At 58.3% G+C, this 139,924-nt stretch overlaps 1 protein-coding gene and 1 long non-coding RNA gene across 12 annotated transcripts; both read right to left on the bottom strand.

Moving 5' to 3' along the window:
- Positions 1–17,851: 17,851 nt before the first annotated feature.
- On the bottom strand, positions 17,852–33,989 carry LOC142048327 (uncharacterized). Its single transcript, XR_012657448.1, has 3 exons — positions 33,819–33,989; positions 18,746–18,844; positions 17,852–18,307 (listed from the first exon to the last, which is right to left on the bottom strand). It is a non-coding gene; the product is annotated as an uncharacterized LOC142048327 (long non-coding RNA).
- A 25,291-nt stretch (positions 33,990–59,280) lies between these two features.
- On the bottom strand, positions 59,281–137,938 carry MEF2D (myocyte enhancer factor 2D). 11 transcript variants are annotated; one of them, XM_075075362.1, is made up of 12 exons: positions 137,778–137,938; positions 111,929–111,998; positions 94,530–94,851; positions 88,751–88,954; positions 80,216–80,350; positions 76,502–76,712; positions 73,706–73,762; positions 69,874–70,064; positions 69,463–69,483; positions 65,980–66,106; positions 61,162–61,420; positions 59,281–59,677 (listed from the first exon to the last, which is right to left on the bottom strand). In XM_075075362.1, the coding sequence occupies exons 3-12, from the start codon at positions 94,581–94,583 to the stop codon at positions 59,347–59,349; spliced, it is 1,590 nt and encodes a 529-aa protein (XP_074931463.1). In that variant the 5' UTR covers positions 94,584–94,851; positions 111,929–111,998; positions 137,778–137,938; the 3' UTR covers positions 59,281–59,346. The 11 variants fall into 11 exon arrangements, with proteins under 11 accessions (XP_074931463.1, XP_074931455.1, XP_074931454.1 ...); XM_075075354.1 differs by lacking the exon at positions 80,216–80,350 and adding an exon at positions 80,509–80,646 and having other exon boundaries at positions 137,737–137,936; XM_075075353.1 differs by lacking the exon at positions 80,216–80,350 and adding an exon at positions 80,509–80,646 and having other exon boundaries at positions 137,778–137,936.
- Between the last annotated feature and the right edge of the window lie 1,986 nt (positions 137,939–139,924).

Here is a 139,924-nt window from a genome sequence, read left to right as displayed (position 1 = left end):
ATAAATTTAAAAAAACAAACAAACAAAACCCAACAACAAATAGATATGAAAAAATCTGGAGGGGTAAATCCCTCCCTGCTCCCCCATCCTGCCCCTTTCCACCCATCCCTCCCCAGCGCTATGGGCTAAACCCAGACTTGCAGCCGACGGGTCCCAACAGGGGTTTTTGGGAGGGCAGAGGCACTCCTGGTCACACGCATCCCTTTCCTTACAGAACCAGCTTGAATAGCAAGTTTCCAGCTTGAACAGCGGCACGAACGCTATGGAACGCATCTCAAGTACAGATAAAATGATATGTAAGGCGTGATTCGAAGAGGTATAAGCCCACTTTTATTCCCCCAACTGCTGAGCAAGCTCATCCCCTCTACACAAGCGAGGACCTGGCCCTGACACCTTCCCCGTGCGGAGCGGAGCAGCTTCGCCCGCCCTCGCCGGCCCAGGAGGGACCTCGGGGGCAGCAAAGAGGTAATTTAGTCATTTCAGGCGCATCGGACTGCGCGAGCTGGGAGTCACCTATTCAAGCAGATTTCATGCCCTGCCACTGGACGTATCTCTCTATCAGGGCAGCCGGCGGAGGTCTCGCAGCGGCTCCCGCGACCCACCTCCAGCCCACTCTGCACCGCCTTGTCGCCCCACAGCAGAGACCCAAGCAGCCCCAGGACACTCCAGATTTACACCGAGTTAAAAGTCCAACCGTGTTACTCAAAAAAACCCCAGCACTTCGGGGTTATAAACTGCGTTTTCACTTCCAGAAAGGGGAAACCTCCCTGTTTTTTGCAGAATTTCTTCATTGTGGTTTGTGACAAATTCTCCCGCAGTTTTTTTCCCCCCTCGGAGATTTAATTTTGCAGGGCACTTCCTCCCAAAGCTTCGATTTCAGTGAAAACGAAGCCTTTTTGCCCAAATTTATTGACCATTATTTTTAGCCAGTTCCCTCTGCAGAACAGCCCTCGAATCTGAACTGAACTTACTCTCATTGCTCCTATCGGCGCCCGCGGAGGTGCCTGAACACAGCCGCTATCTCAAACCTGCCGTGAAAGTATTCCTTAAATTTTCAAAACCCTCTTACCAATTTAATTTTTAAACCGTTTATTTTACCTCCGCTCACAATAAAAGCAGAAAGGATCAAAGCCGAGCCCTTTTGTGGCTCAGGGTGCCCCTGCCATCAGCGTGCTTTGTTCGAAACCCCCTCAAAGAAACTCTCATTTCGGTCAAGAGCCAATTATAAAAATTGGGTTGGGGGTTTGCTAAGCTTTAGAGGTGTAAAATTGTCATCACGTCGGTGAAGCTACCAAACGGCCACGCACAGGCGGTGCGTTAGGCTGGGTCTAACTTTGCCTGAGCAGAGGGAGCACCGACGGAGGGGACGTAACGGTGTTTAAAGGCCAGTTCCCCAGCTCAGGGAATGAGCCCTTCGTCCCTTATCCCTCCTGCACGTGCAGCAGGCCCTGCGTTGGGTCCTCAGGAGCACTCCGTGGGGTTTACTTGCACCCAGCAGCTCAGTTCATCCCCACAGACACCCTGGGGGTTTCGGAAGGGTCCCCCTGGCCCCACACAGCCCCCCCCCCACCCAGGATCCCAGCAGCAGGGCCAGGACTGTAGGCATAGCCCGCACCAGGCTGACGTGGGTGCAGCAGTGCTGGGAAGAGTGACCCAAAAGCCACCCCCTTCCCAGCCCCGCGGGCGGGCGGGGGGGAGCTGGGTGTCCGCTCCGAGGCGGCCCCGCGCCAGGACCCGCAGCACCATACGGGGTGCACGCACCCCAAACGGTTTGCTGACCCCCTGCTTGGGCTACGGGATCACCCACACCCGGAGCCTCCAAACCCATCCCACGAACCGGGCAGCCACCAGCGTCCCCCACCGTGCTCCGGGGAGCGGAGGAGCCCCCCGCTCAAGCCCATGCCGGCACATCGGTCCCACTCCACGTCACAGCGGTGGGGGGACCCTGCCACGCTCTCGTCTGGCCGCTCTCTGCCGATCTGCATCACAAAAGCCCCATTCTTGCGAACTTGGGCGACCTCCCGACCTCGCCAGCTCGGGGAGTGAATGGCTTTAGTCTGCCACGACCATCATGTCACTTTGATTAGTGCGTGAATAAACTCTCAATCCCAGGCTGGGGGAGGCAGGGCCGGCGGGAGCCGCGCTGGTTCGCAGCCCCGGCTGCGGGGGCAGCACCCTCAGCCCCGCACCCAGGGGCGGCCACAGGGATCCCACCACCCAGAGCACCCTCGCCCCTCTGCCAGCCAAAGCGGACCGTGTAACCCCCCGCCCTGCCCTGCGTGCAAGGCGCTGGTGGCACCGCGTCCCACCTCGGGGCTTGGGGGTGACCCCAACCCCTTCCCACCACTGCCACCTCCCCACAGGACCTTGATGGTGAGCAGAGCAGCCGAAGTGAAAAGTTTAAGGACCCCCAGGGAAATAATTCCTGTCTCCCTCATTCCTTCAGCGCCCCAAACCCAGGCAGCAGCACCACAAGCATCAACGGGGAAGCTTCCCGTGCCAAACCCCGCTGTAAGCACCGGTTGAGCAGGCTGGGCTCAGCTGGATCCAGCCCAGGTTCCTTCAGCCCCCGAAGGGGTTCGCAAAGGGCTGCAGGAGCCTCCAAAACACTTGACTTTTCCCAAATTGAACAGGGAAAGAGCAGCGAGGGCAGCCACCTCTCCCCAGCCCCGGGCAGGGCTTTCTGAGCACGCGGATGCCTCTGGATCCAGGCGAAGCTCAGCCACGCGCTTCTGTGACAATAGGCAGCCGGTGCCGCTCACCCAAAGGAGGGATGGGTGCCGGGGGGACCACAGGGGTGCCCCTTGCCCCAGGGGGGCTCCTGGCTCGCTCGGGTCCAGCAGCCGCACCCAGCTCAGCGGGGACAGCCACGCGATCCACCCCCGCTCCCAGCCTCACCTAAGGAATCAAGCATCGTCTGGGGGATCAAAAAAAGAACAAGCTTACAAGAGCTGACAGCAAGCTTTCGGCCCCGCAGAAACGCACGTTTTGGGGGGAAAGCCTGGGGGATCTTGTATTTCGGGAGGCCCTGGGGTACGCTTCGGTTTGCAAGCCAACCTGGAGTACGGAATGAATGTCAAACACCTGCTTTTGAGGAGATGCCAAACTCTTGCACATCCTTCCCGCTCGCTGCGCGTCCCACAATATCTAATAAACCCCGAGTTGTTCAACCTACCTAAACTGCCAAAATATCGCCATTTTAAGTCTAAAAATGCAAGATCTGTAGAAAAGGGTTCGGAAGACAGTAAATTAGGCCCTGCACGAAGGGCTCTACATGGGAAGCTAATGACCTTTTGTCTCTCCTGTCTACAGACGGGCCTCATTTGCATGTATGCAGTTGGAATAATCTCGCCCATATTTCAAGCGTGTGGCTGCATCCCTGCGTCCTCCTCCGGAGAGGGTCCCTCCTGCTGTGCATGCCATTATAATAGTGCAGCCACTTCAGACTGCCTTTAAAGCCACCTAGACACCAGCCAGGCTTCTCCACCCCAACGGGAGGCTCTCCCCATGGAAGAGAAAGAGAGGTTTGAGGCCCCATATGTGACAAAAATGAGAAGTCCCAATGTGGCACGGCTGGGGGACACCCTGAGCTGCGAGACCCCCGACAGCAGCGCCCATACCTCAGCTACGAGGAGCATCCCTGGGCTTTGGGGGAGCTGCTCCGGTAACAGCCCCCATCCTCTTCTGAGGACCAAGATTTTAGGTTGATCTCAGATTTACGGAGCCCAGGTGTTTTACCAGAGCCCTGTGCTGCAGGCTGAAGCCCTGGGATGCCCTATCTTAGGTGCTTTGAGGATACTTTCAAAGCGATTCCCAAAGGGCAGGTTGAAAAAGTTGGAAGTGGAAAATCGGGGTGCCACTCGAGGTCTCCCCCCGCCTATCCCTGCTCATGTTGCTTCTCCTCAAAGCCCGGGGTATGTCAGGAGGTTTAACAGCCCAAGGAGGAGCTCTGAGCCTGACCGGGGGAGGCTGCTCTTACTGGGGCCAGAGCAGCTCTTTGCAACATCCACGAACCCGACTCCCGCGCCAGGTGTGGCGGGGCAAGGTGGCTGCGCTGGCAGGGGACGCCTCGCCCAGCAGAGCCCTCTGGTAGCACTTCGCTTCACACCGCCCAGCCTCACCCATCTGCCCCACAGAGATCCCAAGAACAGGATTAGCCCCGGCTCGGGGCCATCGGGATTGCACGAGCCAGAGCAATGCGACTCAAGCAGCTCACGCCAGGACTCCGAAACACCGAACACCAGCCCCTCTTCCTCCCCAGCCCTTTCCAAGGCTTCCAGTATTTTAAAAAAAATAATAAAATCTCTAATTTATGCCATGGTGCCCCTTCACTGAGCCCCAGGAGCTGGTCTCAGCCCCTCTCCCTGCGCCAGGATCGGGCCCGTCCGGGAGCGGAGCGGCTCCGCTAACAATAACGCCTCCCGCTCGGGCGCTGGGAAGGCAGCGCCGTGGCAAACACAAGACCTCAGACAGGCAGAGCTGTCAATCCGGCCCCGATCTTTCAAAAGATTGATTAAGGACAAAAAAAAAACAAACAAAAGAGAAAAGGGAACTTATGGACATGAGCTGAGAGGCGGGGAAAGAGGGGAGGGGAAACGAGCCCGGCCAAGTTAAAATTCCGACGGAGAAGTTGCAGCTGAACTATAGAGTCTAGACAACCATTCACAGCCCCGGCCCCAATTGTTATATAGCCTCTATTGTCTTAATTAACCATTTTAGCTGAAATGGAAGCAGACAAATCTTTTCTTCTCCGTTCCACCCCTCCTCTGCTGCACACTCGTGCAGACAAACACACAACCGAGTCAAGTGCTTTGATTTAAAAAAAAAAAACCAACAACCCCTCGGCATATACACACACACACCTTCTTTTGGGGGGAGATCTTTGCAAGGTTCCTTGAGAAAATCACTCGCCAAACAAGCGGGGGGGAGAGGGGCTAGTTGGAAGGGGGGGGGGGGGGAAAGGAATGCAAATCCTGACGCAACATGAATGGGAACAAATGGGTTGATTCTTTTAATCTCCTAATGTGCTTAATAAAGCATTATTGCAATGCAAATTTTATTTTAATGCTGTACATATTTTATTTGACATGCCGGTAATTTTAGTTGGCTGAACAATCCGCCGCTTTGTTTTACCGAGTTATTTCTGTTTGGGGGGATATTTTTGAGGGTATCATGGGACTTCTGCCAACCGATACCCCCTGGGAATCGCTGCAGCACACTCTTCAGAGGCTTTAAGCTAAAAATAAAATAAAAAAAAATAAGAGGGCCAAATTCTCCTCTCCTGACCCCCGTGGAAATGCAGAAGGAATTCAGCAGCACCTCTCACCCCACTCTCTGAACCCTCACAAGCCCCGCAACCTCTTTTCACCCCTCCCACCCGTTGCATCCCATTTTTACACTGATTTAACAGGGTTTTAGTGGAAAAAGCCCAAGCAGCAAAGCAGGCGATCGCCCTCACCGAGGACCCCAGCGCGAAGCTCTGCCCCGGGCACACGGGGAAGGTGCGTCGGTGCAAGAGGACCTCGGTGCCGAGTCCTGCCCGGTCCTGGGACTCTCCAGCCCAAGGCAGGCAGAGCCTTTCACCCCCACATCCAGCCTTCTCTAGGGTGGGTTTGGGATTTGCCTGCTCCGAAAGGCGCCTGCCCCTTCACAAGGGCTTTGCACGAGACATTCCCGGTCCCCGGCTCATGGTCTGCGTGGTGCCAACGTTGCCCTTTCCTCCCCAAAAGCCCAACCGGGGCATCTCCTCCGAGGCACCGTAGAGCAGCAGCAGCTTCCCCGAAAGAAACCAGGGTTTTACAAACATTTGGAGAGCCAGCCTTGCCCTGAAGGGGGGGAATCTGCCTCGTTTTATGGCGGTGTGTCAAGGTACAAACCTGATTGCGAAAGAAAGAAATTAGTGACAATTATAATCACCGTGCCGGGCTGCAGCTCTCTAATAGAAAACTGTCATTTTGGCAGGATAAATGCAGCTCAGAGAGCTCTGTAAAACAAACACGGATGTGTGCAAATGTGCAAGTTTGTGAGCGCTCCCGAGTCCACTCGGAACGGGGTTTTTTTTCTCAGCACAGAGCTGAGCATCAAACCGCTCCCCGCGGGTAGCGAACCGAGGGACTGCTCTGCTCCCCCCGTGGAAACCCCGAGGGATGAGCTGAAGGGCAGGGAACGACCCCATGGAGCACTTCAGGAGACAAGAGGCACAGGTGGAGGACAGAAGAGGCATGCAAAAGCCTTTATTAAATGCACTTGTGGGGTTCTGGAGCTGGACACCCCCACAACAGAGCGGGCAACCCCTTCCCATTTCACTGAGCTCCTCCTGCCCCAGCATTTCACCAGGGCAGGGGGCAGAAGCCCCGCTCTGATGATGAGGATGGGCTCCTCTGGCAGGATGGAGAAAAGGGAGATGGATCTTTTGCAAAGACCTTGAGTGCAGAGGGAACGTGCCTCGCTGCGAGCCTGGAAATCCCGACCCTGAATCTGTGCGGCGACAGATTTAGGAGCTCTGCCCATCCTCTGCTGCAGGAGGTGTGGAAACCAGAGGCACGAAGGGGGTCAGCGGTCTTCCCTTCACCTCCGGGGACGATTGATCCCTCCACAGTTAAACGCTGCAGTTCAGAGACGGTGTCAGGAAGCCTTTCAGCTGCTGATCACCCCCAGGGAAGGGCTGCAGGAAGGATTAAGGGGATTAATATGGTCCAGGAGCTGCTTCTCAGAGGCTTGCCACAGCCAAGAAAGCCGGTCTGCGGGGCAAGGAGGGCCAAGCAGGGACCTTCGCCTTCACCGAGGGAGCAGGGAGTCTGCAAGTCAAGAGAAGTCCAAAATGCATCCTGGCCTTTACTGGTCCTCCCTCAGGACCTGCCACAGCTGTGCAAACCCACCGAGCTGTCACCGGTGCCCTCCCAGGATGCAAAGAGCAGCGTTTTTGGGGGAGAAAAAGCCAGTTCTGCCTACCTGCGTTCGGAGCCAGGTCCGCCAATTCCCAAATTCCCACCTCACTTCCTTCCTACAAGGTACACAGGGCACACGGGAACAAGAACCACAGAGAATTCATGCCTGGAGCCCTGCTGGGGATACCTGAGGGGTATGAGACCCACCGAGCTGGCTCGACCTCCAGTCGCCCCCCATGGGAGGGTGGGGGTCCCATTCTCCAGCCACCTGCAGCCAGCAAGCCCAGCTGTGCACCCCCTCCCACCTACACCACCTTCACTGGGGCACTCCAACCACTGCAAAAGCAACTTCACAAAGGTCTTGCCAAAGAGCAGACGCCGCAAAGATGACCAGGGTCACCAACACCCTCAGTAAAACCTTTGGCAGCATCCTCAACAAGAAAACAGGCAGACCCTTGACCACACACAAGTAAGAGAGGCCAGCCTGAGAGCTGAGGTGCAGGAGGACCAGTGCAGGCAGGGACTCACACCACAGCCTGCAGCAAGGTCAGAAGCTGAGATGAACACAGGAGGAGACAAGAGCCCCTCCACGCCCCACTTTAAATTGCTCATGGGCCAAAGGGGTCACCTCCCCCCACCCATGGGTGGGACCACAGCTTGTTTCCACTACCCAGCTGCTAGCGCTCTGCTTGACGCCGCCCCAGCTGGGGTGTAGGTGGAGCTGGGGTGATGGGAGCTCGGTGCATGATCGCGCCATCACATGCATAACCTGATTATCCCATGCAAGCTCCATCCACCACATGCGTGCTCCAACCATCCCGTGCAAGCTCCAACTATCATCACCTGCATGCTCCATCCATCCCATGCAAGCTCCATCCATCCCATGCATGCTCCAACCATCCCGTGCACGCTCCAACCATCCCATGCAAGCTCCAATTCATGCATGCTCCATCCATCCCATGCAAGCTCCATCCATCCCATGCAAGCTCCATCCATCCCATGCATGCTCCAACCATCCCGTGCACGCTCCATCCATCCCATGCAAGCTCCATCCATCCCATGCAAGCTCCATCCATCCCATGCATGCTCCAACCATCCCGTGCACGCTCCAACCATCCCATGCAAGCTCCAATTCATGCGTGCTCCATCCATCCCATGCAAGCTCCAATTATCACATGCATGCTCCATCCATCCCATGCATGCTCCATCCATCCCATGCAAGCTCCAACCATCCCGTGCACGCTCCATCCATCCCATGCAAGCTCCAATTCATGCGTGCTCCATCCATCCCATGCAAGCTCCAATTATCACATGCAAGCTCCATCCATCCCATGCAAGCTCCAATTCTTGCATGCTCCATCCATCCCATGCAAGCTCCAATTCATGCATGCTCCATCCATCCCATGCAAGCTCCAATTATCACATGCAAGCTCCATCCATCCCGTGCACGCTCCAACCATCCCATGCAAGCTCCATCCATCCCATGCAAGCTCCAATTCTTGCATGTTCCATCCATCCCATGCAAGCTCCAAATATCACATGCATGCTCCATCCATCCCATGCATGCTCCATCCATCCCATGCAAGCTCCAATTATCACATGCATGCTCCATCCATCCCATGCAAGCTCCATCCATCCCATGCAAGCTCCAACCATCCCGTGCACGCTCCATCCATCCCATGCAAGCTCCAATTCATGCGTGCTCCATCCATCCCATGCAAGCTCCAATTATCACATGCAAGCTCCATCCATCCCATGCAAGCTCCAATTCTTGCATGCTCCATCCATCCCATGCAAGCTCCAATTCATGCATGCTCCATCCATCCCATGCAAGCTCCAATTATCACATGCAAGCTCCATCCATCCCGTGCACGCTCCAACCATCCCATGCAAGCTCCATCCATCCCATGCAAGCTCCAATTCTTGCATGTTCCATCCATCCCATGCAAGCTCCAATTCATGCATGCTCCATCCATCCCATGCAAGCTCCATCCATCCCATGCAAGCTCCATCCATCCCATGCAAGCTCCAACCATCCCGTGCATGCTCCATCCATCCCATGCAAGCTCCAACCATCCCATGCAAGCTCCAACCATCCCGTCCATGCTCCATCCATCCCATGCAAGCTCCATCCATCCCATGCAAGCTCCAACCATCCCGTGCATGCTCCATCCATCCCATGCAAGCTCCAACCATCCCATGCAAGCTCCATCCATCCCATGCAAGCTCCAACCATCCCGTCCATGCTCCAACCATCCCATGCAAGCTCCAACCATCCCGTGCAAGCTCCATCCATCCCATGCAAGCTCCAACCATCCCGTCCATGCTCCAACCATCCCATGCAAGCTCCATCCATCCCGTGCATGCTCCAACCATCCCATGCAAGCTCCAACCATCCCGTCCATGCTCCAACCATCCCGTGCAAGCTCCATCCATCCCATCCATGCTCCATCCATCCCATCGATCCTCCAACCATCCCGTGCATGCTCCATCCATCCCATCCATGCTCCATCCATCCCGTGCATGCTCCATCCATCCCATCCATGCTCCAACCATCCCGTGCATGCTCCATCCATCCCATCCATGCTCCATCCATCCCATCCATCCTCCAACCATCCCGTGCATGCTCCAACCATCCCATCCATGCTCCATCCATCCCGTGCAAGCTCCATCCCTCCCGTGCAAGCTCCATCCAGCCAGGCCTGGCCTAGGCAGGGCACAGGCAGGTCCTATGCCCTGGGAAGAGGGGCTGGAGCGGTCCGGGGGCTGGCAGGGGTGCTGGGGGCTCTGCACACACACCTCAAACAGCCGCACTAAGGGTCTTCGTTAAAGCCTCCAGGCACGTGCTTAATGTTACCTCTCTAATAATAATATTTCATCTGCCTTATCTGATTAGGTTAGGCTCATTTGAGTTTTGCAAAACACCTTTAATCACCTTGCAAATTCCCCATCATTATAAACAGAGCCACCACAAACATTTTCAGCAATCCAAGTTTTATTTTCAGCAATCCTTTTTATTTTTTTATATATATATGCAAGAAAGGCAGTTGTAAAAAAAAATAATTTAAAAAATATGAACAAGACAGAGGCTGAGAAAACATTAACAAGGCCCTGTGCTTTCTGCTAAAGTGCCTTCATTTCATTATCATTAAATTTGCCTAGTAATTAGATTTCGGTGCATGAATATTTTAAAAAAAAATGTAACAGACAGGCTGTCAAAAAAAAGCACGACAACATCAATTTGATAATTTTTTAGACAGAGACATTCATAAGCAATTAACACAGATTTCCTGGGTTTGGAGACTTTCTTTCTCTCTTTTCCTCTTTTTTTTTTTTCTTTTTTTCCTTCCAGCCTCGTGTTCTTCACCTGAAATCAAAAGAAAATCACCGTAAACATCAGCACTTGCACTGCTGCTCTTTTTTCCCCCCCGTTTGCCAACGCGACCCCCATGCCATTCTCCCCTGGCGCCGGCCCTGGCTTCGCATGCTCCAGCGCTCCTCTCCCCCACCTCCCACCCCAGCCTTGCCAAACACCGGCAGGCGCGAGGTCGGGTCATCCATCAGACCTCCCCACTCCTGCAGGACCAGATTAAATTAAGGTTGCATGAAGCTTCTGTCTTGATCTTCAGGCATTTCTGCTGAAAACAGTGATTTCGATCACTATTTGCATAATTGTACAGTTACGTATTCGCTGGGTCCCTAATTATATGATCTGTGTTTGACACCGCTCCAGACGAGGGGAGGCTTGCGAGGGGCATACTAAACCGCCGGCTCTGCCGTTATCCCCCGCGCCCCCGGGCCCGATCCTGGCTCCAGGTGAGCTCGAAGCACGCCCTCCTTCCCCACAGCTCCTCCCCGCAGCCTTACGGCCACCGAAACCGCAGCGGGGACCAGCCCCCGGTGCTCCCCCTCCCCACCCTATTCGTGTGGGGGACACACACCGAGAGCGACGCCGGCCCCCCCCCACCAAAAAAAAGAGGGGTTGTGCTTGGGAGGCCGGTCCCTGCTCTACAGCTACCAGAACGACCCCCTGCAGAGCCATCATCATCCTCCGGTGTTGACCCCAAGGGATGCAGCACCACGAGCCTCCGCCTTGCCCATGCTGCACGTTTCCAACAGGACCAAAAGGTGGATGGAAAACAACGTCATCCCAAATTCCCCTCTTTTTTTTCCCCCTCCTTAATGGTCCCAGAAGAACCTCGCGAGCCAGGAAGAAACCCAGCCTGGGGGCTGTTTGCTGGGATGGCTGAAGGTCGGAGCCATCTGGGAGGTGGGGGCAGCCCGGGGTAGGCTCGCTCCTCGCCTGGACCCAGCAGAGCCCCCCGTAACGCTGACTCGGTGCCACCGAGCCCGTGGAGGCGCCCGCGAAGGAGCCGGTTGCTCGCCATCGGCTTCTTGCACTTGCACGGGGGCAAGTCCCTGCTCCCTCCTGAGCCCTTCGGCTGGGAAGAAGCAACGTTCGGGAGGATTTTATTTCAGGCAGAGCTCCCAAAGTTCCTGGGTTTAGTCTTAAATCAGGACCAAACCCCTGCAATACCCCAGAAAGACCTCTTTCCTCTGCACATCCCAAGGCCTTAAGAAATCACGTCCTTATTTTAACGGAGCCCTCTACATGCCGAAAGCCCGGCCAGGCACCAGCGTTAGGTCTGTGCTCTCTTACAAGAGCGACCCTTTGCAGTAAGCCCGGCTCGGGACAGCTCAGGGCTACTGCCAAAATGATCTGTGCAGGCCTTACAGAGCATGCACCGGAGCTAACGCTCACGCTGGGCAGAGAAAACAATAACAAAATAACCCCTAAACCCCAATTATTTGACCTAAACGTATATGGATGATAAAAACCTGTGTCTATGTTATTTTTTTTATTATCGTTACTATCGCGATCATCATCTCTGGCACATCAAGAATCCACAAACCAACCACACACAAAGAAAATCCTAGACCTCAGCTCAGGTCATGCCTTGCTAAAATCTCCTTTGCAAGGTTTTATCGGCAAGAGCAGGGAGTGGAAGCAGTTGGTACAAGCAGCTGAAAGACCAAATCAAAAGCATGTGAGCAGATTAAAGAATCAATCTCTCCGTTTGATGCAGAGGAAATCCCACTAATTATAAAGAAGGGGCTTATTTCCTGGAGTCGCTCTGTTTGAAGTCATCAAAACTAGTAATACTTAATTACTCCACTTTATGGAATATGTAACATGGAGCCCCTTCTCCCACTCGCCCGTCCTCCGATGCCATCGCGGGCGCTGGGGTTTCCAGGGGTTATGGTGATGTTCCTCCCGTACCCTTGCACTTATTTATTCAAATGAAGCTCTTAACAGCCCTCGCGTGAGCCGGCGGGGAAGCATTTAACCGTGCTTTAAAAGGAGGTTGTCATGAAAAAAACTAAAGCAACCCCTAAATCCGGAGCGACGCAGCCGTGCAAGCTACCTGGCTACTATTGCAAAGGCGTGCGCGGCGTGTGCCCGCCGTGCCAGCAAACACCTTCAGAATCAGGTATTTCGAAGGAAATCAAGGTGAGGGTATTTGCCTCGCCCTAATCCTTAGAAAAGGAAGGGGACTGGCAGTGGGGTTGATGAAACGTGGCCTCCACAAGCCCTTAAGCGGCCCTTTGCGCCTTCCTGAGCAACCTTTGGTCGCCCAAGTGAGAGAAGAGCGAGCTGCCAGCCTTCGGTTTATGGAGACGCCTAGATGACATCCATAGATAGAAAAAAAAAAAATACATTCAGGTATTTTGAGGACAAGAAAGAGACAGGTAGGCATGGGATCTTCTCAGAACTGCTATAAAGATATTTAATATCGAGGACTGTCTGATTTTCCTCATCTCTAGGTGGCTGTAGGGCAAACCTGGTCAGGAGGTGCTTCGCCAGCAACTGCCGGTCTCATAAAACATCGTGTTAAATCTCCAGTTTCTGGAGCCAGGTGGTAAATGTGGAAGGGAATCAGAGCTTTCATTAAAAAAAAAAAATAAAATAGCAATAATCAGATTTTTACAGGTTGAGAGAAACCTCGAAAAATGTGACCCAAGAGATTCAGGCAGGAAAAGGCAAGTAAGTTCATTTTTATTGAGTCCTGCCATTCTCGGTGCAATCTCCAGGGGAGCCGGTGGCATCCCTGGCACCGGGGCTGCTCTCGGGACCCGAGTCCTCAGGCAAAGCCAGCCCCGCCAAGCGAGCGAAGCCCACGGGAGCAAAACCAGCGCCTGAGGTTAGGATCTCGAAGCCCATCTCTCTTCCAAAGGCAACCCCCAGGGAGCAGGTCATGAAGAGATGCCCATTTCCATGCCTGGGGAGCACCAGGGCAAGCCAGGTTTGGGCTTGACTTGCTCAACCCTGGCTGGTTAGGGGGCGGGTTTTTTTTCCAAATTTCTCTTTTTTTCCAACTAAGCTGGGAAACTTTGGAGGGGAGAGACAGGAGGACGCCTTTTCCTTCACCACCACCTGCACACACGACACTATTTCCAGTAGCAATAATAAATCTCGCTGCTCCGTCCTGGCGTTTCCCCCCAGATATCTGCGCCTGGCTGGGGGGAGCGCACGGGCCATGGGGAGCTACGTGCCGCCGATTGAAATCCTGCACATACCACCCCGCGTCAGGAATGCTGCTGTGGAGTCATGAGGCTTCGCAGCCAGGAATTGGGGGTGAAAAGGGGGTGGTTTTTTTTACCTTTCCTAAGATGGAAAGGGAAGAAATCCGCTAAGCCCAGGTTTGACCTCACTGGGAAATGCAACCGGGCTCCACACGAGTTCAGCTGGCCTGAAAAATCCCTTCTAAGATGCCTGAGCTTCGTGCAAACACCACGCTGGAGCATTTCCCCAAAAGCCCCTCTACCTGCAAAGGGCCCCGGCGATTTTGCCGTCGGCGGGGGAAGAGGCGAGGGCCGCGCTCAGCGCCCGCGCCGCAGGGGTCGGCACCTCGCCGCTCCCCGAGCTCTCGGCTCGTGCCCTTCCTCGGTGCTCTTTGCAGGTCCCGGAGCCGCCCCAGCGCCGCTGGGCTGTGCGGGAGGATGGACGCGTTGTGTGGCATCCGCACGGGCCTGGGGGGCGAGAGCTCAGCTTCCAGCCTAATATTGTGAAATTTCCCCAATACCGCGTGGCCTCACCGAGGCTTTCTCTGCTTGGGGGTCTCCTTTGGAGAGCCAGCCTCCGCCCGGAGAGGCACAGCTCGGAGCGCTCTTCGCTCCACCTTTTACACGCTTGCATAACATGAATCAAAATAATACTTCCCTGACCAACGCAGGGAGCATTCCGGCATTTAGCCCCTTGCAGGTGATGGGAATAGTTTAAGCTGGACCTGAAATAAAGCTCTCGCATCTCAGTCCCTCTGGCACTGAGGAAAAAAAAAACCCAAGACAAGCCTATCGCTGCTAATTTTTTACGTTGCCTCTTCAGCAAAGGAGAAAAAAGAAGGACCTGCTGCGAGGTGAACATCCCCGTCTTCGCTGGCTGGTAAGAAAGGTGGCAAGAAAGGAACTGGATTTTATCCAAAGAGGCTTTTCTAGAGCTGGAGACTTTCTTCCCTGCACTCTATGACGGCCTGGGACAGCAGCGAGGGGCAGAGCCGGGTCTGGGCTCCGCGTCCCAGCCCCGAGAGCGATGACCTGCTGTGGTTAAGAAGCACCCCGGGGCTGCGTCCCCGCTGCCTGGGGGACGGGCTCTGGGCGGGCAGACAGACTTAAACCCCTCCCTGGTTCTAACCCTGTCCTAAGAGCGGAGCACAAACTGAAGCCTGGGGTGCTGCTGCTTTGCCCGCTGCCCTGAGGCCACAGGCGACGGGCTCCTCTCGTGTCACCTCAAAAAGGGACGCGGGCTCAGGCAGAGGCGATGGCTGTGCCTGAAAAATAAACACATCCGCAAGACCTAAACCCTTCTGTACGTTAAGGGCTTAAAAGCTCTGCTCGGAGGGGTGCGGGAAGGGGGTCCTGCTCGCTGTCGGCTCTCCCCGGAGGAAGGGGCGAGCGGGTCCCCGCCGCCGTCGAGCGAGGACCTCGCTGCAGCCCGGCCGAGGTCTGTTTGTCACTTTTCCTTCATTATTTGCAGTTTGTACACAGGCGTCATTAGGGATTCATTCGGTTTCCCTAGCAGCAGGCATTAGTCTGGCTTCCCTTTCCCCCTTCTCTCGCCAGCGCCCTTTATTTTTAGTGTCTTATTTACAGTTTGACAGAGTAACTGTAACCCTTGCAAGCTACTCCAGCGGCTTTAATCGGGGGAATAATGGGTCCTGTCTGGCGATGAATAGAATTTAGGGGACAGATTGTTCCACACTCGCCCGGTGGGGTAATTTATTTATGTGCGCACTTGTCAGGAGGAGAAAGGGACGGGGGATCTGTATGCGCCGAGGACACTGCCGGCACTGAAAGGGAAGGGAGAATGGAGCCAAACGCCCCAGATCCCGCTGCCCCCCCCCTCCGGCAGCTGAATGCCTCCGGTGGCCGTGAACTTGGAGGGGCCGAAAGCCCCATTCCCAGGCCCTCGGCACGTCAGTGGGGCCGCCGAGCGGCTGGGCTGCCGGCAGCGGGGCTTGGAGCTCCAGATGGGTCCAGCCGCGGCGGGCAGCCCTCCCCGGCACTGCCCCGCATAGCCGCGGCGCGGGGAGCACGTCCCATAGCAACGGTACAGTAGCAGGAGCACAGCGGGGGTCTGGGAAGAGAGGCAAAGCCCTCGGAAAAATACAGGATGGGTCCAGACAATGGCCCTCTCTCATATCATAAATTACACGGCAGCAACAAAAGGGGACAGATCCTGCCCTCTTCCCCGCTCCCACAGCCTGCCTGGCTTGCCGGGTGCCGGTGGGCATCCCTGGGCACGGGGACGGTGGCAGCACGAGGGCGAAGTGGTGGCATCGCACCTCCCAGCTCATGACATCCCCTTCACCCTTTCCCTGTCCCCTAAAGCTCCGCAGCATCCCTGCTTTCTGCCCCAAAATGATGCCTGAGCATCCGCCTCCCGGGCACCGGCGTCATCCGTCGCACCGCGACTGTGGTCCCTCAGCCGACGCCAACCATGCCCGGGATCGGGGAGAAACGGCTCCTCGTCCGGAGGCGGGATGCTTTCTCCTTCTTCTGCTCCTCAGAGAAAAAGGCCCTCTTGCTCCTTTTTTCCTCCCTGTGGCTCCAGGCTGGGGGCGTTTTGCATCTGGGACCGATGGCAGCAACGTCTCGGCTCAGCTTCTCCCAGGCGCTGGCTGGGGCCGGACCAGGCTCCGTCGCAGCCGTCCCTGGGCTCCCACGCGAAGCAGGACAGCGGGATGCGCCGAGCGCCAGGGCCACCTCAGCCAGGCGATGGTTCCCCTCAGCAGGGAGGATTCACCCCGCAGAGACCCCAAGAAGAGGCAGGGCAGACGGGCAGGGGTTCCCTCTGCACCCACATCTGCCGGGCAGCATCAGGCCAAACGAGAAGCGGGGCTCAGGCCGAACCCAGCTGCACCCCGACACGGAGGTGCCGAAGCTCCACCAGAATTTGTTGCCGATGTCCTTTAAGCGTCTCCCCGCTTGGCCTGGCTCCCACCTACGCTTGGCACCTTTCCTTTCCAAAAAAAAGCCTTAAAGTTAGCATATAATTACACTTTCTACCTAATTCAAGGCCTTTTTTAAGTTGCCACTGTGGTATAAAGACACCCCTGGTCTGGCCACGCACCTTTTACACCCGCGTAGCCATTTCGGCTCCGGGGGGATTCGCCTTCACCGCTCTGTTGGTACGGTCAGGAATGAAACGGCCACGGCCGCAAACTCCGGTCCCCGCTAACGGCAGCCGCGGCGGGACAGAGCATCTTCCCGTTCCTGTGTTTTTCCCAGTTTACCAGTGTACTGGGAGAGGTGCTTAGAGCTGGGTGAGCCACGGGAGTCTGAGCGTGGGCAGATGTCCAAGGAAGCGCCCAGACCCACCTCACCCATCCCAGGTTCCTCTCCCGCAGGTGGAGATGCTACAGAGACCGCGGTTTCTGGCTACATTAGACCTCAAACCATACAAGCAGCGAGCTAGTGGGTGGCACAGGAGGTCGGAATCGGACCGAAAGCACCAAGATGTCATCTCCAGGCCACGGAACAGAGAAGTACAAAGTCTCCTCCGATCGCCGCTGGCAGGAGGACACCCCATGCGATGCTCCTGGCATTGCTCCGCTGCTGCCCCGGGACCGAAGGCGATGCGCTGGCTTGCTTCGGGAGGAGAGGTCGGGCCGATGGCCCCCACGCCTGGTCCCGTGGCCGGTGAGAACCCTCGGCCTGGAGCAGGAGGTCTAGCGAGGTGGGGACACGGGCAGGACGTCACCCACAGCTCAGACCAAGAGCCTGTTTCATGGAAGACCTTCCCCTTGGCAGAGAGAGCAAGACCTCACCTTGCTCGGCTGAACTCAAGGCAAGAGTCCTTGCATACGCTTAAAAAAATGCAAGGAAAAGGTCTTTGCACTGGAAACCCGTGCCACAGGCGAGGGCTGGGGCGGGTGCGGGCAGCCCGGCTCCCGGGGGTCAAGGGCAGCCCCTGCACCGCCCCGGCCCGCCGTGAGAGGAGAGCGGTGACGATGGGCAGCGAGACCTGCGGCACGATCGCGTCGGGCCTGGTGGGGGGACCCCCTCGTCCGGGTACAATGACTGTCTTTTCTGCTGATCACAAGCCTAATCCTCTTTGGTTTTTAATTGGCATTTGGGCTAAGCTGATTTAAACCTCTTCACCTTGTTGGGTTCCCCCCCTCCCCACTTCTTTCTTTTCTTGGGGGTTTTTTGGGGGTTTTTGGTTTTTTTTTTGGACCAAATAACAACGCTGCCATCACCAAGTCCCCGACACAATGACATCTTTGTGCGAGGGTGAGAGGAGAGGAAAGGGGAAGGGAGGGGGGAGAAGGGAAATGTGCTGAACCCACTCGGAAACAATGCGGAGTTTGTGATTCAGACTTGACCACTGGCAAAGGACCCGCTTCAGCTGCGCCTTGTTAATAAACGCACTGCCCCTTCCCAGCCCCTCGCCCCCTGCCCATCACCCCCGCCTCAGGCCGCCGCCGTGGGCTCTACCTGCGGTCCCCACCTCCCGGCGGATGCAGCGCCCCGATGCGACCCGCCGGAGCGGTACCCGCCTCCCGCCCCAGTCTCACCGGCGAGGCTCCGGTGTGCTGCCCACATGCGGGACGGGGACGTCCCGCCGTCCTCTTCGCCCCATCCGGGCCCAAACTGGTGCTGGTGTCCCCGCGCCGGAGCCCCGTGCTGGGGCAAATCGCCGTCTACGTCGTGCTTCAGGCCAGGGCCTGCTGGCAGGAGGAGGAGGAAGAGGAGGAGGAGGGTGCACGTGGGAGCAGCCGCGGTGAGGGGCTTCTGCTGAGGGTCCTGCAGGACGGGTCCTGCTGGCAGCTCCCACACGGCCAGGGTCTCATGGCTTTTGAGGTGGGGGCGGGTTCCATATAGCCCCCACTCCCGGGTTGGTGTTATAGCGAGCAGATCTGGGTTAAAAAGAAAAGCAGCAGAAACACCTTTATTACCCTCTTTCCATCTAAACGACAACAAAATTCCAACCCCAAAGAACCCCAAAGGAGCCCTTTGTTCCTGCGGGTGGGAAAGACGCCTCTCACGGGGTTTGAGGATTACGAGTTAACAAACCAGCGATAACAGAACTGAAATACAGAACAAAATCCACGGTTGTGCAAGGCTTTGGGCCGAGTGGACGGCGAGGGAGGTGCTGGCGGCCGCGGAGCTTTCGGCCCCTCTTTTTTCCCCCCTGTAATGTGGGTCACCGTGGTCTCGCAGCAGTGGCTGAGCTCTTGCTCGAGGGACGCTCAGCCCGTCCCGTCGGCGAGCCGGCGCTAGAGACCGGCCAGTGTAAGAGCTTAAGGGAAGCCTTTAAAAAAAACAAAACAAAACAAACCAACAAATCCACTTACCAGGAAATTCCTCTGCGAACTTTCGCTGGGGCCAGAGACCCCCGATTCGCCAGCCAGAAAATGGGCAGAGCGTCGCACGGGGCGAACCCACGCTCCTCCCTAGCAGGGAGAGAAAGAAAAGAGGATGGGAAGACGTTAAGTGTCGGTCCCGTCCTCCCCTGGCTGGATTACACCAGGACGGGGAGATTACAGTCGTGTTTCTGGCAGAAAAGGGGAAGGAGGAAACTCTCAGCGCCCTCGCAACTGCGCCGGTTTCCGAAGCGGAGCCCCGCGGAGACGCCCCGGCAGATCTTCAGCCCTGTGAAGGAGCGAGAGGAGCCAGAATCTGCTCCGGGAGGATTAAAAATAAGGGAAAGCTCTCATTGCACCGTGGCCGTTCCTTGTCCCCGCCAAGCACGGTGCCAGCTTGCGTCCTGCTGTGGTCACGGTGGCAATCCTGCCAACCCCAAGTACCCAAGAATTACAAGGCAGGACCAAAAACTATAAATCTAAGTCAGAAAAAACCCACTTTTTTTGTTGTTTTATTATTTTTTTCCCATTGGCCTTCTGGGGAGCTGTGCTCTCCAGGCTTCCCTCCCTGCCCAGGGCAGCGCCTGCTCCGCCAAGGCACTTGAAAACCAAAACCAAACCCAGCAGCGCCCTGCGACTGCGGGAAGGGGGGTTTATCCAGGCGCCGGGAAAGCCGGGCGGCTCCGAGCGCTTTGCGGCGGCTGGGCCGGGGGCAACCCATCGCCGGCGGGAGCCGCGTCGCGGGGAGGCGCTTGGATGGGACGGAGGGTGAGGAGCCCGACGCGATGCGTCCCTGCGACCTTCACCCCGGCGCCCCGCGGGGTTTCCCCCCTTGCTGATGCAGCGGGAAGCAAGCGGGAGAGCTCCAGCCCCGGCAGCATCCCTGCCTAAAAATAACGGAACGGAGCAGGCGTGACCCTCGCGCCGCCAGCCGCCGCCCCGCACTGCTTTGGAGCATCCTTACAGAATTATTTTTTATTTTAATATTATATTAATGTTCCCTTTACGTATTTTTTTTCATCTGTAGAAACTCTGCTTTCATCCACGGCTATTCACAGGCTTCACCTTCTGCCCAGCGAAGAATTTACTTGGCTTGTTTAATAGAAGAAGGCGCTCGGGCCAGAGAAAGAGCCTTTTCTCCTGCCCATTAGTCCCATAAATCATTGATAACGCTACAGAAATCAGAGAGACAATCTGATCTGGTGGAAATTAAGGGACGGAGAGCGAGCGAGTGGCACCGGTGGGAGCAGAGCGGGGATGCCCAGACCCATCCTCTCCTTCCAGCCCCGCTTCCAACCCATTAACGTGCCCCGTCCCAGGGTAAGAACGAGGGAAAAATGAAGGAAAAATAAAAAATCCCCCAGCGCTGACCAAAGGTTATAAATAAAAGCAGTGAGAAATCAACTAAGTAGAGGCAGCTTAGCCAAATAGCTAAGAGTCTTAGCGCATTTTTGCGAGCTTTAGGAAAGTATTTCCCATTCCTGAATCAGCAAGTCGGGCGGGCGGAGGGGAGCTCGCAGGGACCCCGCGCTGCCTTGGGTCCGAAGCGTCACCGTCCCCGGAGCGGCAGCGGCCGAGGCCACCAAAAAGGGATACGGCGGTGACCGCCAGCACCTCCCACCCTACAGACCCCTCCGGGGAGCGGGACGGAGCCGCGCCGAGCGCTGCGTCCCCGTGGGGACGCCGACAGCCGGGCACGTTTGGGGCTCACTGGGAAAAAAAATGTGATTTATTTTTTCGTCTAAGGATAAGTTTCTGGTTATTTTTTTAATCTGCTTTCAAAATTCCTGTCGCACCAGGGTTAAACTCACTCGGCATATTTAGGCTTTTAAGTTTTTAGGTCTCGTGGCAACAGAGGGATGGGGAGAAATTAAAAAGAACAACAAACCCGGCCTCGTGTGACACCAAGGTTTTCGCCCAAACCACAAGCCTCGTGCAACGGGATCTGCAGATAAAAACACCCCGAAATAGTCCAAGTGCTGTAGTAAAATTAATCAGTTCACACCACACCAGGCTCTATGTCGTATAAAGTGATTTTTTTCTCTCCCCCCCCCCCGCAAGTATTAACCTCAGTGCAATAACTTCGTACCCATAAATCACCTGGACCAGGTGAAACCTCTCACGCCTTTGCCCATCACGCACATGGAGGGGATGAACCCGCTCGCGTTCGACATTGGGTTTTTCTTCCCTCCCTTCCTAAACAGCCACAAAATGCTCTCAGCAACAGAAAAAATGAGTCCGTTGAATTTTTCTAGTCCAAAAAAAAAAAGAAAGGGGGGCGGGGGGGGGGGGGGAATTAAACAGCTGTTTCCCCCATGCTGTCGCAATACACAAAGAATTAAATATCATCTAGCACGACTAGGAAAAATTCCGCAGCCGAGCTTCAAACCCCACAATATCCCCATGTGGTGTGGAGGTCGTTTGAAACGATAAAAAAAAAACCCAACAAAATAATCGGGTAAAAAAAAAAACCACCGTGCGCTCGCCTTCGGTGCCATCCCGGCTGCAAAAACTGAAGCCGAAACCAGAAGAGGTTGATTTTGGGGTGTGGGTCGGGGCTGTGGGGGCGGGGGTGGGTGGGGGGGGTTGTTTCGTGGCCACGACGCCCCGCGCCAAGACCGTCGCCGGCGGGAAAAGGAAAAATCCCTCAACGGCCGAGGCCGGGCCGAGCGCCCCGCGGCGAGGCCGCGCTGCCCCGGGGCGCTGCCGGCAGGATCCGTCCCCGTCCCCGGGATGCTGCGGGGATGCCGGCGGCCGCGTGGCGAGGGACCAAGGGGGGGAAAGACAATCGGCCATTTTACACGTCGGCTGCCTAAAATGGTGGCTCCCACCTTTTTTTTTTTTTCTTTTTTTTCTTTTTTTTTTTTTTTCTTTCCCCTTTCTGCTACCGTTTCAGCACGCATGCACCCGCGGGGAGGGGCGGGAGAGGGGCTGCGGCCCCCCGCGCGCGAGGGCGCCGGGAACAGGAGCCAAGATGGAATTAGAGGGAGAAATTAAAGGAGGGGAAGGGGGGGAGAGGGAAAGGATGCGCTTTGCCTCGACACGGCCTATCCGCCGTTGGCTTTTGTGCGCCTTGTGGAAGGGAGAGGCAGGAAGGCATCGAGGGGGGGGAAAAAATGGGGGGAAAGAGGGGGAAAAAAAAAAAAAAAAAAGAGCATTTGGGCGAGGATGGCGAGGGGCAGGGATGCACATGGGATGCGGGGGAAAAAAATCTTCCCTTCTTTCTTTGCCGACCCCCCTTCGCCCTCCCCGCAATCCCGCTTTGACTTTTCCCACAGAAGTAGCCAACCTCCAAGAATGCAAATGACATTCATTATGTAAATGCATGCAAATCAGGTTTAACTATCGGAAGAAGGGCTCGGAATTTCTAATGGGTTAACTCTTTCGCGCACAACCAGGATAACAAGAGCCCCGTGTCTTCCTCGGGGCTTTGTGTTTCCCCGTCCATCCCCGGGCACCCCGACCCGCACCCCTCGGCGGGCGCCCTGCGGTCCCCGGGGAGGGCGTCAGGGGGAACAAAGCACCAGGGGGGAAAAACACCCAACAACGACAACAAAAAACCCCCCCATTGGCGTGGGAGCGGCTGCCCCTTCGTTAAACGCGCTGGCAGGAGACGAGACAAAGCAGGTTTAAATGCAGAATTGGGAAAAAGAAAGAAGAAAAATAGAAAGGAAAACAACAACAAAAAAAAAAAAGGGGAAAAGGAAAAGGAAATAAGGGAAAGCAAAAAAGGAAAAAAAGGAAAAAGATAAAGGAAAAGAAAAAAGGAAAAAAGGAAAACAAAAAAAGGAAAAGGAAAACAGAAAAAAGGAAAGGGAAAGAGAAGAAAAATATTAATTAAAAAAAAAGAGAAAAAATAAAGAAGAGGAAGGGAAAAGCAGGCCGCTCTCGGCAGAAGGTGAAGCCCTGCCCGCGACGCATCGGCAGAGGGTTATGGCAGCCATAAGGGTGCGGCTGCTTCCAGCCGAGGCGCTCGCCGGGACGGGCACAGAGCCGCTGTCCCTTCATCCGCGGGGGAAAAAATGTCACGAGACGAACCGAAACGCCGCGTTTCGGGGGTGGTTTTTTTTTTTTTGGCTTTTGCACCGTGGGAAAAAAATAAAGAACAAATCAAACCGCCGCCGTTTCGCCCCGTGCCGGATGAGCCCGTTGTCCTCCGGGGAGGGGGGGAGGAGCGGAGGGTGGCAGCGGTGGCACCGTGACCCGCCCCGGGGCACCTCGGAAGAGCGCGGCCCGAGGCCCCGCCGCCCCGCTCCTCCGAAAGCTCCGGAGAAATCCCGGTTCCCCACCCCGGCCCCGAAAACGCTCCGGGCTCCGACCCGGAGGCGTCCCAGGTGCGTAACCTCGCGCTCACCGAACGCGCAGCTGGGGAGTTGTGATGGTTCCAGTGAGCCGTAAAGCGGGGGAATGGAGGCATTGCATAATTCTAAATATTTTATAGCCATGCTGTTATTGATTAGCAATAATAATGCATTTTAATATTATTCCAGTGGTTTGCCTAAAAATTATGCCTCATCTGCACTAAAACCGCCTGATTTTTCCGTTATTTTCTATAGCTCCTTCCAATACCCACGTTTGATTATTTTTTTTTTTTCCCCATCTGCTCAAAAACTGTGATTATTTAAGACGGAAGCTGTCGGGGGCAGGAGCAATAATCGATGCCAGGGCAAGAATTTCCCAAATTTTAAGGGTTTGGTTAAAGACATGGTAAAAATGATTGTTTCACAGCCTGGCGCGCTCTGACATGCATGAGCCCAGAACTACTGGCCAGCTATAAAAAACCCAAACAAACCCCTTTTATTTCATGAATCTGATCTCAGCAGGTCCCAGCCTGGCAAGGCCTCTGCAGAGCATAAAATATTCAGCACTTTGGCAAACCTCGAGTGTCGAAAATATTTTAAAAAAAATATGAGTCAGCCCCTTCCCTACTGAAAAAAAAAAAAAAAAGATGAGGGAGGGGGAAAAAATTAAAATAGTAATTTTAAATTTTCCCCAAACCCCGGTAATTTGGGTTTTTCTTTGTCTTCCGGCCTCCAGCTTGCAGGCGGGTTGACATCCGCGCACCTTGCTCGGCTCCCTTCGTCTGCTTTGGACTCCAAACCCCAGTTTCCATGTTGACGCGTCATTCCGCAACTGGAATTCTTGGGGAATAATGATTGGAAATTCTATTTTAAAAGAAATAATAAGAAACGGAGGCAGAGAAAAACCAAGGCCTGCGCGGGGGAATAAGGGCCGGAGGTGGGTGCGCACCCGCCCGCGGCTCTCGCGCCGACGGCGCCTTATTGCGAGTGGCGAATATCCAACACCGTTATCGCAGCGCGGTGCCGAGAGCGCAAACTTCTCCAGCGCTTGCTTACCAGCGCACGAATAGCATCTAAATCATCATTTACCCCGACGGGAACTAGTTAGGATTCGCTTTGCAAACGCCTGGTGCCAAAGGTATCCCCGGAGCTGCGGCAGGACGGGCTTCGGGCTGCTGGAAAGAAAATCGAATTAGCGGTTTTAGCGCGGCGCCGGCAGGGAGAAGGGCGGAAATTGCTTCATTTCTTACAACCTCCCTCGCGGAGTCACGTGAAAAGGGGTCAGGCACCATTTTCAAAAGTGATTTTTAAATTTTTAAGTCGTCTTTATTTTTCTAAGGGCTCCTGTTTATTTACCTCTCTTCTCCTTCCCCTCCCCTCTCTATCAAATGTCACTATTCACATCTCTTTCCAACCTATTTGCTCTGTTTTCACCCCCCTCCCCAATCCTCGATGCAACTCCAACCCTGGAAAGCTCCGGCGTTTTTGCAGCCCGAAGGCACCCGGCTGCGCCCTCTGGGCACGGCGAAGGGAAAGAAGTGCCGTGGGCATTTGCACCCCATCAAAAAAATTCAACTTTCAAAATGTTTTAATCACTTTGCATTAGAAACCGACTGCCAACTAACACACGCTGGGAGTGTTTATCCACACAGTGGGTGGAATGGAGCCCGGCAGCTTTGACAGCGATGCCTTGTGCAGGGGGCTCTGCAAGATCGCTGGAAAGAAGGAAAAATAAAAGGAAAAGGGAAAAAAATAAGATAAAACGACAAAGGAAACACATATTTCTTGGCAATAATTTCAAGCGCCTTCTCGACGAGGCCCAGAGGCCGCGTGTCCCAAGGGGAGCAACCCCCACGCAGCCACTTTCTCCCCCATTTCTACCATTTAAAAAGCCGCGAGCGACTCTGCCCAGCCTTCGCCGCACGTTTTTCGGACAAAAAGCCTCATTTTTTTTTCCCCCCAAAAGCCCCATTTTCCCTCCTTGCAAGGTTTCCAGGCAGGGTGCTCAGCACTGGACTCGGCCCAGGGCTTTTCCTAAGCCCTGCCGTGGGGAATACGCGGGCTGGGGGAAGGCGCTGCTGATCTTTGAAGGAATCCAGCATCAGATCATGAAAAAATTAGCAAGGGCAGGAGGAAAATATCCGGGACAGAGACACGTTGGGACACTGAGTCCTCAGGACGGGGCACGGGGCAGCAGGAGCCACCGCCGGGGGATTAAATCCCTAAAGGCTCCAGCCAGGTGCCCCAAAACAACCTTCCCAGCGGAGAAGAGCCTTTAAAGTCCCAAACTGCTGCATCAAACCTCTTGGGTTTCCTACCAAGCAGGACCTTTGTGGGTTTTTTTTTTTTAAAGAAAGATCTGAGGTCTGGGGCTATTATAGGTAGCAGAAGGCTTCCCTCCTACACGCTCACCGGTGCCAGGAGTCACCCAGGGACGACCCCGCACCAAGCGCTAATTAAAGCGCTTTCAGGGAGAATCCTGACTTTTTACCGCTCCTTACAAGGGCGAGAGGAAAAGAGGAGTTTTGCGGCTCAAACTGCCTTGTGACAGTCGATGCTCGTCACCTCTCGGGATGCGGCGGGGTGTGGAAGCGCCCGTAGACCGCAAAACAATTTCCCCTGGGATCACAGAGGGGGTTTGGGCTTTGATGATCAGGCCTTAAAAAAGCAGGAGGCAAAAGCTCTCAATAGGGTTATTTTCGGAGGCAGAGTCTCCTGATACTGTGATTTTTAACCGGTTTTAACTCATCTCACCGTGGCCTTTTTTAAAGCCACCTCACCAACTCTTCCAGGGCCAGATTTTCCTTTGCCAGGCTCAATTTTCCAGGGGCTGCCGATAGCCCTCCAAAAACCCCCCAAGAAAAAAACCCCAAGCCCACCACCCTTTTTTCCCTCCCCCCCCCACTCATTTTCCCAAAGAACCGGGAGGCGTGAGCACTCAAGAGTCAAATTTGCCCAGGACCCGCGTCCCCTAAGAAAGCAGGGCTCATTCGCCTTCCACAAACTCCGCAGCGGCAACAAAAGTCCCTTTCAAGCCCTTCCAGACGCAAGTCCTTCAGCTCAATTAGTCAGGCACACAGAGACACAAAAAAGCCTCCCATTCAGGCTAGTGGCTGGCTGTGGAGGACAAGGGCGAAGAAAGGATCTTTCTCCCACGCTTTCACTGGGTGTCATAACAAGCAGAAAGCCCTCTTACGGGGGGATTATTGGAGATAAGAGCCCGATGGAGGAGCTGGTGCAGAAGCCGGGGCTGCAGAAGTAGGGGAGGAGGGGATGGGGTTTGGAGGTTGCGGCTCCCAAGGTCGGGTGAGCACGGCCGCCGACGGCATCGCGCTCCATCGCAAATGTTTCGAATAATAAAAAAAAAAAAGAAAAGAAGAAGAAGAAAAAAAAAAGATGATATTCTCTCCCCCCCCACCCCGGCACACACACGCGCAGAATAATCCCGGTTCTCCATGGCAACCTGCTCCATGGCCATCCCTCGCACTGGAGGAGGGAGGCAGCCTGCCTTCGGCCTCGCTGCCAGCTTGCCCTGGTGCCGGCGAAAGCCCTGGCCGAGGCGGGCAGCGGGGCCGGAGGCCTCCTCTCGCTCCCTTCTTCTCTGAAGATAAGTGGTTAATCTTGAGCAAAAAGCAGCAAGAAGGTGCCTGGTCCTGCGGCAAAGCTCTCCTTGCAGAAACCCACCCAGCCCTGCTGGTGCTCCTAGAGATGGGTGGGTTTAAGGTTAAAAAGAACTTTCATTAAAATAAATTAAAATAAACAAAAGGGAAATAACAAACAAACAAAAAAGGATGGGTTTTGTTGTTCAAAGCCAAAACAAAGGGGAAGAAGGGAGGAAATTCTCCAAAAAAACGGGGTTTGTCTGCAAAATCCCGAGGCCGGTCGGTGGCCCGGGGCCGCCCGTCCTCTGTGGTACCTGTCCAGCCCCGCAAAGCATCCCGAGCCCTCCAACCTCCCCGCAGCCGGAGGGGTCGAACCCTGCACCTCCCGGCCAGGCCCGAGCAGGTAGAAAAAAAAATCCTCTGGATACCAACAGGATTGGTTGGTGTTGATTTCAGGATCAATCGACGTTCCTGAGTGAATTACGTGCCTAACTCCCTTGAACAACCACCCAAAGTTGTACCCCTGAGTCCCCACGGCTTCGCGATTGACTCCATACGCGGCCGCGGGGGCCAGCGCACATCCAGCTCGTTCCAAAGACACTATTCCTCTCCCAAAACAGGGGCCACAGGGGCAAATTCAAAGCAAATGTTAGAAAATCTAGGTGGTTTTCCCCGCCCCGCCTCCCGCTCAGCCCCTGCACGTCGCCGCTGCGGGATGCCCGCGCTCCCGGCACCACCGAGGATGACAAGAACATCCAAGTTTAGCGACGTTTTACAAGGATCAGGGCGGGGATATAAACTCTCCAGCTCGGGGACGGAAAGCCGAGCAACTCTCTCGGAATACATTATCCCATAATTGTAGGGTTTCAAGCACTTTCCTCCCAAGCAGCTGGTGCCAGAGAAAGGTTATGTGGCCCAGACGCGATCCTGCCCGGTCCAGCCCGGGAATCCTTAAAACAATCTGCTCCTATGAAATACCATAAAAGCTGAATATTTCACTCTTAACTAAAATAGTAAGTATGTACTAAAAGCCAGAGGGGGAAGAATGGATGAAACAAAGCGGGGGAGAGCTCTTCCTCCTTTCCAAAGAGCACCCAGTGCCTCTGAGAGAGTGACGCGGATCTGGGGGACCCCCTTTCCCCTCCCCATAGCTCACACACTGATCCGAGAGGCTTCACACACACGCACACCCCCAACAGGGATGAGTTTTGAGCTTCCAGCAGGCAGGAACCTGCTGAAGGTCAGATTAGACCTGGTTTACCTGCATTGACCCAGGCGATGCAAAGCCACGGGCTGAGCCAACAGCCCCCAGGAGCCACACGCGGGGTTCGGGGCCAAGCCATCCCACCACACCAACAAACCCTCAGTCTTTTTCATTCCCAACACTTATTAATCAGCTCTTTTTTTTTTTTTTTTTCCTCCTCTGAGACCCCGCATTTTCTCCCTGTCCCAGAGCAAGCTCCACCTGCCTGCAAAAAATTCCTCGCACGAGACCAAGCAGATGCGCTCAATGCACGTGCTCCCTCCTCCTGCACCAGCACCCTGGCACTACCCCCTTTGTCCCTGGCTCTGGCAACACTAAAAGCCCTAAAAGTGGAATTAAAATGATTTTTTTACACCTAGCTCGGGCTGCCAAAGCTGAGGGTCAGGCCAGAGCCGTCATCTCCGGGTGAGGATTACACAGCTTAACTTTCCAGTTACAGATGCTAGGTCCAAGTCTGGTCTTAGCCGTAGCAGGATAAATCCTGGAGTTATATGCCAGCACAAGACCGTGATCCGCTGATAACGAGAGGTGGATTCAGCCAGGAGCACTGATCCAAGGCCTCACTGTTAGCCTTGCAGGCTTCACTACCCAAGGACACCCCCCCCAGCCCCAGGATTCAGGGGGTCCCTCGCCACGGCTGGCCCAGGGCTCCTGAACCAAGACTTCCCAGCTCTTTTGCTGCCAAACTAACCGCAGCCATCCCAGCTTTGCAGGCGGTCAGATCCTGCCTGCTCCAAAGCCCTTCGCCCTTTCCCCCTGCATCTTGCAGCGGCGGGAGAACGGCAGCGAGCGGGGAGGTGTCGGGACTCACACGCTCACGTCCTTTCCTATCTCTGTCCCTGAAAATCCCGCAGGACAAGCCAGAATTCAGCCTCAGGACTATTTTTAGGCCCCCCCACCCCGCCGCCACGCTGGCAGTGCTGTCACACGAGCGCCGGGCCAGCAAAACCTCCCGCGGCGGCGGCGGCGGGTGACAGGGAGAGGCGAAGCTGCCAGCGCGGGCGGCGGGCGCCGCGGCTCCGCTTTCACATCCAATCACCCTGGCTTGCATCTGAGCGACCTGCTGGCGGGCCATCTCCTGCGAGCGGCCTAAAGACCACAGAGCTCATCATTTTCCTCCCAGCTGTCCCCCCCCCCAACCCCTCCGGGGCACTGCCACCCACTTTCCCCCGGGGCAGGGTGCAGGAGAAGCCGTCCGGTCCCATTTGCTGGATGCCCAGCACCGCGTTTGCACCCTGGGATGCAACGGGGGCGGGCGGGGGGGGGGGCACGGGATTTAAGAAATCCCCTCTCCCGTTTGCTCCTGCCATACAGAGACGGGCGCCCCAAAGCCATTGCAGGGCATTGCAAACCACTTTGCAAAGCGCCGCGCGTCAGTGGCCAGACCCACATCTGCAAAGCCACGGCGGGGACGGGGACCAGGGTCAGCACGAAGAGGCAGCTGCCTGCACCCCTCCTCCAGTCCGAGCACTGAAACGGGGGGCCCAGGGCTCAGGCGGTTAATTCAGAGCATCGCCCCGGCCTCCGTTCCCACACACCCGCCACTTGCTGAAATTAAAGCGGGGCCTGATCTGATTCCTATGGCAGCTTAGTGCGCCCACTCAGCCGGTTTATCATAATCCCGACATAAAAATCGTTCCCTTGAAAACGCTCAGGGGTTTTGAAGCCCTGATTGTTTGAAGAGGAAAGACTCTGTTCTCGGCACAAAGACGAGCTCCCCTCTTAGCCCCGGTCCAGCGGCTGGAGGCTTCAATAAGCATTTTTGACCCCGTCGGTACCGATGGCAGGAAGCCTTACGCTTTCTCTCGGCGCAGCGATCCCCCCCAAACCCAGCCCGACGAGGGGTCCTGGATCACGCAGCGCACGGACGCGACGCCCCAAAAGCAGCAGAGCTTCCAGGGCCGATGCTGGGAGCGAGCTGCCAGCCCTGCCCCTAGAAACCGTCCCGTCTCCCACGCAAATCTGGCCGTGGTGGCTCGGAGGGAGGAAATATACCTGTATTTCTCACAAATCTATAGCTATGCACACCCATATATATGTTATATCACAGCTATAGGGCTGCTCTGCAGCGGCCCATCCCGCGGCGCGCGGGAGCGTGCGGGGCCCACGGAGCCGCGGCGGGAAGGGGAGGCTGCGGAGGAGAAGGGGCAATTTGTGCCCTGTGGAGACCTTAAAGGGCTTAAACCATCAGGGCCTCCTTTTGTTTTCAGTTTAAAGTTGTTAAAAAACGGCCAGCAGAAAATTCCTTCAGTCAGGAAACGTCTGCTTTCCTCAAACACAAAAAAATCCTGATGAATTTTTTTTAAATTTTCTAAACTATTTTTCACAGTTCGGGGCCGAGAATTTGCGATCCTTGTTTATAAAAAGCATAAACATTTTATCCTTTGCAAAGAAAAAGTTAATATCCACTGGCAGCACTGACCGGCAGGAATCTCTCTGTGTGTCTGCCAGTCCCCGGGCCCGCTGCGCCGGCCGCTGCGCATCGTCCAGACGACGAGAGTGGTGCGAAGGGGCTTTGGCCTCAACAACAAACCGATCCGCTGCATTTCTGCATCCCTGGCATAAGCATTAAAGACAGGAGCTAAAGGCGACTCAGGCGCAAGCTTTTTCCTAGAGGAAAGTGATATATTGAATGAAATTATTAATTTTCAATAATTATAGTTGTATAGGCTACTTCTTCTCAATGACTCACCGAACCATAGGAAAATTAGAATTGCATTTGCTCCCCTTTTTTTTCCCTTTGCTCCAAACACGCTGCTTCTAAGCATGGAAAAGAATGTGGAGAGCTAATCTCTCAATACAGAACATGCAAGCATATCTGCTATTAACGTCTCCAGCAGTTATGTAGCCATAAGGCAGAACAGAGTAGACAGTGCTGAGTGTTAAGCAGTCAAATCATAGTGTCCAAGCAAGCTTAAACGGCCACATGTAAGCTGCAATTTGGATCAACGTCATGCCAACACACTCGGCTTTCTTATTGCCGGTCTACTCCAGTAGCAAATCGGGGAGAAATGGGGGGAAAAAAAAGAAAAATCAGCTGTTTGCAAGACTGTTCCAGTTCATGTTCCCAAAGGCCTTGGAGAGAGCCGAGCTCTCAGCCACGCTGCCCGTCCCACTGCTGGGAACGGTCACCCACCGCAACAAAAATCCGAATTTAAAAGAAATCTCCACCCGTACGGAGAGCGACCCGGTCTGGCAGCACCCCCGGGGAGCTGCGGCAAAGCCGGCGGCGCCGAGAGCCCCGCGGGACCCCCCACCCGATGGTCCGGCCCCTCCGAAAGAGCGGCGACTGGGGTGAAATGGGTTCCCGTTCGCCCTGTCCAGGCTGGGAGCACAAAGGGACGGGCGAAGACCTGGAGATGCTTTAGCCCCGCGGTGCCACCGCGTCCCTGAGCAGAAGTGGGGGGTTCACAACCATTATTTTTTTTGCAGCAGCAGCAGGGAACGGGGTTCTCAAGCTCCAGAGAGCCAGATCAGGCACAATGGGCTTGAAAACCATCCCTTCCATCACCGACCAGCACGGGCACCTCCTGCCCCTGGACGCGGCCCAACACGCACGGGCTCCCTACGCCCCGGGTTGCCGAATTCCCGGCCGAGTTTCGCCCTCGTCCCAGTTCGCATCCCCCCATTCCTGCTCGTGCCTTTGTTATACCCAAGCAAGTGACACCATCAAACATCAGCCTATGGCGGTGCCGCCTTGGCCCCGCACAGACCATGATTGGTCACCTAGGAACACCAAAAGATGATCACATAGCATCGCTTCCAGCCCCTGATTGGACAAAAGGTGGTTTTTCCTCCCCCCCCGCCTTGAACGAAGACACCGGCCAATGGTGGATGGCACATGGCAGCTCACCAGTGCTCACCCAGCAATAAAAGTCCCTCGTCCCCCACGCTCTCGTCCCTGGGCGAGCCACCGCACCCCTTCGCACGAGGACTTTCGGGCCACCGCTCAACGCCGGCGTCCGCCCACGGACGCATCCTAGTCGTCGAGCCTGGCGAGTGCCGGCTCAACCGGCAACCGTCCTGCTCCCGGCTCGGTCTGCCTCGGAGGGGCGAGGGAGGAGAGCTCGGTGCGGTGACATCCTGCTGTCACCAAAGCCAAGGGCGTCCAACTTCATCCTCTAAGATGCTTGGGGTGCGAGCATCCGTGGAGGATGCTCTTCTCGCCCCTTCCGTGGAGGATGCTCTCTCCCCTTCCATTGACCAAGGCTCAGGCGCTTTCTGGAGCTGGTTCTTTGTTGCCCTCTCCTCCGCAACGTCCCCCCAGGGACGAGCCACCAGGCCGGGAGAGCGGCGCTTTGCGCCCTCCCAAGGGCAGAGCAGCCGCAAGGCAACAGAGAACGGGGAATAAAATAAAAAGCTTGTTAAAAACTTCCCTACGCCCCTGCCACCGGCGGCGTGGGCTGCGGGAGCAGCGCCAGGAACAATAGCAGCACCCAGATGAACCTCGAAGGGAAGACAGAAGGGAGGTTTGCCTTCAGCTTTCCCCAAGCTGATCGTTCCGGGGAGCTTTAGGCGCGCACGGAATTATCCCGTGTTACAGGGCCATGGGGGAGGGCGGGGGGGGGAAATATCTTCTTTATTAATTTAAAGTAATCATAGGAGCAGGATAAATCACGTTACACCCAGAACTACCGCCTTTCCCTGGACAAGGAACCAGGGGTATATTCTTCTGCCTTTTTCTTTTTTTTTTTTTTTTTTCATTTTTTTAAAGGTCCCAAAGAGCACACGAGCGAAACGAGCGGGTCCAGCACAGGCCAAAAGCCAGCTCTTTTTCTACGTCTCTCACAAGAGGGTTTTCATAAAGTTGCAATGCTCTCATTGCTCCTTTCCAAAATCAGTTCGGGTGCTGTCACCCGCATTTGTTCTTTATTATTCTGAATTTCCCACCCCCGCCCCCCCCACCTTGGAATCACCATTCTGAGATTAACGTATAAACTTAGTCCACCACAAGATCTTTGTGTTCTTCTACGCAACACCAAGACGCCTTTCCAAATAGGTCGCTGTATTTTGCGGGTGGCGTCTAAGGCTGACCATTAAAAGCGAGCGGGAAGCGCCCAGTTTGCCTCTTCGACCCCAAATTCCCTTCTACGGTAGAGTAGGTAAAAAACCAAAATCTCTCAGTTTCCGTAAGGAAGAGGTTGACATAATCCAGTGAGGGGGGTAAGGACCAGCATGAATTTGCAGAGAGGATAAATCAGACAAAAATCAAGTTCACCAATTAGTCTCACGCGGTTTCATACACAAGTTAAATATATATTTTTTTTTTTTTTGGTAAATCCCCAATCTTGGAATCTTGAGTCCATTCAAGGAAAGGTTCATAGACAAAGGGTTAAAAGAAGAAAGAAAGCGTTTGGATAGAGGTGCTGGGGAAGAAAAAACAAAGAAAACTGCAAGAAACCATTTTCCAAAGCACCAGATCCTTCTTTCTAATCCCAATATCAAGTTATATCTGTCAGGGAAGAAAATTAAACATATAACGGAGGGAAGGGGGGGGTGGGGGAGTTAAAAAAAATAAAGAGAAAAAGAATCCAGCGCTCGTATTTGCAAAACGACCATTAATAAACATCGCTCTGTTGCTGCTTTATTAAACAGATAATCCAGCACAGTAATCTGTATCGATTTATGGATTCTCTGATGCTATACGACTAGTTACGCAATGGAAGTTCATCCTTGATCTGTAGTCTGCGTCCTGGGCTTAACTAATTCATAATCTGATTGGAAGTTTTACTTTGTTAATTCAATTACAGTTAACAGCCGAGGAGAGAGCGGCCACATCCTCGTCTTTCTCAAGACAGACGTTTTCTTCACATGCACAGAATTAGAAAACTCTTTCTTAAAATCACAGGAGGCAAATAGGTTCTTTTTTTAAAAAAAAAAAAAAAAAAAAATCCTACCTCAGGTTTTAATTCCAGTCTCAAAAAGTTGTCTTTTTTTCCCCCAGTTTTTTTTTCCGCCTCTCATTTCCTTTCTCTTCCTTTTTTTTTTTTTTCCTCTCCATTTCATTTTTGCTTTTCCTCCTCTTCCTTTTGATGAATTTCCTTTCTTCTCCACATCCTCCTCAGGCGTGTAATGGGGTTATTTTTACTTTCGGTTATCTAGCTTTATGAAGAATTGACACCACTCATACAGCTAGATAACCAAAGATAACAACCAACCCCTGAAGTCTACAGCATTAGCAGGAATAAGCCAAGCTCTTCTTCTCCAGGGGGTTCGGGGGCACAGGGCTTTTGGGGAAGGAACGAGGGAGGAAAACGAATAAAAAAAGAGATGCAAATATTAGCAGCGAGATCCATAAAATCAGCACACAGCTACATCAGCGGCCCTGTTCCTGCAACCCAGCGAGCCCAGGGCAAAGCTCTCCTGAGCATCGATGGGACAAGCAGGATCAGGCCCCTCGAAAATACAAAATTTTGAGCAGAATTACGGGAGGAACCGATTTTCTGGCGACTTTAAAATTTGTTGCCTTTGCAAACCAAATGATATTCTGCAGGTGCTGAGAATTAAGCCCGCATTATTTTTAATAACTATCAAATCAATGCATTCAAACCGGTAATAATCAGAGCAAATATAATTTGCGCCCGCAACTTAAAATATGCGTAAAAGACCAAAAGGACCTTTCCCCACCCATAAATGCATTTAACGCTCTCTAAACAAAATGACTGCGAAAAAAAAAAAAAAAAAAAAAGAAACAAAAACCCAAAACCAACCCCGCCGGTTAAAATAAATAATAACTTGTGATGCTTTGGGTTCAGCCAAGATCTGGGGGAACAGAAGCGATGAATAAACACAGAAAACGCGGAAGAAACGATGAAAGGGAGGGAAGGGAAGGACGAAGGCAGGGAGCGACTCCTGCTCGCGGCTCAGGACCCCGGCCCTGCGCGCAGGGACCGCGCACCTTGCGCGGGGCCCCGCGCCCCTCCTTTGCTTCGGGGGGGACCCGCAGCCCTCGCCTGCCTCTCCCCGCACCCCTCCGTCCTTTCTTCTTTCGCGGGGAACCCGCATCCCTCCCTCCTTCCTTCGCGGGCTCTGCATCCCTCCAGCCTTCCTCCCTCCGGCGCGGGGGGGGGACATACCTGCATCCCTCTCCTTCCTCGGGGTGACCTGCGCCCCTCCACCCTTCCTTCCTCCGGGGAGGAACCTGCATCCCCCCACCCTTCCTCCCCTTCAGGGGAACCCGCATCCCTCCATTCTTCAGGGGAGGAATCCGCATCCCTCTCCTCCCTCCGGGAGCCCCGCATCCCTCCCTCCACCTGCATCCCCCCCGCCCCGCCTCGCCGAGGGACCCGCACCGCTCCATCCCCTCCTTCACCCGCATCCCTCCTTCCTCCGGGCCGGCACGTCCACGCTGCGGGGAGCCTCGGAGCCCCGCACCGCCGAACCGCCTCGGCTCCGCCGCACCAACCCCCCCCATCGCTCCTCCCGCCGCGCCTCTCCCGCGGAGCGGAGCGCCGCGCAGGCAGCGCGGGGCCGGCTCGGCTTTGCTCGGCTCGGCTTTGCTCGGCTCGGCTTAGCTCCTACCTGCTGCCCGCCGCTGCCCGCAGCCGCTGCCCGCAGCCTCTGCGCCGGGGGGAGCGGCGCGCGGCACTTTTCATTCATGCTTTCACACTCCCGGCCCTCGCCGCCGCCCCTCATTGGCTCAGCCCCGCCTGACGTCACCTGCCCTGACTCCCACCCCTCTGCAGCGCCTATCAGTTCATCAATGGGCGGGGGAGGGGCCGGCAGCGGCGCGCACACGCGCATCGCCGCCACCCGTCACCCCCATCCCTGTCACCCCCGTCACCCTCCCCACCATCACCCCCATCCGCACCATCACCACCACCACCGCCGTCATTACGACCACCACCGCCACCCTCGTCGCCTCCGCCACCATCACCACCAACACCCTCATCATCACCATCGCCATCACCCTCATCACCACCACCACCCGCAACACCACCACCCTCACCACCATCACCCTCAAGACCACCCCCATCACCCCCCTCATCACCATCACCCTCAAGACCACCACCAGCATCGTCATTACAACCACCACCCTCATCACCCTTAGCATCACCCTCATCGCCACTGCCACCCTCGTCACCTCAACCACCACCCTCATCACCCTCACCACCGCCACCCTCACCACCGCCACCACCCTCGTCACCTCAACCACCATCACCACCACCTTCAGCACCGTCACTCTCATCACCATCACCCCCACAGCCGCCCTCACCACCATCACCCTCATCACCATCACCACCACCACCACCCCCACAATCACCCTCACCACCACCCCCCTCATCACCATCACCACCACCATCACCTTCATCCCCCTCACCACCACCACCCCCCTCATCACCATCACCCCCACAATCACCCTCACCACCACCCCCCTCATCACCATCACTCTCAACACCACCACCCCACCACCACCACCGCCACCCCCCTCATCGCCACCACCATCACCCATCCCCGACGCCCCCCACCTCCCTCCTCCTCTGCCCCCCCGCGGGGCTCAGCCCCTCCCGGCTCCCCTCTCCCGGGGGAGGGGAGCCCCCACGCGCAGCCCCGGCACGGGGCGCTGGGTGCCGGCTGCCCTGCACGGCCCCCGACGGAAATCAAACGCGATTTTACCCCTGCCGCTTTAACCCCGCAGACTCTCCCGTAACGACCCCTTTATTTCCCCTGGTACGACACGGAGAGCACCAACACTCACACCAGGATTTTTCCTCAAACAGGAATGGCCTTTTGGGGTGATTTTTTTAAATTTTCTCTCAAAATTCCTCTTTCCCTTGGAATTATTGTTTTTTCCCACGTGTAAAACCAGCCAGATTTGGGGCTGTGGGTTTGGGGCGGGAGGTTATTCGTGACTTTTGCCTCCTTCCTCTCCCGCTGCCACCACCGGCACGTCCTCCCCGTCAGGGCCCTCTCTCCCAGTTGCCCCAACTGGGAAAATGGGAGCCCGCTGGTGTGGCTCCCGTCAGGCCCAGTACTCCGGTTTGGGAATACGGCCCTGGCTGGGAGCCAGGAAAGGGGGACACGGGTGGAAATAGCACCCAGCAGGGAGGGTCCTGGGGGACACCTGGGCAATGGGGGGGCTGGGGGTCCCCAAACCTGCCCAGGGGGTCCCCAAACCTGCCCGGGGGTGGTCCCCCAGCAGCTTGGCCTTATGGACAACCCCAACCGGCCTGGCTCAGCTCCCCCCAGGGCTCGGGCTTTGCCCCCCAGGACCGGCCCCTCTCTGCCGCCGCCCCTCCCCGTGGCCTCCTACCTGCGACCCCCCCCCGGCTGCACAAAGGGATTTGGGGGGGGTGGGGTGTGTGACGCCTTTCCCTCCCCCCCCAACCCTGTGTTCCAGCCCTGGTTGGGGGTAAAACCGCAGATTTTGGGAACACCCTGCAGGGTGCTCACATGGGGGGTCATGGGTGCAGCACCCATCGCTGGGGGCACCCAAGGGCACCCGCTCCGCTGCTTGCAAACCAACCCCCACTGTGACCCAGCCGGGCAACCCTCCCCACACCGGCGGCTGCCCCCCCCACCCGTGGGTCCAGGTGGGGGGGGCGGGGGCAGAGAGTGGGGCCGGAGGGGGGAGGCTGCCCTGGAAGAGAAGGGACAGGGGGGGCCCGTTAAAGAGCCCCCATGCATGGGGCCCTTCGCGGAGCAGCTTTAACCATCCCCACCTTCCCTAAGATGGGATTTGGGGGATGCAGCCCCACGCCTCCCCCTCTTTTTATTCTCCTTTTCATTAAATCGGGTGGTGGGGGGTAAAAATCTAAATTTATATTTTTTTTGTCCTGATCCTCCAGAAATTATCGTTATTTTTTTAACCCGCCAAAAGAAGAAACACGCCGAATATTGTTATTTATCCCGAGCCGCGCTGCAAAGACACGGATTCCGCTTTTAAACTTATATTTTCCCCGGGGTTATTCCGATGACAGTGCATTATTTTTAAAATAAATATATATATTAACACCGCGTTAGACACGTCCCGATCCGGGAGGATTTAGGGAAGGACCCGAGCGATTCGCAGGAGACGCTCGGGTGTGGATTTTGAGTTTCAGCAGCAACTAAAAAACCTGCTCCGCGCTTTGCTGCTTTTCTCGAAAGTCGCTTTAGGCGAACTGAAGCCAGACGAAATTAAAAAAAAAAAAAAAGGCAATACAATAAATACAAGGAGCCGCCGCCGCGATCGCGATTCACGGCAGATTTGAGCATTTCCAGCCCTAAAATTGGCACGTATAGCATTACATAAAGAAAAAAGTTAATTTTTTTGAGGGGCTGCCCAGGGCTAAAAGCGGAGCTGGGCTGGGCAGGAGCTGACCCGGCGGGATGCAAGTGGGTTTTTGGGTTTGGGGTTTTTTTTTTGCAGAAACGGGAATCCACGCATGAACCGAAATATAAAAAAACTCACCCAACCGCTGCCCGATTTTCTTTTTTCCCCGTGCCCCGTTTGAGCCCAAGCTCCGCTCCTTCCCCCGCGCCGGCGGGGAGAATTAAGGACAGACCTCGGGGATGAGTATTTTTAAGAAAAATAGATGAAATAAAAATTAAAATAAGGTTTTTGGGGCAGAAGGAAAAAGAAAAAGATAAATAAGCCCAGCGGGCTTTTCCAGCGGGTGCCCGGGCCCGCTGCAGCCCAGAGGGGTGGGCTTCGGCCGGGGGGGGCTCATATCTGGCCCCGAATAATTGCTTAAAAAAAAGAAAAAAGGAAAAATAAACCCTTAAAACCCCCACTTATTGTCGGTGCGGGGGGAGCCCCGGCGGGGCCGCCCCGAGGCTGACATTCCCGAGGAAGGGGGGGGGTGTTCAATCGAGCGAAGCAGCTCGGAGCTGGGGGGGGGATTGAAGAAGTGGAAGGTAACGAGAAGTTTGCGGGGGGGGGGGGGGGGGAATCCCCTCTTTGCTCCGCACCCGGCCGCGGAAGAGACGCGGAACCTCCGCTGCTCTAACGCGGGTTTAATTCGAAATCCATCGGGATTTGCTTTATTCCATAACAGGGTGCGGATCCGGGGATCCCCAGCTTTGCGCTCCCCCCCCCCAAATCCTCCTCCCCGCGTAGGGCGGCCGCAAAGCCTGGCCGGGATTGGGGGGGGGGGGGGGGCCGCGACGCTTCCACGGTCACCCGTGTCCGTGTCCCCCCGCAACGCTCCGCGCTGCGGCCCGGCCCCACGCAGCACCCCCGCGGAAGCAGTTTTGCGGGGGGGTGGGGGGTGGGTTTGGGGGCGCCCCCACCCCGGGGATCCCCTTGAGCAAAGCGCAAAGCCCCGCGGCTGCTCCGTGCCCACGCGCGGGAGTTTCGCGTGGCGCGAAGGGCAACACCGAGGTCACGGACACGCGTGGGGACGGGCCCGGGGATGGCTGCGAGTGCGGGGGTGCGGGGGAGGCCTGGCACCCCAAAACTCGGTCCCTGAGCTCGGAAGGGGGGGGGGGTGGGGAGGGCAGTGCACCCCCCACGCAGAGTGGGTCCGCGTCCTCCCGGGACCGTGGAAAGGGGGCGCTGGCTCCTGCCGGGGGGAGCGGGTGGGGGCACAAATTGCGGGGGTCATGGGTGGGGGGGGGACACGCGCTCCCAGCCATCCCCAAACTTTCTCAGCTCAAATGGCGGGGCGGGGGGGGGGGCCGGGGAGGCTCCCACCCGTCCCCAGGGCTTTAACCGGCCCAGGGTGGGGGGGGGGCACCCGCGTCCCCAGCCCCGAGTACGGCCGGCAGCAGGAGCTGGACACCCCCCCCCCGCTCCCGGGGCACCCCCAGCGCTGCCGCCCCCTGCCCCTAATAAAGACGCTTTGAGAGACGGATCCCTCCAGCCGCCCCCCTCCGCTCCCCCCCCCACCCGCGGCTCCCCCTCCCCTTATTTTTTTTTTTTTATTATGATTTTCTCACCGAGTCCAATAAATCGCGCGGCTCGTCTGGCCTCAGACGTGTTCAGCAACCCAAGCCCCGCCGCTTTTGTTCCGCCAAGTCGCACATTGTTTGTCCGGCTGCGGGGCCGGCCCGCCGCGACACGCGGGGGCTCCGGGGGGGCCCCGGGGGTTGGGGGGGGGGGGGGTGTGCGGCTCCGCACCCCGGCCCGGCCGCCCGGAGCAAGCACCGGGCGGGGGAGGGAAGGGGGGAGTGATGGTTAGCGGGGGGCCACCCCTCTTTCCCTCGGGGTTACCCCCCCCCCGACTCCTGCACCCCACCTCGGGGCGGCGGGGGACGCGCCCGCAAGGCCGGCGGGTGCTGCCTGCGCTGCCCGCGCTGCCCTCCCGCCCCTGCTCACCTGCCTGCACCTCTTATGCTGCCTGCCCGCCCTGTCCCGCTGCCTGCACTGCCCTCCCTCCGCTGCCTTGCGTGCCTGCCTGCCCCTGCCTCACCTGCCTGCCCTGCCCTGCCCGCACTGCCCTCCCTGCCTGCCCCTACCTCACCTGCCCGCCCTGCCCGCATTGTCCTGCCCTCCCTGCCTACATTGCCCTCCCATCCTTCCCGCAACCCCAGCCCGCACTCTCTGCCCGCACCGCCTTGCCCTGTCCGCACCCCCTTCCCTGCCCGCACCCCCTTGCCCTGCCCGCATCCCCTGTCCGCACCCCCTTGCCCTGCCCGCAGCCCCTGCCCGCACTGCCCTGCCCGCAGCCCGTGCCCGCCCCACCTCCGCACTCCGGGGGGTCTCGCCGCGGTCCCGCAGCCGGAGCCGCCGCCGCAGGAGCGGGGGCCGAGCCCGCCGTAAGGATATATAGGAGCGGCCGAGGAGCCTCCACGTAGCCCATACGTAAAGTGTACGTGTCGGAGGCACCCGAAGTTGCGATGCAAATGCGGGGCCGGCTCCATCGCGGGGGGGGGTCGGGGAGGGGGGGAGGCGGGGGAGGGGAGCCGCGATATTTCCAAGCTTCCTTAACCTCTGTATTGCTCGAAATCGATCGGCAAAGCGCAGCAAGGCTGGCAATTAAGAGCTCATTACCATATATGCAAATACGGCAACCTCTCTCGGCAGCCGGGGAGGGCTGAGAGGAGGCGAGAGGGAAACCCGGGGGTTGGAAATTGGGGTGAGGAGTGAGGGGAAATGGGGAGAAAAAAAAAAAAAAAAAAGGTATTTGTGATATTTGGGTGGTTTTAAATGAAGCCGGGGGGGCGCAGACACGGGCCCGCTCCGAACCCGCTCCTTCATTCGAATAAAATTCCCTCCCTTTTGAAATAAAGTCACGGCGAAAAGCTCGGCTCAGCTGGGGTGTCCCGTCCCCCCCCGTCCCCCCCCGCTCTCCCAAGACACCCCCACACCCCCAAAAGCGAGGGGGGTGCCCTGAGCCGTTGTTGCGGGTTGGAAATTAGCCGTTAATTGAGGGAAACTCCGGGTGCGGGCCCCGCTCCCGCACACCCGCTCCGGGAGGGCTTTAAGTAATTGCTGAGTTTTTACATTTTATTTTTTTTTTAAAAAATATATATAAAACCCTACCATAACCCGTGATTTCCCGGCCCGATCGCGGGTTCCCTTGTCGCAAAAAACCACCCCCAAGAGTTACCTGCGATTTTCTAAGCATCGGTGGGTTTGTTGGTTTTGGTGCTTTACCCTAATCACGGCTTTTCAGAGACGAAGAACACCCGTTTCAAGCCGGACTCTAATTTTCTTCCCTACTTCGGCTTTTTTTTCCTCCCTTAATGAATAATATTTTCTCTATTTCGCCACTTCCCCAAATCCCAAAATAACGATAATGAAATGAAATCAGGAATCGATTCCTCCCGCCAAGCGTGGTTTGGGGGATTGGGCTTCGATAATAAAAATATATTTTTAAAATTACTCAAAATGAGCAAAACCGACCCGGGGGGTGGCACGGGGCGCCCGGGTCAGCCCCGCTCCTCGCCCCAGCGCAACAGACGGGGGGAAAAGAGGAAATTGCAGGGATTTCTTTCTTTCTTTTCCTTCTTTTCCTTCCTTCTTTCTTTCCGTCTTCTTTTTTTTTTTTTTTTAATTGGGAAAAACCCTTTTCAGCGGTTCCATTCGCAGCTCGGCAGCTGAGCCGCTTTTCCCAGCCCCGTCCGGGTCGCTGCTCTCCGCATTCCTCTGCCCCATCCTTCATTAATTCCTGAGCTACCAGGATTTATTTTTTTTTTTTTTTCATTCATTTATTTACTGCGAACGGCCAGAAACGGAAAATACCCGGCGCGGCGACAGGCTGAGGGACCTTCCTCTACCCTGGGCATCCCCCACCCGTCCCCTTTTATAATTTGATTTGATTCTTATTTATATTTAGGGAATTAAACCGCTGGTTTCTCCAAATCCCCCGTGAGTTTCGAAACGCAGAGAACACTGGAAAGGGGGGAAAAAAATAAACCACCCAACCCAAAAAGGTGCCTTTCGGTCCCCCCTTTCTTGGCAAATTCGCAGTTACCGACGACCAACGAGATGAAACGTTTCCCTTGCAAAAATCCTCCCTCCAGCCCCGAGAGGCTCCGGCATCACTTGGCCGCCCGCGAGCGACGGCGGCGGCTTCGCCCACCAGGTTATGCTTAAAAAAAAAAAAAAAAAAGGAAGTTATTTTTATTTTTTTCCTTTTTTTTTTTCCTCTTTTTTTCCCCCTTTCTTACCCCAAAGCAGCGATTAAAGAAAGTGGCGACTTTCTCCTTCAGAGGGAGCCGATGGGTGCCCAGACCCGCCACACCTTCATTTAGTGGGTGGCAAAGCTCTGCTTTATTTTCTCTTAGCTTGAACTTTAAAGAGGAGGCGTTGGAGGAAAGAGAGAGGTGAATTAACCCCAGCTTTTTCTTTCGGAATTACCTCGGAAATCACGGCTGGCTGCTCCACTCGAAGGCTCGCAGCCTTTCCCCACAGCCCAGGACTTTCGTACCCGTCTCATCCCACATTTATTTTTTTTACACCGTCAGTCATTCGCCGTACGGGCGCTTAAAGGGGCGTTATTTAAAGAAAACAGCCGTTTTAAACTTATTTTTTTTAAGCAGCCTCGCGATGGAAGGCAAATTCCGACTGCGGTGGAGCGGCGGGGGGGGCGGGAGATGGTTAATCCCAGATGATCCAGGAAGATTTTCACCTCGGAAACCCGGGATTTTCGGCGGTCGGTGGCCCGTGGGGGGGGGCAGGGGACCCGCAGGGACAGCGCATCCCCCCCCACCTCCCCCGTGCCCCGCACGGAGCCCCGCAGCCCCCGCATCGGTTAAAAAATACTTGTTATAATGCAACCCCCCCCCCTCAACGCAAAACAAACCCCAAATTCCACCCAGAAACGCGTCCGTTGCTGGGTTCGTTGGTGCACGCCATGGGGGGGAAGGAGGTGTACCCCCCACCCCGGGCACCTCACCTGGGGGTCGATGCGCAGCCCCCCCCCCCTTCCCACCCCGATTTTATTTCGATGAGTTTCTGCAAGGTTCTGCAGCCCTTCGGGGTCCAGCCCCCTCCCCACCCGCAGCCCCCTGCCCAGGTCAGACCCGCGAGAGGCCACGCACATCGGGGAGCTGCAAAGGGGGGGGGGGGGTGTGCCTGCTGCAAAAAGGGGGGCTGATTCACCAACAACACCCCCAAAACTGCTCAGAACCCCCCGGGGTGCGCCCTATACACGCGCCCACCCCGGGCGTGTATTCGGTGCGTGTTCGCGTGCCGGCTGCGCGCGTCGCACACGCGTGTGCGGCACCCACCGACGGCTGCCAGCGGGCGATGTGCATGCGGGATGCGTGCACGGTTCGATTTACATACAGCTGCACGCGTGCACGCACCGGCTCCGTCCGGAGTCCAGGCTCCCTCCATGCACGACACCCGCAGGGACACGATCTCCGTGCCCCGGGTGGAGGTGGAGGGGTAAAACACCCACCGCAAAATGCTCTGCCCGCAGCTTTTTCCCGCTTGGGGGTAAGAAATGGATGATCCCTTTGCTCGCTCATGGGTGCTGGAGACCAGCGAGCGCCTCCGAGGCCATGAGGGCTTTGCAGGGTGCGGAGAGCCCGCAGGGCCCTGGCAGGGAACACCCCGCATCTGCCCCGGTGGGATTTTTAAGGGAAATTCCCTCATTTTTTTGCCTGCCAGCTCAGAGAGTCTCCATTTGGGAGATGTTTGAGCCCTGTAAGAAACACCACATACGCCTCGAAGGTTTTTTTTTTGGTTTGGCTTTTTGAGTATTTGCACTGAGATGCGCACAAATATGTGTGACTCTAAACAAACCGCATGTGCTTATTTTCCATAAACCACGGCGACGCCACAAATGCTGCCTCTAAAAGTGCGCGTTGCTGACACCGTGTGATGTTGGGATACAGGTTTTCGCTCGAAATTCTCAGTCACATCAAAATTTGGGGTGCGGGTGTCTCAGCAGGTTCGTGGGTGACGCATTTGGGGGGGAAAGAGAGAGGTTTGGAGCTGGGTGATTTCTAAATCAATGTCTTTGAGCGCTAAAAAGCACCGACCCTGTGTGCTGCGCTTCTCTGCGAGCAACCGCGTTCTCCGGGCATTTTTGCTGCCGCCTGGGCCGCGCGGTGCCACCGCTTCGGCATCCCCCCAGACAAAGAAAATTGCAACAAAAGATGCATTCGGAAGCAAGCGGTTGCGTGCTGAAGGACAGTAGCAGAGAAGCTCTGGAGCCGTCCCCAGGCCCGCAGGGCTGTGTACAGGCACCCGCTGCCTGCCCGCAGCCCTGGGCACCTGCACCCTTTGCTCCGGCCTCAAGACACCCGCCTGCAGCCGCAGAGAGACAAACCCTTCTCCCCTGAGCCAGCTCCAGGCTGGAAAGCCTCGTGCCTTCCTCCTGCCTCTCCCCAGCAAGTGTTTCCTACCTCAGGTGGAGGTTTTTAGCAGTTCCCCAAAAAGGCTGAACTGCAGTTAGGTGCCTTCGAAGGCGCCTGCGTGACCTGGGAGCTTCAGAGGGGAAGGGGGCTGGAGCTTGAAAACAAGCAAAAATTCGTTTATAGCGGATCATCTTGGCCTGAGACGTGATGTTATCCTCGGCTTCAGCTCATCCCCAAACCGGTAGCAAATAAAAACCAAGCCCCAAAATCCTCAAATGGAACACAAAAATTCCCTCTTGCCGTACTGGAGGGGAGCTCTGTTTTGTCTCGGTCAAATTGGGTAAAGTGTGCCCCCGGCACCTACCCCGGCTCGCACAGCTGCCCGAAGCACTCAGTCCAGCAGGTGCCTTTTCTTCTGCTTCAAAGGGCTTTGGATGGGATCTGGACAGCTCTTTTGGAGAATGGCGTTTGTTAGTAAGAGATGCCTGGCACGAACGCGGCCTGATTACAGCCCTGCTCGTTAAAAAAATGTTCTCTAGGTATTGAAGAGGATAACAAGGATATTTAAACATTCCCAGCGTGCACCTTTAAGCAGCAGAAAATAAGGGAAATTGCTATCGTTTAATTCACTATTGCTCCTTTTGAACTCCCACTGGCTTTGCCTGCAATTGTTCCCTTAGCCGGAGCTTGAAGCCGAGTCTAGATTACAGAGGCGTCGGGTCTGCGGGTCCAGAGGGCCGGGGGAGCGAGCACAGCAGGACCGGCTTCCCCGCACGGCGAAAGGCCGACGGGGCTGGTTTCCATTTGGATTTTTGAAAGATTTCCCTCAATAGCTCAGAGCAGGGTCTGGGTTTGGGGCCCACGGCCCCAGTTTGTAATTACTCTTGTATTTTGTGCGCGCCAGGGAGAGGGTGGAGCAGCGTTTCTTTTTTGTCTCTATCTCTGAGGAAGCTTTTGCCAAAGCGAGAGCAAAAAAATCCACAGCTGGTGTTCGTGGATGAGACACTCAGCCGTGTTCTGGGGGGGGGGGGGAGAAAAAGTCTAATTTTAGATGTTCTGAAATGCTTACAACATGCATCCCTCCAACTGCCTGGCACAGGCGCTGGTGGTTATTTCCACCCCAGCACAAGGAGAGAAAAGGAGAGAGATGGGCTCCACCACGACCTTCCTCGGGCGACCCCATGGAATGTCTCCTTCGGGGGGTCTTTCTGCCCTGGGAAGGGCCGTTTGTGAATATTTATGGGGAGTAGCTCCAGGGCAGAGGAGGAGGCAGGGCTCCCCTTGCTTGGGGCTCACATCTTGGCTCAGTCCCCCCTGGCCAGAGCTCCTTTCAGAAAGGCTCCGTCCCCTAAAACGCATCTTTTTGCGAAGCAGCGAGAGCCCCGCTGACGAAAAGCCAAGTCAGGCTACGGCAGCCCGTTATTTAACAAGAAGTTCATCATTTCCCAGGTCTTTTGCCGTCATCCCCCTCCCCACTTCCCCCAGGGCCGCAGTGCCGGGCCGTACCTCCACCGGTCCCATGGGCCGATGGAGCCCCCAGCCCCGTCCATCCCTCCCCGCACCCGCCTCCCACCGGGATTTTTTCTGCCAAGCCCAGAGATTTTGGCCCCAGACTCGAACAGTTTCTCATTTTCCCATTTAACCCCAAAAGAGCTGATCTGAAGCACCACGTAAACAAGGGAGAAGCTTTTGGGGGCGCGAAGACACGGCATCCCCGACCTGAAAGGGGGAAATCTTCCGTAGAGGCAGGACAATGCAACTCAAAGGGCTCGGCGGGCTGCAGCCCCCTGCTAGAGCCAAGCCTTAGGGGAGGGTGAGGGTCTCAGCTTACCCGGCCTCTCATAAAAGTCTCCTCCATTCTAGCAAATAACCTTTATGTCCAGGGACTAGCAAAGTTTGCTTTCTCCCTCCAGGGTTAGTCACAGCAGGAGCGAAAGAGAAAGCAACCGCTTGTAGGAGGTTCCCTCGGCATAATAACCTCAGAGGAGTTTAGGTCTAAAGACTAAAAGGCTCTATTTACTTTCACTGACAAGGAACAATCTAAGCAGATGTCCTTTGATGGGATTAGTTATTAATCCTTGAATCATGGGTAAATGGGAAAATGATCCATTATTTTCCGCAAAATCCTTCACTACTTTAGATTTCAAGGATGGGGTGGAGGATTGTTAACAGAAAGGTCTCGACCTGTCTGTTTTTGCTGTTTGAAAAATGTATTTTTACAGTTTGTGCCGTGGAGCGTGACTCTGAAATAAAATAAAATTAAAAAATGCAAAAAATAAAATACCCAAACCCAAGAAAAAGGTTTTTGCTTCTATTAACGACTGAGAACAAAGCGCCGCGTCAGACATTTATCAATATATAGGCCCAAGCATCGCTCAGATAATAATACTGATGACGATGACAATACTACTACTAATAATAATACTACTCCCCCCTCCAAAAGCACACTCCGCGTTATTCTCCGAACAGCTTTGGCAACTCTGCCTCAATGTTTGGATCCTTCCGACGCCTCTGTGTCACGTCAACGGCAAAACACGAGCCGAGCCCCACAATGCGACGCTTCGCAGGCAGGTGGGGCTTCGCCTCGGCTGGATATTAGAAGTGCTATTTTATAAATAGCGTGCGGAGGTGGGTGCGATGCGCTCGGCAGAGGGAGGTGGGGAAATAGCTGGTGAGACGCGGCGGGTTGTCTCCGGGGACGCCAGCGTAAATCCACGCGGATGTTTTTGGGCGCGGATGGAGCCGTAACCGCGCGAGCAGCTTCCCGCCGGCCGGGTGGGAGATGTACCGGCACCCAGCGCTGCCGCCCCCCGTGGAGGGGCTGGAGCAGCCGCCGGCAGAGCTCATACCCGCGGGTCATCCCGGCCCCTCGGCCCCCAACCACTGAGCAGAACCAGGAGCCGCACAAAGCAGAAGCCAAAGTTACCGGCAATTTACCCATCCCTCGAGGCCGTGGCTGTGGCTCAACTTATTGGAGTGAATATTAATAGCCCCGAGACAACCGCTCACCCCCGAACTCTGCCTCCGAGTCTCCCATGTAGGGAAAGCAGAAATAGATTCCCAATGAATAATTTACTCCGCTTTCTTTTGATTTGTGTTCTGATTGTACACAGCGGCGCAGGCTCTGAGGGGGGAAAAAACATGTTCTGATTAAAGATTTATACCGGGCATATAATTTTGTTGCTGTTGTTTAAATCTACTTCCAAGTTAGAGGGAGGTGGTCGGTCAAATAAAGAGTCAGGAGGAGCTCGGAGCTGGCGGACAGCCTTTGGGGCGCGCGCGGGCTGGGCGTGTGCGCGCACGAGTCCAAAGGCACGTCATTTGCACGGTTTCGCTGGAAAAGTGCTGTCCGAGGCGTCCTTCTAACGCCAAGTTCAGCCAAAGTGGGGACTTAAATGCCATCTGTTATGTCCCACTACTGACGCCCAGCTCCCTCTCCTGAGCTAAGACCACACTTCAAAACTCAAGAAATAACAGATAAACTTGTGCTTTATTCTTTTACAGTTCTTTTACTCTTCTTTTACAATTGTCTTACTATTCTTTTATTATTCTTTAACAATTCTTCTAAAATTCTCTTACTATTCTTTTACAACTCTTACTACTCTTTTACTATTCATTTACTAATTTTTGACTGTACAAAGAATAGTTTCTGGCTGCAGGGAGTGATTAGCTCATGTGGGGAAACCAAGCCCTGGAGCTGGAAGATGCTCTAACCAAGGGTCACCCACTACGCAGGGAGGAACCAAACTTCAGCTCCCAGCCTCCTCCTTTACTGAAACTTCAAAATATGGGAGTAAAAAAGTCCACGTCCGCCCCAGGCTGAACGATCTGGGGATTTTCCTCCCTCCTTCCCCTCTCGTCCTGCCGCTGCCTCGTCCCTGGAGGGCAGAGCCGCTCCCCAGCCTGTGCAGCGAGCACCCCCCGGCACAAAAGGGAGCCGCAATGGAAGTGCGATCATCGCTCTGCTCCCGAAAACGCCGGTCGATAAACCCGCGGTATTTCCACCCCCAGCTCCATCACCTTGGGAAGAGCGAGAGCCTTGCGCAGCGGGGACCGGCTCCCGCAGCTGCGTCCGGTAAAAAGAGCGAATACGATGAAATGGTGTTTTCCAGTAAAAATGGTTTAGTTGGATATTTCGGGCCAGCTGCCCGCGTTCATCCCCGGCCGAACGCACCAGCGGCTAGGAGAAGCCTCTCGAAGGTGGACAGCTCTGAACCCGCCCTTCAAACCACCTTCCCCGGGGTGGGGAAACGCGTCTCCGGGAGCGTTGGGCGCCCCGTGGCACCTCCGAATCCGGCTTCGCGCGCCCAAAGGGGCTGAAAGACGGGCGACGTGCGGGTCCGCGCCTCGCCTGCGTGGGCTGCACGTCGTGCAGGCTGCCCACAGCCCTCGCTGCCGGCTGGGTCGGCAAAGGTGCGTGCTGGGATTTTTCTATTTTTCCGAGGAATTCACACCAGACCCAGGAGCTCCCCGGCCGCGGGACGGCGTAACGTGGAAATCGCCACGCTGGGGGCCAAAACACGCCACGCAGGCAGCGCTGGGCTGGCCCACAGCCACGCAGCCCCTCAACCCCCTCCTTTCCAGCCGCCCCGGGCTCTGTGCGGAGCCGCGGTGAGTGACAGCTGTCAATCAGAGCCGCGGCGCGCTGCGCTCTGGCGCCACCTGGCGGCCGCCGTGGAGAAACGCGGCCGCGAAGGCCCCCCCCCTTCCCGAGACAGGCATTTAATTTGGAGTAACTCAATAAATTTGCATTTTGAGCATTAAAGGGAAGCAGCGTCGGCTCCGCCTGAGAGGGGCTGCGGGGGGGGTGGGGGGGTGATGGGGTGGAAAGGGGATCCCCCCTCCCCCCCCATGAGTTGTGGGAGCCCCATGGGGTGTCTTGGGGTGTCCGTCCCAGCCAAGTGAGCGAGCGGCCCAAGGACATGCAGGGAAGCGCCAGGAGCTCTGTGGTGGGAACCACCATCTCCCCCCAGGAGCATCCCAGGGCGGCCACCACCCCGCCTCAGGGCTGCCGCGGGGAGGGGGCTCGCTGCCGAGCAAGGGGCGCCCGCTGGGCCTCACACTGGTTGGATCCCTCACGGGCACGGGGCAGGGATGGGGGACTGGGAACACCTGAGTGGGGAAGCAGGGCAAGCCCCGGCTCCAGCTGGGAGCAGCGGCTGATACGCCAGGCCCCGAGGGAACGGCAGGGAGATGTGCCAGGGAGGGTCAGGCTGGGCATTAGGGGAAGGTCCTTCCCCCGAGGGTGGTGGAGCCCTGGCACAGGCTCCCCAGGGAGGCATCGCGGCACCAGCCTGGCGATGTTCCAGAAGCGCTTGGCCAAGGCCCTCAGAGCCACGGTGTGAATTTGGGGTGTCCTGTGCAGGGACAGGAGCTGGGCTCGATGGTCCCTGGGGGTCCTTTCTCAATCAAGACGTTCCATGATTCTATGATTCTGTGACCAGAGGCCATGCTGGCACCCAGCGAGGGCTGGGCGGGCTGGGGAGCTGGGCCCAGGGGAACCTCGGGGAATTCAACAGGAGCAGGTGCCAGGTCCTGCCCCTGGGGAGGAACAACCCCCCGCACCAGCACAGGCTGGGGGGGACCTGCTGGAGAGCGGCTGTGCTGGAAAGGACCTGGGGGTGCTGGGGGGCAGCGAGGTGACCCTGAGCCAGCACCGGGCCCTTGGGGCCAAGGGGGCCAGCGGTGCCCTGGGGGGCATGGAAAGGCGTGTGGCCAGCAGGGCGAGGGAGGTTCTCCTCCCCCTCTGCTCTGCCCCGATGAGGCCACATCTGGGGGGCTGCAGCCAGTTCTGGGCCCCCCAGTTCAGGAAGGGCAGGGAACTGCTGGGGAGAGGCCAGCGGAGAGCTACGGAGACGGTCAGGGGCTGGAGCATCTCCCTTGTGAGGAAAGGCTGGGAGACCTGGGTTTGTTCAGCCTGGAGAAGAGAAGGCTGAGGGGGGATCTCATCAGTGCTTATAAATATCTGAAGGGTGGGTGTCAGGAGGATGGGGCCGGGCTCTTTCCAGTGGTGCCCAACGCCAGGCCAAGGGGCCACGGGCACAAGCTGGAACACGGGAAGTTCCCCCTGAACATGAGGACAAACCCCTTCCCTGTGCGGGTGCCAGAGCACGGGCACAGGCTGCCCAGAGAGGCTGTGGGGTCCCTTCCCTGGAGACATTCACCCCCCGCCTGGACGCGGCCCTGTGCCCCTGCTCTGGGGGTGCCTGCTCCAGCAGGGGTGGGACGGGGTGAGCTCCAGAGGGCCCTTCCAGCCCCCGCCAGTCTGGGATTCCGTGAGTCTGTGCCTCCAGGCGAGCTGGGACAGCAGCGTCACCCCCAGCCACGGAGAGCCGGTGACACTGGGAGCATCCCCACCTCGCCAGGGCTGTCGGCAGGAGCTTGAGCCCCGGACGCGGAGCGACACCCCGCTGCACCCTCAGTGCCGGCGGCTGAGGAGGGCGGGAAAGAAAGAGCCAGAGGCGCAGAAAATTATCAGAAACGTGTATTTTTTTTCTTTTTAATAGTAAACCTCTTTACAACAAATATAGTGAAAGAGTTTCCAAACAAAACTCATAAGAATTTTTCATGGTAATTATTATTATCATCATTTTTTTTAATATCTTTTTTTTTTTTCTTATTGTGGAATATACAATAACGCATCACCATACAGCACAAAAAAAGGAATATTGAAAAAACGAAACGGACATCTCAACCACGTGCTGCAGTCCCTGGGAAGGAGCCACTGATTGTCAAGGGTGCAGGTCGGGAGCAGGGATGGGAGGGGACGGGGACGGGGGCGACGGCGTCCCCAGGGCTCGGGAGGTTCTCGGCCAGGCCAGACCCCGAGGGTGCAAATACTCAAGAGAAAGATGGAATTAGTCAAAGATTCCGGTTAAAAACTTTACAAGCTTTCGGCATAAATCCTCCCTCCCCTCCCAACGCTGCCGCTTGGCTTTCGCTGCATCGCACCTGAAGAGCCGGATACGGAGCGGGGGGTGGGGGGGACACCCAGGTCCCCACTGCCCGTCCGCACGACGAGCGCGACCGTCCCACGGCCACCGAACCCCTTGACTCACGCACACGCACACGCACACGCACACACGCAGGCGGAGGAGCATCAGGAAAAAAAAAAAGAAAAGAGGTTAAAAATATATTTATATATATATTTATAGATACACGGTTTATCTTTTTTTTTTTTTTTCCCTTTTAAATTGCTTCTCAAAACAATAAATAAAACTACTCGGGGGAAGTGCACGTTCTGTTTTGTTTCTACCTGTGCAGCATCCTGAGGGGGGAGAGGAGAAGAGCTGCCTGTGCCGACACGGACGGGCCGAGCCGTGTAGGAGATCCAACTAACCATCGTACGGAGGCGCTGAGGAGGGCTTTATTGGTATTTTTCTCCTTTTAGTGCATCATTTGAAGGGTCTGTTCTATTTTACAAGGATTGTTGCAGATACCCCAGAGTGTGCTAACACCTATCTGCTTTACTCGAGCTACGGGGAGCCGGGGGGGGCGAAGGGGATGGGTAAGAACAAGGACCCGACCCAGAGGCCATCGGGGGGACCTGTTTGCCAAGGGGGGACGGGACAGCGGCACAGCCGCGCTGCTCCCCACCCGTTTCAGCGTCCTATTTGCCTGCAAACTGCTTGGAAAGAGCCGTGGGGAGGAAGGGAGTCACGGCCCGAGGGAAGGGAGTCATCGCCTCAACGGGCGATGCCGGGAGCCCGCCGGGACGTCCCAGCATCCGTCCTACGACGGCGGGTTTCCACCCGGGGAAAGGATGCTCGGTGCTGCTCTGCGGCGCGTTCAAGCCCCGAGAGCCAAGGGACCGCGTCGGTCTCTACGTCTCAGTGGCTGGAGCGGCACCGGTGGGAAAATCCCCCTCTGCCAAGCAAGCTGAAGTGAAGAACCCCCTTATTTTCCCACCTTCTTTCCCTTATTTTCACCACGAAGCTGGCCCTGTGGGTAAAATGCAGCAGCCTACCCCAGCCCAGCGACGTCTTGCGCTTCTCTGCCTCTCCCCGCAGCATCGGCGTGGGGTTGTGATAAAATCCCCGGTTCCCAGAAAACCATCCCAGCCTGCTCCGAAGCCGGAGTGCCGCGGCCGGTGCAGCTCCCTGAGCCACACCACCCTCTTCTGGCTTAAAGAAAGCATATTTCAAGAAAGCCATCGCTCTCAGAGGACGGAGTTCGGGGGTAATAAACTGGAAAATAAAAGGCTTTTCCACCCCGTCTGCCCCTCCGAGGTCTCCTAGTCGGAGGGAGAGCCAGAGCATCCCTGTGCCCCCGGTACCTCCCTATGTCCAAGGCTCCCTCAAAGATATTTCTGGGTGTTGCTGAGCTCTCTGGACCCATGGCGGGGGTCACAGGCCAGCGTTTTTTTGGGGACCCTCTGTGGAAAAGCAAGCCCGTGCTCAAGCCATCGGCAAGCGGCCGCTCCCCGTCGGGAGCCTGGCAGGGTCCGGGACAGGGAAAATCGGGGAGCGGGGAGGGACGGGGAGAGGGGGTGCACGGGGAGAGCCAAGAGGGCTAAACAAGAAATAGCTGTACAATTCGGCCATGTCCAAATTTAGTATTATTACAATATACTCTGACAAAAATATAATCTTATTTCATATCAGTACAACAGGAAAAAAAAAAGAGGAAAACCCAAAAAACAGTTTTCTGTACTGTTACCATTGCTGACATATCGAAACTCGCTATTTACAGTTACAGTAGGCAGGTAAAATACTACAAGTGAAAGATCAGAGAGCGAGGAAAGAGGTGGGGGGGAAGGACAGATGGGGGGAGACAAAAATCTCCAGAGAAAAGGGCGAAAATAAAGGGGAAAAGGCCCTCTTACATCCCGAGCATGGCTTCTGGCTTCGGACAGGGAAGGGTGATGGAGGTAGTGAAAACATAATACTCGGTTTATGGGTCTGGTTGGGTAGTTGTGTTGAAAAAAATGTTTAAAAATTCAAAATAAATGAAGCGAGAGGGGAAGGAAGAAGGAAAGGCGGGGTAAAATGATGCGAAAACGGGAATGGGAAACAAGAGCAAACCTTTGGCTGAAGGCCACGGTCACAGACTCGCCCGTGGCCCTGGCAGAGGCGGACAGGGATGAATTTTTGCCACTTTGGGCGTTCAAAATCCCCCAAAGACCCCCAAATTGTGCCCTCAGCCGGAGGGATGGGAGGGAAAGGTGGGATGTGGCAGCGGGGGTGGCATGGCGTGGCCGAGAAGATGCCGCGAACTCCTTCCCGACGGCCACGGGGTGCTCGCCCTGCCTTCGCGGCAGCACCAGGCGCCCCATGGCCCTGCCTTCTCTGGATTTTCCAATTCTCATCAAAACTGTTGGGGGGGGGCGGGCGGGTGCGTTTCTCCAGCTGAGCAATGCACGGGGTGGGGGGGGAAGCGCGGGAGGTGGAACTTTCAAGGAAAATGTAGGGTTTTTTTGTAAATTTGCTTTTTCCCTGGTTTGCTGAGGATTTTTGGGGGGAGAGGGAAGAGGAAAGTGAAAAAGGGGGGAAGAAAAGGAGCCGTTTTTCTCTCTCCTCGCCCCGCTTTCCCCCATGGGCCCACGCGCAGCCCCTCGCGACCAGCTCTGCTTTGAACGCCTCCACCTGCCCTCGGACCCCTGACACCGGCAGCAGCCCCATACACGTGACGGCGACCCCCCCCCGCTTTCCCCGAGGGTCTCCCCGCCACGACCGCAACCCCCTGCGGGGCTCGGGAGCGCCCCTCGCACAGACTCCCCCCAGCACCGACCCTCACCCAAGCCTCCGACGCAGCCGGGCTCTTCGCCCCCTCCCAAAACGCCCCCCTGCGAGCACGGGGTCACCCCGTCCCCTCGCACCCGACCTCCGCAGCCCCCCAGGAGCGGGCGAGACCGTCCCCGTCCATCCATCACCATCCTCAACGCCCACCTGCTGCACCCCAGCAGCCCGCCTTGATATTTTAGGTTTGAAGCATCATTTAGGGTCCTGCTCCGGTCCCCAAATCTCCTCCTGGGGTGGGCACGCGACTCCCCGCCCCAACCTGCTGCTACAGCCGCCGGCAGCAGCGTCACCTGAGCCAGACCCCCCTCAACCTCCTTCCATCCTCCTCCTCTCTGCACCAGCCAGGGGGAAAACCCCGGTTCTCCCGGCGCAGGCCGCCGGCAAAGGCCTCGCCTGCTCCCCGTGTCCCCCGGCACGCGGACGTACCCTTTATTCTGCATTTGCCCCCCACAACGCTGCTCTCCCCAGCATCGTCCCGCCGACGGACCCCACCAGCCCCCGTCACAAACACCCCCAAAAACCAGCCGGCTTCGGCTCCGCCAAACCCTGGGAAAGACCAGCCTTCCCGGGACGGGGGTCACAGGCACCCCCAGCCCCCCCCACCCCACCCCCCCCCAAAAAAAAAAACCACGCCGGCACCCACCAGCCCTGCGCCCCGCAGAAGCAGCCGCCCCGGCGCCGGGCTCCCGCATCCCCATCGATCGCCCCGTGGGGACCCCCGAGGGGTCCCGGAGAGACCGTGGGGAGGGGAGGGGGCTGATGCCGGCGGAGGTGGGGAGGGGGGGGTCTGCAAACCACCCCGGCTTACCTCTGGATCCAGCCCGCGGCGTCGAGCCCCGGCATGCGCGTGTTCAAGGGATCCACAGAGATTTCAAGAAGGTAAAGATCAGAAACAGACTTTGGTAAGTAACCACACTTTTAGAAAGTAATATATCATTTTTGAAACATATCAGTGCATACTTCTTATATGAAAATATACACAATTGTATTTCATTCTCCAAAAAAAGGAACAATTAAAAACAAAAGCAAACTAGCCCAAACACAATATATTAGCTGTTTTTTTGGGTTTTTTTTTTGTTGTTTTTTTTTTTTTCTTCTTCTTCTTCTTGTCACCCTTTAAAATTTTTAACGCTACACTTTGTTCAGGTTACACTTTTTTTGTCTTTTTTTTTTTTTTTTTTGTAAATGTTTTTTTGTGGGTTTTTTTTTGTTGTTTTTTTTCTTCATGCATTTTACGCCTTTATAGCCTTTGAGAATAAATAAGCTCCATTTTGCTTCCACATCTCTAAAAACTGCAGCATTTTAACTATTGTCATTTAAATCGTGCAATTTTTTTTTTGCAACACCCCTTCTTAAAAAATGGAAAATATATATATATTTTCAAACTAAACCCTATACAACGCAAAAATTCCAAATTAAAAAAAAAAAATTATACACAATTGTAACTGTCAACAGTACAGATGAGCACGAGAAATAAAATTAGATCAGAAACGTATTTATAGAAGCACAAAGGAGGGTGTTGGTTTCTTAGATTGTCGTTCTTCTCGTTGTCTTTTGAAAATTAGGAGGAGTTTACTGGATACTACAGTCTGGGGGGAAATAAAGAATGACCGGGACCAAAAAAAAAAAAAAAAAAACCAACCCAAAAAACATTAAAAATAAAAAATAAACGAACCCCAAACCCCCAACAAAATAAAAGACCCCGACAAACCGACCCCCAAAGGCGTTTCACCGCGGCGGCGAAGCCGACGCCGCCTCCGACCCGGGGCGTCCCCGCTTCTCCCACGAGCCGTACTTGCCCGTGGCACCGGCCCCGGGGAGCGTCGAGTCCCGGCGCCGCCGCGGCTCCGCTCCGGCACGGCGCCGCACCGCTTGCGCTCCCCTCCTCGTGGATCGAAACCCGCCTCTCCAAGTAACCCGGAGCAGTTTGTCTTGCGTCTTATCCTTCTCCAGGCTCTCAGCTTCAAGGTAGAAGTGCGAACTCGGGAGTCAGGGTATGAAGTTAATGAGCAAAAAATGGGGTTTTTTGGTGGTTCTGGGGTTTTTTGCCCACCCCCCCCCCCCCCAACCCCCCGCAGGGTTGCTCTGTACCGATGCTGCGGCGGCGTGGACGGCGTCGAGTGCCGGGAAGGGGGGGTCTTCACCACCTCCTCCCCGCCGGGCTCTCCGGAGCGAGCTGCTCTGCCGGCACCTCCCGCTGCGCCGCTCCCCAGCGGGGGAGAAACCGTTTGGTTGGGTTTATTTTCTTTTCGTGAAGAAAAAATAAAATAAAATATATATATATATATATATATATAAAATGAGACCGATGAGACGTCGTTAATCCCGCCTAATTTCCAAAGCAAGGCCGTGCAAAGAGCTCAGGTGCGTGTCCAGTACGCCCGGCATCGCCGGGTCCGGGGGGGGGGTGTCAGCGTGGGCGAGGAGGACCACGGTCCGCAGCGTCTCTCCCGCTTCCCAGATGGACAAACGGAGGCGGAGGGAGGGAGATCCGCTTCTGCCGCCAATGCGGCACCGGCAGTTTGGAGGCGAGATCCGAGCATCTCCCCGGCGCGCGGCGGTGCCCGCTGGGTACGGCTCGGGGACGGGGAGACGAGCGGGGGTTTAACCGCACAAAACCTGCCGGGAGCCCTCCCCGGCGCCCGCCCGAGGCCCTCCGGAGCATGGGAACAGGAGAGGGAATTCAAAATGTATCATTTAAAAAAATAATAACCAACATTTGGAAATACTTTCGCGGCAAAAATTTGATATTTCAAAGATTTTTTTCATGAGGAAATTTTAGCTGGCCCATCTCTCGGGGCCTCGCTCCTGCAGGTGAGATGCCGGTACCCGGGCAAGGCTCGGCGCGAGCCGGCGCTGCAACGCTTCGGCTCATCGGAAGCTCCGGCAGGTCGGCCCCGGGCCGAGCATCCGCCACCCCAGTCCCTCCGCCAGGTTTCCACACCCGAACTGATTTAATCACCGGGGAGAAGAGGAAAAGTCAGGGTAGACTTTAGCTCAGAAGGGCCGGGCCGGGAGATTTCCTGCAACGCTCTTGCGGGCCGGCGGCTCGTGCATCGCGGCGCCCGACCTGGGAGGGGGGACGACGCGGCCACGTCTTCCCTCTTGGGCCATCATTTCTCACAGCTATTAATTTTCACCCAATTTTTGGAGGATCTCCTCTCCTCCAACCGCTCGCTTTAGGTTGCCCCCGTTCATTTCATAACCATCATCAACTTTTTGGTAGTTTTTCCAATTAGAAACTAGGGGAAAAATGCTTGGCTGGGAAAAGTTTACATAAAAAACCTCTAAATTTGCTTCTATTTTGCCATCATCCCAGTACATTTTAATGCAATACGACTCATTTCAGCAGGCCGAGCTGGACACTGGATGCTTGGCGGAGGGTATAAATCCTACCGTGACTTTTTGCTCCTCTCGCTTTGCACCGGCGTGGGGGGAAGCCAGTCCCAAAGCAGCTCCCGGCCCCTCCGCAGCCCCCCGACGCTCCAGCCGCCGAAGGAGCCCTTCGGCAAAGGTTGAATCCGGGCAGGTTTTTGTGCCGCTTCGCGACCGTAGCCCCGGGAGGGAGCGGGGCCGGGGCTGTCCCTGCGCAGGGCGACGAGGTGGCTGGGACGGGACGGGCATCCCGGAGAAGAGCGCCTGCAGGGACAGAGCCCATCCCTAAAGCCTACGCCAGCCAGGACCGGTCCTTTCTCCCCCAAACCCTCAAGCCCTGAGCTGGCTGCTGCACCCTGGGCTCAGGGCAGTGATGCCTGTCCCTGGGAAAGCACCCGAGCAACTGGCGACACAAGGAAATTCCTTAGTTCTTCCTTTTTCCTTCCAATAAATCACTCCGTCGAGGCTTCGGCAGATTTTTCCGCACAGCTCACCCTCGCCCTTTGAGGCCTAGAACCCTTCAGGCAAAATCCCAAAGGATAATTATTTCAGTTGCATCCTTGAATAAAAACCATTCATTCCTATTTTTCTAATTTAAAGCTTCGGCCCCTGTGGAACGGGAATGCATTTTTAAAATGCATTTAGGAATTTTATTCGGTAAAACCCGCAATTTTCTTTAAAAGCAGCAATAACGCGTCCTCCCTCTTCAAACGCGCTGCGCCCAGGCAGAGGCGAGACGTTCGCCCCCGCCTTTGGGAGAGGTTACCTGCAGTTTTAAAACGACCGTGGCCAGAAATCACCTGCCGGAAAGGCCGCTGCCTGCATTTTACTTCTCATGCAAAGGGGATTAAGCCTCAAAAAGCTGCCTCTCATTCCCCCGACACACCTTTTACAGGACGCGGGCAGCGCAAGCAGGCTGCAAGATGCGCCTGCATCACGTTTAATATCGAAGCTGGGCTCCCTGCGCCGCCAGCCTGCCTTCCCAGGCAGTTTAGGAAAACTTATTTAGGAAAACTCTTTTTTTTTTAAAGGAAAACTGGCGCCTGCCAAAGCACTTCAACCCTTCCGAGAGCTGGACCGTGCCCAAACCGCCCCTCCCTGCACGTGGCCCTGGCACTGCTCAAAAGGCGTGTTTCGGGGATGCTCCGTGCCCCGTCTCCCCTCGGAGCCCGTCCTGCCGCAGGCGCTCTTCACCAGGGACACGCTCCGACCTCCCGGGGCGGGGGACCGACATCCCCGGGGGTCTCGCCGGTCAGCGGGCACCGACGGCTGCCCGGCCCGCCGGCCCGCGCCGGCTCGCGGGGATGAGCATGGCCAGGGGCTGCTTTTTTTTTTCGGCGGGGACGCAGCTATTTGATTTCCGTCCCCCTCTTCCCCACGCGCCCAGCTCTTCCCCAGCCTGCGGCCCCCGGCCGAGGAGCGCCGTATGTACTGCGTGCGTCGCCTGCTGTGCTAGAATGAATGCCTACAAAATCCTAAAGCTATTTCTCAGGCAGTTTATGATAATTTCCCCCCACCCCATCCCCACCCCCATAACCCGTTTCGCCCCTGCGCCCCCCCCCCACCCCTCCCCGCCCCCTCCCCGCGGCCCCGCTGCGAGCCGGCGGCGCTCCCAGGGACGGCGGGGACCCCGTTATGTGACCCAGGTATCCAACCGCATGCGCTTTACGGAGGGGCTCTCCCCCTCGGGCTCGCTGGTGGGTCGCAGGAGGCCCAGGGATGAGCCGAAATCGGGGCGGGCGGGATCGTCCCGCTCGCTGCTGCCTTCGTAGGAGCTGGTGTTGCTGCTGAGGCTGTCGACGGGCGAGCGGCCGGTGGGCTCGTGCCGGGGCTGGTGGGGGAAGGTGCTGAGCGGGGTGGCAGTGTTTCTTTCCCGGTTGGGCGAGACGGGCTCCGACTTGATGCTGATGTTGGGGTTGGTGTTGACAGTCAAAGTGGTGGTGTGGGACAAGTGACTCCCTTGTCTGGGCATCCGGAAGGCGGGGGAACAAGGTTGGGAGAGGAGGAGGAGGAGGAGAGCAGGAGGGGAGGAAAGGGGAGAAACAGATGGAGGAGGAGATCACGGGAAGTCTCTTGTTATTCATCTTTTTGGTGGCCTTTTACTCTCCAATCACAGAATTCATAACCCACATCCCCGTGGCTGAATGAATCCAGAATTACGAATCTGGATTAGATTATGAATCTGGATTGGATTATGAATCTGGATTAGATTATGAATCTGGATTCATAATTAGAATGATGAATTATTAGGACTCCAGAATTAATAAAACTCACCACAATGCACCTCTGCCGAGCCAGGATTACACCCCGCACAACCCCGTGGGCAGCATCCCTCCTCCACCAGCGCCCCACGATCCAGCCCCGACTCCCCCCCGGGGCAGAGACCCAAACACGCGGAGGAGAAGGACAGGCTGCGACACCCCACCCCGTCCCACGAGCACCCCTACGGCTCTGCCCCAGCGTCCCCCCCACCCAGGGGCCGCGCAAATCCGGTGGAGGGCTCAGACGGGCGGGTTTTGCTCCAAGCCGGGAACCTCTTTAGCCTTTTTCCTAGACCCAAAATTCCATCTGGGTGCTGCGCGTCCTGCAGCCCCGCTGCTGGGGAAGCTGCCGCCCGCCCTGCCTGGAAAATGCGCTCCAGGCAGCGGAGAAACACATCCAACTCCCTGTGCAAAAGCCTGGTGCATCCATACATCCACCTGGCACTTCATGCCGGGCATGTCAGGGTCTTCCTCCTAAGCTGGCTTTGGGGTAAAATCACTGAATCCTCCTCTTCAATTCCTGCCTCTTTTTGTCCCACGGTCTTGGTGTGATCCCAAGCAACCGGCTTAAATCTTTATTTTGACTAAGATACTCTGAAAAAGCTTGCTGTGTGGACGCTTTATTCCAGACTGAAAGCGGATCCACGTCAGAAAACCTGCCCCAATATGCAAGTGTGTGTATTTTTGCCCTGTACTAAAGCAATTCATTTTCAATTTTAAAAGCTACCCTCTTCCTACGCTAGCAGTACCAGACGCCTTACCCTGCAACGACCACCCCGCTGGACTCTGCCTCCTGCTGGACCTCAGCTGCCCCCGGGTGAGGTGAGGAGAGCAATCCTGCTGCGGTTAGACAGCAAGAGGCAGCTCTCAGAGAGCATCGCCTAGCACACTGCCGCCCTGATCTCCTCTGGGGACCCCAGGGTCACTCCTGCGATAGTGGTAGGGGCAGGATTCCCCAGACTTCACGAGCTGGCTGGGCCGGCTCCTCCTGCAGCTGTGGGCACGCCTGCTCCTGCCTCCTCAAAGCACGGTGCAACTGGCAGGGCCCTGCAGCGGGAGGCTGGCGATAACCCAGCCGAGGAGCCGCAGCTCGGGTTCTGCAGGTTTGGCACCCTGGAGGAATTCCCCGTTTCCCTCTTTCCTCTTAAAACACCATCTGAGTGGTCCCCGGTACCCATTTCACTTACATTAAATTTCCTAGCGATACAGGAACCAGGTGCTGCTGCTGCTGCTGCGGCTGCTGCTGTTGCTGCGGCTGCTGCTGTTGCTGCGGTTGCTGTTGTTGCTGCTGCTGCTGTTGCTGCTGCTGCTGCTGCTGCTGTTGCTGCTGCTGCTGCTGCTGCTGCTGCTGCTGCTGCTGCCAGGCAGAGATGTTGCCAAGGGACAGCCCACCAGGTGAGCTGAATGCCGGCAGCGAAGACAACTCGGCGCTTGTCAGCTGATAATCTGGAAAGGAAGGAGCCCTTCAGTCATTTCAATGTCAAACCTGCTCCAACAGAGCCCCTGAGCCCTGCGGGAAGATGGAGACCTGCTCGAGAGACACGATCCAGCCATGGCTTACGGAGCCTCGGCTACTGCTGGGAGCTGCACAGGGATGCTGGCCATAGGACACATCTCTCAGAATCAGAGACCGGTTTGGGTTGGAGGGGACCTTTAAAAGCCATCTGGTCCTAGTCGCAAGCAGGGACATCTTCGACTCGACCAGGTCGCCCAGAGCCCCGGCCAGCCTGACCGTGGGTGTCTCCAGGGAAGGGGCATCGACCGCCCCTCAGGCAGCCTGTGCCGGTGTCACCACCCTCGGCGTAAAACATTTCGTCCTTCAAGGCATGAGCCGCTAACAGGACCCCCTGGTTACCCCCAAAAAGCGCCGCAAAGGCGAACGCGGCCCGTGCCGATTCCACTCAGGAAGGACCATGGGTGTGACCCCCCCAACCCAGACACCCCTCGGGCGGAGGGCGGCCGGCACAGACAACCCCCGGGGTAATAAAACCCTGGTAGGTGCTGAGCCCCCACTCCCCCCCCACCCCCCACCCGTGCGTGGCGCATCCCCGCGGGCCACCCCCACGCCGCGTGGGCGCTCCCCGCGCGGCAGCAGAGGGCGCTCTCCGCCCGCCGCCGCGCCCCCCGTCCCCCCAAACCTGCGTGGGGCGGGGAGGGAGCTGCTCTTCCCACCCACGACCCCGCCAGCAGACCCAAAACTAGCCGAGCATCCCCAAACTCAGCCCAGCATCCCCGAAAACCAGCCGAGCATCCCCAAAAACCAGCCGGGCATCCCAAAAACCAGGCGGGCATCCCACAAACCAGCCAGGCATCCCCAAAACCAGCCGGGCATCCCAAAAACCAGGCAGGCATCCCAAGAACCAGGCGGGCATCCCAAAAACCAGACGGGCATCCCCAAAAACCAGCCGGGCATCCCAAGAACCAGGCGGGCATCCCAAAAACCAGCCAGGCATCCCCAAAAACCAGCCGGGCATCCCAAGAACCAGGCGGGCATCCCCAAAAACCAGCCAGGCATCCCCAAAAACCAGCCAGGCATCCCCAAAACCCAGCCGGGCATCCCAAAAACCAGCCGGGCATCCCCAAAATCCAGCCGGGCATCCCAAAAACCAGGCGGGCATCCCCAAAAACCAGCCAGGCATCCCAAAAACCAGGCGGGCATCCCAAGAACCAGGCGGGCATCCCAAAAACCAGCCAGGCATCCCCAAAAACCAGCCAGGCATCCCCAAAACCCAGCCGGGCATCCCAAAAACCAGCCGGGCACCCCAAAAACCAGGCGGGCATCCCCAAAAACCAGCCGGGCATCCCCAAAAACCAGCCTGGCATCCCCAAAAACCAGACGGGCATCCCAAAAACCAGCCGGGCATCCCCAAAAACCAGCCGGGCATCCCAAGAACCAGGTGGGCATCCCCAAAAACCAGCCCGGCATCCCCAAAACCAGCCGGGCATCCCAAAAACCAGCCGGGCATCCCCAAAAACCAGCCAGGCATCCCAAAAACCAGCCGGGCATCCCCAAAAACCAGCCCGGCGTCCCCAAAAACCAGCCGGGCATCCCCAAAAACCAGCCCGGCATCCCCAAAATCCAGCCGGGCATCCCAAAAACCAGGCGGGCATCCCCAAAAACCAGCCAGGCATCCCAAAAACCAGGCGGGCATCCCAAGAACCAGGCGGGCATCCCAAAAACCAGCCAGGCATCCCCAAAAACCAGCCAGGCATCCCCAAAACCCAGCCGGGCATCCCAAAAACCAGCCGGGCACCCCAAAAACCAGGCGGGCATCCCCAAAAACCAGCCGGGCATCCCCAAAAACCAGCCTGGCATCCCCAAAAACCAGACGGGCATCCCAAAAACCAGCCGGGCATCCCCAAAAACCAGCCGGGCATCCCAAGAACCAGGTGGGCATCCCCAAAAACCAGCCCGGCATCCCCAAAACCAGCCGGGCATCCCAAAAACCAGCCGGGCATCCCCAAAAACCAGCCAGGCATCCCAAAAACCAGCCGGGCATCCCCAAAAACCAGCCCGGCGTCCCCAAAAACCAGCCGGGCATCCCCAAAAACCAGCCCGGCATCCCCAAAAACCAGCCGGGCATCCCAAGAACCAGGCGGGCATCCCAAAAACCAGCCAGGCATCCCCAAAAACCAGCCGGGCATCCCCAAAAACCAGGCGGGCATCCCCAAAAACCAGCCGGGCATCCCAAAAACCAGCCGGGCATCCCAAGAACCAGGCGGGCATCCCAAAAACCAGGCGGGCATCCCAAAAACCAGCCCGGCATCCCCAAAAACCAGGCGGGCATCCCAAAAACCAGGCGGGCATCTCAAAAACCAGGCGGGCATCCCAAAAACCAGGCGGGCATCCCAAAAACCAGGCGGGCATCCCAAAAACCAGCCAGGCATCCCCAAAAACCAGGCGGGCATCCCAAAAACCAGCCCGGCATCCCCAAAAACCAGCCGGGCATCCCAAAAACCAGCCGGGCATCCCCAAAAACCAGCCGGGCATCCCAAAAACCATCCAGGCATCCCCAAAAACCAGCCGGGCACCCCAAGAACCAGCCCGGCATCCCCAAAACCAGCCGGGCATCCCAAAAACCAGCCGGGCATCCCCAAAAACCAGCCCGGCATCCCAAAAACCAGCCAGGCATCCCCAAAAACCAGCCGGGCATCCCAAAAACCAGGCGGGCATCCCAAAAACCAGCCAGGCATCCCAAAAACCAGCCAGGCATCCCCAAAAACCAGCCGGGCATCCCAAAAACCAGACGGGCATCCCCAAAAACCAGACGGGCATCCCCAAAAACCAGGCGGGCATCCCAAGAACCAGACGGGCATCCCCAAAAACCAGCCCCGCATCCCCAAAACCAGCCGGGCATCCCAAAACCAAGCTGTGTAGGGATTTACAAAGGGTGGAAAATCCTCGCCCCCCCACCCCGCCCCAGCATGGGTGGCGGGGGGAGCGGCTGCTCTGCCAGGAGGTGGGTTTGGTCAAACCCTCGGTCAGCTGCATCTGCATCAGATACAGGCACCCACAAACCCTGAGCGTTCATCAAACGCTCGCCCTCCCTCCCCGAGCCCCCTCCCTCCCCCTTTCTCGCCGTCGTTTTGGGTGTCTTGTGGGCTCAGCCTTCCCCCCACGCCAGCGGGGCCGAACCTGCCAGCAGCAGCGCGACACAAAGAGGCGGCTGCAGAGGTGATGAACCACTGCCAAAGCCGCCGGGCTGATTCGAGGCACACCCTTACAGCAAATCCCAGGACTGGGTTCTTTGCCCCCAGCACCAGCCATTCCAGTTTAGGAGCTCCTGACACCCACTGGTTACGACAGCTAACGCCGACTGCTTGAACCGGAGCCACCCCGTATCGCGAAGCTGCAAACGCTCGGGTTTGACTTAATCAGGCTGCAGAGCGGGGCACGCGAGCCTGGCCAGCGGGAAGCTCCGCACGACCTCGCTGGCCTGAAACCAAGACAATTCCCCACCCAATTAATAGGTTTGCCCTGGAAAGAACAAGCGGAGACACCCCCAGGCTCGGGGTTTGCTCAGGGCATCTGCACCCTACAGCGACCTATGCAGTGATAACCCCCCCGCTGCCATATCTCTAGCAAACATCCCAGCCACAGACATCGAAGGTGCCCCGCGTGGGAACGTTTCTCTGCCTATGGTCATCTGCGAGAGGAAAAAATAAATACAGAAAGCTGAAATTCAGGCTACCCTCCCTGCTCTCAGTGGTACCAGCACAGGGCTCAATTAAACCCTATTTTTGGGACGTTGGCTGTACACGACTGGCTGGTGGACCACAGGGCCAGCAATGATTTCCACGCAGGGAGAGGAGCCTACTCATCACGCACAAACAGGCATCTTCTGGCCTCCACCTACTAATTAGGAGAGGGAGTTCCTAACACGCCTATTCTGGGTTCTTCCAGACAAGCAGCTTTTTTACATTTTTGCAAACTTTGAGCAAATGCCAAAGCGAGTTATGCAGGAAACCAGCAGGTCCTTGAAGTCTTCGCGGAGGTTTAACAGGTCGCAGATGAACAACTTGCCCTTTGCTCAGGCACGTGCGCCGTAACCGTCGCCTCGGGCAGGTTTGAGCCCCGCCAGCCCCAATCTGATGTGCCTACGAGCAGGCTGGTTCACATTCTTCCCCAATTTCTGGGGGCCTGATGCTCATTTTCATTAAGCCCCTATTACAACATCACCCGGAGCTCTCAAGAGCCTGGAGATGGGTGTAGCTGCAATTACCATCCACTTAAAAGCACCTTCACGCTGCCGGCACAACAGCGTGACAGAATCAGGCCCTCACAGACCTTCTGGATACGACAGCGAGTTCTCGTTATTCACATGAGCTTCCCCTTGATTTTAATCCTGTGAAACTCTCGGGCTCGACCGCGTCTGGCGGCCGTGAGTTCCACGAGCGATGATGCAGCTGCCCGGGGAGAGGCAGGCTCGTGCTTGCAGCGGCACATTTCCCCCTCGTATGAAATGACCCCTCGGGAAGCTCTTACGCGGGCTGCGCGCTCTTACCTGTGTTGTACGCCGTGGGCATGGCGGAGAAAGGCAGCCCCTGCGTCAGCAAACTCGGAGTAGCCACAGAAACAACCGGCGTGGTTAAAGAGTGAGTTGCTTGGGAGACACCTAACCGCTGCGTATTCTGCCGGGGAAGCAAACGGAGAGGGTGTTACAACCCAGATGCGTTTTACTCGGTTGTCCTTGTGGGTTGTGACCCCCCAAAACCTTGGCCTGCAGCTGTCCCCCCCACCCCACCCTGCCCCCAGGCATGCACCAGCCAAGGCTGATCACAGAGACTGTGGGACTAAGCAGGGTTGATCCTCTGGCCATTCCTCATTGCAACAAAACAAAGTACAAACCACACCGGTTCCAGCCATTTCGGACCCTTGGTGACGTTCATTCGCACGTCACTTGGCATTGGCCTTGGGTCACCTTTCTGCCCGGAGCTGGGCTTCACCTGCAAGGGCCAGCACCGTCCCCGTGTGCATGGAGGGGGAGTAACAGTGGGAAACCTCAGCCTGTGTTCCTTCTGATGTAAAAAAATAAAACCTCAGTCGCTATTTTCCAGAGGATGCACGTGAGGTTTGCTGTGCTCCTCAGGGAGCAAGGTACCAAACAAAACCCAGACCGGCTAACGCAGCGCAGAGCTAATGCATCCTCCGCCCTGCAGCACCGACGTCCAAGAACGAGCCCCCTGCCTCTAAGGCAAGCTGAAGATGCTAAGCACCGGTCTCAGGGCTTTAAAGGCACTCTGGCATGCTTAAACCTAAAATCCAGTGGCTGGCAGCCCGCCGGCTCAGTGCCCTCATGAGGTTTGAGACCCAGGCGTTAGCAGGTCCACTGTGGAAAAATTCTGCCCTTGGACCGGTGCACGCCAGCCTCCCCCCGCGGTTTTCCAGGCAGTTACGTGGGTGGATCTGCGGGTCAGATTCAGCCCTGTTTACAAGGCAGATAATCTGGGATGCCTCTGCTGATCTGATTTAAATCAGTCTCAAGAGGCTTGACTCTAATCTGAAGTACCCCGACACACGTCACCCTGTGAAGACTGGGGCAGTGCCCAGCTTAAATCACGCCTGGCACAAAGCTGGCTGCGTCCCCCCGGACACGGTGGGGAGCCTTCCTCCCTGCTCGCTGCGAGGCACCGAGGGCTCCCACTGCCTTTTAGGGCTGGTCACGGGCCCCTGCAAAGGTTCGTGGCCATGCAGGACTCTCCTGGGATAAGGTTGGAGGCTAAAACCCCTGCCCTTGCCACCTCCGGAGGGTGACAGCAGTACCCCGGCGTGCTGGGTTTGCAGCACCCTGCGCCCACATGCTGCCCAGCCCGCAGGTCCCTCCCGCCTCCCAGGGAAGGCGATTACCAGGGCTCTAATTGCTAAAGCCCCGGGGCTGTAGGAGCAGGTTTTCCTGGCACGCATCCTGCTGGCAACCACCCTCAGCCATGGGTTAAGGATGCTGCAGAGAAATGCCTTCCTGGTGGGCAGGATTCAGCCCCATCCCTCTCCTGCCTGCACCGGACCCTGAGCCAGCCCAGCAGGATGCGACCCGCAGCCCCAGCCCCTCCGGTAGCCTTGCACCGGGGCTCTGTGGCCTTCCCGGGAGTAGCACCGGCATGGGGATGAACCTGGCTGCGACAGAGGGCTGGGGTGGTGGGCGTTATCGGCCCCGGGAAGGGGTCAGCAGCCACCACCCGTAGGGAACACCCAAATTTGCATCCCGATTCATGCAGGCAGGAGGTGCTGAGGTGTGCAAGCTGTGCCCCCCCTCCCCGCCCCGTGCCACTCACACCGTCGTGCACCTTGCAAAACGCTCCCGGTTGCAAACTGCCATCCAGGCTCGTTACAAAACCATGCAGGCATGCTCCCGGGAGAGATCGCTTGTCGCCGTAGGCTTGGTGAAAGGATCCTGCTCTACCCTTCGTATTAGGAGCGTGTAGAGAAACGGGGGCTGCTTTTCTGAACCCAGTAAAAGAGCAGACTGCGCTCGGAGCCTGAAGCTGCCAGGAGTAAACCCACGAGGTTGGCAGGGGCTGAGCCCGCGGGCAAAGGGTTAAGGGCAGCGGGGCAGGTCTCCGTGGAGGGGCAGCTGACTCATCCTGCTGCCTGTGCGTAAAGAGGTGGGAGTTGCCATTTAGAGAGAAGATCTGGTGTGTAGGTTGAGCAATATGGAGGGAGCAAATCTGGGGAGAAGGTTAGCGGAGCAGGGAGGGGGGTCTCTGCACCGGGCGGGATGAACGCGCAGAGCAGCTGAGACAATGCTCTGCTTTCCCCTTCCCGATCCAGCTGTGCTGAGGTCCCCGTCCCCCGCTCGCGGATTTCATCACCCTCCACCTCCCCGCTGCCAGCTCGGCTTGGGCAAGGACTGTACTTCACTTCAGGCAAAAATCAGCCGGGTTAGCTCAGCCTAACAATTAAAACTGTTAATGCCAACCCGGCTGATTTCTTGCCTAAAGCAAGCTGCTCCTCCAGCTTGGAGACAGGCAATGCCCTCCGGCAGCAGGAACGGTGGGCGATGAGCAGATGGGGAGGCGGGTGGTGACTGTTTTCACTCCGCAGATGGGGAAACTGAGGCACAGAGCTGCTGGGAGACGGCCATCAAGCAAGAAGGGATCTGGGGCATGGAGAGCGGCAGAATTCAAGTCTGCCAAAGCCCCGGCCAATCCTTCCCCTGGCCAAGAGTGTCTCCTTGCAGGCTGCGAGAGGTGTTGGCTTACTCCCCGGTTTTTGGAGAGCTTTTCCCTGGCTGCGTTAGCTGCATCCTACAGCGGCTCTCGCCCTTTCCTCGCTGCGCTGACCTGTCGCCCATCTGCCCTGCACCAGAATAGCAACAGAACAGAGTGAATCATTGCCACAAACAAGGTGGTGTTCACTTTGCTGGCGGGGGGCAGCGGGGAGGAATAAAAAAAAGCCATAAAAATAACACGGAAAACTGCCCCTGTGCACAAAGGAGGTTTAGGGAGCGCACTAGCCAGCCAGTGGATTTACACAGGCTTTAAATAATATCCTTAATATGGGAAGAGCCTGATTTACTCCCTATCTTTCATGTGGTGGCAGTGGGCCAGGCCTTCCCATGCTGTAAAGTGCGGTGGCTCCGGCGAAGCCCACGGGGCAGGTCCCTGGGCGGTGGCGGTGCCCAGGCTGGCTCCAGGCGGCACCAGCCCCAAAAGGGACCCGGGATGACCTCCCCCAGGGAAACCAGCGCAGCTTTTTTGGCCTTGGTGGAGAAACAGGCGCTTTAGCTCGTGTCAGCTCCTTCTTTTTCCACAGGGAACCTCATTCTCCTCAAAGTGCGTTTTCCTCGGGATTGATTTTCTGTGGCAGGGCTGGATGTGACATTTGCACCCGCACCCGCGTGCCGCTGCGCTCCCAAACGGAGGGCGAAGGGGCCGGCGCCCACCCCCTCCGCGTGCCCCACGCCTTCGCCAAGCCAGGGCGCGGGCACCGACGGGACAAGCGGCCCACGTCCCACCCCGCCGCGATGCGTGCTCAGCGGGGAACTCACCAGAGCCAAGTGGTCCTCCGTCTGCCCGCGGGAGAACAGAGAGAAAACCGAGAGGCACCGTTAACTCGACAGCCCCACCAACCGCCACGCCGCCGCGCTCGCCGGCGCCGTGCCCTCGCCTAACGGGGCACGCACGCGTGACGCTTGTGCCCGGCGCAGGGCTTTGCGCTGTGCTTGTTTGCAGGCACAGGCTTTGCCCCGTGTTTGCATCCAGGGCGGTGCAAACGGGAATCCAAGCCTTCCTCCTCGGGTCTCCCCACCGGCATGGCCCCGGCCAGCTCCCACTCCTACGGCACGGAATAGGTGCCTGCGCCGCATCTGCTCCAGCGCAAAGTCCACCCCGCAAGCAGCCTGCTGGCAGGGGACGCGCTCCCACCCAGGACTCCTTGCAGACCTCTGCCGGGCACTCACCAAATGGTGCATTAACCCCTTCCCGCTCTGCGAGGTGATCACGCGTAGATCCGGCTTGCGGCTGTTGGCGGCGAGCTGCGTGCTGTGGGAGGGCGGTGGCGGGGACTTGGCTGGGATGATCTTGCCCAAGCTGCTGCCGTTGGAGACGGGAAGGAGACCTGGAGAGGCTCTGGCACTCACGTAGCCATTTCCTGCAGGAAAATGGGTGACAGAGAGGGAGGAGGTGAATGCACGGCGACGGTGAACGCAGGGCGGGGGTAAATGTGAGCACGGCGAGTGGTGCCCCAGCGGGGCTCCGTGGGTGCTCCTCCTTGGGGGACCGCACCGTATCCCCCCAGGCTCCCCAAAACCCTCCTGCACACCAGGCAGACTCATCCGCAGCTCCAGGGCAGGTACCTGCCCGCCCGCCAGCAGCACGGCACGGCCTCGAGCAAGCTCTGGAGCATCGGCAGCCGCTCAGAGGATGCGGCGGGTGCATCCTCCCCACCAAGACTGGGCAAGCCTGTCCCGGGCAGGCAGGGCCAGAGGCAGGGCAGGCAGCCGGCCCCGAGCTCCCAGCGCCCGCGGCAGCTCCTCAACCTGCAGGAACCCACAAGCGTTACTGTAATAACAACCAATAAATATTACAGGCCTGATTTGCAGCAAGGCCTCTTTATGCTGCTCTGGCAGGGTACTGGGGCCCTAGCAAGGGGGGGATAATTACTGTTACGTTCACTTTTAAGGTCTCTTTATGGTACCGGAGCAGCGAAAAGGGGCTGTGGCAGAGCAAGGGCTCGGTTCACTGATCCCACCACCCCTTTGAAGATCTGAGGTTCCCTCCTCCTCCTCTTCCTGCTGCCCCACTTAAGGATTTTATGTGCAAAGAGGGCGGGGGGGGGGGGGAGAAAAACAAGAAAGGAAAGGAAGAAAAAAATTTAAAAAGGAAAAGATTTGATGAACATCAGGAAAGGAATAAATTGGATCAGATTACTGTTCTGATGAGGGTTTTTTTTTTTATGAATAGGCCCCAAAGATAGAAAGGCGTTTAGCAATCACCAGGATTCAGCCCTCATATTCATTGCACGTTAGACCGGGAAAAATAGGTCGCTGATTGCATTATTAATCACATCTACCATTGCGCTACATCTGCATTTCAGCAGGCGGCTGGTGGCAGTGACGCCGCCGCCGTGGCGCGTGCTCGTCGAGGGCCGAGCACCAGCCGCTGCCTCTCCCAGAGCTGTCCCGGGGCCGGACACATCGGCGACGGGCCGAGCCAGGCAGGGCCCCGGGAGCCGTGGGTCTGAGCCCACCGACGCTGCCGGGGGCGAGCGATGCTTCCCCGGTGGGTGCCTGGCAGCTGCCCCTCAGGGGTGCCCGTGGTGGCTGGGCTGCTGCAGGATGGCGGCCCCATCTTGCAACTCCTCTGTCCCTGCCCGAGGGAGGCGACCGCCTTCCCTGTCCCCAGCGAGGTGTCCTCCCAGTCGCGAAGCACCGTCAGCAGCCGTGCAGAAGGCACGTGCCTGCTGCGGGAGGTCCCAGGTACCTCTACGCACCATGAACTGCATCCATTTTGCTTGCAAGGCCACTGGCTTTTATATTTATTAACAACGAAGGTGCATAAAATTCCCTGGGTGACCTTCGCTACCCGCAGTGCCGGTGGCCGGTGGCCGTGCAAAAACCGAGGCAAAGCCAAAAGAAACGTTAAACCCCTTGATCTTCCCCTTCCCAAGGCGGCACCGACACGGACGCACACGCGGCCGTCGTGCCGCTTTGAGTTACGCCGCGTTACCGTGCGCACCGCTCGGGGTGTGGATCGGGGTGGCCCCGGTGCTGGAGGGGAGCAGGTTTGGGGGTCCCAGTGCCGCCATTCACCCCCAAAGGGGCTTCCCTGGTATGGGGACTCGGGCGCTGCCGTCAGAGGAGTCCCCCCAGCCTGGATCCGGCCGCCCCCACGAGCTGGCGAGAGAAGGGCTGTGCTCCCACTAGGATTTGAGAATAACCCTCGCCCCAAAAAAGGGGTCCAAAAGCAGAGTACTCCGGGCTGCTTTGCCCCACCCTGGGGTGAATTTGAGCCCGGCAGCACCCCATGCCCTCACAAAGCTGGGGAGGGCCAGGGCACGGCGCTCCCCCGACGGGGCAGGGAGGGTGGGCAAGGCGCCTCACACCCCCGGAGGCACCAGGGAGGGTGCGGGCCATGGCACACAGGCAGGATGCGGGGACAGAGCCCGCATCGCTGCAGGATCCGGCTGCAGGCACCCGGAGGCTGATGACTCAGAGGCAGCAGGTGATTGCTTGGTGCTGCAGAGATTGCAAGGGAGGAGGAGGAGGAGCAGGAGGAGGAGGAAGAGATGTCCCAGGTACCTAAAAACCCCAAGCACAGCGCCAGAGCCATGCGCCCCTCCTACAGCCGGCGCGGGGTGCCCTGGGGATGGCAGGGGTCCGGGGACGGCAGGGGTGCGGGGCTGGCTGCGGCCGGGCTGTCCCTGCTCCTCACGCCCGTTTCCTGGAGCGGCGGCAGGAACGCGGGGAATGCTCTGGTGACGTCAATGCTGACATTCATGGGCCTTGCCAAGCTCCGCGCCGCCGCGGCTGCTCCCAACAGCTGACGTGGGGGCGGCCTTGGGGGGAAAAGGGGCCGCGAAGGTAGCTGGGGGCCACGGCATGACGGCCCCTTCCCTCTGCCTTCGAAGGAGCGGCAAAGCTCCGTGTCGGGCACTGCAAGGTCCTGGGGGAGATGCAGCCCCCTGGCAGGGTTTGCTCTGGAGGTGCAGCCAGGCAGAAATACCCCCGGCGCTGGCAGGGCTCCTGCCCGGCACCGGGAAAAGGTTATTTCTGGGAACGGCCGCGGTGCAGGGGATGGGGATGGGCGGCCGCAGAGCTGCAGAACCATGTCTGGACCAGCCCCGTCCGCGCAACCAGTGGGACCCGGGCTCCGATTTGGTTTTAATTAGGGCAACGCCAAATTCCACACTCCTCCTCTGTGCTGTCGGCTGGAAGCCCACGGCAAAAGCCCCCGCGGCGGGGGACGAGCCAGGCTCCTGGTGCAAGGCTGCCTACCCCGCTCCACCTCGCCTGGGGATGGACGGCATCCACCCCGCTAAGCCCTGGACCGCAGCCCGCCCTGCCCCAGCCCGCAGCAGCGATGCCGGCAGTGGCAGCTGCTTCCCAGCGGGACCCGGGGGCCGTCGCTGGCTTTTGGGTTGCACCTACGCAAGCGCCGGCCCCAAAGACCTCACCCTGCAGACAGCGGAGGCAGACCGTAGGGAGGGAGGTATTATTAGCGCATTTTATAGCTGGGGAGCTAAGCCACAAGGTCTGAGCCTCGTTAGCACTGAGGCTCTCACAGTGGAAAAGGACCTTAATGAGCTTTTTTTCCTTGCAGTAAAGTTCCTTTATATGGCCCAAGTGCAACGAGGAATCAGGTGTTAAGTGACTCACCCGAGGTCAGGGGAGGAACTGGCTGTAGCACGGGGAGCTAAACCCAGAGCTGCCCAAACCATGGTCCTCAGTGGCCACCTCTGCTGCCCCCTTGACTTGCAGCTCTCCCACAGACCCAGGGGAGATGCTGGCCCCCAGGGCACACCCCACCCTCCTGCCTCGGTCTCTGGGGTCTCCGCCGAAGCCAGCAGCCCCCCGCGAAGGCACTGGCCTGGAGCTCCACGTGCCAAACCCTCCTGCTGCCAACAGCAGCAAAAATCCTCCCTAGAGCTTCTCCATCGACTGACGGCACTGAACAGCACAGCAAAATCCTGTAACGCGTGGGGAAACCACAGCAAGGAGTGGCAAAACAGAGCCCGGGGCGCGGGTCCCGGGGCCCACACCACTCGCCGAAAGGCAACAGCTCCTCACTTACCCACGGGGCTCGGGCAGGCTCCGTTCGTGTTGTTCAGGTCTCCCCCGAGCATCGCCCCTGCAAAGCAATTGGGAACACGGGGTCATCGTCCGCTTGGAAACAGGGTGAGCATCCCTCCTTCTGGGGGGGGAGGAAGAGGGAGAGGATGAGGGAGGAAGGCAGAGGAAAAAGAGTGGTGTTGCCTTCCTGGGGAGAAAGTCCTGGGCAAAATGAGCAGCATTCCTGGTGATCAGGTTGGGAAACATTATCCAGGCAGATCCGTTTCCTTTGGGCAGGAGCCAGGCAGCACAGGAGCCCGCTCCAAAGGAGGCGGCTTGGAAAACACTGCGGCTATTTTATTCCAAGGCCCCCTTTGGGGGACACGGGGCCGGTGCTGCCAGGGAAGAGAGCCCCAGCAGCAAGACGTGAAACACTATCTCCCCTGTAATGTTCACACCGAATGGAAACCATCCCCGCGCGCTGCCAGGACGCTGCTACAATTCGCCCTCCCACGGTCCCAACGCTTGGAAAGCGCCGCCGCTCCCCGCCGTGCCGGGGAAAAAAAACGTACCAGAGGCCTTTTTATCCCCAATAAACTGAATGTTTTGCCTCGCCTGCAAGAAGATTTTATTTTTTTCTGCCTTTTTACTGAGTTATTTCTGAAAGCCACCTATTCATGACCCGGGGCTGCCTGGGCACGCCGCAGGCACTGATTTCGGCCAACAGCCGGCACGGAGGCTCCGGAGCTGCAACCGCAGTCATCCCGGAGCCCTGGACAGGGAAACGAGGAGCCTCCCATCCCAAACCCCACCTCTAACCACCGCCCAACGCTTCTCACCCCAGATGGGGAAACCTGAGACGAAAACCTTTCTTTCCAGCCCCCAGCTCTCAGGCTGGGCTTGCAGCGAGCCCCTGAAAGCAGGAAGAGTGCTGGAGGGCTGAGCCGCTGCAGGGGAGCGTGTTCGCTCCCCACCTGGGAGCATGATCGGGGATGGCTGTGGTCCCAAAAATATTTTACAGCTTGATAAAGGGCAAGGTGACCCCCAAAACGTGGCACCGCAGCACCCTCCCTTCAAGGGATGGGGATACAAAGTCCCGGAGGAGGGACCCCCAGCAGGATCTGGGGGCTGTGCCCTGCTGTGGGACCCCACTTGCACCCCACGCCAGCACCCACACTGCTGAAGCGGGCTCACCCCCTTAGGTGAGCGGCGCAGACCCCATCCCCAGCCCCATAAACCCGCCCTGGGCCGCCCTTCTCCCGTGCCATCCCCCAGCAGATGCCATCGGCCAGCGCCGATACCGACCCAACGCTCTGCCGCGCGTTTGCTTTGGAGGCAACGCTCCGCTCTCAGCTCGAGTGCGTTGCTAAAAAAAAAAACCCAAAAATTAAGGGGGAAAAAAAACCCAAGTTCTTCTAACATGCAAGGGCCTGGCTCCTATAAACAGGATTTCTCCCGTGTCCCAGGCAGCGAGTGAATGAGACGCAGATGGCTGGACTTGGAACACCTCTGCGCTCGCAACCACAAAATTATCCCCCTTCAAACAAACGGCGAGCGAGGGAGATGGAAACGGCGAGCCTCCAGCGGGGTCTGCGTTACAACGAAGCCTCTTTTGGGTTGTTTTTTTTTTTTCGGCAGAGGGGCCTGCGAGAGGGCAGGGGAGGTCCCCGCAGCCGGCGCTACGGCTGCCTGCGCCCGAGGAGGGCTCTGCCGCCCAGCCTGGAGTGACATGTTGCTCTTTGGGAGCAGTCCTAGAGCAGAAAGACCCCTCTCCCTGAGGTCTGGGGGCCTCATCCTGGTATCTGAGTGCTTCAAGGCACCCCCAAGACCGTGTGGAGAGGGCAGTAAGCAAACAAGCCGGCTGCGAACCGTGGCTCCTTTCGCATCCCAGCCCAGGCACCTTTCTGCTTGCTCTGATCCAGCCAGCCAACCTGCTTCTGGAGGCACCTCCCAGCCCTTCTCCCACCCCTCCAGCCCCTTTGCAAAGTGCCCCCTAAGCTCTCGCAGCCCCGGGGGCTGCAGCCGAGTGCCCACCGCCCAGATGTCCAGGCGGTCGCAGTTACCGGCTCTGCCATTTGCAGCCCGTATGATTTTTACAGCCCATCTGTGACAACCAAAATAGCAGGCAGGGGCTTTCTGCACGCTATTATTATTTATGATCGCACTGTGGGAGGGCCGGGCTGCGATCACACGTTGTCGCTGTCGTCGTCCATCCCCCCCCCCCACCACCACTGCAGGGGACATGGGTGACGAGATCCTCTCCCCCAACCTGCCCTCCGCCACCCATCGCCGGTCCCCGCTGGAAACGACTGCTCCCTCCGATCTGTCAGCAGATCCGCATGAGTAATCGCTCGGCGACCAACTGCAACCGGCACAGCCCAACTCAGAAAAGCCCTTTTTAGGCAGCAGTCCCATGTCACCGGAGTGCCACCGGCGAGCGGGATGCCGGCAGCCACCCCCAAGCCTGGGAACGGCGCCGGGTGACTCATCTCCTTGCGCTGCCCAACCTCGAAACAGATCCCTGCAGGGATCCAGCTCTCGAAAAGACCTTGGTATGGCCAAGGTGGGGGTGGGGGAGTCACCCCCAGTTTGAGGCCAAGGCGCAAACTGGTGGCATCAACCTCTAGCAGGGCAGGAACAAGCACCCGCCGGCAACAAGCCTTCCGGGCTGCTCGTGCCACCCACAGACGCCGGGGATGGAGGCAGCAGGGGCGTCCACTCCCTCCCGGGGTGCCCCGTGCTCGGCGCTGCACACCCAGCAAGGCTCTGGCGGGCAGGATGAGGAGCAAGGGGTGCGAAGGGTCACGGCATCGCTCACCTGCGCTGGCCGGCCTCTGTGGCAGCCCTGGGGACACGGTGTTTCTCTGCAGCGCCGGTTGCTGCGGCGAGAGGAGCCGGGGGTCTGTCAGCGAGGAGGTCACCAGGGACTGGGTCACCAGCGAGCTGCCCGGGTTGCTGAACTGCAGCGTGTTTTGGTTGGTCACCGGCACCGTCACGGGCATGGCGAAGTTCGGAGCGGGCACTGCGGACTGAACAGAGAGCAAGGGGTAAAGGGGTGCAGGCGCCGCTGGGCGAGGTGCAGGGGTGAACTTCCTCGCTTTGCAGGCTCCGAGCAAGGGCGGGCCTGATCCTGCATCACAGCAGCAGCAACACCCCACTGCTGAAGAACGGGGGACAGGCCGGAGCCCCCCTAGCCCCCGTTTCACTGCTGACCTGCGCTGCTGCGCTTACACCCTGCCCACGCTGGCATCTCGAAGGGACGCACCGGCCCCCGGCCCCCACCGGGGGAGACTGGGAAGAGCAACTGGCTGCCCGTTCAGATACATCAAAGCTTTGCAACCGGTTGCTTTGGTCTCATTTTCAGGCCGTATTTATTCACCCGCAGCATTTTCAGGACAGCCTGCGGAGAGGTGGCTGGGAACACCCCGAAGCATCGAGACGGGCAGCAGCACGATGGTCTGCCCCCACCTGCACCGAGAGCAGCCGAGCTGCCCTTCGTCCCACCGCAGAGGCCAAGCGGCCCGCAGGGATTTTACGAGGCTGTTCGTCATCCGGTGGGATGGGACGAGCCCTCCCAAAGAGCCGGCAGAGGATCACCAGTTTGGGCTGGCACTGCTGCCCGCGGCCGAGCACCTGGGAAAGGCTCGGTTTGCTCCGCACAGCCGCTGGGTGACACTGGGATCCATCCTGGCACCTCCAGGAGCTGCTGGGAAGGAGGAGGAGCTGTCCCCAGGGAAGCAGGAGCATCGCTAAAGCCCTATCCTTGGCCCCGGGTCGAGGACCAGCTTCACCTACCAGCGTCCCCGCTGGAGCCAGACTCGCCGTGATTATCCTAGCCGTCTGTCTTATGTCACTGATTTGCTCTTCGTTAACAGGAGCAGGCACCTGCTTAGAGGCTTTAGCAGGGGCTTTGCTAAAGTCCCACTTTAATTTGTTGAAGGCTGGAGAGGCAGAGCAGCCCAGCACTGGATGGGAGCGTCGCGGGGCCAGAGCTGGGACCCCGCAGGCTGCACCAGCGAGGGCACAGGGAGCCGAGCATCCCCCACGTTGCAGCTGGGTGGGGGCTGCTGCCCTGCGGCCCCCTCCCCTCTAGAAATCTGCTCCTAGATGGGTGATTTTCATCTGGGGGAGAGGGGAGGAGGGGAGGAAGGAGTGGGACGGTGCTCACCCACGCCTCGCTGCTGGAAACCCTCCCCACCAGCCTCTCAAGGGCATCCTGTCCTTCAGAGATATCCCGTGGCTGCAGCCAAGCTCAGAGGACAGCGGCTCTGAGCCTGCGCCGCAGCACCGCTCCGAGGGCCACCAGCCCGCTCTTCAAAGGGACGGGGCTCGGCATTTCCCAGACCTTTACACGCTGCCGGGGAGAGCTGTAATGCAGAGCCCTCCCTCTGCTCGGCCCCGGGAGCTTGTTCTGCATGGCTGCAAAACCGGGAGGGGGAAGGTTTCTTGGGCGCTGCATGAACACCGAAGCAGCGTTGTGTAATAAATCACTGCAAATGCGTCTGCGTGCGTGCACGTTCCCGGGAAAGGGAAAGCTAAACCCCGTGCATCGCATCTTCAGCAACGCTGTGATAAAGCCGGGAGGTTGAGAAACCAACTGGAGAGCAGAGTTTTTGCTTTTAATCCGTATCTATCCCGTTGCATCTTCAAACAAGCGAGATGCACACCCAGGCCACCAGCTAAGCGGTCCCAGGTCCCATCCCCCCCTCCCCCGGGCCCCAGGGAAGGCACAACTAGGGAAGGCGGCTCACACATCAGTCCAAAATCTGGGGGAGAAGATGCACACATCAGCCAAACCTCAACGATTTCTGTTTTCATTAAAAGTGATTACAAACACCCAATGCAGAAGCCACGCCAAGGCCTCTCTTTAGCAAACAAGGCTGTTGTTAAGCTTCCCCGGCCGCCGAGTCTGGTTAGTTCTTGTCACACGCAAAACCAACCCAGCTGGTTAAAAAGGAAAAGCGTCTTCTTCAACTGCACACGCTCCACCTGCATCGCTCAGTCCCTTGCTGCACAGGGAGGTTTAGTCGGGGAGCCAGATGCTACGCCCTGACTACGAAGCGCCCAGCACCTGAATGCCACCAGCCAAAATGCCTTTAGGGCATGGACTGTTCCTTTATGGCACGTCTGGAAGCCACCCCCGGCGATGGGAGCCTGCTTGGAGCCCTCCATTTGCAGCAGAAAAATAGAGACGCTAAGCAGCCCCTGCTTTCTAAGGTCGTTCTGCACCAAGGAGAAAGCTCTGCTGGCTTTTTGACCTATTTTGCACCGGTGGCAGGGCTTGTGCGAGGCACCCGAGGCCGTATCCCCACCCCACGCAAGCCCTGGCGGGGTGGAAACCTGCCCCCTGCTAGTGAAACCAGGGAGAAACCTCTGGGAGGACAAGGCAGAGCCTCGCCTCGCAGGAGCTAATCCTGCACTAAACCCACCCCGGAGGGATGGGCTTGCTGTCGCAGCAGAGCCGCGAGCAACCATCACCGCCTGCACCCCGTTTCGCTTCACCTCCCCAGGGCTTGGGGAAGCCACCCCCTCCCCGCCGTCAGATGCAGGGGATGGAGATGCTGATCTGGGGGTCCTTGGGAAGCTCCCGGAGAGACGCAGCGCTCACCTGCTGAGTCAGCAAAATGAATAGCTGTGGATTTCACAAGACCCAAATCTCAAGAAAACCCAGACTTTTAACTTGTGGGGGCTTGCAAAGCACTGAAAGACAGATTATTGGGTTCTTTTTTTGAGGGGGTGGGGTGGGTTGTGTGCAATTTTTGCAGTGCTGCGTCCAGCCCTTGAAAATGAGCCTCCTTTCTGCTCCTGGCAGCATTAATTATGGCTGCAGCGACTCGGGCTAATCCCTCTGAAGAAGCCTTGCCTGCATCAATAGTCTCTGCTCCCTTGAACTAACAACTAATTTGAAACGTGTCCCCCTCCTCCTCCCGTCTCCTGACACAAATCCCTTTCAGCACTGTCCTGATGCCACCCCGGTGACGGCTCCGGGATCACAGGCTAAAACCTCCCTGGATTTCTGCCTCGGCCACCAGCTGCCCCGAGGGCTCAGTGGATTTGGGGGGAATTAATGCGGAATAGCCCAAACCAGGCTGAGTCTTGCAGGGATGCGAGGGGCCAGCGCCTACCACCAGCTCGCCTGAACGCTGGGGTCTTAACCCAGGCAAAAAGCCCTTTTTGGGGGGGAAAAGGGGCAAAAAAGGAGGCCCCAATGCAGTATTTGCAGCAAAGGAGGGGGAACAGCCAATATTGGCTCCAGCCAGAGCCAAGGAGGCTCAGGAATGCTGAGCTAACGGGAACGGTTTTCCCAAGGCTTGTTCCTGCTTCTCGGGGTGGGAAACAGGAGGGACCCTCAAGGCCCCTCGTGCATCTCACCCGTCAGACCTGGGGTGCATTCGGGGCGGTGGGGGGCTGCGCATCGGCTCCCAAGGCACAGCACGGCTCCGAAGCAAAGCCATGCAAAGTCCCCCCTCCCCGGTCACCTGGAGGCATCCGGGGAGGGGCAAGGGGGGGCTGCAGACCACCAGCTACTCACTGCGAGCCGGTAACTCTGCATCATTTTATCAAACTCCTCATCAATCTTTTTATATTTCTCCTCCGTCTGCGGGGTCAACGCAAACACTTCATCCCCTTCTGGGCTCTCGCACTCCCTGTGCTTCTTGTTCAGCGCCTGTTACGTTTTGGGGCGGGGGGGGCGGGAACGGGGACACGGGGAGGGTGTCGGGGAGGGATCAGGGGACGAGGTTGGAGGGAAATCGAACAGAAGAAAAACAAAACAAAAAAAAAAACATATAATGAAGGTTTTCTGGCCAAGGGGCAGGTACTTACACCGTATCGCTTGAACAGGATATCCAGATCCTCGCTGCCTTTACGGTATTTATCCTCCATCAAGGGGCTCTGGTCTATCGAGTCATCGCCGTCGGGCTCCGGGCTGTCACAGCCGTTAAAACCTTTCTTTCTTAACGTCTGAAAACACAATCGGGACAGTTTGAGATCTGGGAGTGGGGATGGGGAACACGGGCGGCTGCCTGGGATGGGCAGGGCCCCCCAAAAAACATCCCCCGGCCCATAAAGACGAGGACTTGCCCAAATTAACACCTTTGCCCCAAGATGACGTTGACCTCAATGGGGTTAAAGAGTCAGGATCTGGCCCTCGGGTTTCGACGCCGGGGTGTCTCTAATTAAGGAATTACAGTGTGGGGATGGACGGGGAGAAACTTCTTTGCTTTCAAAGGGTCTGGTTACGCCGGAGCTGAACTTGGCCCCGTACCAGCTCAGCCGCATTCGTCACCTACAATTACTACAAAGACAAGGCGGGGAAATAAACCTTAACGATATCTGCTTGCCTGCTAAAAATAGGGAAAACCTCCTTACGCACAGGAAAATAATAAAAACAAAATAATAAGCAAAAAGCAGCTCGTCCCCGGGAAAAACCAGGCGGGTGGCATTTACCGCGCGCGCCGCAGCGGGAGCATCGCAGGAGAGGGCGCGTGGCCCGGCGCCAGCCCGCGGGCGCCAGCCCTGCGGGGGGGTGACATGGGGCGGGGGGTGACGGTGACAACGCCCCGGCTGCAAAGGCCCAGGGCGCTAACGGAGAGCTGACGACGCAACATCTCCTCCTTTGCTGCAGGAGCCCGGCAATGGTGCGCCTGGGCTACGGCGAAACCCCCCCCCAAAGCTCTTCTTTCACGCTCGGTAGCCAATTTGCAGATTGCGTTACACAGGCACGTTTAATCATTTTATTTTCAAAATACCATAAGCAATTAGGCGTTATTATGGAGCTGTCACTTGCCAATTTTTTTGTTTTTCTTTTTTTTTTTTTTTAGAAGTCAAAGCTACAGAATTTCCTGGAAGTCTTGATCTCTTTTCGTGCCAAATTCAGTGGGGAAGGTGGGGGGGGGGAAGAACCTTGACAATTCTCTGTCTTCCTAAACAGTAATAAACATCTCTATTTTGAGGTTTTGAGGCCAAAACGTATCATGGAGTGGCTCCCCATCTACCTGCGAGCTCCGGGTAACAGAGCTTGTAGGGGAATTTTGGCTGGCGTAGATAAAAACCACCTCCAGAGGGGATAAAAACCATCTCCAGAGTGGATAAAAACCATCTCCAGGGCAGAAAAAAAGCCGCCTCCAGAAGGGCCGGGATGGCCGGAGGCAGGTTTTGCTCGGCATGGGTACCGCACCCCGCGCTGCCCGGCTCGGCCCCTTCCCCCCGCCTCGCTCGGTGGCCACTTGCAGCGGGTGGCAACACTCAAAACGACAGGCGCCAAACCCATCCCCCGGCCTGTTTTCTATCCGGCTGAAGCTTTTCACAATATTTTCAATTCAAATGACCCCTTTGCAGTCATAATTTTAACACTCATTACTTAGATTTAATCCGCAGAGGGGAAAAGTCCTGACCCATGCCCAGCTCCGGCAGTGAAGGGTCCGGCTTGCTCCTGGCCACGGCGGCATCCGAAGCCGTGTTTGGAGTTACCAGTAATTCCTGCTGCCTAACAATTATTACCCAATTACCTAATAATAACCCCTGGTCCCCCGAATTTGTGTTATTTGTTGTCTCTTTACAGAGAAGGGCACCGGGAATGCGAGTTATTGGCAACCTGGGAGGTTCCCAGGGCTTTTTTTGCAGGTTCCCGAGGATTTTTCCCTATTATTTTTCTATTTTTGTACGTGTCCTTGTTTGTTCTTAGAACGAGCCAAAAAAAGGAACGAGCGCTGCCGGTGGGGAAGGAACGGCTTTAGTTTGTTTTTTTTTTTTAATTGGAAACTGAGGTTTTTTCAGTTTTTTTTTCCCCGAAGCCTTTTGTTTCACCGATGCAGCCGAAGGATGGAAAGTTGAGGCCTTCTTTGAAAAAGAATTTTTTAAAAAGAAGTTTTTTTCCTCCTTCTCTCTCTCTCTCAGAAGCAAAACGGAAAAAGCTGTTCCATGAGCAGCGGAAGGGATGAAGCTGGGTTTCCTTCGGGTGCTGGCTCGGGAGACTCTCCGGTGTCTAATAGGGGGCTGTGCCCACCTCGCAGCAGTTGTCTTCGCAGGGGCAGTAACTGGATGTCCCACTTCTGCCCTCCCATTCTTGGCTGGGAAACATGAAGGTGATTCCTCACGTCCCTGGAAGCTCTCCTCCTCTGCCAAAGGCTGCCAGCAGGTTCCGGAGCCGGGGGGTTGGACAAGCAACCATCCCCCAGGACCCTCAGAGAAGGGACCCTCACAAGTGAATTTTCTGGAAGAGGTTTCAGCAGAGCAACAACATCCTTCTCCTTTCTAAAACCTGCAGCAATGAAGCGGCCCAGGAGGTTTTAAGTGGCTTCCAGCTCCCCTGGCTCTGCCCCATATTTACCACCCAAAGAAAGCACAGGGAGGAGCAACGGGCAGCCGCCGCTGGCTGCGGTGTTTTGCCATTTCTAAATCTGCATGAAATCGTCCTGGGGTTTGTTCCTGCAAAGACTCTGTCGAGGCAAGCGGAGCAATGGGGAAAGTCCAGCTCCGTTCACCCAGACCCAGAAAAGCCCCTCCAAGCAGCTCATAGCATCGCCCCTCTCTGCGCTTCCCAAGGTCTTTCTTCTCTGCGGGTCTCATATATTTGGTGTCTAACACAACTTCAACTTAGACACCAGCTGGTGCCTTGGTCTCTTCCCTTTCCCTGGCCGCTAATGTAATGAAATTAGTTGTAACTTAATTGTCTTTGAGACTCACACCGCCCTGCCGAGTTCGGTCCACAGCACAGAATCACAGAATCATTAAGGTTGGAAAAGACCTCTCGGATCATCAAGTCCAACCCCCAACCCAACACCCCCAGGCCTCCTAAACCATGTCCCCAAGTACCATGTCTACATGGTTTCTGAACCCCCCCAGGGACAGTGACCCCCCACCTCTCTGGGCAGCCTGTGCCAGGGCCTGACCCCTCTGGCAGGGAAGGCATTTTCCCTCACACCCAACCTAAACCTCCCCTGACGCAGCCTGAGGCCGTTCCCTCTCGCCCCGTCACTGGTGACCTGGGAGCAGAGACCAGCCCCCCCCTCACTCCAGCCCCTCTCAGGGGGTTGCAGAGAGCGAGAAGGGCTCCCCTCAGCCCCCTCTTCTCCAGGCTAAACCCCCCCAACCCCCCCAGCCGCCCCCCAGCACACTTGTGCTCCAGACCCTGCCCCAGCCCCGCTGCCCTTCTCTGGACACGCTCCAGCCCCTCCAGGCCCTTCTTGTCCCGAGGGGCCCAAACCTGAGCCCAGCATTCGAGGTGGGGCCTCCCCAGGGCCGAGCACAGGGGCCCCATCCCTGCCCGGCTCCTGCTGGCCACACCAGGGCTGACACAAGCCCGGGGGCTGGTGGCCTCCTTGGCCACCCGGGCACTGCTGGCTCATGCCCAGCCGGCTGTCAGCCAGCACCCCCAGGGCCTTCTCCGCCGGGCACTTCCCAGCCCCTCTGCCCCAGGCCTGGGGCGCTGCCTGGGGTTGGTGTGACCCAAGGGCAGGACCCGGCCCTTGGCCTTGTTAAACCTCACACAGCTGGCCTTGGCCCATGGATCCAGCCTGCCCGGGTCCCTCTGCAGAGCCTTCCTGCCCTCGAGCAGATCGACACTCCCGCCCAGCTCGGTGTCATCTGCCAACTGACTGAGGGTGCCCTCGATCCCCTCGCCCAGATCATTGATGAAGACACTAAACAAGGCTGGCCCTGACCCTGAGCCCTGGGGAGCCGCGCTGTGACCGGCCGCCCGCTGGGTTTAGCTCCGATCACCGCAGCTCTCTGGGCTCGGCCGGCCAGTTTTTCACCCAGCACCCCGACCTGTGAGGGGTGGTCACGGTGCCCCCATCGCCACTCCCATAGGAAACTCGCTGGCAGCCCCAGGAAGCATCGAGCCAGGCGTGCGAAGGGGGAAGAGCTCCGTGAGATTGGATTATAACCCTTGCCGCAGCACGGGGCTGCCAGAGCCGCGGGCAGGGAGGGGAAGAAGGGGACGGGGACGGGCTCCAGAAATGGCGCAGCAGAGGACGGGGCCGATGGGCAGCGCAGCAGGACGGGAAGCACCGGCGGCGGTGGGTGACCGGGGCCCAAGTCGCAGCAGGACACGAGCCAAAGCAGCACGGCTCGCAGCAATCTGCTGCTCAGAAAGAGGTTTGGAATGACAAAACGCCATTTCTAGCCATATGAGCGTCGGCTGCTGGGGTTTTTTTTCTTTTTTTTTTGACAAAAAAATGTGTGTCCCACATTTTCTGCTTTTTGACAAGATGATGTAAAAGGAAAACAATCTTGCTGGAGCGAGAATCAAACCCAAAGATTCCCATTTTCAGGATTTCTGCAAGGTCTTTTAGAAAAGAGCTTTTCTTCTCGTTCCTCCTCGTTCCCTTTTCCAGGGCAGAACAGAAGATGCAGGGAGGCATGAAACGTTTTGTCACTGGGTTGCATCCAGTGGAGCACAACTATTTTTCATACAAAGTAGATTTACATTCAGTTCCTTCCCAGCAGAAAATTATCAAAGGAGAAAACCAGGGTGCGAACTACACATGGCAAAAAAACCCCCGCTCATCATCGGGTGGTCTCCTTGGTGGCCCCAGGTCCCCCCACTCTACTGGGAGTCCCCCCATGGCAGGACCCGCTGCAGGTCCTGCTCTTCCAGGCGATGCTCCCACTCCCGTGATCCGAGCTCGTCCGAGAGCAGATTTTCCAACCCGAAGAGGGTGAGAGAGCAGCAGGAAACACAGAACATGTGAGAGGAAACGCTGCTCGACCAGGATGTGGTCGACTTCCCTTGGAGGGGGGAGACTCAACCGCCCCAGGCTTTGGGGAAGTCTGGATGAGCACGAGGATGAGGATGAGAATGAGGATAAGGATGAAGATGCAGCACCAGCAGCTGCCTCTGCACTTCGCCGCTTCCCCACCATCCTGCAAAATGCCTGATTTTACACGCTCGGGGGAACGACAACCCCAAGAATGAGAATTAGGGAAAAATCTGCTTCCCTGGGACATTCAGCCAAGGAAAGGAAAGAAACTGCCGTGTGACTTTAACTGGCTCTGGAGCATCCCCGTGCCCGGCTCGCTCTGCTCTCGTCCAAGTCCCTTATCAGAAACTGGCACGTCAGCTGGGCTGTGAGGAAACGAGAAGCGACAGCGAGGAGCAAAGCCGGCGTGATCCCAGCCTGGGCACGCACGTGGCACCCAGCGTGCCTGTCTGGGGGCCTCAGCTGTCCCCCGCCTGATTAAGGAAACCCCCCTCTCTGCATTAAGAGAGATTTTCTCAGATTTAAAAGCTTGCAATGGCCGGGACTTTGCCAGGCACAGAGTGAGCCGCAGGGGTTGCGTGGCTGAATCCCACTCCCGACGGCCGCTGATGAGCCTCGGCGTGGCTGAAACACGGAGGCGCCCCCCCAAAAGTCAGCCAGGGTGTTGAACCCCTCTTGAACCGGGGCCGGGTACCCTCACCCCAGAGCAGCTCTGCCTCTCACTACATATCCAGGGGGATAAACCCCTCAAGGGCACGCCCATGCAGCATGTTATGGGGTGTCCTCAGTGCCCCCCACAGACTGCACCCCTCCAGGACCAGAAAGAAAAAGGGGATCTCATGTTTACTTCAGTTTTAAAACATAATTTGAACAGACCAACTTTTACAGCCTGGAGTTGGTGGTACCAGCCCCAGGAGGGTTTGGGTACCAGGAGCCCCCCAGCCCAGCTGGGAGAGGAGACCCTGGTTTGGCCAAGCCGCCAGAGCCACCGCTCGCTCCCCCTCTGCCAGGAAAATGAAATCAAGAGGCTTCTGCCGCGATTCACCCAGGTCCCGGCTGCTCCTCATCCCTTCTGAGATGCCGCCAGAGTCACTCAGGGTTGCACCCCGCCGTAGAAAGGGGCCACAGGCATTACGGGGAAGGCAGATGCATCAGCAGCCCCTTAAAAATCCACTTAAAATCATATTTGGTAGTAAATTCACAGCCTGTGCCTTCACGGCTCTATGAATGCTTGATGCTGGGGAAGCTTCAAGGGCACGAAGATACTCTTGGAGGAGTCAAGTTCAACTGGGAGCCACCAAGAAACATTGGATAAACTGGAGGGTGTGAGGTGGGGTCACAGCTGGGCTGGCGGGACCTGGCCTGGGCAAGGGGAGATGGCTGGGGGGGGGAGATGGAATTCAGCCCCAGGAGCAGGAACAGCCTCCCAGGGAGGGGATCTGGGAGACAAAACTGGTCAAAATCTTCGAGCAGACCTAACCCTGCTCCAAGATGAGACGAGGATGGGGAGGGATGCTTGAGCGGCCTCAAAACCCGCCTGTGCCCCAGCGGGTTTCGCTCCGAGGCGGCTGTGCCAGCAAGATGTGCCGAACCCGGCGAGTTTGGGCTCTTTTTCTTGCCATCCACCAATATCCTTCCGTTCCCGATGTTCCTCTCCTCGGCTTTGGATGCAGATCCAGCTTTTCATGTGGTGCAAACACAGTATTTCTTTGGGTGCCAAGGACTGTGTGTAACTTGTCGGCTTGGGAGTGTTTGCATCTTGGACCATAAGGGAACAGAGAACGCTGCCCAAAATGTTTACGGTATTTTTAGGCCAACACAAATCTGTTCGACGCTGCGAGTGCCGCAGTCTGAGCATCCCGGAGAGGCTGGGTGAGGCTGCGCTGACTAACGCGGCGGGGAACCGCGCCTGCAAAACCCCGGCATTTTCACGGTGGACGGACGCTACCTGGCTCAAACAGGCCAAAAAGGATATTTTTGAACCATTTCTAAGGCCTGTAGGCAACCATGTGCTGGCAGAACAGTCTCCAAACCCCACTGAGGGCAGGTTGCTTGGTCACGGCTCAACCCACTTCTGCTGTGGCGGCACATCGGTAGGAACCGGGTGGACAATGAGGCGAAAACCTCAAGTCCAAACCTCTCAAAAAGACATATTTCACAGAGAAAAAAAGGAGGAAAAAAAAAAGAGGCAAGATTTAGGAGGTAGGTTGGTTTTTCTTCCTTTGCCTTCACGAAATCAAAGCCTGAGCGAACTGTCCGCGATGTGCCAAAGGGATTCAAAGGCAGAAGTGGCACAGCCCGAGCGGCAGGAGAAGCCGATTCCTCCAGCAGCGCTTTGAAGTGCTGAAGCTTCGTGCCGTGCGAGGTCCGAGCGGAGCGGCTGCCTCTGATCTGCCCGGGGCCCTCCACGGGGCCGTGCCGCTCCGCTCGATCGCTGACGGCTCCGCAGGCGTTAATGGATGCCCACCTGTGATGGCAATAATTACCCAGCCAAGCCTTCCATTTGCCCAGGCGTAAAGGCAGCTGCCCACACGCTTGAAAAGCGACAACCGAGCGGCTCCCGCCTTCGCGGGTGCTGCTGGGGGAGAGGATGCGGCCGACGGCCGAGATGCCGCTGACACCCTCCGGTGAGCCAGATGCCCCACGCTCGAGCCCAGCACGCTCCGCCGGCGGCAGGGGTGGGGGCAAAGCAGTGGGGAGGGCCAGCGCAGAGTCACCGACAGCAAATGGCGGCTGAGCATCCCCTGCGAAGCCGGCGGGCTGGAGGAGGAGCGCGGCCTTGGCGGCAGCGAGGTTTGGACACGGTGCCCTTGGCAGTGCCGGGGTTGGTCAGACTGGACTCGCCATCCTTGGAGACCCGCAGAACGCAGCCGGACAAGCCTTGAGCAACCCCACCTACCTGCAGGGTTGGACCAGAGGCACCCAAAGGTTCCTCCCAACCTAAATTACTTTGCGATTCAGCCGCTGGCGCCCTCCTACAACCCCACCATGCATGTCTCAAACAACAGACAGGCCAACGTCACCAGCTGCACCAAGGCACCCCAGTGCAGCAGCCCTGGGAGATGCCTCCAAAACCATCCCGTGGTTTGCCTGGATGACAGGGATGCCCCGCAAAGCAAACCTGCACCTCAATTTTATGGCAGCAGATCAACACATAACTCGAGACAGCTTCAAACTCTACCACCCAGAACTGAATATTTTTGTAGGCTGATCCAAAAAGATGCAAAATCAGGCCGGCACCGAGTGTCGGAGATCTGCTCGCTCCCATCCCCGCCCTGCACCGACCTCCGGCCTCGGCTGCGGTGCCAGACCCGGCCCTGGCTCCGCAACGGCAAAGCCGGGGAGAGGACGAGCGGCCTCACCTCGATGATGTCTGCGTTGGTCCGGCTCTCGTGGGGCTCGTTGTACTCGGTGTACTTGAGCAGCACCTTGTCCATGTCGGTGCTGGCATACTGGAACAGCTTGTTGGAGTGGTTGAAGATGATGAGGGCAATCTCGCAGTCGCACAGGACGCTCAGCTCGTAGGCTTTCTTCATCAAGCCGAACTTGCGCTTGGTGAAGGTCACCTGAAAGCAAGGAGAGCCACGGTCAGAAGCTGCGCCCACGCTGCCACCGACCCAGCACCTCCTGGAGAAGAACTGGAGGAAGAGCAAAAGGAAGGGGAGGGGAGAGGGAATCTTCTGTCCCCAGTTGCCCGAGCTGGACAACCACCCCAAGCTCTCCTCTCTCACCTCCCTCTTCCAACCGGTTCATATTACCGCCTATTTTGGGATCCTCCAAAGGCAGACACTTCACAAGCACAATGATGATTATCAGCATTGGAAATCACATATTGCCAAATCAAGAGAAAAGAAATTTCAGCAAAACCCCCAACAGAGCTACCATCTGTCCAGGGGCTTTGTCTTGTTGGGTTTTTTTTTCTGTTAAAGTTGAATATTCAAGCGGCAGAGACCTCGTCCTCGCCCGCTGCAGTAACGCTGCGAGCACCCAACCCCGCAAGCCACCGAGCCGGGGGGCTCGTCCGCCCCGAAGCAGGTCAGGGTGCTGCTCCACACCACTCGCCCAACCCACCCCATCCCTCGCCCGCTCTCCTGCTTCCCACCACCCACTTCTCTTGGGAGGCTGTGCTTCCCCAAAGGCACCCCGAGCCCCCCGCACCGGGTGCTCAGCCAGCTGCCGCCTCCCTCTTGCTGTCCCCCGTAAGCTCGTCGGGGAATTTTTCCGCATTGCCTGCCCACCCGGGATCGTTGGCGCCCGTGACCACGTCCCCTGTCCTCCCCAACCTGCCCTGCCTCGAAACGAGCTGTCGTTAGAGCTAACGAGGCGTCTTTCGCAGGGCTCATCCTTGCGAGCTGGCTGGGGGACAGGACGGAGCCGGGCACGGGCTCCAAAACCCGCTCCAGACGTTGGGCTGCATTTCCCAGCCCACACTCGGCTCTTGCCACGACGCTCCTAACAGGACCCAGCTGGTGGGGAAGGAGCTGCTTTGGGGCTCTCCGCCCCGGCTGCAGCGCAGACAAGCCGCTGAAGGTCCCTCACCCTCCTCCCCGCAACGAACAGCACACTGCTGGGGAACGGCGTGATGCTTGGCCAATACCTTCTTAGCAAATAAAAAAAAAGAAAAGGAAAATAAGAGGCAGGGAGGTCATTGCTTTGCTTTAAGCATTGCTCTCGGGGGCGGAGCAGCAGCCCGGAGAAGGGCTGGAGATGAGCTGAGATGCCCTTGGGTGCTGAGAGCTGCTCCGTCGCCGCGCACGTGCACACGAGGGCTCGACCCCACTTAGGGCCTCCGCCACGGCATCGATTTTGCTGCTTTCATTTGCAGCATTGAGGGAGGAGAGCGAACGAGGCTCTCTCCTTCGCTCAACTTGAGTTAGCGGCGTTACGGTCACGGTCCAAAGAGCTTAACCCGGACCTTCCCCATCCGCACCAGTGGTGATGAGCGTTGCCGCTAGGGTGCACCCACCGGGGTCCTGCACCCACCAGGGTCCTGCACCCGGCGCCGAGCACCCATTGAGACATCCCTCCGTGCAGCGGGCGGGCCGAGCAGGGGCAGCCCTGGGTGCGCATGGTGTGGGGAGCTGCCCACCTCTCCCCGCCATCTCCCAGAGATGATTAAGCAGTAACGAGATTTGGCTCTAATCGCCTCATCCCCTGGAAAGTGCAGGGCTGGCACCCCACGCCGCCGCTCCCCACCACGTGCGCCTGCTCGCACCGCCGTCGGGCTGCGAGTGCAAGCCTTCACATTGCTGGTGTCCGCCCCAGCTCCGGCGTGCTCTGATGCACATCACTTGAGGGCCAGCGCTGGTGTCATCCGCAATTCCCCCTCCCTGGTGGCATCCCGGACCTCTCGGCCACCCAGAATCGCTGCTGCCACATGCTGGCCCTGGTTGCTCTGTTGCCGAGACTGAGCTGGCAGCACCACGCCGCAGCCGTTGCCGCACCGCATGACTTCAGGTGGGACCCAGCTGGGGTTTTGCTCCTGCAGCTCGCAGCGGGACAGGGGCCAAAACCAACCCAGGGCTCGCCGGCGCCGCGCCAGCAGCGTTTCTGGTCTCACGCCCCTGCTAGAGACCGGCTGCTCCACCACAGCTCCGGCAGCAGCCCCAGCCCGGTATGGCGTGCCTCGCTGTCCCCCGCCGAGACGGCCCCGCTGCTCTGACTCACGCTTGAAGCAGCCTGAGGAGCCCTCAAGAGGAAAACACACGGTGTCTCCGCCAAGACAGAGGGAACAGCCGAGGGCGGTTGTTTCTGCAGCTGCCGGTGCCGAGGTCGCTTCGCCGAAAACCACCTTGCCGGGTGCCACGAGCCCGCTCGGCCACCAAGATCGGAGGCAACAGGGTGAGGCCGAGGCACAAGAGAAAGGGGCAGCTCTTGGCCATGAAGACTAGAAACAAGCGTGGTTGGGGTATTGCCCTTGAGCAACGATGGAGAGCGTGGCGTTACCTGCCCCAAACAACCTGAGCAGAGCCAAGCAGAACCCGGAGCCCCAAGTCATCCCTCTACGGACGAGGGGATATTCCCTCTGCAGGTAGGGACAGGGTGGAGGAGCGTCCCTCTGTCTTGGCACCCCCGCTTCTTGCGGAGCAAAGCAAAGATCTGCCGTTTAGCCGGCCCTGTCGCACAAAAGCGTCAGCTAACACTGCCCTGCGCATCTCCCCGTGACCTGGGACAGAAACCCAAACCTTCCCCTACCGCCGTGCACGAGCCTCATCTAGAAGAATTAACCTTCTAAGTCTAAGAGGGTAATCAAATCTCATGCTTCAGGGCATAAGCCGATCACCAAAGGGGTCAGGAAGGAATTACTGCCCCACACTCGTGGGGGATTTTTGCCTTTCCCCTGATGCAGACCATATTGGCCGTTGCCAGAGTCAGCAGGCTGGCCCTGAAGGACTGATGGTCTGATCTGTTATGGCAAATCCTCTCCAGTAATTCCTCTAATGACATTAGTGACTCTTACTTGCTCTCCTCCCCTGGTTTTGGCTTCTGCTGTAATTCTGGTCTGCTCCAGGCGGGCTCGTGGTCCTTGCGCCCATGGCAGGCAAGACCTGGGCCGTGACTCTGGCCGGACTCGCCGATGCTGTAGGTTGGGTGCGAGATGCCTGGGAAGAGCTCCACCTCGCAGCGAAGGCTTTGGAGAGCCCCCGTTCAACCCCAACTCCTCCCGAGGTTCACGACGCCTCGGCGGCCCCGAACCACCATTATCGATGAAACTCCACTTGCAGAGCGAGCGGAAACGCAGGCGTCGAGGGCGGCTCTGCCTCCGCTTCCCTGCACGAGCGCCGGCGAACCCCTCCTCCTCCAGCGCATCCGCGCACTGCTCCCGCTCCCCATCCCTCCCTCCCCCGACGCAGGCAGGTGCCGCGGGAGCCATCGGGCGCCGGCGCACGCCGAGGACAGTGCACGCTCACCCACCGCGGCTGGAGCTGCAAGACCCGCGTTTCCCGTGGGGTGAAAACCCCATGCGTAATTCAGCAGCGCCGGGTGCTCAGCTCCTGGGGTGCAGCATGGGAGAGCCGAGCCGTGTCCCCCCACCCAAGCCTCGGGGAGGGGCTGCCGTGGAGGCAGGGATGGGCTGAGGATGCTCCCAGACCCTGGGTTTAAGCCAGCTTAGCCAAGAGCCTGCAGCCACGGCGGCCACGCGTACGCGGACGCTTCTCGTCTCCGATCTGCAACAACAGCAGGAGAGGAAGGGAAGGGGAATGAGATGAAGCAAGAGGGGACGTTTCTGAGCCCAGAGAGCGGATCCTGGCATTGCACACATCTAAGTGCAAAGCAGGAGGGGTTTCACCCCCTTTACTGAGGGCTCCCACTGCCGTGGCTGGAGCAGATCAGCAACCCGCTGCCCGGAGCGGCCGTTCGTCCCGAAATGTCCTCTCTTCTTGGTGTGTCCTTGCTTCCCAAAGAAAGGGAGCAGCAAAAATAGTTGACTGCAAAGCCTGCGCTGGTGACCAATTAAACAGCTGCTGCTTTGCTGACACTCAGCTTAAAACAGGGCTGGGCTTTTGGAAAAGCAAAGCGATACGTGCCGCGCTCGCGTGGGGAGCGATGCTCCCGCGTTGGGTTTTGGAAGAACCAGCCCGGCCGGGGATGCAGCTGCCGTCAAGGGAAAAACCAACATCCCCCAGACCCGGGAGCTGGGCTTTGGGGACAACATCTGACATCTGAGAGGTGCTAAAACCACGGCACCCGGCTGAGCTGAGCGACTTCTGCTGCTAAATCCCACCTGGGCTTGGCTCGGCCGGGGAGACCTCGGCAAGGGTCTGCACCTCGAGCCCTGCTTAGCCAAGCCCTGCACACCGAGGAGCGGCTCAACGCCCCCCAAAAACGCCTCCCACCACCTTGGCTTCTGCCTTTGGCAGGGAAATGCCTCTTTCCTTTCCTGAAGGCTTATACAACAGGGCTAGGCTGTGCCATCAACCTCCAGCATTACCAAATATTTTCCGTTCATCTGAACTTCTAATGGGGCTCCAGTAGCTGCAAATCCCTCTCTCCCTATGCCACGGTCAGCAGCGCCACCCCATAAAACACCCTCCAGCTTCTTTAACAACCCCTAATGCCCCATTTCCAGCTAATTATGGGACTGAACAGTGCCATGAGCAACCGGGACATTATCAAAAAAGATTTTACACCCATCCCAGCCGCCAAAAAAAGCTGCAGTGAAGAAAAACTGCAATTTTCTATTGTTTTGCTGTGGAGCAACAAACTAGTTCATGCAATTCGCTTATTTGCCACTTTTTAAGCGTTAGGGATATATACACATACTTTTTTTTTCTTTTTTTTTTCTTTTTTCTGGAATAAAAGCAGTAGAAAAGAAGCATGGCCGACCACGCTGGGGCATCTGCAGCAGTGGCTGGGCTAAAGGCAGAGGCTTGGATCTGCTAAGCCGAGCTCAAGGACCGCGGGAAGCCACGGAGCAAAGGGACCTGCCTGAAAAATCTTGTGGTTACGGGGAAATACATCGATGGAGTCATCAGAGAACAAACCTGGTCCGGCAAAACGCTGCCGCTCAGCCGGTCCCACTCAAGGAACCCGTAAATTAGGGAAAAAACTGTAGGTTTTTTCTTTTTTTCCCTTTGAGATAGGCGCGTGTATTTCTACACACAGGCACATGCGTGCGTGTCTAGGGCTTGGCTTCAACAGAGCCCAGGGGAAAAAAACCTGGACCCATATAAGTTTTCAGTTGAAAAAAAGGATAATTTGGGTTGTTTGCGTTCAGAAAAATGGATACTTGTTGTGGCTGTTTTTTATTGGAAAAACCTCATGGAAAATGTCAACTGAAATATATTTTCTGCAAGACAAAAAAAAAAAAAAAAAAAGGGGAACTAACTGGAGAAGATACTTTCTTCTGGAAAAGCATTTAGATGGAAACGGTGCAAGGAGCTCCAGGACGAGGAGCAAAGCCTGGGTGGGGGCCGCAGCTCCCCGCCACGGCAAAACGGGGCCGGTTGCCCGGCTCTGGGTATCCGCCTGAATCCAGCCCCGGTGCCGCTTGGTTTATGGGCTTGGGGGGGGCGGGAAAAAGCACCACTTGGCCCAAAATGGGATGGAAATGGGTCGTTTTGAAGCAGGACCCTTAAAATACCCGACGGGAGGAGAGCGGGCGCGGAGGGAGCGGAGAGCCGAAGGGAAAGCACCGACCTGCCGATTGCGCTCGTCCGTGATCCGCTGGATCTGGATCTTTTTTCTCCCCATCTTCTCTGGAAATCCTCACCGCACCCGGGACGACTTCGGTTCAGGGGAGGGGAAAAGTAACCCCGTTTTAAAATGTTTTCATGAAAGAGCGTGGGGGGGCTTTTTTTGTGTGTTTTTTCGGATGAAAACTAAACCCAAAAAAGCCAAAACAAACAAAAAAAAAAAAAAAAAAAAAAAAAGAGGTTTGCGTCGCTCCTTGCTCAGTTCATGGTATCCTCCCGCGTGGCCGGGTCCCGTGGGGCTGCGCCGTCAGCGGCTGCTCAGGAACCTGTGCGAGGAGAGAGACAGGAGTGAGACCCAAACCCCCTCCAGGATCCGGCACCCTCCCCGCGTCCTCCCCGCCGCCGGCACGGCTCCGGCCCCCCAGCCCAGGGCAGCTCTCTGCTCCATCCTCCCGCTCAGCTCTGGCGCCAGGAGGCTTGCAGAGGGATTTACCCAACCTGGTCGTGAACAAACCCCAAGGATGGAGCCCAAAAAACGCCCGCGCCACAGGACACGTGTGGGCCGGGCACGGCGATGCTCGTCGAGGAGGAGGAGATGGCAGCAACGAGCCTGTGAATCATTATTCCTCCGTGACACTCCAGACTTCTTTTTTTTTTTCCTTTTTTTCTCTTAATAAAGTCATAAGCAGTCGAGTGGCTGGTGATTAGCTGGGGCAATTTAAATCCGTCTCCAATTTCTGCGTTAATCTTCAATTTGGAATTTTAAAATGTCTTTATTTGATTACTTAAAAAAACCCTATAATCAGGCACAGAAACCTAATTCTCATGGGCGAGGGGAAGAAGGACTCCGAAGGAAGCCCACACAGCCTGGGGTTCGACTGGGCTCGACAACAGCCAGACGCCGGTTGTTTCCAGCGACCTGGCGGGTGTGTGGATCGACTTGGGGGTACCCTTTGGTCTACACCTCCCCCCTTGGGGCGAGAGCTGCGGGTCCCGAGGCACCCGCATGGCTCCTTCCTCAGCCTTGCTCCGTGAACCCACACCGGGTGACAGGGCGGAGGCTCAGCCCCCTCCGGGCACCCCGACGCTGAAGGCTGTACCTGGATGTACCCACCAACCCACCACCGACACAGCCCCCCAAGCCCCATTTCACCCCATTTTTTTCAGCGTGCATTGCATTGCAGCGAGGGGGATAAAGGGGGAAAACCAGCCAGTTCGTTTTTCTGCAGGTATGTTTTTCTTCTGATTCTCCCTCCCCGAGTGAATTGAAGTTGAGGGCGCCCCGTGCCAAGACCCGGGCAGAGGGAAAAGCCAGTCCGAAAATAGCTTCCGATCTGCCTCGGCTTGGCAGCCCCCAGCCCTCGGTACAAAAAGCATGAAAACACCCCAGCTTTTTCTTCTCTCCCATCATCCCAAATGACGGGAGCATCCGTGGGCAGCCCCGACCGAGCTCCTCCTGCTCCCCTCCCACCCCAGAGCACGCAGCCCCCCAGGCCCCGCCGAAGCCCCCCAGCAACCTTGGCCCCGTCCTTCGCCTCTGCATCAGACCACGCTCCGACAACAAACAAGCCCTGACGGTCCCACTCCCACACTTGTTTTTCGGGGTTCACTGACTCGTGTGCGTCACTAAATCTTTCTCTCTGCTCTTATTTTGGGTAAAATTATTCACGGCGCATCATGCTCTGGGGTTACAGTCCTGGCTCGAGCAGCCGAGAGGGGAATGGGGAGACTTTCCACCCCCAACATCCACGATTTGCTCTCCAGGGAAGACAAGCAAAAGGACAGCAAAAATCCCACCAGGAAGACTCTTTGCAGGGACAATCCATGCAGGGGTGGCATTTGCTGCTTAAATCATTATTTCTCAAAATTGGTCTGTGTCTCCGCTCCCACCAGCAAACGGGAGGGACCGTCCAGCCGTGAGCAGCACCGGTGCCGTGGCGGGATGCTGAGCCCGTGCCGGGGGATGCCCTTCAGCTACTGGTCCCCATTTTCCTTTGAGCAACCCTGGAAAGGCTGGTTCCAGAGCATCGCCAGACCCTGGGCACCGCCAGACCCAGGGCACCGCCAGTCCCTGGGCACCAGTGAGCAGGGAGTGCATGCACCAGGCTGCCACGATAGCGTCCCTCAAAGGCCAGTGATCCTGGAAGAGCCAAAAATAAAATGAGAATTTTTTGTTTCATCCACCCCAGGGCGTCCGCTCGGCTTTTCCACCACCGTGAGCCCACGCAGGAGAGAGTCCGCAGCCCCGAGGCCGGGGGCTGAGGCGAGGATTTCACACGCGTGGAGAAAATTTGGCGGAGGAGGAACTTTCCGCTGAGTTTGCTTTGCAGCTTTTCCCTTCGGAGTTGCAATTTCTTTAAACTGGCTGAAAAATATTCACCTTCACCGTCTTCAAAACCACCAGCAGCAGTGTGAAGTAGCAACAGCTCCACATCCGGGCCCAGGGCAAGATGCTAATTCTTTCCTTGTGCTGCAGCTCTTGAACAGATAAACCATCTGAAAAGACAGCGGATTTACTGTCCAAACCAGAGAGGAACTCTCCAGAAGCAACAATAAACACTGGAGAACAACAGGCAGTAAATTTAAACCAAGTGAAAGGAAACATATTTGGTTGTGGGACTTCTTCACAGGATGCTATCGTGGCCAAAAGCTCTGCGGCGTTTGAAAAAGAGATGGGATGTTTGTAGGGACGAGGAGAAAACGCCGGCGCTGCTCATCCCTGTGCTGAGCTTCACACGAGCCAGTGCTTCTTGCATGGGAGCGGCGGCATTCAAACCACATTCCCCTCCCTGTCCCGCAAATAAAAGCCAGGTTTTGATATAAATCGTCTTTTTCAACCACCAGACCACGTTCCTCCTGCTGCTCCCCAAGCCCAACTCCTGGGTCCTGGGCACGCCGGCTGGGTGGGGACCATCGTCCCAGCCTTGGGGCTTGCTGATGCTGCTTGATGAAGTCCCCCAAGGGAAAAAGGTGATTTAACAACACTTTTTTTTGCTTGTCATCGTGGGGAGAAAAGGAGCCGGCCGCGTCATGCTCTTGATCCCTCTCCCCTGCATGGGAAGGAAAACATCCCGTGGCGGGCGCGGTCCTTGGATGGGGCAAAAAGGACGGATGGAGAAAAGCACGGCACTGTTCGCTGCCCTCCAAACTCATCTGCTGGAGGGGATTTAAAACTCCTCCCTGTTCTCTTCATGTTCCCGGTGTTCAGATTTTGGGGTGGGTTTATTTGTTTGTAGGTTGGGGGTTTTTTTTCCAACATATTTTTAAACCCAGGTATTTTCACGTTTCCTGCCCAGGTGGCTGTTTCAGAAAGTCCGACCACACGCTCAAGTTTCTGATCAGCATCTGCAAGCGCAAGAAACCTGGAGAGACTCCCCGGCTCCTGCCCACCGCGCCGGCGCCGCCACTGCCTGCTCGGACCCGACCCCGAAACCATGCACCAAGCCTCCGGAGCTCCCTCTCCTCCCCCAGCTAATTGCTCGGGCTCCCTGACTGCCCACCCCAAAGCACCGGCATCACCCCTCCTCCGTGATCAGGTGGGATTTAAGCACCTAAACACAGCCAAGCACCCGGAGCGCAGGGCTTTTAAAAAGAGAAACTCCCAAGTAACTTAACATTTGGGGTCTTGGGTGGTTTTATTCACTATAATATCCCCAATCGTTAAATCATTTTTTCTTCCTTCTCAGACAGCAGCTTCTTTACCCTTAGCCTGCTTTTCCAAGGAAACGGGGCTCTCGCCACCCCGTGGTGCACGCGGGATGAGAAGGCACCCACCCTGCGCAGCGTCCGAGCCTCAGCGCCCTTCGGCGATGGGGTGAGGCGCCAACATCCCCGAGCCGCGACACGAACACCAGTGGATGGGCTAAGCCCAGCCCTTGCAAGACGCTAGAGAATCTCCGCAGACTGGTTTGCCCAAAACGTGACCCAGCCATCCTAAACCAGGTTCGGGACAGCTCAAACATCACGAGGCGGGGCCGGGCTGGGCTCAGGGCCACCCTGGGCACCCGCAGCCTCCCCGCCACGCCGCCGCCATCGCCGGCGGTACCCATCTCCACGGTGACCATCTCCACGCAGCCACCGAGCATCTCAGCCGCCGCTACACCCCGCGAGGAGGAACCGCCGCGGCGCAGGGGGTCCGACGCCATCGAAAGGGACCTGCAAACCTGCCGTGAAGCAAATCAAGGCCGTTGCATCGGCAAAAAGTCATCCCGTCCCTCTTTGGGCAGCCGGAAACCTCGGCAAGGATCGGGAAAGGGGAAATCCGGCCTCACTGCAGGGAAGCGGCGAGAAGCGCTGGGACAGAGGCAGCCCGTTAGCGCCCGCATCCCTCCCTCCTGCCCTACACCCCCTCGCACAAGGATGACTATCACAGCAATTAACACACATGCCAATTAACTACAAGCAGGTGCTGGTTAACTCTGTGCTGAGTAATTCATACCCAGCTCCAAGTAAATTGCTTTAAATTGGAGAGACGGGTGAGGGAGCGGAGTTAGCATTTTGCAAATGGGGGAAGAAAGAAAAAGCAAAGAGGAATCTCAGCTGGGAGATGTTTTTACAAAACAAGGAATTTGGGGGTGCTGAATCCACAGCTCCCAGAGCTGGGCAGGCAGGAGAGTTACTATCTCCTCCAAGTCCTTATTTCTGGATTTCTTCCCCCAACTACTTGGATTTCCCACCTACTTCACCTATTTCTAACCGGTCCCACCTTGGCGTTGCACGAGCAGCAGGGTTCTTTGCACCGCTCCGTCACTCCTCCCTTTTCCAGTTCTACTAAATAGCCCCATATTTCTCTCTGCGCGAGGAGGGGCACGTAAGAGTCTCACATCCACTTTCTATGGCCATTTGCTATTTTTAATATACCTTTATTGCATCCCTTTTTAGTTGCCTCCTTACTAAAGTTAGCCGTGACACGGCCGCTCCTCTCGAAGGCGACGGTATTAAGCCATCCTTCCTTAAAACCCCACCTTGTAAAGCCTTGTGCTCTCAGCCCGGCGTCAGCTTAAATAAACCAAACGTTGGCTGCGCAGCTGCGAAGCGAAGATCAAAAAGACGAATCCCAAAGGTTTAAGAAGATAAATAAAGGCAAATAAATGCATCCTTTCAAAAAAAAGTCTTTTCCTTCTGAGCCTTGCTTCTCCCACGGGCTCCCCAATCCACTCGTGCCTGTGCTGAAATACACGCTAGAGCCAGCGCTACGAGCGACGGCAAAATCGGGATGGGTTCACTGCGGCGCCGGTTGGAGGGACGTTTGCGCCATCTCCATCCCCCAGCCCGAGGCCAGCGCCACGGGGACGTCCTCGGCCGCAGGGAAACCTGCGGGAGCAGCTTCAAAGGTCAGTCGGAGGTTGGAGGGAAAAGAAGGGAAAGGGGAAAAAGACGACAAACGCTCGCCTGTGAACACGCTGGAAGGACCAACGTGGCTCATCTTATGGAGGAGCTGAATGGGAGGGTGCCTGATAGCGGCGTAGAAAGTCCCCGACTGAAGGGAGAAAGACAGGAACCCAGTCCAGCCCAGCCGCCCACTCTGCCCAGGCACCGGACGCTCTCGCTGCGGCACAAACCCATCCTTTACCCAGGATTTGCTGGAATTCTCCCAAAGATGGGTTTATCCTCCATGAAGCGAAGGGGCTGACTGAGAGTACCAGGAGAAGGGGTCATCCCAGCCAGGCATCCTCCCCCCGGGGAACACAGCACCCAACAGGACTGAATTCACTGAACCCAGCCCAGCAGAACCAACATTTTGGGGGGGCTCTGGGTTTACCCCCCATCTTGGAGCATCTCCGGGCAAGGCGGGCCACTGCAAGAGAGCTTCAGCGCGCAACCTGTCGGCGCACGGGTTACAAGGTGCAGGCTTTGCCCCGTCTCTCTACCCACAGCAGGAGAGAGCCCATACTGGGGAAACGCTGCTGCGCTGCAAACCAGCCCGCGAGCTCAGCCTGCCATGGGAAGTGGTTTACACCCACCATCGGCGTGATGGCGCACCGAGCCTCCGCGGAGCCCTTCGCCTCCCCGCGCTGGGGTAGGGCCATGGGGAAACAGGCCGAGCGCAGGGAGGGAGCGATGATGCTCTGGAGGTGACGATGATGCTTCGGAGGTGGCGAGAGCAGCCCCACGCCCCGCTGCAATGCTCCCCCCGCCGCAAACTCGCGGCTTTTATCAAGACAAGCAGTTGAGTCAAGGCGCGACGTGGCCGCGCTGCCACAAGGAGCAGTCCGGCAGCACCCGCGCAAAGCCCGGACTCTCCACCCGCTGCAAAAGAGCCTTAAAGGCAATTGCAAATAAAACAGCAAACCTGCAGCGGAGGTGTCCGAGCCTCGGCCCGAGGCTCCCGGCACAAACCAACAGAGCCGCTTCCCCGCCCGCGGAAGGGAATCCATCCCTTAAGGATATGGATTTAGCTCAAGTCACCTCTTGAACCCGACTGTTTAACTGCAGTTCTTGCCTTCCTGTTTCCTTTCTCTCTGACGGCCGGCCCTGTCTTTTGTGACTTAATTGTTGTTTTTTTAACATATCCTCCACGCTGACACCAAGGACTTTTAGTTTCCCTCTTGGTGGCTTCTGGATCTGCAGGACTGGCTTCCTTCTCCTCTGCAGAGCCAAGGAAAACCCCCTTCCCTAAAAATCTGTTGCCTGTAGTCATGTTAATGTTGCTCTTCCTACCCTGTGAAGCCACCGGCGTGGTGCTCGCCGTCATCCTACCACCAGCCAGAGGCCGCTGACGGACCAAGCCGGCTCTGCTGCGGGATGCGGGGTGCAGCGCCAGCAGCAGCAACCCCAGCTCCCCTGGGACGGATGCACCCAAGGGGAGCTGCATCCCCGCGGGGACGCCCGTGGCGTCGCAGCGGGCAGCGAGGGCAGATGCCTGCGCTTCCCCAGCCCTGCTGCACATACCCATGAAGGACTCCAACTCGCCAGCATAGCATTGTTTAGCACCTCTTTATCTACAAACCGAGATCAAAACCACACAAACATGCTAAAGTCTCCTCCAAAGCTTCTATTCTGGTTTCAGGATGATGCTATCTGGGTTCCTGTGTCGAGCCTCCAGATGCAGGCAGGGGGAGGGGAGAGGAAGGCGGCCGAAATGCGGCTCCGGAGCAAACCTCCCGCTCGGAAATGCAGCTGCAGGGCCCTGCTCGGCCGAGCCCTCCGTGGGGCTGAATCCTGCTCCCCCAGCAGGTGCAAATCCAGCATCGAGCTGCAATTTCTCCTGCACACCTGACGCCCGCGGGAGGGAACCGATTTCCCCAGGATCGGCAGCAAAACCAGCAGCTCGGGTCCTCCTGCCTGCGCAGGATCCGTCCCGCTGGCTGCAGGTACAAACCTCGGGAGGCTCGGGAGAGTAGAAGCGAGGCTGGATTCAATCAGGCCCCCGAGGAATTTGAAAAAGACACATATATTCCTGACCCAGATTCAGGCGCTCTCTGGAGAAAAGCAGATGCCAACCGTGCAGCCAGCTCTGCCGAGCTGTAACAAAACCACGCGCCGTGCCAAGACCAGCAGAGTCTGGGGGGAGGGAAAAAAAAAAAGCACAGCCCTTAAATGATGCTGGAGAACTGGCGTTTGCCTCTGCAAGGCAGGGGTGAAAGAAAGGATTTTGAGGAAATTATTAAACCGGGGTTGATTTTCTCTTCCCCTGCAGCTCGTGCACCCGTTTGCACCCAGGCAACACCCACCAAACAAGGGTGACCGCCCCAGTGTTGGCGCAAGGACTGAAGGCACCGCGGCAGCACCCGAACCAAGGGACCCCGGTCCCCCGCGCCGTGGCTAGCCAGGGATGCCGTCACCTCCGGCACCCTGGGAGCGCACCCCGGGCTGGGGCTGGGGGCTGCGGAGGCTGCGTGACGGCGGGCACGGCCGGCCACCTTCCCCGCGCCGCCGGCACGGCCAGAGCCAGCAGAGGCTGGAGGGGACGTGGGGGAACCGGCAGGAGAAGGGAGGCTGGGCAGGAGCCCCAGGCAAGGTCACCGGCAAGCCCGTGGCCCCGCTCCAGGGAGCCATCGGTCACCCCGTGCCAAGGCGAGGCCTCCAGGAGGAAAAGCCCGGGGGATGAGGGCAAGCGGGGACCCACAGCCCCTCACCCTGCGCCGTTCCCCGGGCGGCAGACGGTCCTTGCTCCCGGAGGGAGATGCCGCAGGGACGGACAGGTGGGGACACTGCAGGGCACGGCGTTAAACTGGAGGGGTTGGACACCCCCTTGTTAAAGCAACCTTTAAAGCACCCTGGGAACAGCAACGTGCAAAGGCTGATGCAGCCGCCAGAAAAGCCCTGCGACCTTGAGCAGTGACCTTGGCGGTGCCATCCGCATCGCAGGGGTCACCCGTCACCCCGAGCCTGGCTGCGGTCCCGTGGGCATGCACGCTGAGCCTGGGGACCCCGCCAGCTCCGGCACCCCGCTACGGGCACAGCATCCCCTTTCCCAGCCAGCACCAACCCCGTGCACGGGGCGGCCCTAACCCACCTCCATCCGCCCTCCATCCGCAGGGAGGAGCTGGGGACCCCGCGAAGCCGTTCCCCTTCCCTCCTGTCCTCTATCCATCACCAGCTCCGGAGCTGGAGACTGGGGGTAATTTTCCCCTCTGCACTAAGTAGGGTTTTCTAAATGAAGGGAAGCGAGAGCCCATTATCCGGCTCCGTCGCCCACCCCCACGGCTCCCTGCAGGGCATGAAATAACCACCTGCCAGCTCCCCATAGCCCCGCGCCGCGGCAATGATATCGCAGCTTCCCCTGTCACTATTGTCAGAGCAAAATTTAGATACCTGGTAATGAGGAGGTTTAATATGACAGATGAGAGGTTGACTCATTAAAAAAAAAAAAAAAAAAAAGAGCGAGGAGGAGAGAGCTGAATTCAGGGCCAGATCCTGCGCTCGTAACTCAGGAGGCTGTCAAAGTTGTCCCCGTGCTGGTGGGGAGCAGAAGCAGCTCTCGACCCCAAATCAGACCCACGGCGGGGCCTTTCGCCAGCGCCGAGGCCACAGGGAGGAAAAGGCAGGGATGCAGGGGGAAGACGTGGCTACTGTTTTAGGGGTCACCCAGCCCTGCTCCCCACCGAGCTGCCTCCCACCCCCAGCGCAGGGGGAGCCCAAGAAAAGCCTCGGCACCTGATGGCAGCGACGTTTCGCTTTGAGGGTGTTTTTCCTATCGAATGGGAAACTGTAGAGCGAGATGCAAACCTGGGGCGAGGGCAGCCAAGGCTCCCTGCATCGCCAGACCCCGACATCGCCCCCCATTTCCTCGGGCACCCCCCAGCCCGAGGGTGCACCCCAGGGCGCTCCTGTCCCCTGGTGCAGCCCAGCACGGTCCCTGCTGCCAGCAGCCTCGCTCCAGTCATCGGAAGGACGTCGATGACTTGCAAGTCCCAAAATGCAACATGCCAGAGGGGGACAACCGCTGCCTTCAGCTCCTGCACGGGGGGCAGGACCCCACCACCGGCACCCAGGAACTGGGTCCCTAGGGGTGGCTCAGCAGCGTCAGGAGGGCGAAACCCTCCCTGCAGGGAATTTAGGGGCTCTCCATGCACGGGGATGGGATTTCCCCCCGTAGTAGAGGGGACAAGTCTCTCCCCATGGCGGATTTTACCCAGGGGAAACTCCATGAGACCCGACTGCTGCTCCAAGCCACCCGCGAGAGCGATGGAAACCCACGGCAGCCCCACGGGACGTGGTGGAGAGCGAAACTGTCCCGGGGGAAACACTCCTCTCCCCTCCCATGTCAACGGGATGGGATTGGGGAGGCATCCTCTGCAGCCAGCCAAGGGCATCCTGCGGTCACCTTGCCTTCGCCCAAGGGCAGCGTGGCACAAACCTCCATCCCCATCCCAGCAACACGGCCGGGGACCCCGCACGCCATCCCCACCCAGGAAGGGACACCCGAGAGCCGCTTTGCAGACCCTCCGGCACCCAAAGCACAGCGCAAGCCGGGGCTGCCGAGAGGCTGGAGGTCCCCAGTGCCATCCCGGAGCTCAGCCCTCAAGCATGATCCTCCCTCCCAGCAGCGCCGTTCCCAAAGGCTCAGCCCTTCCCCAAGGGCCACCGAGATCTTTCAAACCAGCCTCCCAGAACCACCTCTTTTCTTTTTTTTCCACCCCCAAGCACTGGTGAGTAATAGCAGCAATGCCAAAAGTCACGGGGCTGCTGGTTTTATTTGCATCTACCAACCGCTGACTGCATCCATGCCCAAAGCAGCCGCCACATCCATCGGGTCCAAAGACACAAAGGCAACGTAGAAGCAGATGTTGCTCCTGCATCGCCCCATCCCACGTGCATGGTCAGGGTTTACCTGTCCTCAGCTCCCAAGGCAGGGAGCACTGGGCTCTCCAGGGGCTGCAGGGTCCAGCATGCCTCTGGGGCGCAGAGGAGCTGGTGAAACCAGGAGCTGCCCATCGTTGGGAAGGGGATGGTGGTCACCAGCTCCACCTGACCATGAGAAGAAGGATAAAAAGCAAAATTTGCCACTGATATGGCAATGCTGAATACTGGGAGGGAGCAGAGCTCGCCAGAGAGTCCCTTGGAGAGGTGGATGGGAAAGATCTGGCCAACACCACCAGGAATGGGCAGGACCAGGCTCCTGCCTCCATCCCAGTGCTCAGACTCAACCATCGCAGCTCCTACCAGCCCCTGGCACCTCCAACCGGGAAAGAAAGCCACAAAACCTGGCGCCCTGGCCACCTGCTTTGCTCAGAGGCGGACCTGCCTATCCACCTGCACGTGCCCCCACCATTTCCACCCCGAAAAAATGGCTTTGCTCCATAGCCACAGGGTCATGTTCAGAGCACGCTGCCTCCTAACAGCTGGAGACTTACCACTGGACATGGCTATTTTCTTTTTAATAAAGCAAACAAAGGTCCACAAACAGCATTATTTATTTGGGACTATAACAGCACCACAGTTTGCAAGCAGAGGTGAAGGTGCTGGGCACGAGGAACCCAGCAGAAGGAGCCGTCCCTTGGCCCCAAGAGCTACAGCCCAAGTGCTGTGAGAGAACGAGCCACCGAAGCGCACCGAGAGGCACGGACCGGGGTCCGGCCGCCCCCAGCACCCAACCCGAACTCGCTCTACGCGAACGGGAGGAACCCGGACAAGATGCCACACAGCAAAAATGGGTTTAACTTCCTCTTCCACTAAAAACAGGGCAGCTCCAACGCAGCACCCAAATAACGTTGCATCAGCTGCCACATCTGCCGCTGGTGCTCCAGGAACCCCTGATCCGGAGCCCGGGCGTCGCACTTCTGGAGCACCCCGGGGACCACAGGGCACCCAGAGCAGCCAAATCCAGGGCGGGGGGACGATGACACACAAACCAGCTCACTGTCCCTCGTCCCCAGCGTGACTCACAGCTGCAGGGACTGGGGGATGCCACAAAGGCTTTGCGGTCCGCTGGGACGAGATACGGCCCCGCTCCCCCGCCTCAGCAGCAGCCTGCACGCACGGCAAAAGGCTGACGAGGGACGGGGCCCGATCCTCACCCTGCACTCACCAGCAAGGCGGGTGGGGGTGAGGATCGGGCCCTGGCTCGTCAGGCGGCCGAAATACAGCGAGACAGCTGGCTCTCAGCTGTTGCCGCTCAGTCACAAGACGCACATTCTAGACACAGGTGCACAAACCCTGTCCCACCCGCTCGCCGGCGCCGGGGCCACCGAAGCAAGCCAAGCTCTTGCCCGCACCGATGGGCACGTCACCCACCAGACCCGCTGGGTGATGGTTCCCGTTAGCAGGGAGAGGGAGACTCATCCACACCCCATCCCGGGACGCATCCTCCGGGAAATTATTCTGTTTTAAAAGGGATTTTTGTTTTTTAACCCACCCAAAACTTGTGTTTTAGCAGGGAGGATTTAGGCGGGGGGTGGGAGTCCCCTGCCGCGGTCCCCAACCGGTCGAGCCCCTCTCCGCAGCTGTGCCAAACGCCCCCGTGCCGGAGGGGTGATGATTTCGGCCAGCCCTGGGTTTTGGGGGTACGGATGCTGCCCATGTGCCCACCTCGGGCATCCCAGCCAAAAACAGCGGGGATGCTCAGGAGAGCGACAGGGATGCCCAGCCACTGCGGGAAACGCCAAAATCGGGCACTTTCGAGAGGGGGTGAGACATCCCGGGCCTGGCACCCTCCAAGCTCCGGCGCCGGAGCGCTGCCGGCACGTGGCTGGGGTTGAAGTCGAGGGCTTTGGTTGTGGTTCCCAGCCCGGGTTTCCAGAGGGATGGCAGGGAAGCCAGTGGGATGCTCCTGAGGCACAGAGATGGACCCCAAGGGCAAGGCGAGAGCTTGGGAGCCGTTGCGAGTGCAGGAGCGTCACACCAGTCACAATTCCTCTTGGAAAAGGGAAAATATCGGGGGGGAAAAAAAAAACAGAAAATGTGGGTTTTTCTGCAGACTTGCAAAGGGGGCGAGAGAGACGGCGTGGTTTTTCAGAAGGCACGAGTTTGCACGTAGAAATGAAAATATTTCAGTCAAAATTTCTGGCTGAAGGGTGGGGACATAAAAATAAATGAATATAAATAAATAGCTGCCCAAATCGATTGTTTGCCTGAAAGAGGTGGAGGAAGAGGAGGAGGAAAGGGCTTTGCAGCCATTGTTGCCCAGGGCAGTATCGTGGGCAGCCGCGCAGTTTTAAAACTGGGACCCTGCCACGGGGACGAGACCCGCAGCCCCAAACCCCGTCCCCAAATGGGGCCAGCCCCGCTGCGATGGGGCCCCCCGAGCGGAGCAGAGAGGAGAGCCCGCTTCGCCCAGCCCCAGTGACCGGTAAAGGGTTGGGCTGAACCCAAATACCCTCCAGCCCCGGTCGTGTTCAAGCCACCCGTGAGCATCGGAGCCAGGGCAGCGCACGAGCGGTGTCTTGGGAGGGAAACACTAAAAGCACTGTGGAAGGATGCCACCCTCCTTCCTACAGGCTTTGCACCTTCATTTTCACAGAAGTGAAAAATATTATCAGCGTTATTAACTCTAACCCCAGGCAGGATCCGGGCAGTCCCGGCCCCAAAGCAGTAACAGCGCAAAACACCCTGCAAAAAAAAAAAATCACGATGGCAAAAGGTTTTTCTAGGATGAGCCAAGCCCAGCGGTGGTCCCAGCCCCTCCACATCCATCCCTCGTGTGGGACGAGCCGGGCCGGCCTCTAGAGCAAACCAAACATTTCTGAAATAGCTAAGGGAGGAGGAGGAATGGGAGGCAGAGCCCCGGTGCGATGCTCCTGCCGATGCCCGATGCTCGGGCGGGAGAGGCGCGCGGTACCCAGCTCACCTCCCCGCACAAGCCGCAAGCCCTGGCCGAAAGGAAACAGCAGCGAGCAGGAAGGTGTTAAAAACCCCCTGAATCCAACCTCAGCGGAACCACAATAAATAACATCCCCAACACCCGAGTAAATACGGTGCGCTGCTCCCTGCTCGCCTTCCTGTTTGCTTTCGCAGATCCGGGCTGCGACGGCCACCTCCAACTGCTGGCTCCGTCCTGGCGTAGCAGAGCTCTGGCCGCGGCACCCTCCACCCACATCAGTCCCCAGCACCGTCCCTGCACGGGGGACCGTGGGCGCGAGCTTCCCCAGAGCGCCGGATTTTATCCCCCGGGGAGAGGCACCAATCCTGCATCTGAACCTGCTGCGTTTTCCTTGCTCGTCTGTTTTTACTTTTATTTTAAGAGGAGGAAATCCCGGCCCACCCCTTCCCCGTCGGTGAACCATGCCCGCCCTCCGTGCCTCAGTTTCCCCCTCTCTCCATGCAGCTGATCCTCCCAGCGCGGGAACTCCCCCCTCTGCCCAGACCCCCCTCTCCCTCCCTGCCCAAGCAGCCCTGGATAAAAAGCAACGGGTCCTGATTTATGGGCACTTTTATGCTTCACCATGAGCACAAAGGGTGGGGGGGGGATAATTAGAGGCACACTCACATCGAAGGTCTGTGTCAGGAGCAAAAAGGGGGTCTGGGGTAAAACCCCCCGGCAGAGCAGCGGCGACCGCAGAGGCTGACAATAGCTAAGGGCTCTAAATTTGGCACTGGGCTCCGGCACCGGGCTCTGTAAGGCGATCGGGGTGGGGGTGTGCTGGGCTGTTTATTTGGCTCCGAACTCCGCACCGACACTGCAGCGTCACCCTTGTTTAAAAAAGGAATGAAAAGAGGGGGAAAAAAAATCAAAAAAAAAAAAAAAAAAGAGGGGGGGGAGAAAAGTGCACGTATATGTTCAACAATAACAACACAATTAAAAAAAATCAAGAGAAAAGGAGCCGGGGGGGTGGAGGGGGGGGCAATAAAAGGAAACCCAGTTGGGCTGGCAAGGTTTAAAGCGACGCCTGTTTTAAAAAAAGAAGTTGCTAATTTTAACTCTCCAGTGGAAAGAGTGAGAGGTACTCACAGGAGACAGGGTGGCTGCGTCCTTCTCCACGTCTGCTGCGCGCTGAGGGCCGGGAGGAAGCGCGCGGGATGGAGCCGCTGTCCCCGCTCCAAGCGGCCGCCGCGGCCCCCGATTCCTCCGAACCCCCGTTCGGGGCGCGCCGGGGCGACTAAAGGGCAGAGGCAGATGCGAAGGCAGGAGGAGGTGGTTAAGCGTGCGGCGGGGGGGGGGGAAGGGAGAGGCCAGAGCCGCTCGCTTCGCGAACAGCTGCCGAAAGCAGCCCCCGGGCTCGCTTCCTCCGCCGTCCCAAACCCGGGGACGCGGCGGGATTGGGACGGACCCCCCCGGGCGCAGCGGGACCCCCAGGGAGGACGAGCCCCGCTGCTGGGTCAGCACAGTCAGATGACATTTCTGTGCGGACATTTCTGACCAAGCTGGCTTTTCCCCAAGGGAAAAGGGCTTTGAAGACATTTTTTCTCCCCCCTTGGTGGCAAAATAGCAGATGAGCTCAGAAAACCAAAGCGCAGGGCAGAGCCGTGACCACGAAAGGCCACCCAGCACCGCGGGGAGTTAAAAGGTGACCTCCAGCAGCACGATCACGTTTCAGCAGCCGCGCAGGCCGTAGGCAACCGTCGCTTTACCAAACCCAAGACCCCACCTCTCCCAAACTCAGAAAGTGGTTTTACAAGCCCTCCTTGGAAATAGGGAAGATCCTGATGGATGTAAACAGGCCAGTGCTGGGGGAGGCGGCACGCTCATGCCTAGAGGCTGGTGGGAGCCCAGGAGCTGCGAACTCGAGTCTCCACCGGCATTAAACCTCCAAGAGAACGTGATGCAAGGCCTTAGACAGCAGAAGAGCAGAGCCAGTGACCCGAGGGCTCTTCCCAAGCACCTGGAAATCAGCCTCAGGCTGCAAAAAACCAAATCTCATCGAGAGAAAAGCCGGCTGGCACAGACCCTGCAGCTTGCGCATGCGGTAACAGACACGTGATTTACCGAGCACGGCTGCCGCGAGACGATGCAACCGTCTTCAGGACATGAAAGAGTCAATTCAATTAAGGTCACAGGCCCTAGAAGAGCTTTCTGCAGCAGACGCGGTTGGGCAGAGAGAGGTTTTCCTGGTGCGCCTCGAATGGGGCTGGCCTCAGGAAGACAAAATGCCTATTGATCGCGGGCAGCGATGCTGCACGTCGCAGGACGCGAGGACGTGAGGACGTGGCTTCGTCGGCATTAAATTGCCCGGTGCTGGCTGTCGCACGCTTCCAAGGCACGGTCGATATTGCTCCTCTAATTGCTTCAGCTCCTGTCACTCGCAGAGTGAAGGGGACGAGTTTCAAAGCAGCCCCTGGAGATGCTTTTCGAAATCCTCCTCCCCAAGTCGCAAAACTTAATGCGCCGCTCCTTGGAGCGAGCAATTGTGCAGCTGCAGAAATCACTAAACTGCTCCTCCCCTGCTCAAAACTCGGTGCCGGCACCAGCAGCAGCGCGGGGCTTCGCGGGAGGATGCTGCCGACCCCAGAAACTAGAATTTGCGCGAGCCTAAAAAATAAGGAGCCGTTTTAACTGGTCGATACGGAGTCGGTGGAGGCGAGCAGCCTCCAGCAGCCAGCAGAGATTTGGGGGAGAATGCGTTTACAGAGGGATCCTGCCACCGCCCACTCGCACGCGGGCAGGGGGACGGGACGTGCCTGGTGCAGCGGGAGCGCCGATGCTGGGGAGCTGCGGAGCGTCCCGCCCTCCACTCCCACACCCCACAGCAGACAGCCCCATCGTTCCTGTGCTCCATTTAATTATTCATGGCACTAAAAAGCGTGCCCCATGGCTGGTATTTATGTGTGCCCAAAGGGAGCGGGCCGGAGCCGGTCCTGTATCGGCACCCGGCTCTCTGCCGCAGCACCGTGCTCAGCCGAACCGCAGCCGGACAGACCCAGCCCAGCCGTCCCGGCCCTGCTCTCCTCCAGCACGCCACGACCCATCGCCGGAGCATCACCGAGGTACGGCGGGGCCCTTCCACCCGCTTTCACCCTGACGCAAGCCTGTGGAGCTGCTCTTGGCTTCTATCAGCATAACCGATGGCAAGACGAAGCCCTTGGGCCTGACCTTGCGGAGGAAACGGCGGATGCTTTCCCCGTCTCCCAGCACCGAGCCTCCAAATAAATTACCTGCCCCCTCTCCGGCACTAAAAAGCCATCTCAACCCAGCAAAACTGCTCGCTAAGCAGCGACGGCAGAGTCCCCTCCTTCCAGGAGCTGGGCTCGGATTATTTTTTAAATCTTTCCTTTTATTGATTTCAATATCAGGTACAGAAAATACATTACACGAAACCGTAGAGCCCTCATAAAATGGGCCCGCGGTGTTGTCTCTACCACAACCTCACTGCAGACGAGGGAGAGGCAAACATTTACTGTAACAGCAATAAACGAGCAAAGAAGGTCGAGAAGGGACAAAACCCGGACACGGGGCCCTCTCCCAACGGCACCTTATTTCTGGGCAAATCAAGGGACAAAATAATAGGGTGTTTGGCCACAAGTCTCGTCCACCCAGAGAGAAACCAGGGCAGGAAAACCCTCTTTTGTGCTGATACCCCCGTTTTGCAAAAAAAAAAACCCAAACAAACAAAAAGCCCAAACCACAGAGCCCCAAATCAGTGCCGGGGCTGGGATCTGACAGAGCCGCGCCAGGCGCCGAAGGGGAAGATGGGCTTTGGAGGACGGCGGAGTCACCTGCCGTTGGGTACGGGGCTGCAGAACCTCGTGCGGGCGGCACCTCCCTGCCCCGTGCCAGCTTTGGGGACTCCACTGCCTCGTCCCGCTCACCTGGACCCCCTTGCGCCCGCAGCAAGAGCGGGGTGCGCAGGCAGGCAGGGTGCTCCCCACCTCCCCGCCGGCACCACGACCCGCTGCGCCTCCCGCCACCGGATCAGAGCTGTAGGGTGACATCCTGCACCGATTTGGGAGTCTGAGCCCCTGAGCTGCACCCAGCCGGGGTGACCTCCTCGGCCCCAGCCCGGAGCGGGGAGATGCATGGCCCGTGGCAAGCGAGCTCACGGGGGAAGGCAGCGAGAGCCCCAGGGTTGGGATTTCCCCCCCTACCTGCTACGCAGACTCCTGCATCTTCTGCTCCTGCCAGAGGATGAGCTGCGGCCACTGCTCCTCAATCAAACTGCAAAGAAAAAGCGAGCAGCCATCAGTCTGAGGGGACAGAGGCAAGGACAGGGCTCCCCACACACCCCCCCCCGAGCGCGGCCGGCCAGAGGGGACAGCGAGGGGCTCCCGGTCCCCCTCCGCAGCAGCCCTGGCCGAGAGGAGAGGAGCCCGAGGGCGCCCCACACTGCCCCGATCCCGAGCATCGCTGCAAGGGCTGCAGCGGCCGGGTGGAACCTTGTCGGGCTCCTGCAAGGCAAGAAGGACCCCCGAGCCCATGAAATGCGGAGAGCATCCTGGCGCCCGCAGGTGGGGATGGGATACGGGAACCTGCGGGCCCGCAAACGAGAGGGGGGGAAAAAGGAGCATGAGACACAGGTGTAAAGAGACCAGGGGGAAAAGGAACGAAAAAGAGTTCAGGAATGAAAGAAACAACGAAAAAAAACCAGAATTATCATTAAGGGGTGGGCCAGATCCAGCCCAGCAGCGAGTCGTTCAAGGTTTCAAGCGAACCTCACGATCTCTGCGAGGGCCCTCATGCGCGCGGGGAAAAGCACCCACCTGCGCACGCGGATGCTTTCTCCCAGGGAGCGCAGCCCGCACGCTTGGCCCCAAGCGGCCCTCGCCGAGAGCCAAACGCCGCGGCTCAGAAGGAAGCGCGGCTCCTAAATTCATCTCCCTCGCCACAGAAAGATGGGAGGCGAAACGCGGGGCAAAGCGCTGCAGTTTCAGCCAGCCTTGCGCTGGTTTTTCAGCTACCCGCGGCCGTCTGGCGTGGGACGGTGCCTCCCCTGCGCAGAGCCTGTCCCCCACGGCACGCTCCCGCAAGCGAGAGGAAGGGCACTTTCTCCCACTGAATAAAAGGGAAACTGAGGCACGGAGGCCGGCACCCGGCTCTCCGAACGCGCCGCAAGCTCCCGCTCCCGAAGCCGAGCTGCAGCCTCACCCCCGGCGCCTGCAACAGAGCGAGGAATTGTGCTCGGCTTTCCGGCGTCCTCATCCTCCGCTTCAACCACAAAACCAGCCTTCCTCTCCCCGGCTGCCTCCCCTCCCACGGCCAGCTCATTTCCTGACATTACAAAATTCAGCCTGAACAAAGCCGGAGCGAGGAGCGCGTGGCTCTGGCCAGGGCTGCACCTACTCGGGGTACAAGCCAGGGTACAAGCAGTTTTCCAGCCTCCCAAGAGCACCAAACCTCGTGCCGCACGGGCTGGGGTCCTGCGGGTGGACCGGGCGTGGTATTTCCCAGCATCAGGACAGACGGACGAGTCCGGCTCTGTCACCTCCACGAAGAGAGAGCAGCGGGGACGAGGATGGGGGGCTCCCACTACTGCCCCTCCTGCGCCCATTAATGCCCAGACCAACCCGTAGCTCGCCCCCAGGACCACCGCTTTATTTCCCTTAATAAAAAAAGGGTGTCCCCCACGCGGGGACAAGGACACCCGCAGGAGAAGCGTCACCTTGCGAGGGCCACGCTCCCAGCTGGGCCGAGGGGCAGCACTACCCGCGCTTCTGCTTTCTGCCTTGTCTCAGCTGCCAGCTCGGGGGGGCAGGCGCTTCTCTGCAAACACCCACCGTGCCGGGACCCGGCGTTAGCGCCCGCAGGGAGCGGGGCCGCTGTTGGCTCCGAGGGGCGGAGAAGCAAGCGTGAGCGAGGCCACCCTTGCGCCAGGAGGCTGCATGAGACTGGCACCCACGCTACGGATGCCACCCGCGGTGTTCAACGCAAAGGGTCTCTCGACGGGCTCCTTAAAGCCCCCCTCGGTGTACGAGCAGCTCTTGCTGGCCTCAGCACTGCAGCGCCTTGCGGGGCTGGTGGAAGAGCACCCACGCTCCCCGCCACCGCCCGGGCGCGGGGCTGGGCTGGGCGGAGGACGTGCGAACACATGGCTCAGGTCTGTGGTCCCTGGGGGGGCTCCAGGCCAGCTCCACCCTCCCGCTGGGGTGCACCAAGGCCACGTGGCCAAGCAAGACCTTGTACGTCTGTACACGGAGGTGTCCCCAATCGCTGGGGGATGCCAGTAGACGAGCCAGGATCATCCCCGCGGGCTGCAGCATCCCCGCTCGCCGCCCACCGGAACCCAGAGCCACGCGCCCACGGTGCCAGTCCACACGGCACCGCCACGGGACGGCCACGCCACGTGCTGCGTACGCGGACCCGAGTGCCGGCAGCAAAAATATCCCCGTGGATCTTGCAGTAACACCCCCGGCTGCCGGAGCCGACTGGGCTGTTAGGGCGATGACTGTGGGACAACACCTGATCCCACGCAGCCCTCGGCCGCGTCACGGTCCCCAGATCGTGACAACTAATGGCAACGCCTTTGGCCGAGCCGTTCTGGCAGACCGGCTCCCCCCCATCGCCATGGCAAGGTGGGAAACCCTGGGGGGGCCAGGATCGGTCTCAGGTCCTGACAGAGCCCACGCACTCCCCTGCAAGGGCCCGATCCCAACCCAGCGCAGGGGCACAACCCGGCGTCACCCAGCTCCGGATCAGCCCCCGAGATGGGGGTGAACAGGCAGACAGCCCAGAGACCGTGGCTCAAGGGCCAGATCCCCTCCAGCCCCGCAGCTCCGGGGCTGCTTCAACACCCTTTGGACCCGGTGGTAACTCCAGCCCCAGTAAACCCCAGCGAACCTCCAGTTCCCATTTTGCGGCGTTTCGAGCGGGTGCAAAAGAGCGAAGCCCCCACCCGCCGGCGCTGCCGCCTCCCCGTGTCCCTCCATGCACATCCCGGGCCCCGACGGGCGAGCAGCCCGGCACAGCTCCCAGAAACGCTGCGTTCTGGGGTATTTCACAAAGGTCACCGTCCCACCCGCTGCGGCGCGGTGAGACCGGGACCGGCGAAAGGCTGGGGCTGGGCCGTGCTGCCGGCAGCCCCACGGGACCCTGCGCAGTCCCCGGGTCTCACCCCCGCGGCACTGCCTGAGCCCGAAGCCTTTTTGTTTTTAAGGGAGAAAAGCTGCCCAGGAAAGGGGGAGAAGTACTGTTTTCAAAATGCTCTGTTATTTTATGAGCTGGGAGGGAAAAAAAAAAATCACATAGGGGATGGATGGAGGCAGCAAAGGCATGTGAATTCCCCTTTCTAAGTGAAAAAAAGGAGGGGATGAAAGGGGGAAAGAGAAGACAATCTTTTTGTCCAGCTTTCGGACAGAAATGCTGAGCAGACAATAAAATTGTTCCTGTTTGAAAACCAAAGCTTCAGTTTCGCCCAGCGACAAACCAAAACACCTCGGGGTGGGATCTGCCCCGAGAGCAGCAGTGAAACCTCCCTGATGTGGGGGGGGACGGGGACGACCCCCTGGGACCCCTCGATTTTGAACTGATGTTAGTTGGGCTGGTGCAAGCTGCCACGCAAAGGCGGCGGGTGGCTGGTGGAGCTGCTCCCACCTCCCTGGAAGGATCTCGGAGGACGTGCAGGGATGGCTCCCAGTGACTACGCTGGATATCTGCTCGGCAGCCCCTGTGCCACAGCCAGTCTTTGCTAATACCCCCAAATATATACATATTCCCATATATACGTATCTATGAACCACCAAATATACGTATATCCTCGTGTATTTATCCCCCCCAATATATACAACCCCATATATATACACACACACACATGCATATCCTTGACTACATCATATATACATGTAACACCCCCAAATAAATAACCCCCGTGAGCCGGTGGAGGGAGGGCCTCAGGCAAAACCCATCCTCGCCGCGCGCAGAAGCCTGGAAGATGCTAAATCACTCAGACGAGCTCCCAGCCCCATTATTAGGTCAATCACCAGCCAATTAAGCTGCCGGCGTGAGCTCGCCTCGCTACCTCGGCAAAGGAAAGCTGCGCCGCGGCCGGTTCGGCTCGGGGTGCCGGCGGCCCCGGGGTACCCCCAGGGCCACTGCTACGGGGATGTCCAAGCACACAGGGAGAGAGCCGGGGGGAAGGAGGGGAGTTGGAGGGGGGAAATCGCCCGCTTTGGGGCTCCTCCGGGCCAAAGCGGAGCCGAAGGAGCCAAGAGGGAGGCGCAGATTGCGGAGGGGAAGAGCAGCCAACCGCAATCTCTCCTTCCTCTTTTTTCATGTTTCCTCTAGCAACGGGCTCGGGGCCGCAAACATTTGGGTGCCAAACCCAAACTACACCCCCCCCAAGCTCCTGACCCGGCTCGCCGCTCCTTTGCCAGGCGCTTGCGGATCCCCATCCCAAACTGGGGTGACTCCAGAGCCAGTTCCCGGGGCTCTGCCATGTCTGTCTCAGGGGGGTCCCGGCACGAGCAAGGATCACCCCTGGCATTAGCCAAAATAAAAAAGGGCTTTCTCCATTTCTCCAGCCCATGAAACTAGGCCTCCAGTTTGCACCAGCCACTGGGAATATCCCCAGGGCTTAATTAGGCCTGATGAGTCTTTTACGTTTGGGTTTCCTCTGGCTTGCCACCAAGAGGTGGGAAGGGACAAAGTGGGAGAGATCCCACTCCAGGCAGGAGTGCTGGGCAAGGACAGGCTGGCGGTTAAACGCAGCAAGAAACCGCAGCTCCCAACCGCCCATCGTGCCGGATCCTGCGCCCGAGAGTCACGCTGCCGGCGCAGCGACCGGCGCTGCAGAAAGGGAGGTGGGAGGAAGGAGGGTGGGAGCCAGGAGGGAAAAATCCACCTCCAGCAGCACAACACGCTTGGCTGCCCAGCATGACGGTGCCCGGATGAGCGACGGCACAAGCCGGCCGTGCCGAGGACGCGGGCACGCCACGCAGAAGGTGCAACCACCGCCGCTGCTCCTCCAACACCTGCACGCGGATGGGTTGAAGGTGCCCCCAGCTCGAGGCAGGGTGGGAGCCTCATTTCCCTGCTCCTCCAGGTCACCTTGCAGAGGCTTTGCCCCCACAAAGGGTCCCAGCGCGGGCGCCGTGCCCAAATCCAGCCCCTGGAGCTGGATGGCCGCTCTCCGTCCCCGCCGAGCCGTGCTCCAGGAAAGGTCACGGCGGCCGAGCGCGTGGCACAGCCGCCGCCACAGGTGTTGCAACAGCGGCCACCGGCCCTGCCAGGACTTGGGGGACATGGAGGGGGGGCCGGGGGGGTGGGGAGATGGTGGTGGTGGTGTGTGTACGACCGTTGGAGCTGCCGAGTTTCGCTCTCGCCGGCTGAGTTCCCCCTTGGGTGGCGGAGATGCAGAACCGAAACCTCCAGCTGTATGGACGCGGGTGGGTGGGGGCGGGCGGGGGGCGCAGGAGGGCTGGGGACTGGCACGGGTTTCGGAGCAAAGCCACACACTGGGCCACGCTGGTGACCAAAGGATGGGGGCAGGGGGGACTGGGAGAAACACGGGACGAGGGACGGACACAGGGGTCTCTGCTGGCTTGCAGCACCCACCCTGCTTCTGCCCTCTCCGCACAGCTGGGCCACCCGTCCCCTTGCACCCAGCACATCTGGCAGGAGCACAAACACTCCTCGGCGTGCGGGTGCCTACACCTGGGCAGGCTCTGGTTCGCACATCCCCCCGCCCCAAGAGCCCGTGCAGGGGCTGCCGCAGGACACCCCCGCGCAGCAGCCGAGTGCCAATCGGCAGGACGACGACTGCCCACGTGGGGTGGTCCCACCGCCTCGCAGCACCTCCCGGAGCGGGGAAACTGAGGCACGGAGAGGGGAAGCAAAGAGCAGAGCTGGAAACACAAACATCCCCCTGCTCAAACCCTGATTACCTCCCCCGGAGCAAGCCACTCACCTCCCTCCTTAGCCATCCTGCTCACCCACCAGCACCAGGAGGACCCCGAGCCTAAAACAACCCCAAAACCCCTGAGGCCATCACAGGGGCTCCCATGAGAGCCCAGGGATGCCAAGATGCGGGCGCCCTGCACCCCAAGCCCCCAGCTCTTGCCCTGGTGACGGAGGCAGTTCTTCGGGCCACATTGCCACCTGCTGGCACCGGCCCCGGGGCCTGATGGCACCAGCTAACCCGGCACCGGGCGGGTGAGCGGGGGTACGGGTATGGGTACAACCGGCCGCTGCCACCTTCGATCGCAGCAGCCGCTGCTCGCTTTCCTTAAACTGATTTTATCCGACTTCACGGCAGCCTGGGATGGCGCACGGGCAAACCCATCGCGGAGGTGCCAAGAGGGGCTGCGGGTGCCCCCACCCTGCTCGCATCCCCCGGGGGCATCGCACGGAAGGCCCCAGTGCTGCTCCAGGGATGCGGGAGGCTTTCCAGCAGCAGCGACACCTACTCCGGATTTGCAATTCCAGCTCCTGCCAGCATTTCCAAGGCAGAGGTAAAGCAGACCACGAGCCCTTTTGCCCCCCAGACTCCCCCTAAGCCCTCCTGACTCCCCCACCAACCCCTCCTGTCCACTGCTGGCTTTCCCAAACCCACAGATCCAATTCTCACTCATCTTTCAAGCCATGCTCTCCTTTCCGTGGCACAGCAGGGACAGATCCTCTGCCACTGTTTTTGCAGCGCTTGACATCCACGTAAAACCCCACGTGAGGCACGGAGGGGGCTGCAAATCCCACCAGCACACACACCAACGTACACCGGCGATTCACCCCCGACACACCGTGGTCGCCGACCGTCGCGGCTGTCCACGGATGACAAGAGGAAAATCAACAGTGAGTTTGGTTCTTCAACACACACGTTGGCACGCACACCGATGTCTCTGGAGGGCGGCGGGTCCGGCAGCCGTGCCCTGCCAGGGGCTCAAGGACCAGGCAGGTGATGTTGGAGGGGACCTTGTCCACAGCCCCATCCCAGCGCGCCAGGGCACGCATCCGCACACGCATCGGCGCGCTTGGGCACCCACCTGCGCCAGGCGGGGCTCGTGCGCTTACAGCAACGACGTGGACCCACGCGAAGGGCTCACGGACCGTGCCAGCAGTCGCTGTGCCCGTGCCTGGCACGGGTAGAACACGTGGGGTCCCGACGAGTGGGTGCCAGCTCCCCTCACCCCCCTCTTTAGGAACGACCCCCGCCGCGGGCAGGTCCCCAAGGACCCCAAAGGAGTTCGCCCAGGCTGACGTTCGCCCCCACCCTGGGCCCGGGAGCCCGGCCGGGCTGGGTGCCCCCGTGCCCGCCAGCATCGAGGCCGGCTGGCCGCCACAGCCCCAGCCCTGCCAGGCAGGTCCAAACTCCAGGGCCACCGGCGAGGCGTGGTGAGCCGGGGCTGTGCACCAGCGCACACCAGCGCCGGGCGGCAGGGAGGGTGGGAGGAAATCATAATAATTAAGAGCAAAGCCCAGGCCCCTCACCGCCGTGCTCTGCTGTCGCCTGAGTCAGCAGCCGCCAGCCCCGCGGACGTTTTGCATCGCCGCAGCCTTCCCCGGGCAGCTCAGGCTGCCACCGACGGCTCAGCCCTGTCTTTCTCCCCATGGAAACCAAACAAACACGTTCACCCAAGTCCAAAACCTCCAGCCCATCCATCTCCCAGCCCTGACAAACGGTGGCAGGTCCTAAGTCACCTCTCGGCTGCAATTAGGTGACGCGTTGGGGTGGTGGAGGGCTTTCCCAGGGTGGGCCGGGGAAGGGGAGAGCGGCTGCCGGCCGGCCTCCCCCCAAAACCCCGTGCAAACGCAGAGGGAGGAGGGGGGCATTCGCTAGGAAAGGGGAGCAGGCAATCCGCCGCATGCCCTCGCTGCTGACCCCCACCCCAGGGCATGGGGACCGCGTCCGTGCCGGCAAACCCCAGCCCAGCTCTGTGGCCCCCGCTGGAAGCCGAGAGCTTTTTTTAAACCTGCTTATAAGGGCGACTTGCAAACAAGAAAGAAAAAAGCCCTCCTTGTGCGGAGGAGAGATGGCTTTGTGATCCAGCACGGGACGCCTGGGAGACTTGCATGTAATTCTGGGTCGTGCTACAGACCCTCCTGTGTGTCCTGAGCTAAGCTGGCCACGGCCAGGGCTGCCGCCGCTGCCTTCCAGGCGCCCAGCACCTTTCAACAACCCCTCCTCGCCTTGCTCCCGCAGCACCCAGCCCGCCAGTGCCACCAGCACCCACCGTCGCTTCCAGCTGAAAGCCCTGCAAGGGGCTGGAAAACCAGCCGCGACACGCGCGGGAGCCGGGGCTGCTCGTCCCCGAGAAGCAAAAAGGGGGTTCATTCCAAATCGGTGTGCAAAGCCCGAGCCCTCGTGCAAAGCCCAATCCCTCGTGCAAAGCCCAATCCCTCGTGCAAACTCCTTGGGCTGAAAGGCAAAGCGCTGCTCCCGCGGCCGAGCGCGGCTCCGCGCCGGCTGCAAAGCCAAGGTCGCATCCGGAAAAGCGGGAGCTTCCGCAACCCCGGCAGCCTCCGAAAACCCAGCGGGGGAAAATCCCAAGCCGGAGAATAAAAATCATCCCTGGGGTTACCCAAATCTACAGGTTGAAGCCCCAAAAACCCTTGCATCCTTGGCGAATCTCTGCGGGGAGGGCACCTGCTCCCCAAACTTCAGATCCACTTTTTTTTTTTTAATAACATTAAAAAAAAAAAAAAAAAAAGATTAAAATATTTCTCTCCGGCGAGGTGCAGAGAAACACTTGCACATTCGGTGCCGTCGTCAGCAACTCCTACACCACCCCCCCACGTACGCCGCTGCGAGGGGAAAGCAGAAGGGGGATTTTATAGGCACATACAGAGAAAAAGAAAAAAAAAAAGCTTTGTGTAATTTGGTGAACCAGGCAAGCGAGTGGCACAAATCCGTAGGAAACTGCCCTGCTGCTCCCCAGATAACTCGGTCCCCCGTGGTGGGGCAATGAAACCTCCGCCGTCGGTGCAAGCATCACCTCCCGGCACCGATCTCTGCTGGATCCGCCCCAATGACCCATGGAAAAATCCCAAATCCCAAATGCAACCCCCAGTATGAACATGCGGGAAACGCAAGAAAAAAAAAAAAAGAAAAAGCGGTGTTTTATCAAGTCTTGTTACTGCTGGGAAAACTCTCGGCGCTGCAAAAAGGGGACCTGGCAGCGGCACCGTGGACTTCAACATCTTTGGTGCTTTTTCCCCTTAAAATCCCTGTCCTGTAATTTAACACGAAAATCACAGCGTTCGGATTTAAAAGGGAGGGAAGCGAAGAAGCTCCCTGGCCTAGGAGCCAATTAAAACAAACGGAGAGTGTTTTGCTTTTTTAATCTCATGATTTTTTTTAGCTAATCCCTCCATTGGAAAGGGAAGACCGGCCCGCCGGTGGGATGCTGCTGGGGGTTACAGCACGTGCGGAGTCCTGGCCGGGACGGCAGCTTGAGCCCTCGCTCTCCGTTCCTGTCCTTTCTGACCGTATTTATCCTGACTTTTTCTCAGAATTACTGTGCGGGAGCAGAGAAACAATAGCAGAGCTTTGGGAAACTTTTGAAGAGGGGATTTTGCTGTATTTCTCTCTTTTTTATGAAGAGGGGAGTTTTCTATTTTAAAAATACTCTTTTCACTTTGAGTTTTTTTACTGTTTGCACGGGAGGCTTCAGGGGCAGGAAAACCCTCCCCACCCCCAGCCGACCCCTCTGCTCCCGTTCGCTTTGCCCCTTCTCAGGGGAAGAGCGGGGTCCTATGCCTCACCTGCCTGGAGATCACAGAATCATTTAGGTTGGTAAAAGGTGTTTGAGATCATCAAGATCATGTTTTTCCAGCTGCAAAGGGAGCCCTGCCCCTGGGAAATTCATAAAAATGTGAAGTTTTAGCAGTGGAAGGGACCACAAACACCCAGGAATGGGGTTTGTTTCCTCCTCCAGCCCTGGGCGAGACCTCGCATGGGACGCAAGAAGGGGAAAACACGAGCCAGTAGCCCAGGAGAAGAAGGGGCTCTCCTCGCCCCCCACCACCAGGGCAGGCGCCCGTTTGGACCTCTTTGCCGATCCAGACGGACTCATCCATCCCCCCAAGCAAGACGAGAGCCGGAGGAGGGAGGAGGCCGTCGGATGCCATGCCCAGAGCCCATAAATTACAGCAGGGAAATGAGTTGCATTTGCCCTATTTCTTATCTGCTTGGAAATTGCGCTGCTTTCCCAGCTGCAAAGCCAGCTCCGTTCCCAAGAATTTCAGCAAAGCCATGACCTCTTTCCAGGATCGTACAGTATATGGTGGCGGGGAGCCAGGGCTAATTATAGGCACAGGAAAAGGGGAGAGAGGCGTTTGGAAAAGCTCTACCTTCCCAGCGGTGGCGGCGCGGCCCCGACAGAGCCCCCACGGTGGGAGCACCCCAAAGGGCCGCGAAACCCAAGACCCGGCGCTCCTGGACACGGCTATTCCCCTTTTCTGGAAGGCTAAAAGCCGGCACAAATCACGGCTCACGAGGCTCCCCGATCCCTGCGTGCTCTGGCACAGAAGGGAAACCCCACGGGGGGAGCGGGACCCGCCGCTGCGCCGGCACGGGCCGAGCGTTGGCACGAGGGCCGCACCGCCCGCAGAAATAAATGCGGCAAGAACCAAAGTCGCTCAGCCCTACATGGGGAACCTGAGCGCTCGGGGTTCCCCGCGGAGACCCCGTCCCCTACAGCCGAGCGCCGCCACGAGCCCCTCACCGTCCCCTCGCGCCCCCGCAGCTGCCGAAAGAGCGCAACCTGAAGGCAAATAAATGCACATTAAACTTTAAACGCCGGCGAACGCTCTCAAGCCAGCCACGTGCAGTTTTAGAGCCTGGTTCGTTTTCATTTGCTGGGCAATGTCAGAGGAGTCACCTCCCTTCTCCCGCAGAAGCGGACGAGGACACGTTATATACGTGCCCGCGAGACCTTCCGGCAACGGGAAGGCTGGACCCGAAAGCACTAAAACAGGCAGCAATTTTTTAGCCACCAAGCTCCTCTTCCAAACCACGTTTCTACACCAAAATAAAAACAGGGAAGATAAAAATCCCACCTAATCTTTTTTTGAGGGGGGGAAAGAAAAAAAATAAGCCAGGAACCCTCTCACTTGCCGCAATGGCTTTCATTTTCCACCAAATAAAACTGAGTCTCAACTCTGGCTGCTCGCTTATCCTCCTCTATGCTCGCTTCCTTGTTTGCCTGCGCATGTGGGAATGTGTGGGCGTGCGGTTTTTGTTTTGCTTCTTGCAATCATTCTGCAGACCATCTCCTGATGCCTTGCAGATCGCAGCCTGCAAGGCAAGCGTGCTTAGCCCCGCTCGATTATCTGCCGAGACAGACTTTCCACCTCGCTGGCTTTAGGCTCATGGGAGGCAGCTCTCCTCCTCCAAACCAGCTTCAAAACACGGGGCTTGCAGGTATCCCGAGCCCCGGGGTGCTGCAGAGCCGTCGCCATCGCCCAGTCACCCCAAGGAGGTCCCTGCGTATGGGGGAAGGATGCAAAAGCTGGGTGCTGGGCCGGGGAGCCGGTGGCACGGAGCAGCAGGGCACCAGCTCCAGCCTCCCAGTGGGAAAGCGGCCGCTCGCTAAGGGAAGGAATCTGCCCGCGACACGCCGGGTCCAAGCGATGCCCTTTTTAAGGCTCCTGCGGGAGCGGGAAGGGGGTTAAGCGCACGCTGAGCTCGCCCTCCTCCTGGCATGCCTTTCAGGGTCACCTCCCGCGAGCTCGCTGCATAACCCCGGCTAAAACCTCGCCCTTGGCACCTGCGGCCGCTGCAGAGGGAGCGCCCAGCAACGCTCCTAAGCAAGACCTAGCCTCAGTGCAGGCAAAACCCAGCTCTATTTTACATCGCACCGCCCGCTCCCCGGCACCGATGGGCACGCCGGGCGACGGAGGGGAAGCTAAAACAGAAACCACGTCCCCACGGTCCACTCCAAAAGCACCGGGTCCGCAGGCACCCAGCACCCGCCCCTGCCGTCGCCTGCTCCTCTTGGAGCAGCCAAAGGCGGTGGGGGCGGGAGGGAGCCGCAGGCACCCATCCCCGCTGAGCAGAGCCCACCTCACCCAGGCGCCCGGCGCTGCTGGCACATCTTGGCGGAGCACGTGGCACCGGCAGGGACGACACAGCCCCTTCCCGCCCCGGCTCTGCGGGCGATGCCGCCACGTGCGGCTCTAAGCCCTAACGGGATAACAAGCTCACAATGAGATCCTAATGAAGGATTAGCGAAATACAGTTTAAAGAGATTAAGGCTGGGTGCAGCACTGAAACTTTTTTATTATTATTTTTTTTGAGAGCCTGGCAAAGGTGAGACCCAGATTTCAGCCAACGCGGAGGGAGCCGGTGTTCGCTGCCGGCTCCGGTGCCTCGGGATGGTTTTTCTACCGCAGTCGTGCAAAGAGAGGCCGGGGCTGCAAAAAGGATGAACACAGAAAAAAAAAAAAAAAAAAAAAGCCCCGCTCGTGGCGCCTGAAAGCCCTGCCCTGGCGCTTTAAAAGCGAGCCAGAGGCTTCCTTCATCTCTCCCCTCCCACACCCGTCCCTTCCCATCTGCATCCCAGCTGCACGCGGCACAGGGAGCAATGCTCTCCATCCTGCTCGTAATGACTGTTGATGTTATCCACCCGAGCCGGAGCCTTCCAAGGAGCCCCAGGGAAGCAGGTACTCAACTCTCATTCAGGGAAAGTTATTAATATTAATTTCTTGGCTCTACACAAACAGAGCGAGAAGTCAGCCCTGGCCTCAAAGAACTCGGCGTGACTGCCAGCCCCACGCGCTCCCAAAGGTCAGGAGTCTGGTTCGCCCCCAAATCAAACGATGATGTTTTAAAATAGAAAGCAGCACATCTGGGGTTGCTTTTCGGGTTTTTTTGGCCACTCGTATTTTTTCTGCAACCACAAACACCAGAAACTTTCTCCTCCCGAGAAGGGCAATGTGACTCTCACCTCATCACGGGAATCCAGGAGCTGGGGATTTGCTAAACCAGCCCCAAGACCGGTAACACTGGGGAGCGAACGGGCAAGCGAGGATGAGCCTGTCCCACGGGCAGCGGGGCGACCGCTCAAAACCCACCCCTAATTTCAGCCGAGCCGTCTAAGGCCACGCGACGAAAGGGAGGTGGGGAGGGGATCCAGCAAACATCCCTGTCGAGAGACTACAAAACAAATCAAATGAAGATGTTTGGAGCGGATCCAGATGTTTACTAATGACGCACATGGAGGTATAAATAATTATCCGGTAGGAATTTTGTTCACAGGCAGCTCTCCCTTATCTAATCACATCTCAGCGCGACGCAGCCCCCGTCCCCCGCCCCGCTTAAAAAGTCTTGAGAAAACCAGATTCAAACATTAAAATAAAAGCCCTCACTAGGAGCACCGATTTAATCCCATTAATCACTGGACGCGCGGAGGACCAGAGCCGCCAGGGCTCAGATCTCATCCAGCTCCAGGTGGGAGGATTTTTTGCCCCCCGCCCTCCCCCCCCCCAGGAGCGCTGCTGGAGGGCCAGATCCTGCGCGAGGGTGCGGAGCAGGGCCGGGGAGCCGAACCCTCGCTCCCCACCCTGTGCCCGGTACCGGGTGCGAGTAAGGTGGCACCTGTGGGTAGAGGAGCCGGCTACGGCATCGGCCGGATCCCTCCACACCGGCCGCGAGGAGCTCCCTGGCAGCCCTCGCCCATAAAAAACCAGCTGCTTAAAATACACTCAGGAACAAAAACCTCCCTTGTCCGGCTGCGCGTTACCGACCGGCGCTTCGGAGCCCGGACGCTGCAATTACCTAAAAATACATGGACCACAAACCCCGAGACGCCGAATGGCAGAGGGGGATGAAGACAGCGGTGAAGGCACCCCGGCAGCGCCAAGCCCGGCAAGCCGGCGGGACCGCAGCCGCGAGCGACGGCCTCGCCGGCAAACCCGAGCCGCAGGGTTCGCATACGATGCAAAAAACCAGGTCAAAATAAAAGGCTTTAACAGCTCAAAAAACCCCACCTGAGCTGAGTTTTCCTGGACCATTCGCATCGCCTAACCCACCGGCGCTGCCGTGGGAGGTGCCGGCACGCGGAGCAGCACCGCTGCCCCCCGTGCTGGCAGCCCTCGCCCCGCCGCTCCCCCGCCAGCACCGCCGATGGTTTTCCAAAAATTAAACCAACCCAACCCACCGTAGGCGAGGCCGCGGAGGGTTTCGCAGAGGCCAGAGACGAGCAGTGTTGGAAACTTACTGTAGAAAATTGGCCGCTCGGCTCCGGCTTCTAGTCCCTACTGGTGGGAAAGTCTATAAATCTCTAATAAAGAAAAAAAAAAAAAATCCCTCCCATTTTATTCCTTCTCTCTCCCCCCCTCCAAAGGATTGCGAAACCGAGAGGGCAGCCGGGGCTTGGATCTGCAGCATTTCTGAGTTCCTACGGAGTCTGGGCTCCCTGCCACCAGCAACAGCGGCTCTGGGGGTGTGGAAAAAGGGAGGGGAAAAAAAAAAAGAAGGAGAAAAAAAAAATTAGAAAGAAGAAAAAAAAAAATTAAAGAGAGTCCTGTTTATTTTGGGGGATGAGAGAGAAAACTTGCAATGCACAAACCAGGGCCGGGGAGGGGGGACGCGCTCTGGTGTTCCTGCTCTGTAATAGAAGAGAGTTTAGGTTGAAAAGCCTGGATTTTGGGTGGGAACACTGAGCCCGCAGAGGATGCTCTTTCACGGGGTGTGCGGAGGCGACGAGTGATCTCTACAGAAAGCACAGTACCTCCCGGGGCAGGCGGACCCACGCCGGGGAGCGCCCATGGGTGCTAACGGTGCCCTGCCCCGCCGCGTGTGTCCCCCCCCACCCCGGGGCCGCAGCACAGGGAATTACCGAAGACAGGCTGGAAGAAAAGCCTGCTCCAGCCGTGACCCAGATTCCCCTTCAGCCTGATCCCTCGCTGAAGTCATAATCCTTGGAGGGCTGCTGGTCCTCTCTTTTTTTTTTTTTTGGGAAAAAAAAAAATACATCCCTGAGCGTTGCCATGGCAACAAGGGTGATGCTATAATTTCAGCATTATAGACTTCAGCGCGAGAACAAGAGGGAGAGGAAGGCTGAAATATGGACGAGCCGCACTGGTAATGTATTTAGGGAAAAAGAATAAGGAAAAAAAGGCACAACCAACCAAGGCGTCCCCTGGGCAGGAGGAGCAGGGCGGGCCCGGGGCCGGGGCTCAGCTCCTGCCCCACGCCCGGGTACCCACTCCTGGGCATCGTTTGGGCGGCAGCTTCCCCGGGCGCGGATGCTCCAGACCCCGCGGGGCTTCGGAGGACACGGACTGCCACCCTGCCAGGGCGAGGTGACAACTTTCTCCCTCCTCAACTCCCAGGCAGCCCTTGCGGTACCCGAGGCAGCCCGGAGCAGGAACACCCTATTTCGGGGCAGCCTTAGCTCTGCCCACCACAGCTCAGCAAAACCAACTTTGCAACAATGCGGCTCCAAAAGAGCCCCGAAAGAGCTGCCCAGCTCATTTTTACCAATATTTTCCACCATCTTTCTTTTCCACCTTGCTCTGCCCATGTCAGGTCCCGGTGGCATCCCATCGCCAACGGGGTGCAGGCGTCCCCGAGCTTCTGCCCGGCTCCTAACGAGAAAAAAACCCGCCGCTCCTCTGTGTTTTTGCAAGGCCATGAGATACGTCTGGGTGCTCTTAGCGTGACGCCATCACGGTTCGGCCCCGAAGAGCCCCCGTGCTGGCGTCAGTGAGTTTTCAGACTGGAAGGAGACCTGGGACACCACAGGAGGGATGGACCAGGACCCGAGCCAGAGCCCTGAGGGCTTCAGCCCTCCCAAATCCCAGGAGCCTCAAGCTCTCCTGCAGCCCAGGAACAGGAAAACTGCACGAGCAGAAGCTAAAACAGCTTTAACCGTGTTTCCATCCCACCCTGCGCCCCTTCCCGCCCCATCGCCAGGCACTGAACCGGCACCCGCTGTGACAAAAACTTTCCAAAAGGCGCACAAATAAAAATAAGATCGTACACAAACACCTCTGCCTAAACACAGCCCAACGGCCCGTGACCCCCACCACGAGGGAGCCGAGCTGCCAGCGGGCTCACGGGGTCCCAAAGGAAGCCAGAAAGCCCCGGGGGATGCCTCGCCCCACGCCACGCTCACCCACGCGCCCTTCCAGTGCTCGGCTGCAAGTGGGGAGGTGAGAAAAGGGCGCTCCGGTCCGGTGCACAGCACCTGGCAGAGCGTCCAGCGCTGCTCCAGCCATGCAGCCTGCACCCGCAGCTCCCTCGCCCTGCGAGGCTTGAGAAAAAACCCAACGGCAAAACCCAGGTCACCGGTATTGGGAGGCACGTGGAAATCACCGTCGGACCCGTGCCGGAGCCACGGTGCCTGGACGCAGCTCAGAAAGGCAGCTTGAAGTGGGGGTCGTCGGAGGGCGGCCTGATGCTGGGACAAAAGGGTCTCCCGAGCTCATAAATGCTGGGGGGGGGCAAAAAAATCACGACGCATCATTGCAAAAGCAGGCGCTGCACACCAGCCACGGGACCCCACGCCGGGCCTGGCAACGCTCTTCGGTGCAACAACCCATCGCTACCAGGCTGGGACCAGACCTTCAGAAAAGCTTGTATAACCTCAGAGGGGAGAAAAAAACAAAAAAAATAAATTCAGAGCATTTTGTTCCAGTCCCCAAAAGGGAGCCAAACCCCCAAACCACCAGCCTTAGCATCCGACCTGTCAGCCCTTGAGCCATCAGGGTCGCTTTTAGCAGCCCTGAGCTCCATATTTAGCCTCAAAGGTATTTATCTTTGAGAAACTAAAAACAAAGCTGCATTTGCATAACAAAAAAGACCCCGTTTGCTTGGTACATGTGTAGCATCGCGGGGAGAAGGCATGCAAAGCAGCCTTCCTCCCTCGCCAAGCAGAATGCGCTGAAGGTCACCCGAGCGGATGCTGAGCTCGTGGTGGCTGCTCCTCTCCGCTGGAAAGGACAAGGCAAGAACATCTTCCCTTACGGGAAGCCTCTTCCCGACCTTCCCACTTCCATCTCATCCAGCTGGAGCAGCCCTCTCCGGCACAAAGGCAGGCGTGAAATTCTGCTCGCTAAAAGCACACGCTGGCGTCTGGCCTTCAACTTCAAAGATCAGAGGGCAATTAACAGGTTTTTTCCAAACTCTCTTGATTTGCAACCAGAGCTGGTCTCACCGTTTCCTCTCCTGGGTGCCAGCAGCCGGCCGGAGCGAGGACACGCAGCTCCGTCCCACCGCGGGAGCGGCGGCCGCAGGGGAGCGGGGCCGCGAGGAACCTGACCCTTGGCAGGGTGCAGCGAGGTGCTGCGGCTCAGTCGGGCGCGGCGAGCCCTGCCCCGGCCCTGCTCCTTCGGAGGAGGGAGAGATTGGCCCAAAGGTGGCTCCCACGACACCCCGGGAGCACCCAGGAGCTCACCCCACTGGGACCCCCACCCTCCCGCAGGAGCGGGCAGACGATCCGGCAGCTCCACGCTCACCTGTCCGACACGCCGGGTCGGCACCCGCTGCCGCGGCCGTGCCCGAGGCTCGACCCGGCACCTACGTCATTGTTTTGGGACAAAGTCCCTCTGCGAAGCGGTGCCACCCAACCCCCCATCTCCTCCTTATCTCGGCCCGGCGCACACCGCCACGGCACCAAACCCCTTTCGCCCCGCCGCCGCCCCCACGGCTCGACTCAAGCTCAAAAACCAAAGCGGGGATGACAACGAACCCCGAAAAGCACCGGTGTGCCCAACGCCGCCCCAAAAGACAGATGCTTGCCTCTCCCCCCCTGCAATAAAACGCCAGCTCTGGGGAGAGGATTGATGGAGGGAGCAAGAAGCAGCATACCAGCCACCAGCTGCCACGGGAAGAGGCTTGGCTGCCTTCACCACCAGCATCCTGCTCCAACCATTTGTTCTGCTTCTATTTTAGAAGGCGATGGGGTTCGGCGCTACGCGGCTCCCAACCTCCCCGCCGCCGAGCGAGCGACAGATTTCTGCAAAGAGGTAGCGCCGGCTCCGCTCCCCATCTTGGCAGCGGCATCCGCGCGGGGCCGAAGATATTTTTGAACGAGCGAGTCGAGAGGTGCTAGTTTTCCCGGCGGCTCGTTGCCGGCGCGTGGGAAGGACGGCCGTGCCGAGTCAGGCAAGGTTGGGGATGGATCCATGATTGATCCCTGCGCCTGAAACCCAAGCGATGGGGCACTGAGTCCCCATAAGCCACGCAGAGCGAGATGGCCAGCGGCGCATCGAGCTCCCTGCGACACCATCACCCAAGAGAAGAGGCTGGAGAGCAGCCTGGCTCCTGCCGCGCCCCAACCGCCTCCCGGGAGCCCCCGCACCGCTCCATGCACTCGGAGGAGAGCCCGGCGCGCACACGCTGCCCGCACCATCCCGAGCGCTGCTCCTCGCTGGAAAACCAGACTCCAAACTGCCCCGAGCCCCCGTCCCAGCAAGCCCTGCCTTCGCCCAACTCTTCCACCCCGCTTCCCAGTTATCGAAATAAACTTGCTGCTATCGCAGGGTTTTCTTAAGGGAGACACACACCTCCAGGGAGCTCGTGGTTTATCCCCAGGGATAACCGCGCCCGGAGGCACCTCCTCGCCGCCGCCGCGGCCTCCCCAGCGGTGCGAGCACCGGAGGAGTTGCTCGGTCCGGCACACAAACCCTTTGCTTTCCCCGCATGGGTTTTCCAGCAAGGTCTCAGCCAGCCCGAGCGCCACGTGCCGGGCTCCGCACCCGACAGCGCGGGCGCCTCGGCCAGCGGATGCCGCCAAAAATCAAAGCTCCCTTCGGCACAATTTTAAAGGGCAAAATTGCCCCCGACACTGCCTGGCAAGGAGACGGTGGCAGCCGGCAGAGTCAGGCTCCGGCAACACCGGGTTTTTAACAAGCTGCGGGTTCTTCGGCCGCTCCAACGTGCCTCGTCCAGCCGGGCGGCACCAGGGTCCCCTCCCGGGCGAGGCGACGCAGAGCCCAGAGCCGCCGCGGGTGCCGCAGGACACCGCACCCCGGGGACAGCCACGGTCCCCAACCACTCATGCTCAGGCAAGACGGGTTGTTCCTCCCAAGGCTGGAAACTCACTCACATGCTGGCAAGAAACCTGCAGGTACCAGCTCCGCCGGGACATTTATCACGATATTTAGACACCGCGTGACAGCTCAGACCCCACCTACGGTTACGCAAACGCACAGCCCCCCTCTGCCTCCGGACCGCCTCAAGATTGATAAAAACCCCACTCATTTCTTTGCAGAAGGTCCTCTCCCACGGACGCCACCACGGGCACCCGTGCCTGGAGCCCGATCCTGGCCGTTCCCCGCCGCAGCCCCTAACCACGCCAGTTCTGCTCCCAGGAGAAGATGCTCTTGGCGCAGATCACCGTGGCCTGGGGCTGCGGGACAGGACGGTCTCGGTGACTGCGCTGGTGAAAAAAAAAAATGTCTGGCGGGTCAAAATAACTCGTCCACTTTTTTTTTTTTACTTTTTTTCCTTCCCTGTTGCTGGAAACTCCTGCTCTGGCACCATGTCTCAAGGTTACTGCTTGAGGTAGGGGGAGGATTTCAGGTTTTACAACTGAAAAATTCCAGACAGAAACCCAGAAACGTTGCCAGATTTTACTAAACAGAGGTCCTTCGTCCAATTTATATGATTTATTCAACTTATTTCATTTTTTTTAAGCTTGATGCAGCACATTTTAAGTAAACCCCGGTTTTTTCAGCTCCCCAAAATTTTGACTGCTCCAATAGAAAACCGCCACTGACACCGGGAACATTTTCCATTCTCAATTTCTTTCTTTGAGGAAAACCAAACAAATCTGACCCCACATATTTTCCCCACCTGCACGACACGGGATGTGCTCCTGGTATTTGTTTCTGCGGCGCCTAGCAGATTTTCACTAAAGTCTTCCAATAATTGGAAAGGAAAAATTGTCTTTTTTTTTTTCTTTTTAACAAAAAGTTTCATCTTAAAAAAATAAAAAAACTAAAAAGATGCTTTCCAAAGGGATGGAGAAAAGTCACATTGTTCCAAAAGGCACTTTCATTTCAAAAGGAAGATGAAAACTTTCAACCAGGGCTATTTATAACCGCTGCTTATATCCATCAATAACACCTTCCACCGCACAAGCTCCACTGCATCCTCCTGGGCAGGTACCACCCTGCCGCCAGCCCCCCCCCGCCGGCGCAGGATCCGGCCTCGCAGGTGATGCAAATAATCCCCCCTGTTGCCAGGGGGGGAGGAGGAGGAGGAGGAGGAGGAGGAATCCCTTCGCTACCTTCTCAGATGAGCCTACAGGAGGTGACCCCTCTGCAGCCCTGGGGTGGGCTCAGGTCAGGGACCCGGCCCCACAGGCAGGCGCTGCCTCCCAAATCTCTCTACTATATTTTTGGGCTTGAAATAAAAAAGAAGGCGAAAATTAATAGAAAAAGAAAAATCAGGGCCCACGGCTTCGCCCTGCCTCCTTCCCAAAAAAGGCTGATGTGGCAGCAGCGCCGCAGGGGGAGGTCGCCCTTCCCCACGGCACCCGGCCCCCCAGCATCCCGAGCACCCCAGCTGGGGTGCGATCGGAGGCACCTCCTCCTGGAAGGAGTTTTTGGGGTTGCGCCGGCTGCTTGCTGGAAGCTGTTTGAAGTTCTGGGAAGAGAAACGATTCCTCCTCCTCTTCCTCCCTGTCCAGAAATAGGTCATTTAATTACCACCTTTCCAACCCCAAAACACCACTGACTCCAGGCAGGAGGTAGGAGCGCTTCAGCCCCGCGCCGGCTCATGCCCAGCAGCAGCCAAAGACACCACAGCACGGCTTTGACCTTGAGACGTTTGTGCCAGCAGAACGCGGGCATGGGGGCAACGTCAGCCCCCCCAACGGACGGCGAGGACTCACTCCCCTCTTCTGGATTTCAATTCAGTTCAGCTAAAGCAAGGAGGGTCGGGAACACGGGGGCTGCTGAGCCCCTCCATGCACAACCACCAGGCACCGGCTCCGGGAAACCAAGGGCTAATTGCAGGTTGTGAAATAATACGTGTCCTGCTCGGCATGGAGCGAAACGTGCGGCCCCGGCGCGGTCTGGTCCGGCTGCTTCGGGATGGGACACCGCGGTGGCTCCTGGGCGGTGGCCGGAGCCTGACACATCCCGGCGCGGGCATCATCCTGCCCCACCAGCTCATCCTCACCGCGCGCACCAAGACACCCGCCCCGGCACCGCTCCTGCCTACCCGGGCTTTGCTTTCGGCAGGCCGGGGAGCAGCGGCACCGCTTGCCTGTGTCCGCAGGGACTGGAATGGCACAAAGCTTTAACAGCACCCAGCATCAGGAACCGGCCCCGGCGGCTGCTCCGGCATCCCAGCGCTCACCACAGCCAGGACCCCTCGCCAGGACTGGACCCCTCGCCGCGACACGGACCCTGACAGCCCCGCCACCATCGCATGCGCCTCGTCTCATCCATACCTACAGCCCTGCTTTTATATAGGGGAAGAGGCTCACCTACAGCTCGTGAGACAGCAGCCAGGGAATTGGGGTGTTCCTGCTGCATCCCCCCAGCCTGGGCGTGAACCACGCTAAAACGGGCTGAGCTTCACCAAAAAACTCACCCCGTGCAGCTCAGGGCATCATTTTAGCCACCATTTAAGAGAAAGCAAATGTACAACCAACCCCCCTCCAAAAATAAATCCCTCTGAATTGATTTCCCACGTATTTAACAAGCCCTCACTCCACGTGGGCACTTTTTTTATTATTTTTTAAAGGATGCGAGCCCTTGCCCGCTTTTCAAGCGGCGGGGAGCTCCAGCAGGGAGACACCAGGAGCGAGGGAAAAGGAAGAATTAAAGAAAAACCACAAGCAAACCAAACTGGAGTGCGAGATGAAAAGCGACAGATCTGTGGAGGTAGAGCTGCTGGCAGGCAGACGGCTAGATCCATCTTGAAAGCAAAAGCAAACTGCTGCTCAAACAAGGCAGAGGGAAAAACCTAGAGGTCTTCCGGCACTGCCTAAGCTCTGATCAAACAAAATGATTAACAAATTTCAGCTTTTTATTGAAAGCTTCTCTAATTAGAGGGAAAAATGGAAAGAAAAGTAGGCAAAAGAGATAAAAACCCACAACACTGAGAGGCGCATTGGATGGTGAAGGAATAAATACCGTCTCAGGGAGGCGAGGGGCTGATGCATCCCATAGTCCTGCTGTCACAGGGCGGGCAAGCGCGGCCGGGGGCACCCAGCTCCCACCCCACGGCACCCGGCACAGAGGCGGCTTTCTGCGCCTCCCCTCCCTTCTTCCCCAACCCTCCTCCTCCTCCTCCTCCTCCTCCCTGCCCCTGCTCTGACTCACTTGCTTTTCGCTCACCGCGTCTGGCTCAGCGGCAGAGCCGTACCTTCCCGGGGGCAGGACTGTCATTTGCAATAGAGTCACCTCTGAACTCCGGACGGCTCAGCCTCTAGAAACTGCCAAAATAACTATAAAAATAAGAAAGAGTCCCTGGCCTGAGGAGCTCGCCCTCCGAACAGATGGGACGGCTACGGGGCGAGGCAGAGGGGATATTTTTAGCTCTGGTTGCAGATGGGGAAGTCCGGCACGGCGTCTGCACGGCAGCCCCCGCTGCTGCCCGCGCTTGCTCGGCTCGGGCCACCTCTGGGTGCGCTCCCAGGTATTAACGGGATTTAATGGGATGCTGCCTGCTCACTTCCCAAGCCTCCGGCATCGCCTGGCCAGGGCCGGCTCGCACCGCTGCGGCTCTGCACAGCATCTCCGCCGGCACCGGGCTGCCAGGGGCAGCCAGCAGGGCGGCAGCGGTCCGGCGATGCGGGGGCGATGCCAACGACACACGTCCCTCACCCCCTTTCCCAAAGAAGGCGCTGTAAAACGGCCGCAGCCCTGCAGTCCGTCGTGGCAGGGGTACGCCGAGCAGCGTCCCATGGCAGGTCCCTCCTGGCATGCTCCGAGCAAGGCCGGCCTGACCCCTGGAAACGCTCTAGCTTGGAAAAAAAACGAGGGAAAAGCAATTCCTGCCCCTCACCACTGATGCTTTTTTAGGTTTAAATGACTTGCCCAGGGTCAGAGTGGCAGAGCCTGTACCTGAGCCCTCCTCTCACGGCCAAAGCCCTCCTGGGCCTTCGGGATGAGGCGGGTGGCATCACCCCCCACCCTTGCTTTCATCCTTCCTCCGCGAGCCAGGGCCTGCACCAGCATCGACACCTCCCTGCCAGGCAGCTGCCAGCGGCAGCTCCCGGCACGCGCCAGCACCGCGGCAGCTGGGTCCCGCTCCCGTACTTTTCCGACACTTTCGGCTTTGTTCTCCTTCGCACAAAGCCTCTGTTACGCTGCCCTGGCAGCATGGAGGGACCTCAAAGTGGATGTGGTTTATGACCATATTTAGGCTCCTTTACGTTGCCAGAGTCACAGTAAAGGGCTGCGGCATTAAATGAGAATCAGACCCCACTTGTTTCACTTGGCAGCCTGGGAAAAATCCACCCCGGGCGACTCCGGCACCGTCCGCGCCTCCACCCTGCCCGCTCGGGGACAGGATAAAATAGCAACAGCCCTTTCCAGCTCCACAGTTGCACTTCCAAAGCAGAGCCGAGAGCCCCACACCAGCGAGAAGGGGGGGATTAAACAAATTAAACAGCATCCCACCCCACCCCCACCCCGAGAGCAACACCGAAGCGTGGGGAAGCAAAGGGACTTGCCCAAGGTCACCCGCTGCCAGAGCCGGCACTTCCCAAGGTCCCCAGAGCCCCCCAGCAGGACCGAGTACACACAGGGACGCGACTGCCTGGCACGAGGAGCCCCCAAGCTGGTTTGTACTGGGGGGGGGGGGTGTGCCGGGGCAGGAGCGGACGCGCCGAGCCACCAGCTGCGGGACCTAACGACCCTTCAACACGAGCACGCGAAATCCCTGCCGCGGCGGAGGCGACGGCGCTTTTCCACCGCGCTGGCAGCACCGGCGAAACCCGAGCAGCGGCCCCCACCGCTCTGGGGACATCGTCCACCTGCTCCAAGCCGAGCACAAGTGCGGATGCCTCCGCCTGGCAAAGCCACGACAACTGCAGGGGCTGAAGGGCAAGGCGGGGGTGGGGGGAGGAAAGGGGAAGCCATGAGGCCTGTCCAGAGGTCCGTGACCTTCAGGAGCCCACGAGCAGCAATCCCGAGGGCAGGGCAGCAGCTCACTTTGAGCTCCCAAGGGACACGGGGCAGCCCCAGCGCTCCCCAGGTTAGGGCCACCGGCACCAAACCGGCCCAGGGGAGGAAGGAAAATAACCAGAATAAACCTTACCGACACTCAAAATCCACAGCCCCTCGCCTGGATGGTGGGACGCAGCGGCCGCGGCACAGCCCCGTCCCCGTCCCCAGCGAGGTTTCGGACTGGCCGTCCTGGGACAGCGGTTTAAGAGCACCCACCTCGGCAGAACAACACCAGCCTGAAAATCCACGCGGGGCAACGTGCTGCGGGAGAAAAGGCTTTGGAGGGGCAGGATCGGGCCCTCCCCGGCGGCGGGGGGGCAGGCAGAGGCAGCGTGCCGAGGCGCTGGGGGAATTTGCACCGGCAGCGCTCCACGTACCCCGTGTTCTGCTTCCCTGCCCAGACCCCTGCCCGCGGGTGGGGGGGAAACGTCACCCACCAAAAACGCACGGCAGCTCCCGACAGCCGGGAAGGACGAGGAGTGGGCGGGGGGGGACGGACAGACACCCCAGCTCGTGGCCCCGTGTGTGCGTGCACACGCGTGTGTCTGGCTGGGCGTTTGCTGCTCTTGTGCGGGGGGAAAAGAAAATAAATTAAATTAAAAAAATAAAAGCTAACAACAAAGCCGAGGGGGCGAGCTGCTGGGAAGGAGATGAGCCGCTGGCAAACAGGCGTTACAGATGTTAAATGGCACCCAGATGCCGGGACGCCCCGTGCACCGCATCGCGCAGCCCCTCGCCGCCTCGTACCACCGAGCTGAGGAAAGGTGTGGGGTCGTGGGGAGGCTGGGGTCGTGGGGAGGCTGGGTTTGTGGGGAGGCCATGGCGGCGGTACCGGTGGCATCGCCCCCAACCATGGCACGTCGCTCTGGCCGCTGTCAAATGGCAGCCGCGGCGCTGTGCCCCCACCGCCGGCCCGGAGGAACAAACAATCACAGCTGTCAGCTCCGGAGCCGGCACCCGGCCAAGTCATTGAAGCTCCAGGACTCGATTTACCGCCGGCTCTCCGAAAAGCTGCTCTTGCCAATCAAACCACAGCCCCCCCACCCACCCACCCACCCCAGGGCACCAGCACCCCGAGCCTCGCTGGTGGCCCCCCACCCCGGCGGTTCCCCCACAGCGCCCTTATCGTCACCCCGTGCCCCACCAGGGAGGGCACCCACGCACACCCGCTCTCCCCAAAAGCTGCTGGGCCCCGCTTCTCGCTCCCGCAAGGCCGCGGTGTCGCAGCGGGGCTCGGGGGCTGCCACCCCGGGGGTCCCAGGGGGACGGAACCCCGGAGCGCGGCGAGCACCCGCCTGCCCCCACCCCGCCGGCAGCACCCAGCGGGCAGGGGACCCCGTCCCCTCGCGTGGCACCCCAGCCCCTCCGCACCCCGCATCCCACCCGCGCCCCCCTCCCCATCCCGCCCCTCTCACCTGTCCCCCGCAGCGCCCAGGCCGAGGCGACACTTCTTCCCCTTCCTCCCCCTCCCTCCTCCTTCACCTCTGCACCATTTTGGTGACGGTTTGTTTTGAAGCAGCGGCGGCGGCGGGGGGGAAGGGGGGTGGCGGGGGGTGAGCGGAGGGGGCGGGGGGGGGGGAAGGATGTGCTCGCCCGCCCCCGCCGGCTCCGCGCTCCGGCCGCGCTCCGGCGCCCGTCCCCGCCGCCTCGGGGCGGCACCGCGCAGCGGGGGGCAGGGAGCCCCCCCCCCAAAAAAAAAAAAAACCAAAACCCCACACTCACAGACGGAACTCCTCGCCCTCCCAAAGGCGGGCGGCACGGCCCGGGGCGGAGGGGCCGTTCTCGGAAGTAACGCCAGAATGGCGAAGATGTTGAAAATAATAATTTTTTTAAAAATCATTTAAAAATAACAATTTAAAAAAAAAAAACACCCCAAACCACATTAACGCACCGTTAAAAGAGCCAGGAGCGCGAGAGAAGGACGGGACCCACCTCTAGCGGGGCGCGGAGCCCAGCCGCCTCCCGGCGCTGCGGCGGAGCCGGCGCGGAGCGACCATGGCCGGGGCCGGCCCAGCCCAGCGTCAGGACGCGGCGCGGCGCAGGGCGCGGGCAGCCAATGGCCGCCGCGGCGCGGAGGAAGCGGAGCGGGGCCGGGGGCCGGGCCGGGGCGGGCGGGGGGAGCGGGGCCTGGGGGGGCCGGGGGCCGGGCCGGGGCGGGCGGGGGGAGCGGGGCCTGGGGGGGCCGGGCCGGGCCGGGCCGGGCCGGGGCGGGCGGGGGGAGCAGGGCCTGGGGGGGCCGGGCCGGGCCGGGGCGGGCGGGCGGGGGGAGCGGGGCCTGGGGGGGCCGGGCCGGGGCGGGCGGGGGGAGCGGGGCCTGGGGGGGCCGGGGGCCGGGCCGGGGCGGGCGGGGGGAGCGGGGCCTGGGGGGGCAGAGCCGGGAGGGGGGAGCGGGGCCGGGGGGGGCAGAGCCGGGCCGGGCGGGGGGAACGGGGCCGGGGGGGCAGGGCCGCGGGGGGGGGAACCGGGGATTGGGGGGGGAGACGGAGGGGGGGGGGGCAGAGCCGGGATCGGGGGGAGATGGGACTGGGTGGGGGTGGGCAGAGCTGGGGCAGGGGGAAACGGAGCTTGGGGGGTGGACGGGGACAGGGACAGGGGGCAGAGCCTGGGGGGAGCAGAACCGTGGGGGGGATAAGGGACTGGGGGGGGGGACCGGGTTAGGGGACGAGGGCAGAGCCGGGGCTGGGGGGGCAGACGGGAGTAGGGGTGTCGAACCGGGCTGGGGGCGAGGGTGGGCGCGGAGGGGGATAGCTGGGGGCTGGGAGGGAGAGAGTCGGGGGGGCGGGGAGCCGGGGGCTGGGGTCGGGTGACAGCCCGGGGCTGGAGAGGGGAGAGAGTGGGGCTTGGGAGAGGGGGAGCCAGGCTGGGGGCAGGGGAGCTGGGGTGGGGGTTGGGGTGGGGGGAGAGCCGGGGTTTGGGATGGCGTGGGGGGAGAGCCAGGAGCTGGGGTCGGGGGAGCCGGGGAGATGGTGACAAAGACGGAGGCTGGGGACAGGGCGGGGAGCTGGGACACCCAAACCCATCCTGCCTGCAGGGCCTGTCGCAGATGGGGGCTCCTCCACCCCTGTGTACATCCCTGCAGCCCCCTCGGGGTGATGGTGGGGACGGGAAGGTGGGTTTTGCGTGGGGCAGTGTGGTCAGTGGGGTTTGAGTGTCACTGTCCCGGCCCTGAACCCCAGGGTTGGCCTTGGCACAAGCCCCCGAAAGCCGCACTGGGGCACGTTGGTGACCCCTTGCCCCAGTGAAAGGGCCGGCCCTGCAGCAGGGATGCTGGATCCGGCACTCAGAGGCGGCAAAGGGTCCCGGCTCAGTGTCCGGCGCCGGTGCAGACCCCCCCGTGGGCTCAACACCCAAAGCCTGGCTTGTCCCGACACGGGCCAGCCTGTGCCATGGGGCTGCTCTCGCCTCCTGCGTCCCCGACGCGTGGGGTTCCCGCAGGACACCCGGGCGAAGCTGGCCCTTCCCCGCAGCGCCGAGTCCTTGGGGCTGGGAACGCGTGGCCGAGCACGTGCCACCGGCACCGACCTGCCACGGCAAAGGGCTTCCTGCGCTCCTTGGCTGCAGGGCCGCACCGCCCTGGCCCGGCTCCAAGCCGGGGCATTGCATTCCCTCTCCTCCAGCTCCTCCTGTAGCTTCAACCCGGATAAATTGCCCTGTGGTTACCCTCAAGAAATCCAGCCTGTTGAACGATGACTCCCGCTGCAGCGCTCGCTCCGCACCAAGACAGTTCGGGGGTGTGGATTGGGGCAGGACTCTTGATTTTTAAGGGGTTGGGGGACCTGGTGCCGTCCCTGTCTCGCTACCTTGACTGGTGCTGCGCATCCGCGGTGTCGGGGCGGGTGCTGGTGGCGGGTGCTGGGGATGCGGGTGGCGCCGGTGCCTGGAAGGATGCACCAAGGGGGCACGGCAGGTGCTGGTTCTCCCACCGCAAAGCGCTGGCTGGAGAAGTGCCGTATGGCATGGCTGGAGCTCGGCGCAGGCTCGGCGTGGGGCTGGGCGGGCTCCCACGAGTCACAGAAATCAGTAAAATTAAAAATGAAGCTGATGTGGGGCTGCACCTGGCGGAAGGAAGCTCGTGCCAG

Source organism: Phalacrocorax aristotelis, chromosome 25 (assembly GCF_949628215.1).
Source record: "Phalacrocorax aristotelis chromosome 25, bGulAri2.1, whole genome shotgun sequence".
NCBI classification, from domain to species: Eukaryota; Metazoa; Chordata; class Aves; order Suliformes; family Phalacrocoracidae; genus Phalacrocorax; species Phalacrocorax aristotelis.
The sequence above is the reverse complement of the archived record's forward strand: the minus strand, read 5'-3'. Positions and strand labels throughout refer to the sequence as shown.

What these genes read in the sequence shown, in the direction of transcription:
- MEF2D (XM_075075354.1), bottom strand. Translation starts at nt 94,583, where the DNA reads ATGGGGAGAAAAAAGATCCAGATCCAGCGGATCACGGACGAGCGCAAT. An exon ending in CGGAGGACCACTTGGCTCTG is followed by an intron (nt 66,107 to 69,462) that starts GTGAGTTCCCCG and finishes CTTCCCCGGCAG; the next exon opens with AATACGCAGCGGTTAGGTGT. An exon ending in GTATCGCTAGGAAATTTAAT is followed by an intron (nt 59,678 to 61,161) that starts GTAAGTGAAATG and finishes CCGGATGCCCAG; the next exon opens with ACAAGGGAGTCACTTGTCCC.